The 144,179-nt window shown below is 37.2% G+C and overlaps 3 protein-coding genes across 4 annotated transcripts; 1 reads left to right on the top strand and 2 right to left on the bottom strand.

The window, feature by feature from the left end:
• Positions 1-4,950: 4,950 nt before the first annotated feature.
• Positions 4,951-15,742, bottom strand: LOC129266164 (zinc finger protein 91-like). Its single transcript, XM_054904009.2, has 5 exons — positions 15,377-15,742; positions 14,101-14,212; positions 13,295-13,496; positions 12,388-12,640; positions 4,951-9,705 (listed from the first exon to the last, which is right to left on the bottom strand). The coding sequence occupies exons 1-5, from the start codon at positions 15,732-15,734 to the stop codon at positions 7,985-7,987; spliced, it is 2,646 nt and encodes an 881-aa protein (XP_054759984.2). The 5' UTR covers positions 15,735-15,742; the 3' UTR covers positions 4,951-7,984.
• A 23,649-nt stretch (positions 15,743-39,391) lies between these two features.
• On the top strand, positions 39,392-58,050 carry LOC129266166 (zinc finger protein 888-like). Its single transcript, XM_054904010.2, has 7 exons — positions 39,392-39,571; positions 46,238-46,412; positions 46,999-47,281; positions 49,138-49,355; positions 50,615-50,788; positions 53,461-53,713; positions 54,440-58,050. The coding sequence occupies exons 2-7, from the start codon at positions 46,290-46,292 to the stop codon at positions 56,188-56,190; spliced, it is 2,802 nt and encodes a 933-aa protein (XP_054759985.2). The 5' UTR covers positions 39,392-39,571; positions 46,238-46,289; the 3' UTR covers positions 56,191-58,050.
• Positions 58,051-68,222: 10,172 nt separating this feature from the next.
• LOC129266169 (ETS translocation variant 3-like) lies at positions 68,223-106,026 on the bottom strand. Of its 2 annotated transcripts, none has more exons than XM_054904014.2 (5): positions 105,869-106,026; positions 78,848-79,169; positions 76,873-77,110; positions 76,040-76,484; positions 68,223-75,236 (listed from the first exon to the last, which is right to left on the bottom strand). In XM_054904014.2, the coding sequence occupies exons 2-5, from the start codon at positions 79,125-79,127 to the stop codon at positions 73,743-73,745; spliced, it is 2,457 nt and encodes an 818-aa protein (XP_054759989.2). In that variant the 5' UTR covers positions 79,128-79,169; positions 105,869-106,026; the 3' UTR covers positions 68,223-73,742. The 2 variants fall into 2 exon arrangements, with proteins under 2 accessions (XP_054759989.2, XP_054759990.2); XM_054904015.2 differs by having other exon boundaries at positions 76,873-77,092.
• Positions 106,027-144,179: the final 38,153 nt, after the last annotated feature.

The raw sequence follows: 144,179 nt of genomic DNA, 5'->3' as shown, positions 1-144,179 counted from the left end.
TTAAGTTTCTTGGAATAACAGTCGATAATAAGCTCTCATGGAAATTTCACATAGATAACATATGTAAAACTATTTCACGCAACATTGGTATAATTAACAAGCTTAAATTTTGTTTACCATTATCGTCCCTGCTTACATTATATTCATCCCTTATATTGCCTTATTTAAATTATGGAATTTTAGCGTGGGGTAACACACAACAAACACTCTTAGACAAATTACTCCTATTACAAAAGAAGTCTCTACGTATTATATGTCACACGGCATATTTGTCTCATACTGACCCATTATTTTTTTAACATAGAATATTGAAAATTAAGGACTTATATTTGTTTAATCTCGGTCAGTTTATGTATAACTATAACAACAACAACCTCCCAAATGTATTCAATTCAATGTTTCCAAAAAATCAATCCATTCACAACTATCCAACAAGGCGATTGGGTGAATTTCATTTACCACTTTTAAGAACTTTGCGGGCTCAGAACACATTTATATACGATGGACCGAAGTTATGGAACTCACTTCATAATGATATAACAAATGCAAAATCTTTGAACTCTTTTAAGACTAAATTCAAATTATCTCTATTAAAACCTTATAATATACTCCCAAATTAATTTTAATTCATCATTTCTGTCAAGTCATCATCATTATTACTTTAAACTAAAATTAAAACATAAAATTATTATCCTTTTTTCATTAAAAAAATATGACACAAGTCCTTCTCAGATGTGCTCATTATTGTGTCTATCCTCTCCTCTATTTTCTCCTCTCCAGTCCGCTTATCCGCCTTCCTACCGGTTATTTGTTTAACGGCATCAATCACATTTTTCGTGCATTATATTCTTTCCAGGTTATTTTATATATTTTTTCTCCTCTTATACACATCATTGAATCCAGTTTGCTTGAGTCCACGACGGCATGTGTTCTATCTACGTACAGCAGCACCCATCCATCTTCTCAGGGCATTCTCCCCCTTTTTTTTTTCTTCTCAAGTTTTTCTGGGGGGGGGGGGGTGGGAAGGGTAGATATTTTTAGGACGGGTTGTTTTGTCCTTCACCAAACTGTATATTTTTTATTACTTTGTATTTATTTTGTGAGTATTTCCCTCTCATTTATTCATTCTTTTCTCATTTGATTATCTGTATTTATACTTTGTTATTTTGTTATTTGTTGTGTTATCTATTTCTTGAGGGGCCCACATTGTACAAGCATTGCTTTTTAGTGGGTCCCTCCATTTCCATCTTAATTTAATTTCTATTGAAAAATAGTATATATATTTAAAACCTACAATGTGTTGCCCAAATCGTCTAAGTGTTTTTTTTTTTCACTACATATGTATAATTAATTTTGTTTGCAACGGATACAAATATTTATGTTTTATATATGGTATACAATTTGTTTTTGTTTGATGGAAGTGAAATAAATGAATTTGAATTTGAATTTGAATTTGAAGATGATTTTTGTTTGTTTCATTGAAGGAGTAGTCCTTATGGCCACTTTTTAGCTTTATTCTTATAATTCAACATAAATATATAATATCATAATCCTTATCTATGTAATGCGAGCGAGAAGCGCGAGCAAATTTTTTTTTGGGGGGGATTTTATGTATTTTTTCCTAAAATTTGAACATTCTGGGCAATGTTTGTTATCCTGAAAAAAGATGTATATGCAACTAAATAATTACTTCAAACGCGAAGTGCGAGCAGATGGAAACTGATGGAAAAGGTTAGCCATGAATACGTTACATATTTCAACAATCAAATAATGCGAGCGCGAAGCGCGATCTTAATTTTTTTTGAAATTTTTGCCTAAAGAATGGAAATTCTAAGCACTTTTTGTAACTGAAACATATAATAGGTATATAACTAAACAATTGATGCGAACGCGAAGCGCGAGCGGAAAATTTTGAGATTTAGACCTAAGAACGAGACACTCTATTCATGTTTTGTAAATCATGAAAATGATGAGTAATTGAGGGCCTTCCTTATACCCGGTCCTTACATTAATGCGAGTGCAAAGTGCAGCCATAAAATGTTTTTTTATTTGAACTGATCGAAAAGGTACTTGTTAAGGATTGCTTGCACTTAGCCATGAGGACGTTACATATTTCAACAATCAATAATGCTAGCGCGAATCGCGAGCTGAAAATTGTTGACATTTCTACAAAAAGAATCGAAAATTTTAATCAATTTTCGTAATCGTGAACAGGGTAGCTATATAACTAACCGATTGATGCAAGCGAAGCGCGAGCAGAAAAATTCGAGATTTAGACCTATAAACGGGACACTCTATTCATGTTTTGTAAATCATGAAAAGGATGAGTAATAGGGGATCTTTCTACATTAATAATGTGAGCACAAAGCGCGAGCAGAAAATTTTTGATATTGTGATCTGAAAATGGATAATGATTTAAATAGAGAACAAGTTGAATATCTGAATAAACATGCGTGTGTTTCATATTTAGACCTAGAATCAAAGCATTCTACACCTCTTTTATCATGAAAAATGTGAAGAAGAGTCCATTTCAGCTATATATTTGTGAGGTGGATATGGATCGCACTTAATAAAGAGGTGATATTTTTCATTGTCATTCGAGTTTTGACATAGGACCGGGACATCCTTAATTGGGACATGTCATATGAAAATCTTCCTATTCCTCTTGCTAAGCGCGAGATGAAACAAAAGGGACAATTTAATTGTTAAATTGTTAATATCTTATTTATTAATGCCTAATGAGGGCGAGAAATCTGATGATATTATGGCCTGAAAACTGGACATTTCAAGCAATTTTGTAATTATGAATAGAATGCATCAGTCAAAATATTTTTTAACCATTAATGCGAGCGCAAATCGCGAGCCAAAATCTTTGATAAACTGTCATGAAAACCAATATTGAGAGTTTTGAGACATACATAAATCGCCAATTAAAATGCGAGCGAGTAGCCAGCGCTATCTGATACGTTTTGACAATCAGACTTGATTTTTTTTTTCAAACTAAATGGAATACACAAAAATAATAGGTAGTTAATTCGAAATTTGCGAGCGCTCAGTGCGAGCAGAAAATGTCAATATTCAGACCATGAAGCTGTCACTTTTACAAAGCACTTTTTAAAGATCAGTTTGTAAATCACACAAAATACCGGAAATGAAAGTTCGATTTCCGAGGTGAAATGTGTAATGTATATTGACTTCCAATCTTGATATTTAAGCTCCATATTGAAAAATCACCTGACAGGCAATGCGAGCGCGAGCGAAAATTTCATATAGTGACATGAAAGATTCTTTTTATTTTCCAAGTCTTCCCCTCATCTTATTTTAGTCTCTTTGGAAAATTTGACAAGCCCCGCCCAAAAAAGAAGGTTTTTACCCAAAATGTAAGGTCATTTAGTCCAAAATAAATGTATTATTTCGAACGTGAATGATGCATATTTGTCCATCATAAAAGATCAAAAATAGTAGGGGGACATTTGATATTGTGTCCCCCCTACTATTTTTGGTAGGGGGGACACGTCCCCCCTTGGACTTCCGCCCATGATTAGGACCACATGATAATGCACCCCTTATGTCTCACACACACTCACCAATATACACCCACACTTATACACACAACCCCCCCCCCCCCCCCCCACACACACACACAAACATCCATTCTCTGTGTAGTCCAACTCCCAACCCTACCCCTCTATAAATAGTTTTATTCCCGATCTCCCTACACCCTCTATCTCCTTTTCACTTCCCCCGGTTCTTTCATTCATTTCCCCCTTATCATTATGGTCAAAATTACATAAAAAAGGAAAAGATCAAATCTACAATTGCATGTAACCCAATCCATTTCAAACCATGTACAAAACCTCGCAACCAACTTTAAATAATGATTTGATATCTATACCAGAAGCTGAAGATTTTGGTTTCCTCGACCATCTCTTTCCTTTTCATGCACTTCCCAAAGTTCTTTCATTTCCCTCTTTCATTAATCATCATTATCATTATGAACTGTGTAACATAAAAAAAACAAGATCAAATCTACAATTCCATGTAACCCACGACCGTTTTTAACCAAGGCATGTACAAATCCTGACAACAAAAATTTGTTAAATAATGATTTGTTTATCTCATTTGCACCAGAAGCTGAAGCCATGTCTTGCAAACACTTGCGATAACAAACTTGACTGTAGACCTCTAAGAATTGCATTTTAAATGAGTATAGATTTATTACATAATCAATACAAGAGTTGCAATGTTTTCTAAAAAATGGTAAGATTTTACTACAAAATACTGTACAACAGAATGCAATTTACTGTTGGCCTATATGTACGCATACTTCAATGTCTTTGGTACATTTACATATGCTTTTATTCGCATTTACGTGTACTCTTTTACATTTACATGCACAATTACATTTCCATAATTCACATGTACAAATACATTTACATAATGTACAAATACATTTACACTTACACCTGCATTTACATTTCCAGTTTCATTAACAAACATGAGATGTGTCGAAACAGTCTTCCTTATGAAGAACTTTGTATAAACCCCGAACATCATTTTCAATCTGAGGGAAAATTTAATTTGGTTGGCCATGATCATATATATATATATATATGTATATATATATATATATATATATATATATATATATATATATATATATATATATATATATATATATATATATATATATACTATATACATGAAACTGTAGTGTTTTAATGAATCTGGAAGGGTTTCATCATACAGTAACATATTCTGAGATGAAAATACAGTAAAGGTTTTGTTTGTTGTTGACAAAAATATGTGACTGAGTTTGATATTTGCTATACTATGATAGTGAAATGATGTAAAGATTAGAGTAAGACTTACATATTGTGTAGGCTTATACTTTCAACAAAGATCTACAATTTAGGTGAAATATTGAAGGGGGAGGGAGGAAAAAAAACATTTTGAAATGCTTCAACTTTGGTATCTTGTAAAACTCATACAAATGAATTATCCTCAAAATAATTGGAGCAGGAATTCGACAAGTATTCAAGAATTAAACAAGTGGAGTGCCTCTGGCAGTCTCACCTGCATTACGCGATTCAATACAGAAGTAGTGCTGACTTTGAAAACGACCATAAGAAAATTATTCATAAAAAACACCATTCATATAATGATGCAATACTATGTTGATTATGAAAAGCGGCATTTATAATCTCACTCTGTCATACAGGTGAGACAAATGAATAACATCAACTTCAATTTAAAATGACATCAACCTCAATTTAAAATAACACAACTTTGAGCTTATACAAACATTACACTAATATAGGTCTACTAGAAGACTCAAACTACTGTGTATATAAGAATAGTAAAATGGATTTATTACATGTCATCCAAGTTATTCGAGAATGATATCTCTTTGGGGAAATGTTGATATTCAATTTTTTTACAAAATGAAAGCAAACAGGTTTCATGTCTCTAAGTGGTACTTTCCCATACTTGTCAAACGAGGGCAGCATTCATCGAAGGAAGTTGAACTAAATGCTGGTTTGAGAAGGAAGACTAATAATTACAAATCACGATTTCTAGCACCAAAATAACTCAATAAGCAAATATCTTACATACGGTATAACAGATGATGATGATGATGACAATGGGGAGGTTGTCAATGATAATGATTATGACGATGGTTATGATAATGATGTTGATGATGAAGATGAATTTGCTAATAATAATGCTACTGATGATGTTAATGATGATGGTCATTATGATTATGATGGTAATGATGATGATGATGGTAATGATGATGATGAAGATGATGGTAATGATCATGATCCTGACGACGATGCTAACGATGAAGACAATGATGAAGACAATGATGATGACGATGATACTAATGATAATATAGAAAAGAAGAGGAAAAAGGAGGACCAAGAGGGGGGGACACACTTAAGTACTACCGAAGATTCCAAAGCACTGTACAATAATACTGGGACTTTATAATGCAAAATTGGCTTGGAATCAGGAACAAATAAATATGGATTCCACTTAAAACAATGAAAAGAAACAAAATGATAACACAAACAGATGTGGTTCAGTGCCGAGTTGCAAGGATTCACATGAGGTGACTGTAAAGTCAAGAATAAATACCCGGTATGAAAAAAAAAAAAAATGAACAATAACATGTTCCATCGCCACTGGCAAAATGTCAAGAATGTTGGAAAGAGAGAAAGAAGACTAGATGAATTGAAATTCTTATGATAAAATAAAAATACATAACTTATTTCTTCTTTCAGAATACATTCTTTGGACTTGAAAACTAAAAGAAATCCCTTTAAGTATGAATGTTGCAAAACGGCAAAAATATTCACAGAAAATATGTCTTTAAACAAATGACACTATGTTATCTCTCAGCATTTCTCAATTACCGGGTGGAAGAACAGTGTACATTCTCAAGGAAGCATTCAGGATTTGTGGATATTGAAAAATAAAAAACATGCTTTTTCTACTTTTTTTATTCCTTTGTGTTTCCATGCATCAGTTGCCATATTCCATTCGTAGTATTTCAAATATCGATAATTTCTAAATTGCTCTAAAACCCATTAGTTTAAAATTGCCTTCCAGTAGTTTCCTTTCATTGTCATGACTGTGCTTCTTTTATCTTTGTCCCTTCCTGCTCCATGTAATTGTTCTCTTATTTCCTTTTCGCAGTGCCTTGAGCACATAATCAATGTGGATTTGGCGCTTTAGAAATGTTCTATATCATTATTATCATACACGAGTTGTTTTATTAGAGTATGTCGTCTGGAACCAGTATTACTTTCTTTATAAGATGTGAAGTGTGATTCTTGTCAAAAAATGAATGGACTGCGTACATAATCAAGTACTGTCAATAGTTAAAGGAGAATGAAACTCTTGGAGCAAGTTAGCTTTTGTGAAAGCAGAAAAATCAAAGAATGAGATCAACAAAAGTTTGAGTAAAATAGGACTAGCAATAGAAGAGTTATGAGCATTTGAATGTCGAGATCACTATAAATGCTATGGAGATCCTCCCATTGACAATGCGACCAAGATCTATGATGTCACAGATGAACAACTCTCCCCTTTTGGACACTGAAAATATACCCCCAAAATATCTCTTTTTGCTCATTCTAATCATATGACAAACGATTCATCAATGATATAATGTTGTGAAACCTCTGTACTTGTCCTCTCATAAAGAGAACACCTCACCTTGTGATAGACTCTATAAAAGTGAGAATATAAGTGAAATAAGTACTAAAGTAATGAGGGAGTTGTACGTGTGTGACATCACAGATCTTGGTCGCATTGCCAATGGGAGGATCTACATGGCATTAGTGATCTCAATATTCAAATGCTCATAACTTTCTTATTATTCATTCAATCTTCCTCAAACTTTCAACAATATGTTTCTTTGATTTTTCTCTTTGATATGGATTCAGCTGGTTTCAAGGGTTTCATTCTCCTTTAGCTTACTTTATCACTCCAGTATGGCACAGCAATAATCATAGAACCATACTACTTTGTGTGATTCACAAGTCCATGCACAAAATTATTTTTTCTTCTGAAACTGTTTATGGCCAAATTGCAGCGTAACAGTTGTTTTCATATCCATGTTCTCTTAAATCTTCTCAATCTCATGGCAGAAATTCACAGTTCCTTCACGATTATTTCAGTGATTTTCATAACTTCGCAATAACCAAAGACCCCCAAAACGCTGAAAAACTAGATCGTAATCGAGATAAGAATCCAGACAAGTTGAGACTTTTCACAAGGGAAAATTATGTGTACCTGGGGGCTTGGGGCCATTCTTTACAAACCCTGAAATGTTCAAGAGAGCTGAGGGAAAATTAAAAGCTGCCAAACTTCCCCTTTCATTGCAGATTTTGGCATTTGGTAGTGATGAGTAGCCCCCCAAAATAAAAAGAAATATATATTTATTGCCTCCTTCTCAAGATGTGTTTGGTCATTTTCACATGAAGCTTCTATCACCAATATTGTTTGCTCCGTCAAGAGAATCATGTGTAGCAGCATGGCGAACTAGGCTGAGGTTCAATGAGAACCGCTTCCCGCATACTTCACAAGCGAAAGGTTTCTCTCCTGTGTGTTTCACCATATGGGTCTGGAGACAGTGCTTGGAGGTGAAGGTCCTTTCGCAAATATCACATGCAAAGTTTCTCTCCCCTCGATGGCGCTGCTCGTGCTTTTTCAACGCGAATCCCTCCAGGAACTTCTTGCCGCAGACCTTGCACTCGTGCGTCTTGGCGCGATTCTTGTGTATCCTGTGATTGTGCCTGTAGAGGCGCTCCTCGGTGTGGAACCACTTGGAACATGGCTCGCATTTGAAGAGTTTGGCGCCTGTGTGATCCACTTTGTGGTTGTTGAATCCTTTCAGAGATGCGAAAGTCCTAGGGCATTGGTCGCACTTGTAGGGACGAAGATCCAATTTCTTCTTAGTTTGAGGTCTGTGGACATTGCGGATGTGTGTGTAGAGATCGTGGCTGGTGACGTATCTCCTAGGACAAGAATCATATTTGCAACGGAAAGGACGTGGTCTGTCGTAATAATCCAACATCTTGCCAAGTTTATCAGAGTCTTCTTGATGATGTCTAAGGTGTAAATCAGCATCATCAATCTCTTTGATGCTTGAGGTACTGTCCACACTGCTCAAGCCCATTTCTTCCTCAGATCTTTGCTCTTCCACCTCGCCAATCCAACTTCCATTATCTTCCCCTGAATGATAAGGCTCATGATCACCAAAATCTTCTTCATCAGAGGCAACTTCCTTGGCATAATAATTAGTAGAACCTTGAGTTCCTTGTCTATGACTTTTCATAGCCTCTGATCTCCTTTCCGCTTCAGCCTCTTCCCGTCTCCACTGATACTCTTCCTTATCAACATATCGTTTCCTTGGTGCACACTCAGTCCGGTGTGCAATCATGACTGTCTTGTTAGGCAATGTCTCCTTGCACAGCAGACAGAAGTATTTCTCCCGTAGCTTTTTAATACGGTGTCCATTTCTTAAATGCCGATAGAAACTGGACACATAACGGTACTTGCTCTCACATAGGAAACAGTGGTGCAGATGCTCTGCGTGGCTGTTCCGATGCCTGACGTGCGCTTGGAATGTCTTGGAAACCTTGCTGCATACTTCGCAAATGAACTCTTTGATGGTTGTTCGGTGGAACAACTGATGGGAAGCCAGCATACCTTCATTCTGGAAGCTCTTACCACAGGTTGGACACTCTAAACTAGGTCCTACAGAAGTGTCTGGTCTTGACGATGCAGCATCTTTCTTGACCATCGCCGAGTCCTTGCTGCTGTAAATCATAGAATGCTTCCTTGCATCACCCTCTCTGCCACATCTTGAAGAATGCATAATGCTCTGATTGAGATGGCCTCCAGTTAGTAACCTATCCTTCTGCATGGACCTATCTTCCCTGAACACATCCTTCTCGGACGCAGCGCTCTCAGAGGATGTTTGGGCAGCATCGCTTTTGGACAAGGCCTCCCTGGCAAAATGAAGGAGTTGATCCGAAGCAGAAGTGGTGCCCCAGGCTGATTGTCTACCAGAGGTTTCTTGTCGGTTGGTAGCCCCCTCTTGCTGCTCATGATTGAACTTGATGTGTCTCAGCATCGTCTTTGAGGTCTTGCACCTGGCATTGCATTCCATGCACTGGAAGTCATCGGTACCTGGAAAGGAAGACAGGGGATGAAACATTAATAAAGCAATTAAAGGGATGATTTCACAATGTCGAAAGTAGAAAACATAATTCCATGACTTTTCCATGACTACATTGCTGCTTTCCACGACTTCCCGTGACGTCCTGGGAGTTATGTAGAATTTGGGATGTCACAAAACTAGAAAAAATGGAAAGCATTAAACACCAATTATAATAGCAGAGTATGATTACAGAGTAAGAAAGTTGGAAGACATGACAAACTGGAAAGCTGCCATAGCCAAGAGGTAAATGCAATTCCATGACTTTTCACAAATTTTCCAAATTCCCTGACTTTCCAGGACCACAATTTTTTCCAGGATTTACCATGACAGTGGGAAATCTGGACATTCTCGTGGATAGAAAAACCTGAGAGGTATACCTTATCTTTTTCTATTGAATATCCATGTAAATAATAATACCTGAAAGGTTTTTTTTATGAGCAAAATTAATGATCGATCTAAAAATTGACAAATACTCAAGGTCATGACTTTGAGCCCTGACAACAAATATTGATGAAATGCTTCCTAGAAGTGACTACTGTTCGTATTATAGGTTGTTCGCAGTCTTATTTCAAGTAGAAATCAACCGGTGTGCTAGCTCAGTTAATAGAGCATCACAACTGGGAAGTCAGGAGTTCGAGCCCTGGCTGCGTCAGACCAAAAGACATTAAGAGATGGGGGAGTTGCTGCTACCATGTTAGGCATTCAACGATTCAAGGAATAGAACAGCGTCAATCTGGCGCTGCACAGTGGCAGCTGGGCCCATGATCGATTGGGCAAAATGAATTTTCAGAGGATTTCTATTTCGAACAATAAAATATGGATCATTATTAAGTTGAATTAAGAAGACGATTCCAAATATTGAGATTTTTACATTAATAGCAACCTTACAACCCCCAAACACTAAGAGGTGATTCGACCCCCCATTTTCTTTTTTCAAAATAGTGAATTTGAACGATTTATCCCTACCCATTTTCCCTGAGTTCGCTCCTGCAATGCCTACCGAGACGGGTGTTCTTTGACTGTGTCGTCACCGGGGGGGGGGGGGGGGGGGGGGTATTCGGTCCTGGTGTAGTAAACAAGGCAGTGCCGTTTTGTGTACTATGCACGTACGCCTTCATATTTACTTTTGTGTCAAAACTTCATTTTATCGCTATTGATTTTATGTGAACGATATTGAAGGAAGTAATAATTATTCAAAGACATATAGTCAATAATATGTCCCTACATTGTTAAAACTGTCCTTCTTTGTAGCGAATTTAGAGGATTTTAATGCCTTGTTTTCGTTCAGGACTGTGTCCGTGGCGAAACAAGTCATAATGGAATAAACTGCAGTTGAAGTTGTATCTGCGAGCCGGAGAACTAGCAAAGAGGAAATGATTAAAAGTATATTTATACCCATACTATTATTCCAAATATGTAAATTCCCTCAGAATGATACCATAGACCCTAAAGGAATAATTTCAAGGCGAATAATATGAAATTTGATCGAGATCTTCTCACCAGTCGATAACGTAGCAGACGTGTTATTATGACATATTCATCCGCGTGTGACGCGGCTCTTGCAAAAAACAGTTGGTTGCGGAATTGCTTTGTGCCGACCGGCCGCCTGCTCCGGCGCAGCTAGCTGTCGAGCTACCGTACCGCATACCTTTCTTTCTGTCTTCAACTCACTTGCGAATTCCGTTTGTATGTGTGACGGTGACCTCTAGCGTAATTAAATATAGAAAACAACTCGGAAGGCCGAGAAGAATAGTACGTTTGATTCAAGATTGTTCTGTTGAATGAGCTATGAGTGGAAATGATCCAGAGGATATCAAAATGGAGTCAAAGACAAAAGGAAAGAAGAAAGAGACGCCAGGGGATCGCTGCATGGGTCATGAACTGCGGGTCGACATACCAGACCACTACAGTATACACTCAATGTCTGGGTGTTGTGTGTATTGCATAAGGTATTTGGTGTATTGTATAGGCGTGCAGCGCGCATAGAGCTGAGCTAGCCGCCGGAATTACTTTCCAGCTACTCACTTGATGGAACATCGTGAAAAAATAAATTGAGAAATAGTGAAAATATCATTCAATAACTCACTGTTTGCAATCTTACATCATGATTTAAGAGTTCATGATAGTTATTCATACGTTTTTTATACAGGGAAAGTAAAGATTTGTACATATGATTCCTATTTGTTTGATTGGAGTTGCTTTGAAAAAAATTGTAAAATCATCTTTAACTCTCTGCATAGCATTTCTGTATTATATTTGGGCACCTCTTATACTAAATTCCCCCCGGTGACGTCACACTCAAGAGTGATTTTTCTGTACACTCGTCTCTCGGGCTCTGACAGGTGGCTAATTTCATAGACTTTCAAAGCAAAATATCGAGAAGGCAGAGGATTTTTGTGACATGCTATCTGTTTGAACAACTGATATACTATATATTGTGTGTGGGACCCATATTTATGGAAACTCACCCCCTTCTTAATTCAACTTTAATATTATTAATGGTATTATACTGATATCATAATGATGCATTATGAAATCTGAAAAAGGACCAAATACATCATTATAAGGTGACAAGCTCTTTACAAGAGGGGATATAATTACATGGCTAGGGACAAAATGGTTCCATATTTTAGATGTCTTCATTTTCCTACCTCTTTGGTAGTTCAGATCGTCCAGTTTTACTTTGCATCCTATCTTCTCCCTGTATTCATCCGAATAGAAGACCTTGAGTTCTGTATCGGGTTGGATGTTGTCTATCGCTCGGTAGTAGATATCTCCGTAATGCTGGAAGGCCTCTAGGTTCTGCTCAGCTGTGGTCCTTGCTGGACTGATGTGGGATAACCAGTTGTTATGGCTGATGTTCCTGCCATCAAGGTAATACCATACAACACCCCGAAGGCAAAGCTGTAATCAAGAAAAAAAAAAGATAAAACTTTCAGGAAATTCAGTTCTGAATTGGTTGATTGTCAAGAGAATTTACCAGTGCCCTTCTTATGTATTCTTTGATTTTATTGGTCTGGTAGACCAATGACAAGCCTCCCAACATTTGAAATTGAAAAAAAAAAAAATCCTAATCACATGGTGCAAATTTTTCTGCTCGATGTCAGGTGTGTCTCCCTCACTTTTTTTTTAAATTGAGACATGTTTAGTATTCTTTAACCCTTTGAACGCGAAAAGAGGGAATACTGGCTTCACCATGAACATGCATACACTTCGCGAAATTGAGTGGCGGTTCAGTGTCATTGGTCTCGGACCTATTAAGCCCTGATAATTGAATACCCAAACATGGAATTTTGTGTAGCCCTCATGTGATTCCAAGTGATCAAGACCCCAAAACGCCGAAAAGACTGTCTATGAGTCTGTTGTGCAAACCCCACACTCACGTTAAGTGGTCTACATACACAGCCTACATGAATAATGACACGTGTACTGACAGCCCTCTCGACCTGAAATAGAAACAGCAAATTTTACATGTGCTAGTCTTGTGTGAAGACCCACATGTTGATCAAAGTTTCAATCAGGGTCTGTGCTTGCAGGTTGATAGACTATAACACTCACCTCCCATGTAGATCCTATATCTTGTGCCATCTTCTCATCTATGAGGGATCCATTATAAGGGCCGAAACATTGCCCCTTGTCAATCACCCGCCTACTGATGACACCACTAACATAGTCCTTTTTCCTCTTATGAAACTTGTATTTGAACCCAGGGGGAAGACTGGCACGGATGGTGAGCTTGGGATTTGACCGTATCGCAAAACTGTTGATATCAAAGAGTAGTATATTCAAATTAAGATTCTGATTCGTGTTAATGCTAATTACAATATGTTCATATTATTTGTACAATACTTGAATATTCATTGTGCTGAATACATAGAGAAAGTGACATGACATAAATTAAAGACATCGAAAGGGAGAAGCATTTTTTAAGGAAGAAAAAAATAATGAAAATATAAAGATGGGCAATTGCGTAAATTAATCAACCTTTTTGTACATCCGAACCCCATTTTTCTCACGTCTTACTTCACTTCATAAACTGACCAAGTCACGATCATTTGAGAGCACTACAGACTGTCATAAGAACCAGAAATCAGAGACAGAAAATTTCATGAACGCCTCACCTACATAATATGGGGTCGGATGTACATGTACATATTTTATGGAGTTGCCTAGAATCTATGGAGATAAAGATTACATAGGATTATAAATGCCCAGATATAATCAATATCTATATCTGTTAGAAATCTTTTGTCAACTGAACTACAGGTATTTCAAAATAAACCTATTAATATTGAATCAATTAGCTATTACTATTACTAATATATACGAAATAAATTAATTTCATGAGCACATTTTCACTCTACCTTGGTGCAGTGGCATTGTGGGATTGCTTCTCAGCTAAAGGTCGTCTCTGGGTCATGGATGAGGGGGATTCCCCTTCTGAAGGTGTGGGGGACAGAGACTGCAAACTTGGTACTGAAAAAGCAAAGAAAATGGCATTTACATGTACATGTATAACAAATTGGGAGCACTTAATTGAGCACATGCACAACAGATACTTGTAGACTACTTAAAGGAGAATGAAACATTTGGAACAAGATAGCTTGTGTGACGACATAAAAATCGAAGAAACAGATCAACGAAAGTTTGAGAAATATCGGACAAATAATGAGAAAGTTATGAGCATTTGAATATTGCGATCAATAATGCTACGGAGATCCTCACATTGGCAATGCAACAAATATGTGTCATGTCACTTGTGAACAACTCTCCCCATTTCTTTTCTACATTCACTTAAACTGCCTCTTTTATCACATCTATCAGTAGATCATGTGTTCTTTCTTTAGGAGGGCATGTAATACAAATTTTTAAAGAATACCTCATAGATAAAGAGTTTGTATCACTGTAAGAAACAGGAAGAGACATTTTGGGGGTATTTTATAGTCCTTCAAAGGGAAAGTTGTTCACATGTGACATCACACATCCTCGTCGCATTGCCAATAGGAGATCTCCATAGCAGTAGTGATTGCAATATTCAAATGCTCATAACTTTCTCTTTATTTGTCCAATTTTTCTCAAACATTCTTTGTTTTTAATTCTGTTTCGACAAAAGCCTACATGTTCCAAAGTTTCATTCCCCTTTAAGATATTTTTTTTAATTTTTAGAAATTTTGGTTAATCTGTCATCATCATTTTGCAATAAAGGACTGTCACCTTCGAGGGGGGGGGGTAATAATGTAGTAAGAACTGCAGGTATACATGTACCTCAACAATAATCTAAAATTTTATGATGAACAAGGTTTTATGAAGGTTTTCCACCTAAACTACTGTATCTACACTTGTAACGTTAGACCAAAGCAACATTTTTTTTTTCTGCCAACTATTGTGAAGAAATTATTTAAATGAACACTTTATGCACTATAAATCTGTATCATCATGATTTATTTTCTCTTTAATGCTGGTCATGGGCATTGGTGAAGAAACAACAAAAGATGCCCCCCCCCCATAAACAAAGTATTATCCTCTGCACTGATGCCCATGATGAGCATTAAAGAGAAAACGAATCATTGTGATACAGATACATATGTACAATTGCACGAAAAATGTGTCTGTGACATGCTAAAGAACAACCTTCTTTACCTTGCATTACATTCCTAAGGATATCATTGATGTCTTCATGGTCATCACCATCACGGTCTTCGTCCCTCTCTCCTGTCTCCGCTTCTTTCGCCTCTTCTTCCTCCTCTTCTTCCTTCACCTCTTCTTTCACATACATCACGTACTCTTCTCCCGAGTATGTCAGTATTGGAAGGTGCGATAGATCGCCTTGGTTGCTCTGGATCTGGTTAGTCACGGCATCGTCCGAAGCGGTACTCAGCACGGCAAGGCTATCTTCGCTCAGACCTACTCCCCCAGAGTGAATCACAAAATACTGGTCCTGGTCCTGGGTGCCCTGGCCCACATTCTGGTTTTGATGGACATAGCTGTTGTAGTCCATCCTTTCGTGATCTAGAGTGAACAAAATAAATAAATCAGGGTGAAAGAAAATGTTTTGTACAGGAAAGATGCATGATTGTCATTCATTAAGCAGATAGACATCAAAGAGGACACAGAGCTAAAACATTATCTAAATGTGGTACTGCACCACAACTGTACTATGAATCATTACAATCAGAAATTACTACTTCTTTAATAATCACTTTATAAATGGGGGATAAAATGGAGGATACGAACCCGGGGAGGAGTCGTAGTTTGTAACTTTTCAGCCCAATTACAAATCAAATCAAATGTACTGTAGATGCCATTAGAACAGGACTGTAGAAAATGGCACGAAATAAGGGCATCCAAACATCCCTGCTTACTCTCGATTTGTCATGCACATACATGTACACAAATGTCCCTCAATGATCTACTTGGCAGGGTTAGCGGGAATGGGTGTTTGTAGAACAATATATACAGGGGTGTGAGTGGTCACAAATAAAAAGATCTGAAAAAAGCTGAAGAGTATTGAAAAAGTCCGAAACAGAAAGAGCTCCCATACTTTTTGTACAGAGGAAAGCTGAAATTCAGCTGAAAATCAAAACAAAAAAAATCTGAAATCAGATAAAAATCTGAACTCTCACACCCCTGTATATAAAAAATTTATTCAACCATCAACAAATAATAATCATTTATTTATGTAAAATTACATTTTACACTTAGTTGTAAATAATTACTAAGAGTCTATTATCATTATTATTATATCATAATCATGATGATAGTAATTATTTACAACTAACGTTAAAATAGGTACTCCCACTGGTGCTCTATGTTGCTGCTTGTCCGACATAAAAATTGAATTAACTAATAAGCAATTTCAACATTGTATTAGTTAAATATTCTGATTTTTTAATAGAATTCTTATTTATAATGATAATTTTGCAAATCATGCGTTAAATGTTATTTGTTGAGGTAAAAATAGGGTTTGAATGGAGTAAACAAAATCAATGTGTCTGATTGTTTGAGACTAAAAAGGAAATTATGAGAGGTTGCGTGTGAAAAATTTAATTTATTTATTTAATTTGTCAGATATCACGCAAGAAATACAAATGTGTTTGCATGATTTGTAATCGAAGACAAGCAAAGTATGAACATTGCTGCAAGTGGGTAAAGTAGTGCTTTGCAATAATAAAACATAGAAAAATGTTTGAAATCAATCTGCAATGGAAAAAAATACAATTTTCAGAAACAATGCTAAAAATGACAACGATCATAAACGTTGGTCATATTTAAAGTTGATAACTTTATGGAAGTTTATATAAGAATATAAGCTTTACGTAGTATAATGTTCAACATTCAAAATTTAAGGAGTCAAGACTATACATTATTGCTTTAACATGACATAGGGGCCGATATGGCCTACCCTACGATTTAAAATGCGCCTTCCATAATCTTTTCTTTTATTGGCACAACGAACTTATCTTCATTTGTAATGATTGTGATGGATTCGTAAGCTATTATAATAGGCCTAATCTACATTAAATTCAATTAGCTATTTTGTTACTGCAGATTCATCAATAAGTTAGCATAAAATGACAAATCCATCAATTTATTTTCATTGATTAAAATTAATCTCAGCCAAAAAAATTAATTGTCATTATGCAAATGAAATAAAAATAAATGATTTAGCATGTTTAGTAACGTCTTAGTTTTGTATGTTTTTTTTTTGCTGAACGTTATAAACACATTTTTTACCATTCATAATTTCTTTTTTTTTTAATCGTTTTCATGTTGTTTATCTAATGACTAAATGAGAGAGATTGCCGCCCATTTCGATATTTCAATTGAAAAAAAAAATGGAAAAGGGGTGGGGAAAAGACAGGAGGGAGAATAAAAGAAAACATATTTTTAAAAAATTATTTGGGCCTAGATCATGTAGATTGACCCCGGAGAAGTTTTAATGACATCCGTTTTGGGTCGTCTTGCCGTGCACGGTGACCTGAAATTATAACCCCATATGAAAAATAACTTGGCGCCATCCCCGGGCGTCATCCCAATAAAATGCATCAGAGTGCACTCGAATGACCCCCCAAAAATATTTAAAGGTGATATTTTAGTGTGGCTTGTCGTAAACGCATATTCTCTCAATGCTGACCGTGGCGGGCAGTGTGCAAAGAAGATCATGCCTTCGTAGCCGTAGGACATGTCTTTCCAAGGACCATTCTTCTAATCGTCCAAATCGGCTTTGTGAAACAGTTCAGCGATATCTCGTTCTTACGTAGAACGGTTCTACGAAAGCCCCTTTCAATTCATGCAACAGGCCCAAGGATATCCTCATACTTTCATAGACCAAGACAAATCATAAATTGAGACTGTCCTTGCTAATGGGATTTTTGTTTTTTACTTCCCCCTACGCCGGGACAAACTTCACAAAGACATCAATTACAGGAATAGAGAATGCTAAAAATAGATTCAGTGACAGCTAGTGACCTCAATTCCCCCCAGTTCACCGTCTATTTTTCATGATTTACCATCTTCCATGAAACCTGATGATATGTTTAACGTTTTACATTGACTAGCGCACTTGACAGGCCCGGGGGGGGGGGGGGGGGGCACTCAGTATATAATGCATAGTGGGTATGTGCCGCGGAGGGGACCCCCATTTTTACACTCAAATTTCCGTTCCAAGCCATTGCATTTTGTCTTGAGAAAAAGAACAAAGAAAGCCGGCTCCAAAGCATAGCATTTTCTTCTTATAGAGAAAAAGAAGAAAGATATCCGCTCCAAAGCTTTGCATATTTTCCGTTACGCCGTTCCGGTCGCATTGATCTGCTACGATGAGCCGCAATTTAGGTGAAAAGCGGCCGGAGAGCGCTGTCCGACTATCGCCTCTGCGCTATCGCAGCCGGCGCCCGTGCTAGCTGCATGCACGTATGCCCGTTCCATTGGGATGCACACGCAGGCGACCCGTTCCAAGTACCCGTTTTCACAAGCATTTGTAGTTCCGAAGCCCGTTCCGAGGACCCTCGTTTTTACAATAAGCCCGCTCCAAGGCCCCCGTTTTTTGTCTCGCCCGCGGCACACCCCTACCACTTTTTTGGTCGAGTGCCCATCCCCCCCCCCCCTCTGACAGGTGAATGAACTTTACTTGATTTCTTGTGTGAAGAAATATATAACAAGTGGAATGCCTCTGGCGGTCTCACCTGCAGCACGCGATTCAATGTAGCAGCAGTGCTGACTTTGAAAACTACTATAACTCGCAAAAGATACTTGGTTACTCTTATTTTCACGTTTTATGAACTAGACCAATGCACTTACAGAGATATGATGGGAATTCAACAAATACCCCCAACGTGGCCAAAGTTCATTGACCTTACATGACCTTTGACCTTGATCATGTGACCTGAAACTTGCACAGGATGTTCAGTGATACTTGATAACTCTTATGTCCACGTTTCACGAGTCAGATCCATAAACTTTCAAAGTTATGATGGTAATTCAACAGATACCCCCAATTCGACCAAAGTTCCTTGACCCTAAATGACCTTTGACCTTGGTCATGTGACGTGAAACTCATGCAGGATGTTCAGTGATACTTGATTAACATTATGTCCAAGTTTCATGAACTAGGTCCATATATTTTCTAAGTTATGATGACATTTCAAAAACTTAAGCTTAGGTTAAGATTTTGATGTTGATTCCCCCAACATTGTCTAAGTTCATTGACCCTAAATGACCTTTGACCTTGGTCATGTGACATGAAACTCAGGCAGGATGTTCAGTAATACTTGATTAACCTTATGGCCAAGTTTCATGAACTAGGTCCGTATACTTTCTAAGTTATGATGACATTTCAAAAACTTAAGCTTAGGTTAAGATTTTGATGTTGATTCCCCCAACATTGTCAAAGTTCATTGACCCTAAATGACCTTTGACCTTGGTCATGTGACATGAAACTCAAGCAGGATGTTCAGTAATACTTGATTAACCTTATGGCCAAGTTTCATGAACTAGGTCCATATACTTTCTAAGTTATGCTGTCATTTCAAAAACTTAACCTCAGGTAAAGATTTGGTGTTGACGCCGCCGCCGCCGTCGGAAAAGCGGCGCCTAACTTTTTTTTTATAGTCTCACTCTGCTATGCAGGTGAGACAAAAACTGAGACAGTCCCTGTAAACAGAGATAATCCACATTTTCTGACCAGCACCTAATCCAGGTAATTGCATAATGTTAATTTGATTATTTTTCCCCTTTTATTTGGAGTGCTCTTGCGAACCCATTCTACCCCATTTTAACGTTAGAGAGTTCCCATGCCTGCCTAACGTTAGGGAGTCGACTCTGATTAGGAATAGGATGTCTGGTCTCTGGACGATTTTCAGATATCACCTATTTTGTTAATTTAATCACTGTCACGTAGCAGAAAGTGAAGAAAATATCTGAAATAACATGTACATGTAAATCAAGTTTCATAACTCACAAGCATTTAAATCCAGAGAGATTTGCTTCTAAAGTTTGGCACATTTTCAGCTTAAAACGTAAGCGATATCGCACCGATAGTGGAACATTGGGTGACCAGGGGCCCGTTGCAGAAAGAGTTGCAATCAATCGCAACTCCAAAAATCTATCGCAACTCCAAAAATCAAGCGCAACTTGATTTTCAACCAATCAACAGCGCGCATTTTTGACTTGCGATTGATTTTTTGACTTGCGTTTAAACGCAACTCTTTCTGCAACGGGCCCCTGATTTCAAGTACGGTGTTGGTGTTGAGAGCGTGAAAAGGCTGCTGAACCGAACCACAACACCGAGCTTTTTTTTTTTTTTTTTTTTTTTTTTTTTTTTTTCAGAGGAGCGATACCGATCGCGTTATCGATATCCTATGACGTTACGCCTCTGCGCTGCGCTGCTGATCATGATTCATCTCAACTTTACGCGAGAAATTCTCGACGACGAAAGTGAAATCGGGAAGAAATTGCAGTAAAATCTTATAGTACAGAATGCAAAGGTTAAAATCACTGCAATAATCAGAAAGCATAAATATTATTTTTCATTAAAATGTGTAAAACTCTAATGATTTGCGCTCATCTTAACTGCAATAGATAATGTTACGGGGGTGTTTCTTAGTGTTCGCCTCCTGTTCATGAACTACAGTTCATCAACACCAACACCGAACTTGAAACCACGATTTTCCCAATCCCTGGGGGTTGGTGTTGGTGAATAGGGAAATTGCACGTAGATCGTCAACACCAGCTGTAATGCTCGGTTCAGCAGACGACATTCAACACAAACTGCCGGAAATACGTCATATTTTCCGAGGTCAATCTCAACACCAGCGTGATTTCAAGTACGGTGTTGTAGCTGGTGTTGTCCCAACACCAACACCAGATTTCAACACCGTACTTGAAATCACCCTGTCTGCTTTACCTAAAACACACACAGAGCTCCCTACGCGCGCCGCATGAGGGGCGGAGTTGAAAGGGCGCGCGATACATATTCATTACCGCTTTCGTTGTCAAGTTTGCCTTTCAACTTATCATGAAATTTCAACTTATCATGCCCATGAATAATGCGTTCGTAGACGGACACGTCTGGGTCACTGCTCAAGTTGAAAGGTCACAGACAATAGTATAGGTATATGGACTGCTTTGAGGGGCATGGTTTTTTTCTAGAGGCTCAAGGGGACCGCAACGAGACTATCCGCGAGCCGAATTGAAACAACCATGTCTCGAATATAAAACAGTCCATGTATATTTTATGAACCGAATTATTAAACATTAGATCTAACTTGTGTTTGTATAGTGTGTGTATGTATCTGGCCCGGTGTCTGGATGCGGGGTGAGTGTGAGGGTGCATGCGTGCTTTGGTATATGATTGTTTAATGGGTGTGTCCTTGTGAATAATTTTGTATTTTTTTTGTATTTTTTTTTGGTGATAATTAATATTCCTTCAAATAATATACAATGTACACTTTTATTGTAAATTCATGGCGCAATTTAGTTGTTAAACTACCATGCCTGTATGTATTTTTATATGTGATTTTGTATTAATAAAAACATTTATCTATCTGCCGAGGCGAATAATACTTTATATGAACAACAGAATCCCTACCCGACTGCTCTACCTTATTTTGTATATATATTTACACAGGTACTGATTCGTTTACAAAAGTCAATATATTTATAGAATAAACTCGTCTTTCTATAAGAGTAAAAGTTCAGTTCAATTTGTGCATAATTCACGCAATTGATTACTTCGTAATTACTGCGTGAGGGTCTATTCTCCAAATTCAGAATGTTAAAAATGTATAATTATGTTTGCCAAGAGCTTGCTTGATTACTGCTGTATTGTATAATAAATAAAAAGAGCTCCAGTGTTGACAGTCTTCGCTTTATACATATACCGCGATGATCTTCCACCACAACAACTTGCTGAACTCAAAGGAAAGTCCACTCTTCATGCTCTAATTATTTTCGAGCGTCTGTTCAACTCGCTCTCATTTCTGCATGAACTGTGTTTACACTGAATTGGTACAAATAATGTGTTCACGTGTGTTCATGATGATCATAACGTCAAAGGTCATCTATTGGTCAAAATATCATGTTGTAAATATGCGATATCAGGCGAGACCACAGACCCGTGAACGACCATGTTCATGAATGCATGTATAGCAGAACAAAATGCTTCAGTCACTATTTTCTCCTTCCGGAAAGAAAAGTGTAATCGAGCACTCAATTGCAACTCGATAATCAATACTAGTATATAGTATATGTTAGAGTAACTATATATTTCTGTTGCTATTTTTTACTTCCATCTATTGCAATCGAGTATACATTGTAACTTGATTTATGCAGCCATGTAGTTATATTCATTATATCAGTTGCTGTTTTCTTGCATCTATTAAATAAGCTCTTTCTGGCAATCATACCTTAATCATTCGATTTATAGGCCCAACCAAACTTTCTCCAAAATTCGCACATCTCCTTTCCAATAATCTTCCAGCAATGCTCCCTCCCATGTATTTTCTTCGTCATCGCTATTCCACCTTGCACGATTTATCTACACCATGGCCATCTTCTGCCTCAACTACATAACCGGTAAACCATACCTTTGCGTTGTCTACGTCCCATTTGTGTCTTATCTTATACCCTACTAATTCTCTTGCTGTTATATCTTTAACGTACATATCCCCACTGTTCAAGTCTTCAACTACATCATTTTGGGGATACGAGTATACAGTTTGGGTATTGGACAAATAAGACAAAATTCATCGACTCATTGTTTTTACTGAGGACGAATGCGGAGTACCAATTTTCTCCTTCATCATCTTCTGTTAAATGCTGAACAATTTTACCAACTAAATCATTGTAATCTACGTTTCGGCCTCTTTTCACTCTTTTTCTTGACTTGTTTTCTACCTCAGATCTCTTCCTTTTCATTTCTTCTTTGAACTGGTATACCCTCGCCTCTGGTGCGAGCAGGATTTCCTCTACTTCGTTGTCATCCTTGTCAATTTCTTGCGTTCTTTCTCTGCTCCTTCTCACGACTTAAATAAGCTGTTCCTTTAACTCTTACCACGTCTTCACTCTACCCCTTTCTGTGAAATCGAAGATACCTTCTGTGTTTTTCTCTCCGAACACATATCGTCTAGCTTTCAAGTGTACTTTCAGCATTTCCAATTTAATGTCATTGTTCTTCCTAGCGAGTCCTTGATCTATTTCATTTTCTGACATCCATATACAGTCGAGGCCGAAAGTTTACATACACCCATTGAATTCAGTGAAATTTGTTCGTTTGCCAAACATCGTAAAATTTATTATATCTTCAGAAATATAAATACTACCATGACAAATTTGGTGTCAAATGAAAAAAGCACATTACGCTCTTTCACATGATTGGGATGCCACTGGGATTAAAGTAAATTTTAGGTGGAATTTTTTGGAAAGAAAAAAAGTAATATTTGTGTCAAATGTATTCTTTTGTTTATTATATTTTCAAACATCGTTTCATCGAAATATATAAATGTCAAATCTATGATTTATATTACTTTTTCTATTATGATATGTCACCACTGAACAAAAATGTAATCTGAAATGTTTGTGGTGAGAAGTAACTAGCACAAATATGAATTTTTTTTTTTTTAAACTGTCTAAAATATGAAGATTTTTTGGGGGAACAATGACACCTAAATATTTTTCAGCTCCTGATGACAAAGCAATGTGATGAAGGGGCATGACATACTCATTTGTTTGATATTAAATTTGTCATGATAGCACAAATATTTTATAAGATACAGTAAATTTTATGATGTTTGGCAATTGTCAACTTTTAAAAGAATTTCCTGGGTGTATGTAAACTTCTGGCCTCAACTGTACCACCACATACATTTCTGACTTCTTCATATATATTTTCCTTTCTAACCGTTTCCTTTTCTTCTTTTTGGACCTTGCTATCTCTCATTTCTCTTACTTTTTCTCCCTTTCTTCCCAAATTTGCTTCGCCCTCTGACAATATTCCTTCCTTTGCTTGACAACCTGCTTTCTAGCTATACTCATGTACTCCGCACTTTTCTCTTCTTCCAATTCTTTGACCCATTGGTTTGAATTTATTAACAAACTTCATTCACATGGCATGAATATTTTGTTTGAAAATATATACAATGGTAACATAAACAAAAACATTCATAACTGTATGTCGTGTAAATCAGTAATACATCAATACATGTATATAGGTTTCCAATTATTATAGAGATATACATCTATATACAAAGAGAAATGACAAATTGAAATTTAATAAAGAAGGTGTACAGTAGCATAATACAATATAAAGAGCTCACTTGCAAAAGGGGTTAGGTCCATATTTTATCAAATGTATAGATTTTTAGTAGCTCTATAAGATTAAAAATTGATCTCATTAAAAAGTGATCTACAATGGCAAAGAAAAATCACTTTTTTTCAAAAGGGGTAAGGTCCATTTCAGTTTGGTTGCAAAAGGGGTTAGGTCCACACAGAATTTTTTGGGAAAAGAATATTTTAAAAAATATGAAGACAGGTAGATTTCTTTTATACCCAATTTTATGTTCTCATGGTAGGGTATCATGAAAATTTAGTTTCACATATGAATATTGCAATATGGGAGAGTAAAAAAAAAATTTCTTGGAGTGGACCTAACCCCTTTTGAAAACAAACTATTCTGAAGAGCTAATATGTCAAAAGGGGTCAGGTCCATTGTTCATAAATTTTCATTGTTTTCTGTCTCAAAACCTCTAAATTTTTAGTCATTCTGATGAAAAAAAACGAAAATAGGAAATTCACATGAAAACGTGAATAAAAGTGGCAAAGAAAAATCACTTTTTTAATCAAAATAGATTGGATTCATTTCAGTTTAGTTGCAAAAGGGGTTAGGTCCAATGGTCCACGATGATAATTTTTAAAAGAATATATAGAAAAAATTGAAGACATGTAGATTTCTTTAATACCCAATTTTATGTTCACATGAAAGGGTGGTACATCATGACAATTTAGTTTCTCATAAGAGTATTGCAGTGAGAATAAAAAACATGGTTTTTCTCGGAATAGTAAAAAGTGGACCTAACCCCTTTTGAAAACAAACTATTCTGAAGAGCTAATTTGTTAAAAGGGGTCAAGTCCATTGTTCATAAATTTTTATTGTTTTCTGTCTCAAAACCTCTAAATTTTTAGTCATTCTGATGAAAACAACGAAAATTTGAAATTCACATGAAAACGTGAATAAAAGTGGCAAAGAAAAATCACTTTTTTCATTTCAGTTTAGTTGCAAAAGGGGTTAGGTCCAGTGGTCCACGATGATAATTTTTAAAAGAATATATAGAAAAAATTGAAGACATGTAGATTTCTTTAATACCCAATTTTATATTTACATGATAGGGTAGTACATCATGATCATCATGACAATTTAGTTTCTCATAAGAGTATTGCACTGAGAATAAAAAACATGGTTTTTCCCGGAATGGTAAAAAGTGGACCTAACCCCTTTTGCAACTAAACTCTTCATATATATAAGTTATCTAATTATCGAATACAAATCAGAGGGTAAATAATTGTATAACGTTAGAGATATATCTTTGGTAATGGTGGCTTTGGTGGATTTTAGATAGCTTGAATGGAATTTAAAAAGAAAAATGTACTTGATGTTAAAATTCACCCCTTTTATTTATAATCGCTTTGAAGAACTTACAAAAATAATCAATTATGACTTTATGTTTTCATTATCAAGTTTCATTATGAATATAAATTTGTCTTCATTGCAAAGGTTCTTAAACTGTTTATACATTTCAGCTATTTTGTCAAAAAACACCACCCTTTCAGTTGTGTGTACATTGCATTCTATTATCGTGTGATACTCATCCCCAACCCTTCCTGAATTACAATTATTGGTTTGTATTGTAAATGTACATTATAAATGCTTTCCACTTCATAAATACTCGCCCTTGGCTTCTTTCTCATTATTCTATCCATCATTCCGAAATCTCGTTCAACGGATACATTTGTCTTAGGTACCCCACTATTCGTTTTCATTAACATCACTCTAATAAGAAGAAATGTGCTCCCAAGGAGCCTACTCGTAATCATGACATAACTACTGAAATAGGATGCAAATAAAGCAGTGCTTGTGTTTCATAAACCCATCCTCCAATTAAATTGCATCCGCACTATTTTTTACGAGCGCCCGACCTGAAAAAGGCGGATAATTGTCATGACAAATGCAGTAATGCACACACCCCCTCCGATGGGGTTGTGTTGGAAAAGGGTGACCTTGTGACCGCGCCATGGCAATTATCTGCATTACTTTGGAAATGCCTTCATAAAGTCAAATTCCGGTCCCGATGCCGCTATTATGCGGATAATTGCAGCATCGAAATAATGCGGATAACTCTGGTCCCGCTCCGAATTTACGACCAAATAATGGGGATATTTTCTATTCCGCATAATTGGGTTTATGAAATACCCCCAAAGACCCATCGTCCAATTATCCGCCTAAGATTAATGCAGATAATTCAATAAAAAATGCATTCACAAACTCCAAAAATAATCCGCACTATTTTTTTACGAGCGCCCGACCTGAAAAGGCGGATAATTATCATGGCAACTGCACACACCCCACTGAACTATAGAAATACGTGGAAGTCGTGTTCAACCAAGCAAAACATCGACGGCGAACTCGATAAGTCACGTGACCGCCGCCATTTTGCTAGGTCAATTGTTCGACAACGCGCCGTACAAGGCAATTGAAAGTATGTGCAAGATGCAATATGTTTTCTCTATAAATATAAAATTAATACTGATGTACTTAGTGTGGCAAAGTGTATTTTAATGTCATTAAGCCAATAATGTACAAACATATTTCTATATGCACAATGTACTGGGACCTGGTAGTTCATGTAGTTTAAAAAAGGGTTTAAATCAGGGTGACCAGATTTCACAAAATATAATACGGGACAATCGATAAAGAAGAACATCAAAGAAGGCTACACAGTGTTATAATTGTGAAAAAAAATGGAAGGGAGGGTGAACGAAAGAATGGAGAGAAAGAAAATTCGAAAGAAAAGAAATGAAATGAGAAAGAAGAATGAAAAAATGAAGGGGAAAATGAAAGGGAAAAATGAAAGAAAGTTAGAATAATTAAAAGGACGATGAAAAAAAGAATAAAAGATAAAAAAAAGGTTTCCGTCATTCTTTGAATTCATCGAATATAGAAAGAAAGAAAGAATGAAAAAAGGGAAGATGTGTGAAAGACAAAATAAAGGTGAGAAAGAAAAAGTAAGAAAAAGGAGGAGGAAACAATTAAAGAATGAAGGAAAGAAAAATGTTTTCATTCTTTGAAAGAAACAAAGAAGAAAACAGGAAGGGGGAAGGAAGGAAGGAAGGAAGGAAGGGAGAGGGGAAAGAAAGAAAGAATAAGGGGAAAGAATTAGAAGGAAAAATAAAATAAAGAATGAAAGAGAGGGAGGAAAGATTGGAGGGAGGAGAGAATTAAAAAAAATAATGGAAAGAGAGAAAAAAACGAAAAGAAAAGGGTGAGCAAGGGAGAAGGAAGTAAATAAAAGTATAAGGAAAGAAAGAATGAAGGAAATAAAAGGGGAAGATAAGAGAAAGAAGAAAAGAAAATTAACACACAGAAAGGATCAGGAAAGAAACGTAGGAAATATTAAAAGATAGATGGAACAAAAAAGCAAGCAGGAAGGATAGAAGGATGAAGGATAAAAATGAAAGAGGAAAAGGTTCAAAATTCAAGCAAACAAAAGCAATCCAATCATCTAACAGAAATGATAATGATATTTGGTGTTTTTTAGATATATCTTTAAAATTTTGAAAAACTAAGTGGTTTAGAAATGAATAAAATTTCAAAGTGAAACATTGTCAACTTACATATTAAAGGAAACAGCGCCGGCATTCTACACAACAAGACTCAAAACGAAAGCTAAAACAACTACATGTAGATCCAGTTATGAAAACTAAAACAAAACTTGTTCCTCCTATTAAATCAGTAATCTGAGAATCTATAATATGATCATAAAAATTTCCCGCCGATTTTGTGATTATTTTGGTGGAAAAACTGTTTATCATGTGAGATTGTTTGCACCATTGAGAACCTGCTCCGATCCTACATGCATAGAGCCTGCCACATACAGGCAGCAGGGGCGGATCCAGCTTTCGCCAATAGGGGGGGGGCCGAAAAATATTTTCATCAACATTTTTCTAGATTGGCCGCTATAATCTGATTTTTTGTCGGTTTTTCAGGGGGTAGTCCTAACTAAAGACTGAAGTTTTAAGTACATGTTAATTTGTCTCGTTATAAACAAGATAAGGTATCTCATGTGGTCTTAATATATAATGCGAGCGCAAGCGCGAGCTTAAATTCTTTGATATTTTATGTCTATAGACCTGAAGTTTCTGAGGAGATTTTATAATCATGAAAAAAAGATAAGTATCCAACTGAACAATGCGAGCGCGAGCCGAAATTGTATTATAGTAACGTGAAAAGGGACTCAATTAGGAACGTTTTTAGTGATTAATGAAGAGGATACAAGTATCACCAATTAAATAATGAGAGTGCGAAGCGCGAGCTCAAAATTTTTGATATTCCGACCTGAAAACTGGACAGTCTAAGCGCGTTTTTATTTAAATAAAGAACAAGCTGTGTGTCTCAAACAATTAAATGCGAGCGCGATGCACGAGTTTAATTTTTTGATATACTGACATGATAAAGGTGTATTTTGACAAATTTTGGTAAGAATTTTCAAAGAGGATAGGCAACTCACAAATCAAACAATGCGAGCGCGCAGCGGGAGCTGAAAATTTTTATATATAATAACAATTTGTGTAAATCAAACGAAATAATGAAAGCTTGATGTGCGAGCTAAAATATTGTATGCAAATTTATTTCAGAACTGGATATATAAGTGCCATTTAATCCTCTTGAATGGGATTCATTACACAGGCAATGCGAGCGCGAAGCGCGAGCGAAATTTTTTATATAAAGTCTATTTTCCAATTCTTCCCCTCACCTTTTTCTTGTTTCCTTTCGGCCGGGATCGGGCCGGCCGTTACGAGGCTGTAAATTACACATCATGGGTATGATACCTCTTTCTTACTTATCTTTCTGTACACTTTTTTTCTGCAGGTTGTCAAAAAATAGGGGGGACCGGGGCCGGCTCGGCCCCCTCCTGGATCCGCACCTGGGCAGGAAGCCAGCTCGTTTGCAATGTATTGGGTTAGGATAAAAATCACCCGCAGAACTTGCAAAAGTTTAGTTATCGATTTATTGTTGTCTCTGCATGCTTCGTCATCTGTTTGGTTATTTGATGAAAATTCGTCACTTTTAAATGTATCAACTATTTTGTTCAATATTCTAAAAATACGGGACGATCCCGGCACATACGGGACGTCTGGTCACCCTGGAAATATTTGACAAGAGGTCTTTTTGTGCAATTTTTGACATGTGGAATATTTCATACTGACAAGGATAATGCATATAACTGGTATGTGAAAATAAGCGAAATTTAGTGCCACAATTTTTTTAATGGAATTACCATTGCTATGCTTTTCTGATTTGTGCTCTAATTTAGTAAACTTGTTGACTTGGTTTTGTTTATTCATCGCCCATTCCTTTATGGAAAGGTGTATTGATGTATAAGCACATGTCGTGCAACATCCATGCTCTTCCAAATTAAATTTCATAAGAAATCAAATTCTATTGTGCCCATTTTTATATACGCTGTACTTAGTAGATATTTCATGGCTGAGCACTCGAAGGTCCGACGTTGAAGGCTCATTAAAAGTAACAACCTTCTTGTCCTCACTGACTTCTATTCAATTTTTCACCCTGAATGTGTGATTGAACAGTATGAGAGGGAGGGAAGGGAATATTTACTCAAAATTTATATAGAGAAAGTTGAAATGAGAAAGACAAAATGGTAAACATGGAGAGAGAAAAAAAGAAACAGACGATCAACGAGAAGAGATGGAAAGAAGAGGAAGATCAAAGACAAAGAGAGAGAGGGGGAGAGAAAGGGGGAAATGACGAGGAATGAGAAAGAGGTGAGGAGAGAAAGGCGAGACGAGAGGGAGATAAAAGAGGGCTCGATATATTAAGGGAGATGGGGAAATAAAAGAGAGATATAAGGGGGATAGAGCTAAAGAAAGGGAAGGTAAGAGAGAGAGAGAGATGAGAAAGAAGAGGAAAATCAGAGAGAAAGAAGCCAAAGAGAAAGGAAAAATAATAAAGAGGGAGATCGAGATGATATAAAGGGGAGAAATAAGAGAGAGAGAGGGGCTTTGGTAGGTTTGGTTTATTCACGATAAAAAAAATATATGAACAAAATATACATTGTAAGATCAAATTATTATAACAGAATCATAACATAAATAATGAATATACTAGTAATACAACATATAAAACTTATAAATATCGTAGGGATGACTCGTTTCAGATGGGCTAAAAATAATATAGCCCATCCGTTCTTCCCGGAGGTCCCTGGAAATAAATATCTTAAATTAACTTTACAATTTCAATAACAACTTGAAAGTAGAAATGGAAGAAATAGAAGGGAGTGGAGAAAAGAGAGGATAAGAGAGATGGACAGAAGAGGAAAATCAGAGAAAATGAGATGAGATGAATAGTTGAATGAAAAGGGAGGTTTAAAAAAAAGCTAGAGAAAAGGGACATGATTTCTAATCGTTAAAATATATTTTTTTAATGCAACCCGCTAGTAGGCCTTTATTGTTCAGACAAATTGTAGGCCTACTCAGAAAGCATATTTGTTGTGGGGTCTTTCTTTGTCACAGTGTGCGCGTGAGAAATGTCGAGTTTTTTATGATTTCATGTCTGTATGTTTACTCCCCTTTAATACAAACATGTGACTAAATCAACATTTTCAGTTATGAAAATATTCAATAACATATAGTTCATGATGTAACAACACAAACTAAAACTTTAAGCAGCACAAGGAACAGCTTTCTTTGCGTTCCTCTTTCCCATCTGCCTACACGCAGCATTTGCCGACCAGCCAACTGACCTAGCAAAATGGCGACGCGCTCAGTCGAGCGTGAAGCCCGATGCTCTTCGTTGCCGCACGGCTTTGTGTACGATGGGAATAGGGACACGTATTCCACGTATTTCTAGTTCAGTGACACACTCCCTCCGATGCGGTTGTGTTGGAAAAGGGTGACCTTGTGACCGCACCATGGCAATTATCCGCATTACTTTGGAAATGCGTTCATTAAGTCCAAATCTGGTCCCGATGCCGCCATTATGCGGATAATTGCAGCATCAAAATAATGCTGATAACTCTGGTCCCGCTCCGATTTTACGACCAAATTATGCGGCTATTATCCGCATAATTGGGTTCATGAAAAGGGTATCAGATTTTACGACCAAATTATGCGGATAATATCCGCATAATTTGGTCGTAAAATTAGGTTTATGAAAGGGGTAGAACTTGTTTTGTAACTGCATCGGCTCCTGTGAGAAGTGATTCATATATTTCATCTCTTTGAACTGGTATATCGTGGAATAACACGGCTGTGCCGTCCAATAATGGCGATGAGTCAACTGCCCATTCTTCAAATTTTGACATGATCTTGTATCTTTCGTCCATGGTCGTTATTCTCTCCTTACCATCCAATACTCGCCACAATGGGGCTGTTACAACTTATTTACTATGTCCAAAGCCCTACACCCAGTTAAAAACTGAGTCTACTGCTTTAATTATTCTTCCCTATCGTCTGCAAAAAAATCCTTCAAATCATGTCTTAAATAATAAACACCTCCTCCATTTATGAAATGAAATATTAAATCTGTTACCCTTAAAGGGTGCTAATGGAACTAACGTTTTGCCCCTTTCCTTCAGAAATGCTCGGAAATGTACGGGCTTCCCTGATTTTTCACATCCTCTGTCTTGAATCGATTTACACACCGTTCTTACTAACCGAACTATCCCACATTCCCCACCTTTTTGCGCCACTCCAACCTTCTGTGCCCCTACATGTTCTCCATTGAATACCATCCCATACTTACAATGTTTGTCCCGCCTGGTCTGCCAACCCGACTATAAAATGTAATCCGCAAAAGTAATTATTCATTTTTGACAGTGACTCCCTTTCCAAGTATGTTAAATGTGCCCATTCTCTAACAACTGTTGCAGTATATCCCTCCTACAATTTTGTAGAAGTTCATTATTTTTTTCTGTACAACATGCCTATCACTCACTGTATTTTTTATTCTTTTGATTACATTATTTACTTTACTGCCATCATTAGTAACAAAACACACATCTTCTATAAACGTCTTCATTGTTTCAAGCACTTCTTCAGCTGTAACCCAACCCCTGCTCTGACGCCTAAGAACAAACACTCCCCACTACTTAAAGAACAAGTCCACACCAACAAAAAATTGATTTGATTGAAAAGAGAAAAATCCAACAAGCATAACACTGAAAATTTCATCAAAATCGGATGTAAAATAAGAAAGTTATGACATTTTAGAGTTTCGCTTAATTTCACAAAACAGTTATATGCACATCCTGGTTGGTATGCAAATGAGGAGACTGATGACGTCATCCACTCACTATTTCTTTTGTATTTTATTATATGAAATATTCTAATTTTCTCCTCATTGTCAAGTGAGAGTGATTAATTCCTCCCTCAACATGTGATATTAGCATTGCTCTATACTATATGAATCAGTCAAGTCCAGGGTTGGCACGTTTTAAACGGTGTGTTTTAAAACATGTTTTAAAACGCGTTTTAAAACACCCGGTTTTTTTTTCAAAAAAAAAAACGTGTTTTAAAACACCCCATAGACTTGTGTGTTATAAATATGCATGGTCATGGATAAGATTTTGGATGAATATTTTTTATAATTTTATTTCTTCTTGTGATATATTATTTTCTCCTAATTAAATATCTTTCTCAACACCACTCTTTTTCTCCTCTCTCTTTCCCCCTTATTCTCCCTTTCTCCATTTCGTCATGTTCCTTGAAATACTCTTGTTCAATTGTGCACATCAATCTGTATTAAAGGTCAAGTCCACCTCAGAAAAATGTTGATTTGAATCAATAGAGAAAAATCAGACAAGCACAATGCTGAAAATTTCATCAAAATCGGATGTAAAATAAGAAAGTTATGACATTTCAAAGTTCGGCTTATTTTTAACAAAATAGTTATATGAACGAGCCAATTACATCCAAATGAGAGAGTCGATGACGTCACTCACTCACTATTTCTTTTGTTTTTTATTGTTTGAATTATACAATATTTCAATTTTTACGAATTTGACAATTAGGACCTCCTTGCCTGAAGCACAGAATATTCAAATAATGGAATTCCAAGTGTTCAGGGAGGAATCAAACTTCATTTCACATGACAATGACGAGAAAATAAAAATATTTCATATTTCATATAATAAAATACAAAATAAATAATGAGTGAGTGATGTCATCAGTTTCTCATTGCACATACCGACCGAGATTTGCATATAACTGTTTTGTTAAAAATAAGCGGAACTTTGAAATATCATAACTTTCTTTTTTTACATCCGATTTTGATGAAATTTTCAGCATTGTGCTTGTCTGATTTTTCTCTTTTTATTCAAATTAAGTTTTTGTTTGGGTGGACTTGTCCTTTAAGAATATTTTAACAAACATCTGAGTGTTGTGCTCACTTTTTAGACAGGGAAAGAAACACTATTTAAAGCTAAAATATGTAATAGTAGTGAATGAAATGGAAGTGTTGCACAAGCATAATAACATTTTACAAATCGACTATAAAACTGACATTGTATTCTTGAGGTACACACGAAAGCAGGTGAAACTTTTACGCTTCGTAAAGATGAAGAAAAGTACTTTAATTCGGTATAAGATAGCTAGTAAACCTTGAAGGACAAGGCTCACCCCAAGAAATATACATGATGAAAATTTCGTCAAAATCGGCGGTAAAATAATAAAGTTATGATATTTTTAAAGTTTTGCTTAATTCTGCAAAACAGTTATATGCCCATCTTGGTCAGTATACAATTGAGGGGACTGATGGCATCACTCACTATTTATTTTGTATTTCTTTAATTTCTCATTGTCATGTCAAATAAAGTTTATTCCTCCTTGACCATGTGGAACTACCGTTGTTTTAACATTTTTGGTTCAGTCAAGTAAGTCATTATTATGCAATCTGTAAAAATTGATATTGTATTGTTCAAACATAAAAAACAAAAGAAAAAGTGAATGAGGGACATCATCAACTCTCTCATTTGCATATCACTGAGACGTTATTACTGTTTTGTAAAAAATTAGCGAAACTTTAAAATGTCATAACTTATTTTATATCTGATTTCAATGAAATTGTCAGCATTATGCTTGTTTGAATTTTCTCTGATTGAAATCAACATTTTACAGGGGTGGACATGACCTTCAAGCTACAATCCCAGGGGACCATAATGGCCCCCTAAAAAAAATCTACGATAAATCCATAAGCACGACAGGGCCATGCCATATTTTTAAAGGCTATTTTGGGGATGCATGCGTTGGTATTCGATTATTATATTACATAAGTGCATGTCAGACCCCAAAATGCTCAATAACGTGATTTCATCATCATGTATGAAGCCAATGCAAATTTTTCGCCAACATTTGTATCTGTATCAATGTTTGTACATGATTGGAAAATTATTGCTCATAATTTCCATTAAAAAACGAAAAAAAACAAAATCTAACCAAAAAACTGTACATAAGAAATATCAAAAAAAAAAGTTAAAAACAAACATAAAAAAAAAATTTGATCAGAATTCCTCAATTAAAGAAATAGGCAGTTCAAGGGCTATATTTAAAGATTTATATACCCAAGCTTATATTTCATGCACTAAAATTGTTATAATTGCTTAAAAATGAAATAAGCATATTGCTTAAATAAAATCAAGATTTGAACGCCCATAGTCTATATAGATGACATCATTTTCTTACATTGTGCAAATTCTTCCCACCCCTTAGATTGACAAGACTCAAAAGTATGTAGATATATGAGGAATAAACTTATAAAATGTCAACTTACTTTTTTGCATTCAATTTCAATGATTAAATGATTTGGGGGAAAATATAAACTTTTTATTTGAAATTCAGTAACAAAAAGTGTAGTTATATCTTACTTACACCAAAAATGTATTTAAAACATCAAGAGCTTAAATTGTACTGTATTAAGTGTATAGTTTAATTGATTTACAGAAAATTTCAACGTTCGTTGGGAAATAAATGTTTTAAAACGATTTAAGTTGTTTTAAAACAATAAAAAACTTTTTTTTTTTCTATAAAAAACATTTTTTATTACAACCCTGGTCAAGTCGGTCCCTATGGTCAGACATATCTGTAAAAAATGAAATATTGTAGAATTCAAACAATAAAAAACAAAAGAAATAGTGAGTGATGGACATCATCGACTGATACATTTGCATGTCACTCAGTTGTGCATATCACTGTTTTGTGAAAAATAAGCGAAACTTTAAAATGCCATAACTTTCTTATTTTACATCCGATTTTGATGAAATTGTCAGTGTTAATGCTAGTTTGATTTTTCTCCATTTATTCAAATCAACATTTTGCTGGGGTGGACTTGACTTTTAAATGAATATCATACGCCCCATAGTGATGACCATACTTGGTAGTACCATCTCCTCCAACTGTCATACATGTATCAACCTCCTTCTCATCTAAGATTTTATTTGCCGCTTGTATTAAACTGAGCGCTCTGGCTTCCATATACATAGCTGATCCAAAATCCTTCTTTGGTACAGACTTAATATTTACTTATTTACATGACAGAGCCCTTCTAGTACAGTTTTCACATGCTCACCACCTTTCCTAGTACTAACACCCATTGAACAAACTAACTCTTGTAACTGAACGAACTTCATCACTGTATCTCCCTCCTTCCTTTAACTCAACAACGTGCAAATCGGCCTTCAATCTTTCTTCTAATTTGTTGATCTTCCCAGTCATTTTCTCCATTTTCTTTTTCATTCAATTGTTTTCTTTTCTAGGCATGTAATTAATCTTGTTCTTCGCTTTCAAATAACTTCGGCTCTGTTGCCTTCGTCTTACTAAGTCACCGTCTCTTCTCACAATTTTTTTAAGCATGAATATTCTCTTCTCGAGACCAGTGAATTACTTTCCTTTTTTTTGCACAATTCTATATTCAATCTTATGATGGTTTCTTTTCTAACTTTCAACGCCTTTAACATCCTATCATTCCGCTTCTTTATATTCCTATTTTTGGCACATGCCTTTACAAACCTTACACTGCCTGCATCTATTTTTTCTTTTTTTCTTTTTTCAATTTTTTTTTCAACCTTAAACCTTTCTTCATATAACGTATCTACTTTAAATCCACTTCTCTGACGAGGTCGAACAGAGTTCCGTCTACACTGACGGCACACCCTTGAAACAGTACTCTTTCTGAATTCTATTCTTATATTTTTTTCTGGTTCTTTTTCATTTCTTGTCTAATGAACACAAACATATCTTCTATTATACCTTCATTCTTGTTCACTCTTTTCTTGTTCTTTCTTACATTATCACACAAACTTCTTATCTTTTTGTACAAATTCTGATTGGAGAGGAGCGTCGTATCAACATAAAAAAAACCTTCTAATAGAATCTTGAATTGTCCAGTCGTCAAATCTCTCTTTCTTCCCCATAAAAATAATTCTAGGACAGCGCCGTTCGTGAGGCTCTCCCATCCTATCTTCTCCCTATCATACTCCACACACAGCACGGCCTGCACATCCCCCTCGTAAATACCCAAATGATCACAATATGGCCCTACTTCTGACAGTGTTTCTAACTCAGTTGTTTTTTCATTGCCCTTCCCCTGATTACATTTTTTTCGCTCTTTCTCTTCAAATTACCAAGATGCAATTGACGATGTATTGTTTTGAAACATATTTACAAACGCCAGCAGACAGTGCTGCCGTGACTCATATCATCGCAAGGTCTTTGCTGCTTGGCATCATAATAATAAAAAAAATGCTTGATTCATGTACCGGTATCTTTTTGGGGCCTGTCATTGTAACAGGAGGTTGCAAATGAACGTGAATCGGACATGGTATTACGGATTATATCACTTGGAGTACTGGCAAGTCAAATTTTTTTGCAAGATTAAACACACAGGATCGGATTAATCTATACATAATTCGAGAGACAAAACCTATTTTATTGACATGCAGTTGCATGAACGGTACGGTGTGGACTTGCGGAAGTACATGTACGAGGCTGAGTAACGGGCTGGTACTTGGGTGGGTAGAAGAAGAACGTGGGAGGAGAAAACCGGAGTAGCACAGCCACAAAATATCAAAGAAATGGATGATATATCACGAAATATTGATGATCCGAGAAGCAAAGACCTCGCGAAGCGCGATTACATCACACTCGATGTACAAATCAGTGGATGCTTGAAGAACAACACACTCGATATAAAGAGTGAAATTGACATAAATATAGAGCAGTCGGGTAGGGAAATCCTCTACACAAAACATGCACAAATGATATGAACATAAAAATCTCAACGTTAAAGGACAAGTCCACCCCAACAAAAACTTGATTTGAATTAAAAGAGAAAAAATTCAACAAGCATAGCACTGAAAATGTCATCAAAATCGGAAGTAAAATAAGAAAGTTATGGCATTTTAAAGTTTCCCTTCATTTCACAAAACAGTTCCTATATGCACATCTCGGTCGGTATGTAAATGAGGAACAGATGACATTACTCACTCAATATTTCTTTTGTATTTCAAGCATTGTGCTTGTTTGATTTTTCTTTATTGATTCAAATCAACATTTTTCTGAGGTGGACTTAGCCTTTAAACACATCGCCAATGAATGCACACACAACAAACACAACCGCATGGTAATTCTCATCATAGCCAACGTACGTGTTCCACCTCCACACACAGACATTCACACACCAAGTCGAAGTCATGCGGGCTCCCCATTCACTCATGTGTTTTAAAACTCGCGCGCTTGTGCTCACGTGGACGGCTTGCCGCGAATTTGCATACGATGCAAATTAATTTGGGATTTACGCGCTCTACGTATGGCTTCGTTGTCAAGAAAATAGACGAGTACGCCACGCAGGCCTCTAGATTTCGCTTGTCTGCACAAGGGTATTTCCAAATTGATTTTGCATTGTGATCTTGTGTAATCAGCCCAAAACTGAGTGCACCATCGAAATCAGCGATCCCGGAAATATTTAAGAAAGTTTGTAGCACCCTCAATTGCTGTGCTGTCGCAATTTTGTATTATCTTTACTTCATAATATTATAAGAGAAAACTTGTCCTTATGAGCATTATAGGAAATTTAATTCCCTTTCGAACCATATCATTTTTGTTTGAAAAAAAATGATCAGATCACAATTTTCTGAGCTTTCAAAGGGGACCTTGTATTAAAAAAGTGTGTGCCATTTTCGCTTTAGTACGCGACGCGCATTGACGTGCGTGTATTATTAGGTATTAAAATTCATCATTCGCTTTAATACTATTGAATAGCCTTAGTCTTAGAGTTAGAGAAATTACTTCAACACAACAACCAACCTGCAGATAGCCGGAAGAACAACAAAGAAGAACTTGCCAAGAAGTACCGTACGGTATGGGCAGAGACTCCCGCAGCTATCGCTGAGACTGAGAGTGAGACTATTGTTTGATCGTCCAGACACCCTACTCTGATCTAGCCACCTCCTGTCCTATGGCTATGCTATGTTCGCTTTACCCTTGCACAGTATACCAAGGGATATTGCTCTTGCACAAATTGAACGAGTAAGTCACAGAATTTTGACTCCCCCATTGGTATGTGTATGCATAAAGAATTACATGCACTCGTGAACGCACGCGTCACCGTTTGTACCCGAGTCACTGTTGTTATTGAACGACTTCTTCTTTTTCTTCTTCTTATAAAGTACGGTACAGTCCACCGACTGGTGTATATTGTACATACCTAAAAAACCTGTGGTAGCTGCAACCACTGGTTGATCCTTTTAAGTGCTTGGCCTTGTTGAAATTTCGATAATTTTGGCTAGAATTAGTCTTGGCTCAGCGTAGTAGAATTCCTCGAAATTTGAGGAAATTTCTCCGGCCGCGGCGGCCGCGCCGGCGCGCACGCACCGCAGCCGCACAAAGCAAGCCAGACAAAAGGAAGAGGGCGCATGATCAACCGTCTTTTTTGGCCTTGCTTGCCTTCCTTAGCTTTTTGCTGACCGCAATTACGGTATTTTTTACGGTACTTGGACCTTGGAGAGCTCGAGAGCTATTCTATATTCGAAGATTGAAGATTTGGTGAATTAAAAGGCAAGTTTAATGTTTGCATTTCACGCATTTTTTTTTTCAGGCGGATGTTTTACGGTACCGTACCAACCCACCTGGTGACACATCCAAATTTTAATGCACGTAAGCGAGTACGAATCATCATGTTTTTGTGATGGATGTTACCGAATTGCACATAAGCTGAGTCGCTATTTAAAGCATGCAAGCATACGCCTAAGTGCGAGGTTAGTCGACGACCACAGAAAAGGCTCAGCGTAGCCGTAGGCCTCAGGCTCAGCCAAGTATGGTAGTGCCTAGTATACAAATAATGCATGCAGCCGAGTGCGTTAGTGGAAATGCAGAGCACGCGAGGTTTCTTTAGATAGACCTAGGTGTCGCACTGTGCACGAGCCGCTTGCGGCGAGTGCCCAGTGTGCTCCATCTGAAGAAACCGAGCTTTCTCTGCATTTACTTTTACGCACGACAGAGCAAGTGCATTATTTGTTTTATAAAATAGCAACACAGAAACAATTTTTTTTAAAGTTACAGTACAGTTTTGTTGGACTTCTACCTAAGCTTGTAACCGATTTTGCAATCGGCAACCGATTCCATTCGATTTCACCACAATCGGCAATCACTTGCCGATCTTCGATCATGCCCCTTGAAGGAAAAAATCGAAAATAAAAAATCGGCGTAGATCTGGTTACAGTGCGTGATTGTTTTTGAGGTGCTAGCTATTTAGAGGACGCATTATTCAGGGAGAAAGACGCGGTATTATCTATGGCGATGTTTAAGATGATAGATATCTTCTCTTCCGCTTCTCTTCCAACTCATGGTGATAGCGGATGCCGCCGTGAACTTTGAAAGGTCGTATTACCGATGGAGCTCACTGCGTTACTCTCTTACATCGTTTATGATTATATACATTTTATTTTCAACCTCGTGGTGATAGCGGATGCCGCCGTGAACTTCGAAAGGTCGTATTACCGACGGAGCTCACTGCGCTACTCTCTTACCCCCTTTATAATGATATAAATCTTCTCTTCAACCTCGTGGTGATAGCGGACCCCGCCATAAACTTTTAAAGACTGTACTATTGACGGAGCTTATTGCGTTACTGTCTTACATCATTTATGATGATATACATTTTATTTTCAACCTCGTGGTGATAGCGGACCCCGCCGTGAACTTTTAAAGATCGTGCTACTGACGGAGCTTATTGCGTTACTCTCTTACATCGTTTATGATGATTTACATTTTATTTTCAACCTCGTGGTGATTGCGGACCCCGCCGTGAACTTTTAAAGATCGTGCTACTGACGGAGCTTATTGCGTTACTCTCTTACCCCCTTTATAATGATATAAATCTTCTCTTCAACCTCGTGGTGATAGCGGACCCCGCCATAAACTTTTAAAGACTGTACTATTGACGGAGCTTATTGCGTTACTGTCTTACATCATTTATGATGATATACATTTTATTTTCAACCTCGTGGTGATAGCGGACCCCGCCGTGAACTTTTAAAGATCGTGCTACTGACGGAGCTCATTGCGTTACTCTCTTACATCGTTTATAATGATATAAATCTTCTCTTCAACCTCGTGGTGATAGCGGACCCCGCCATAAACTTTTAAAGACTGTACTATTGACGGAGCTTATTGCGTTGCTCTCTTACATCGTTTATGATGATATTAATTTTATTTTCAACCTCGTGGTGATAGCGGAAGCCGCCGTGAACTTTGAAAGATCGTGCTACTGACGGAGCTTATTGCGTTACTCTCTTACCCCCTTTATAATGATATAAATCTTCTCTTCAACCTCGTGGTGATAGCGGACCCCGCCATAAACTTTTAAAGACTGTACTATTGACGGAGCTTATTGCGTTACTGTCTTACATCATTTATGATGATATACATTTTATTTTCAACCTCGTGGTGATAGCGGACCCCGCCGTGAACTTTTAAAGATCGTGCTACTGACGGAGCTCATTGCGTTACTCTCTTACATCGTTTATAATTATATAAATCTTCTCTTCAACCTCGTGGTGATAGCGGACCCCGCCATAAACTTTTAAAGACTGTACTATTGACGGAGCTCACTGCGCTACTCTCTTACCCCCTTTATAATGATATAAATCTTCTCTTCAACCTCGTGGTGATAGCGGACCCCGCCGTGAACTTCAAATTGATTTGAAAACGCTAGCTACCCAAAACATTTTAATAACATATTTCAAATCATCGTGCGTGCTTGCGTCTTCTACTTCATTTTAATTGCACTTGCGACTTTAAGATGATGCGTCGTAAGAGATCATTCCAATAATTCTAAATCGCTAGCACCTAAAAATACTTCTAAAAGATGTCCCGCCGATCGTTCATTAACCTGTGATCTATGAGAAATATTTTCATTTTATTTTCCTTTGCGCCTTTGCTCGGAAGATGCGTCTTTCGTTTATCTTTCTAATAAAAATCACTTGGTTTATTTTAAAGCTATAACACCTCAAAACCCCTGGCTTTAAAACATGTTCCAAACGATCGCGCATGTTGGCGACTTCCATTCCAATGCATTGTCAGGAAGATGCGCGCGACCGCGAACAACATTTTGATGTATTCCTTTGTTTTTAAACATCGCCGATTCGATTTTCGATTCGATTTCGATTTTAGAAGCTTAACTGCCGATCCGATTTTCGATCTGATTTTTGATCCGATTTACAACATTACTTCTACCGCACTGGTTTGCTTGAGCGTGCAATGTCAATTTTTGTTGCACACCTTTTGCACTACCGTGCAGTGCACAAAAAAGTTGGATGTCATGTGACGCGTATTGACCAATCGCGATGCTTGAAATAATACAGCTATTTTATAATGGATCGTATTACCGAACACTTTTCATGAATTCAATCATATCAAAAACATTATTCTCATAAAATTCACCAAACTTTAACCTCTCTCTCTCTTGTATCCTTCCTCCGTTAAGGTCGGAGATCGCTGGTAACAGTTGAAAAATGTAGACACTTCCTAAGAGTTGTTAGAGCTGGTGAAGTTGCCATATAAATACACAATTACCTACAAAATATAAATATGTAAAATTATAAGAAATTTGACGAAATCGTTTTTCCTTTTGACGATATTTATTAGCTTCCAGTTCGGACAATCAGACCCCTCTCCGCATGTGAAATATTTTGGTCACTTGAAAAAGGTATCGTATTACCGAACGTGTGTTTTTTTATGGGAAAAGTTGAGAAAACAACAAAATCACTGATTACTATTTAATAGCTGTTTTTACCATATTTGATTATTTTTAGAATATTAAGACTTTGAAAATGTGTTTTTGACCATTTTTCATCATCTTTCTATTCAAGTTCCCTTTGGAAGGATGTTGCAAAGAATTGAGCGTATGAAATTATTTTCTGATGCGTACGATGCGCGCGTTCGGTAATACAAGGCCGGTCGGTAATACAATCACTCACTATACCTATAACCAAGGCTCCACATTAACTTTTTTTGGTGGTGGCCCGTTCGGGCCACCAAAACCATCAAATTTTTTTTTTTGCTGGCCCGATATTAAAGTTTGGTGGCCCGAAAAATATAAAGAAAAACATTAAAAATGAATAAAACAAACTTCTGAAATATTAATTCTGCAGCCACTACCACTATGTTACTTTTACTTTATACATGTAAACCTTGTTTGCTGTTATTTTACTTTGCTAATTGATAAATGTTTCTATCGTTGTAAAAATGAAATGATTGAAAGAGAATAAATTAATTGTTGTTCGCAGGTTGTGAGGACTTTTTTTTTAATCTCTGTATAGAGATAATGGTAAAGTAAATAAATAGTGCCTAGCAAATTCAGATAGATGTACATGTACAAAACAATGGTTTTTCCTTCCTTTCTCTTTGAATCCTAAAACCTAGAATATGCATGCCCCAAATCCAGTTTATTTCTGTTTTCTCTTTTGCAGCATATTGTAGAAGGAGAAAATCACAGAAAAATATGCTGCAAAATTAGAACAATGCATAAAAGTGGGAAACAAACGAAAATAATTTTCAAAAAGTATATTACAAAAAGAAAACAAAAATAAAAGAAATTAGTGAAATAAAACAAAAGAAAGAAAATGAAGAAAGAAAAAACAAAGAACAGGGAAAAAAAGAAAAGAAAAATTAGAGAGAAAAAAGAAAAGAAAATGAAAAAAAATTAATAAAACAAAGTTAATAAAAAAATGGGGAAAAGGGGAAAATTAAGAAGCCATTACATACATTTTTTAACAGCTGTGGCAATAGTCTATTCTGACTGGAATATAATTAAAAGCCAAGCAAATAATTTTCACTTACTTTTCAAGTTGGGAATGGCACATTTTTATTCTTATATCCTTTAGTTTGTATTATTTTATTTTCAGTAGAAACATATTTTTTAATCAGGCATATTCAATGGGAAGGGGTATAAATGGTTTAACCACTGTCAAAAAAAAATGAAAGGAAAAAAAAAAAGAAAACGGCAAAAATTATATCTGGAAAAAAAGTGTGAGAAAAGTCCTTCCCTATATTTGCCAAAATGTTGGGGAAAAAAATCACATTTCAGATCAATGAAATGCCTTCCCAAAGTATTTACTTTCTCAAGAGTGGTTTAAGAAGTCATTTATAAAATCCTCCATCTTTATTTGAAGAATTGTAATACCTATTTCATAAAAAAAATAACTTTTTTGACAATTTTTACCCTGTTTGCGAAATTCGACCATCTTATGACATGCGATCATGTCTATTTCTGTCAGTGTCAGGGATATGCTCTGCTGAGCTGAGAGACTTCATCTTCTGGCTCCGGCCATGCCGGCCGTGGCATCCCCTCGGCTTCGGCATGTTCGGCTCTGTACGTCAATATGACGCCATGCAGGGTGACCAGATTTCACAAATTGAAATACGTGACAATCGACAAAGCACACTACATCTACACGAGCGGATCGACCGAGCCAGGTCTAAAAAAAAAATTCAACAAAGAATGCTACACAATGCTAGACTTGTAAAAAAATATATATAAAGAAAAGGAAGGGAGGGTGAACGAAAGAATGAAGGATCGAGAGAAAGAAATGAGGAAAAAAAATGGATGAATTGAGAGGAAAGAAAGACAGTGAAGGGGGAAATGAAGTAAATAAAATAAAGGAAAAAATATAAAAAATAAAAGAATGTTAGAATAAAAGATGGATGAAAGAAAGAATACAAGAAAGAAAAAGGGTTTCCGTCATTCTTTGAAATGAATAAAGAATGAAAGAAAAAGAAAGGAAGGAAGGAAGGGAAGATGTGTGAAAGAAACAAAATAAAGGAGAGAAAGCAAAAAAGAAAGTGAGTAAGGCGGAAGAAAGAAAGAGTGAATGAAGGAAAGAAAATGTTTTCTTCATTCTTTGAAAGAAACAAAGAAAGAAAAACATGAAGAGAGGAAGGAAGGGAAAGAAAAAATAAAGGGGAACAAATTAGAAGGAAGGAAAGGATGAAAGAGAGGGAGGAAGGAATGAAAGGAGGAGAGAATGAAAAAGAAGATAATGGAGAGAATGAACGAAAAGGAGATGAAGGGAGAAGGAAGCAAAGAAAAGTTTAAGTAAAGAGAGAATGAAGGAAGAAAATTTTAAAAGGAGGAAAGAAAGAAAAATGAACAGAAGAATCAGGGAAGAAAGCTTTATAAGTTCTTGGCTCAAATGCTAGGAAAATTATTAAAGAGTTGGTCCAGGCTAGAGATATTTATATTTCAATTAATACTAGTAGAGTAAAATTCACAGAGCAAAATGCTGAAAATTTGATCAAATTTGGAAAACAAATAACAATTTTTTTGAATTTCAAAGATTTGCATTATTCCGGTGAAACAGTTCTAGGCATGTCTTTATGAATATTCAATAGATGGGCTGATGATGTCATATCTCCACTTGTTCTATTGTATTTTATTACCGGTATATGAAATTAGGTCTATTCAACAACAAAAAAAAATTCTACCAAGAACTAAGACAATTGGATTGACAACTGATTAATAGCATTAGTTATTTATTGCTGCAACTTATTTCATCATAATAATGGAGACATCATTTTTAAAAAATGAAACAATTATGATTTTATGTAGTAACATAAGAACAAGGAAAGTGGGGAATATGACATCATCATCCCACTTAATGAATATTCATGATGATGTGCATGTAACTGTTTTTACAAAATTGAAACTAAAAGTTTGACTGACTGAATACTGGACAGTGGCTGAAAGTCACTTAGTACTTTACATTTTACCTTAGACCACAAAGTACCTCTACCCCCCTCTCCTCGATTATTAACGATTGTATTGCCAAAGACACATGAACGATGTTGGCTGCCCTGACCTGTCTTATTTTTGCTCTAACTTTTTGGATGGAGTAGGCTGGATTAAAAGATTTATTAGAGTTGATAAATATGAAAATGTATGTAGGCCTGTAAAATGGTATTGTATTGGAGTTATCCATCTAGGATACCGGTAGGCATTTGCAATAGCATTTGACCATTCAATTTGTACACATTTATCAGTAGTAACTTACTCTTGCTATTTGCGTAAAAAAGAAACCTGTATCAAATTAATGTGCAATTAGTGCAAGTCTAGATATCAGAAAATGTGTGTTTCCACCTATTTTCTGCACTAAACCTAAGATCATTAGAGTGTGAAAAATCACAATCTTCAATGTCATGGCTGTTTACTGCTTTTTCAAACAGGTTATTCAACCTTTGCTGAGTTTTGTGTCTTTGGATTCAGAAGGCTATCGGGATGAACTACCTGAACTATGATGGCCCAAATCAGCAGTCTCAGCAGCCTCATAGCACAGCTTCTGTTTCTCACCACTCACAACATATGAGCCACTCGTTCCCGCAGCACTTGCAACTCAGGGATGTAAGTTGTTATCCAGATTTTTCTGGAATTCTTGAATTTTTTTGGGCGCGATGATGCACCACCATACCGCAAGCCTAAAAGTAATCGCACTCTGAAAATTGAAAATAGACATAAACAAAATGTCTAGAAACCCTTTTTAATAATATCTCGTCCAGGTTTACCTTAAAAGAAATATTGATGCACAAAGGGTTGATGACCAAAAGGTTTGAAAAAACATTTCAAAGTCATTAATGAGTTTCCACAACCATAATTAATAATTTGTTCACCTGCTATGTTGATTTTTTTCTTTAACTACATGTACATGCAGAGTGACAGCTTAATTAATTGTTTTTCTCTTTTATAAATTTATCTCTTCATAATGCCTTAATACATACATGTATATACATGTATCAAAGTATGTGCCAGATTGCACAATTTTACCCCTTAGCAACAAATTCCACACTGATGGGGGGGGGGGGGTAGCTGTTCTCCCCTACCCTCGTTCCACTGGGATCGAGTTGCTTCGCTCCTTCACCTCATTAGTAATTTCAAGATTTTTTTTGGCTAACCACTTACAATCCTTTTACAACTTCATCCCGTCTTGCAGCAACAAGGTTCTTTCCTGCAACCCCACCACTTGCAAGCAACAACCGCACCTTCTGGCAGTGGCAGTTCTCACCTACAGCAACTGCAGCAGCCTCAAGGAGGGCAGCCATTACCCTTGCTGAACCATGGGAGTCTGCCTAGTTTTGCGCATGTCCTTGGAGGAGAAGGTGGAACCGAAGGGGGTCTGTTGCAGCAGGGTGTTCCATCGATGTCACATCGAGTTCATGTGGTTAGAGGCCCTCCGCAGGGCGTGGACAACCTATTCTCGGCAGTGATACAAGAAGGTGAGCACATGATCAATTGGTTTTCTAATAGACCATATGACATCATGATATGAGAGCGCCCTTCCCAGCGTCAGAATTACACGGGGGCGACGGGCGATTTCGCCCCCATGACAGCCCAAATCGCCCCTAAAAATTCTCAAAACCCAATGCTTTGGGGCGACTATTCATTTCAGAATCGCCCCAATAAAATACCATCGACAATGTAAAAAATACTTCACATAATTACGTTCTCCGGCGGCGGAGCAAGCGCATCTTTTATATCGCCCTTGCCAGCTTTAAGTTGAACGGTCGATGCAATATCCGAGCCTTCCGTAACACCGGAAGCTTCGCAATTGTAAATAAACGCGCAATGCAATATGGGATGCGGAGTACGCATAGTCTTTAGCACGGGGTTTTTAGAATTGTTGACGCACTTGCCGCATGGCTTATGTACATGTACGCGTGCACGATTAGACTGCACAGCTGGTAACGAGACCACATGCATCGTACGGTATATTATGTGTACTAGGCATGCACAGAATTGTATGCGATCAGCTGGTGATTGTGACAGCGCCAATGGTTAAACATTGGCAGCATTGATGGAAATCATCATCATGGAATTATGAATTTGGTGCAGCGCTGCAGCTTGATTGGGTGTGCCTTAACAGCATCATTGATCTGCTCGGCTGGATATGTTACTCAATCAACTGCTCATCACTATATCACTCAGGGCTGATATCACTATTCAAAGTTGAGACAAAACTAAAGAATAAACAAGCCTGGACATTCATATATGGTGAACACCTTTCTTTAATATCATATATAGTATGTGATCTTTGAGTCTATTTGAACAAATCCTCAACCGAAATGCAAACTTAACATGTATACAGTAATTACAGTTAAAAATGTTCTGAGCTTTTAGGCGTCACAGTGAGTCTCGGAATGTCAAAAGGTAATTGCTGATATGCGATTAAAAAAAGTAGCCCCATGAATTAGAAAATAGCCCCAAGATATTCAGTGGTAGCCCCAATGTAAAAAAAAAAAGTAGCCCCTAAAAAAAAAAAATTAATTCCTACCCTGGCCCTTCCTCAAGAGGATATAGTGATATGCGTGAAAACAGAGTTGTTAAAGAGTGCCAGCTACAGATCGTCTATGCATGTAAGCAGCAAGGCAGTGGCATCAATGATGGCGCAATAACATGATGTCCATTCAGCTGTAATACAAATGCAATTATATCACATTGAACGGCTCAGATGTAGCTAAAGATATATGTAGTCCAGGGAGATATTTCACAAAGATTTAAGTGTCCGGTATACATGTGTAACACATCACCGCATTGGTCAGATCATGCGGCATATCTAGCAATCGAATTATGTGTTACTGTGCATAAGCATAACTCTAAATCACTATTCATTCTTTGTGAAAAGCCCACCAGATTGTATGTTGATGGAGGGAAGCTTTCTTTCCTAGAGCTAACATAGATGAAATGACTCCCAACTCCCTATCCCAGTGCCAGCCCCCTTAGTTGAGCTGAGGGGAATGGCACTGTGGTCCGGATTTGGAGAGCCAGTCCCTCGACATTAGCTTTAGGAAAGATAGCTTTCCTTATCAACATCATATCTGGACCAAAATGAATGCAATGCAGGCTGTAAATTCTTATCAAGGGCAAGGTCAATTCAATTTAGTGCACATTTCTATGTTACCGCAGCAAGGGGAAATCACTCAAAATCATGCCCAAGGCCAACTTGGGGGGACATTGAGGTCAATCGATCCAAGGCCATGAACTTGGTGTTGGGTTAATTGAAGCCCTGTCATGACTCAGTTGGAATTGAGTTCTAATGAAGCTATTACCATGTACCTTGTCATTTCATCGACAGATATCGACGCTTCTTCCCGTCGGCCTGAACCTCCTGCTCCACAACCTCAAGAACAACTCTTGTCAACCTCGACCACAATGTCCACTCAGGCCGCTGCTACCGCAACTCGGTCAACCACACTCAGCCGACCCCCTTTGGCTGAGAAGTCGGCTACGACGGTGAACGTCGGAGGAAACAATCAGAGGTCTACTAGTCACAAGGTTGACAAGACTGGAAAGGTATCAAGACCGGAATTTATCCATGATGTTTGGCATCAGTGCACCTATTTTGAGGAAAATCATAACAAAAATAGATAAATATGTGCATATATCTCAGCATAATTTGAAAATTAGATGTATATCTATCTCAGCACAAATTGATAATGAAATACCAAGCAATTTCATTGGGGGAAAACCTTACAAGTGTACAATAATTTGCATTGACAGGACCTATCATGGCTGACACCGGAAGGATCGTTGGATTGACTCCTCCCTTAGTCTGCAAACCACCCAATTTTAAATTGGGTTAATTTGCATAAGACATGGTTTCAAAGAAATTCATTTATTTTTATTTTTTAGTTGAAATTTAAATTTCCTCTCTTTAGATGTAAAATGCACCAAATTTTCAAAGTGAAATTATTTCATGCTTGTAAGATCCTTTGCCATCTGTAATAATTTTTTTCTAGATTGTAATGATATTTTATTTGGCATTTAGGTTTTCTTTAAAAATTTCTTTGACATTGTAACTATTTGAAACTTTTCTTTGATACTGATTCAGTACATCAGGGGCGAATCCAGGATTTTCCAAAAGGGAAGGCATTTTGTACAGGGAAAATTTTGAGAAGCAAAAAAAAAGTTTTCACTACAAAATGGAAGTCATTTTCTTCCAGGACAAATTTGTTTAAAGGGGGAGTGGACTGCGTGTGGTCTCTTATTGACTGTGTGTTATAAATGCATAGTCTTAGAATATACGTTTTCAGATATCTACTAATACTACAGAGAATAAATTGACCTATAATTGTATTTGTATAGAGAAACTAAAATGTTTTGAGAAGAAAAGTAATTGTTTTGCTACTTGGTAGCATAATTAGTGCGGTATGAATGTACAGAGCAGTTAATTAGCATGTTATCATTCAAGTGGGTCTATATTACTAGACTACACTAGCATTATGGGTCAGGAAACTGGCCAGGTATGAGTAGTTGAGGACTCGAGCTGGCGCTATTGGTTCTTATCTGCTTTAAAAAAATAAAAGTTAAAAAAAGGTCCTCACTTGTGTATGCATGACATTTGTGTCTCTCAAAAAGGGAGGGGGGTGGGCATGGGCTAGATGTGCCTCTTTCTGGTTCCGTTAGTGTCGCAAATGCATAATGCACTTGATAATTGTTACATATCTGTTTTAAAGTATCCTAGAAAGTATTGATGTGAGAAATGTAGGTTTTCTTTGAAAGTTTTCCGTAACCTTGATTTCTTTGTCTACCACCCTGTATATCTATTTTAGAAGCAGCATGCAAACCTTCCTCAGGGGTTCAGATACCAGTTCAAAGACAAGGACGGAAGCGCCATCAAAGGAGTTGTGGTTGACCGATTCATCCAGAGATCTCAGTGGTTTGGTCCTTTTAACGGGTCACTGCTAGACGAGGAGGACGGTCAAGACATAGGCTCAACTTGGGAGGTACGTGAATGCAGGAATGGATGGGTGGTTTCAGGTTCGGTGTTGAGCTTTTGGTGTTGGTGTTAGGTCAATTTTTACTTGATTATCCTTAAAGGTCAAGTCCACCCCAGAAAAAATGTTGATTTGAATAAATAGAGAAAAATCAAACTAGCATAATGCTGAAAATTTCATCAAAATCGGATGTAAAATAAGAAAGTTATGGTATTTTAAAGTTTCGCTATTTTTCACAAAATAGTGATATGTACAACTCAGTGGCATGCAAATGAGTCAGTCGATGTCCATCACTCACTATTTTTTTTTTATTGTTTGAATTATACAATATTTCATATTTTACAGATATGACAATGAGGACAAACTTGACTAAACCATATAGTATTCAAGAATGCTAATTCCACATGTTCAGGAAGGAATTAATCATTGTTTCAGTTTACAATGAGGAGAAAATTTGAATATTTCATGTAATAAAATACAAAAGAAATAGTGAGTGGACGACGTCATCAGTCTCCTCATTTGCATACCGACCAGGATGTGCATATAACTGTTTTGTGAAAGTAAGAGAAACTTAAATATATCATAACTTTCTTATTTTACATCCGATTTTGATGAAATTTTCAGTGTTATGCTTGTTGGATGTTTTTTCTTTTTATTCAAACCAAATTTTTGTTGGGGTGGACTTGTCCTTTAAAAGTCGCTCACTAGATGTTGAGTTGTCAAATTTGTGATCTGGATCATTAGTGTAAACTCAGAGTAGGTTTTGGAGTTAATAGGAAACACAATCCAAATTGTGCTACCAATGCCAACATCAACACCGGACAAGTTTGAAATCACTCAGTGGGTGATTTCAAGTATAATTTGGTGTTGAAATCTGGTGTTGGTGGTGACAACACCGTACTTGAAATCAGGCTGGTGTTGGGATTGACCTCGGAAAAATATGACATATTTCCGGCAGTTCGTGTTGTAGGCTGGTGTTGAATGTCGTCTGCTTAACCCAGCACTGTGGCCGATGTTGACAATCTTCTACGTGCAATTTCCCCATTCACCAACACCAACCCCCAGGGATTGGGAAAATGATTTGAATGATTTGAAGTTCGCTGTTGGTGTTGGCAATCTCAAGCTCGTGAACAGGCCGCGAACATGATGAAACCGAACGGTTTTCCGCTCGGACACCACCTTACACAAACAGCTTGTACACCCCAAAGACCCTATCCCTGATCACAGACGTGATGGCGTAGTATACAACATTCCTTGCCAGGGATGTGACGGGTCTTACATCGGAGAAACAGCCCGACCGATAGTTGAACGCATTTCTGAACACAAGCGCGATGTTCGGTTACAGCGAACCGACACATCCGCGGTGGCAGAACATGCTTGGGAGAAACAACACCACCCAGATTGGGAGGGTGTACATTGCATTGCCAAAGAGAGACATTGGTATACACGCAGGATTAAGGAGGCTATTAGTATACGTCTTTGTCCTAACAACTTCAACAGAGACAGCGGGATCGACATCCCCGACTTCTGGATGCGAACCATCAGACAGCACAATACCCCCTTGCCTGGCAGTGCACGCCGACCCGATCGTTCCCGGCCCCGAACGAGGGACCGCTCAGCTAGTCAGCCCCCGCCCACGGGAAACTAGCGAGCCCGCCAATTTTGTCTAATTTGCATATCGCCGACCCACGGCGTATTTGCATATACCCCCGGCTTATTTGCATATACGGATTACCGGCCGCACCGCATACCGACGCAACGGATCAATGCCCACCTATTGTTCTCGCGTTCGTGCGTACGGTCCTGGAGATTAGTATAAATAGAGTACGTCATCAGATAATTTTCGTCACTTGATAAAGAGTTGCAGCGGCACTCGAAAGCTTGTGAACTTGTAAGCTAGTGAACACTTTTTGCGAGAGTGATCACGAATTGCCTAGAAAGCCAGTGAACACTTTTTGCGAGAGTGATCACGAATTTCCTCGTTGACCATAGTAGATTGCGAGACAAATGAATACCCTCTAGCGATTATTTCAATCCGCAATAATGAACCTATTTAGTATGATGAAACATCCCCATAAAATTAGCTTTTACAGTTAAGATGAGTACAAATAATTTGAGCTTTATATATTGTGATAAAGAATAATATTTACCTACACCCGACAAAGGAAATTATAATTGATATAGTGTCGAAATCTGTCTATCTGACGGTCAATCGGATCGGGGTCGCCTTAGCCACTTACCCGTCTCTTTGGTCTAGTGGTTAAGGCACCGGCGTTCAAAGCTGGGGGCCCGGGTTCGATTCCCGGCAGAGACATTTTTTCGGCATCACCAATTTTTCCAAAGGGTAGATAGCTCTGGGGAACCTTGATTTAAGCTACGCCTACCATTGTTCTCTTCATCCATTTCTTTCACAAAATATTGAAATAAAAGAGTTGCCAAAGCTGTTGTACATGTATAATTTCACACATTTATATATGCATGTATAAAAAAGGTGAGTAAATATGGGCTTAAAAACAAGGATTACGGTTGAGGTTTTCTTCTGTAGAGCCCACAATATCTTTGTCTCTACCATTGCACATTGCAGCTGACTTCACGAAAAATGGCAAAGCGCACTCTTAATGACACTTATGACATGTTTCCTTTGTATCAGACATTTCTACATCTTTTTCGTGATTTTCCAGCTATGTTTTCAAGGAAACGTGTTGTTCTACCTTGATGGCAGTAACATCACCCATAACAATTGGTTATACCACATCAGTCCAGCAAGGACCACAGCTGAGCAGAACCTCGAGGCCTTCCAGCATTACGGAGATATCTACTACAGAGCGATAGACAACATCCAACCCGGTACAGAACTCAAGGTCTTCTATTCGGATGAATACAGGGAGAAGATAGGATGCAAAATAAAACTGGACGATCTGGGGTTCAATAAAGGTGAGTCACATCCGTTGGTTTCTCGACGAGGGAGTTCATCTTAGCTCTGCCGACCGTGCAGAATTTCAAATATTACAGGGTTAGAGTTGATGAGGCCGATGGAGAAAAGTGTCTTCCAAAGACTTTTGTATATATCACCCTTTCTCCTTGAACATTTGGCGCAATATTTTCACAATGTGTCCTCCATCTTTTAAGACCAACTTTATGACACCCGGGTACATTGTTGCGTAGATGTATGCACATACTTTTGTACGGTATGTATGTTGCACCAAAAAAGGTAATTTTGTGTACAATATCGATACAAATTGTGTTTTCAGTCATATATTTGAAGGTAAAGATCCTTGCTGTTTTGCTGTTCTATTCATATCTTTCTCTTTCTTTTTATCTCTTTCTCTCTCTCACTCTCTCTCTCTTTCTCTCCCTCCTGACCTTCAATTTCAACATTTTTACGGTAAGGTCACTTTTCCATCGGTCTCCTTTCTATTATAACCGCACAAATCAGAAGACAAAAATATCAAAAGGGCACAACAAATCGCCAAGGCTGATGAATGGGGTCTCAACGCTAGTCAATACAGCATCCTAGGCCATAGCTTTCTGTGGCCATGGAATAATACAAGCCTTGCTCTCTCAATCTCACTCCCTCATACAATCTTTATTTCTTTACCAGCCCTTTTCCATGTGCATTTCCTCTACATTCTCTTCTTTGTTTTTTTTTTTTTTACTTAGAGGCTGACTGTTTCAAGTGTCACATGTGTGAGGAAAGGTACCATGGATCCAAGGTCATGCTCCGCCACATCAAGTTCAGTCACATGAAGGACAACCAGACACCGAATGTGAATAGCAATCTCAAGGACAGGATGACCAAGAAGGCCAGATTGATGGAGTCACTGAAACACCCTTTACCCGAACAAAGGCACCAGGAATCTCAAGAAACTGGTCGTAAGGTTCCATCCGGCGATCAGGAGGGAGACTTTGTCTGTGCCACCTGTGGCAAACGGTTTCAAACAGAAGGTCGTCTGCAGGTCCACGAGCGCTTCCACGAAAGCACCTGTGAGTTTGAGTGTGACGTGTGCCACGATGTCTTCAAGACGTCGCTTACGCTGCTGAGACACAAGAAGATCCACGATGAAGTCCGGATTAAGTGTACGCTGTGTTCCAAGGAGTACAGCAGTCGTGGTCATCTTTCCCGCCACATGCATGTTACACATGGGTTTGAACGGAGGAAAGGAAACCTTGTGTGCATGGGCTGTCAAAATTATTTTGACTTTGAAGATAATATGTTACAACATCTTCAGCAATGTAAGAAGCTTCAGGCAATGAGAGAGAAAATTCGAGCAATGGCAGGAGAAGATGATGTAAGTGATGGCTCTGACAGAGCTGATGATGGTTCATTTCTGAAGGAGACAATCAGTTCGGAATCGGAGAAGGTCATCGGGAACTTGGCTAAATCATCAGAAAGTGATCAGAAATCTGGCTACATTGTACCAGAGATCAGGTGTTCCTTATGTGGCAAGAACTACACTTCACGTTCTCGCCTTCACCGACATCTGGATGACGTACATGGCTTTGCGTTCGGGTCAGGGAAACTCTTGTGCATGGGTTGTTCGAAGGAGCTAAATCCGAAAGGCAAAATAGCTCGGCATGTGACAAACTGTGAAGGACTTGCTGAGTTTTTGAAGAAAAGAAAGAAGGAGAGGAAGAAACACAGACCAAATGTTGTAATCACTGATGAAGAGGATGATGAAAGTGATAGTGATGATAGTGAACAACAAACAAAAGAAGGAGAGGGTGATGAAGGGACAAAGATTGATATGCTTGGAGTTCGCTTAAATCAATACTCTAAAAAACCCTTTAAGTGTACCCATTGTAGCCAGAGATATGCCAGCAAAGATAGATTAGAACGCCATAAGCGCAACAAACATCCAAACGTCTCTGTGTTCCCATGTGACCACTGCGACAAGGTCTTCCCTTATAAGAACCGGCTAGCGAAACACCTTCACTCGCACAACAAGGAGAAACGCTACAAGTGCCACCAGTGTCCTCGCAGCTTCGCATCGCAGAGCGCCGCCACGAACCATCAAGAGGAACACACGGACGCAAGGCCGCATAGATGCGAACCCTGCATGAGGGCTTTCCGGACTCGAAAATCCCTGCTCAGCCACAACAGAAGGTTACACGCTGACCGCAAGATGCGCTTTTCTTGCTCGTTCTGTGATAAGAAGTTTCCAGAGAGGACCGACCTGCGCATACACGAGCGCCGCCACAAGGGTATAAGACCGCACGTTTGTTTGGTTTGCGGGAAGGGGTTCTCATCTAAATACTCCATGACAGTACATGTCAGGATCCACACTGGTGAAAAGCCTTTCAAATGTGAATTCTGCGACAAAGCTTATGCCTTGAATCACCATCTAGAGCAGCATCTTAGATCCCACTCAAATGTTGGTCAGTTGCAGATAACTGGATCCACTCAGCCTTGAAAGTTTCGCATGTTCATTCGGTGTGCAGTAAACTTCGTCTACAATTACCTTCCACAAGCGAAATGATTGCCAAAGTCAAAGCATTGTTAGTAGATTTCTGTAGTTCCAAGTAACGTTAGATTTAGCTGTTTTCAATTGTTTCCTGCCAACTTATTTAGTTCCATAAGATCAACTTCCTCTCTAAAAAAATTCAAGCTTTCATAAACTTTTAATACTATGTTATTAGACAATTAAACATTCCATCATGAACAGGATTATGATTAGCCATTTAAGTGATTTCATTAAAATATTTCTTTTAATGATTTTTGTTTGTGTCAATCAGATTTTGCACCATTTTTATTTGCAAGTTTTTGTCTCACCTGTATAGCAGAGTGAGACTATAGGCGCCGCTTTTCCGACGGCGGCGTCGGCGTCAACACCAAATCTTAACCTGAGGTTAAGTTTTTTAAATGACAGCATAACTTAGAAAGTATATGGACCTAGTTCATGAAACTTGGCCATAAGGTTAATCAAGTATTACTGAACATCCTGCCTGAGTTTCATGTCACATGACCAAGGTCAAAGGTCATTTAGGGTCAAACTTAGACCATGTTGGGGGAATCAACATCAAAATCTTAACCTAAGGTTAAGCTTTTGAAATGTCATCATAACTTAGAAAATATATGGACCTAGTTCATGAAACTTATACATAAGGTTAATCAAGTATCACTGAACATCCTGCATGAGTTTCACGTCACATGAACTTTGGCCGAATTGGGGGTATCTGTTGAATTACCATCATAACTTTGAAAGTTTATGGATCTGATTCATGAAACTTGGACATAATAGTAATCAAGTATTACTGAACATCCTGTGCAAGTTTCAGGTCACATGATCAAGGTCAAAGGTCAATGAACTTTAGCCATAATGGGGGTATCTGTTGAATTACCATCATAACTTTGAAAGTTGATGGAGCTGACTCTTGAAACTTGGACATAAGACTAATCAAGTATCACTGAACATCCTGTGCGAGTTTCAGGTCACATGATCAAGGTCAAAGGTCAAAGAACTTTGGCAAGTTGGGGGTATTTGTTGAATTGCCAACATATCTCTATAAGTGTATTGGTCTAGTTCATAACACGTGGAAATAAGAGTAACCAAGTATCACTGAACATCTTGTGCGAGTTATAGTAGTTTTCAAAATCAGCACTGCTGCTATATTGAATCGCGTGATGCAGGTGAGACGGCCAGAGGCATTCCACTTGTTTAATGAAATGCCCTGTGCTTTCTCTTCAGAAATATTTATATATTTTTTTATGAACTAGCAGCCCAGGTTATAAATAGCAAAAAAAAAAAGAATAGAAAATAGAAGTTTTGGCATGGTTGTAATTGGTAATCGTGCATTTGCAATTGTTTACCTCATCCATAAAGGGTTTGTGAGATCTTGAATAAACAGTGTCCCATTTAGACATATTTGTGTAATGTTATGTATTAACATCTACATGTATAAAGTATTAATAGAAAGCTGAGAACAATTTGAAAAAGAGTTTCAAGATATGTTTCATTCCAAGGTTTGGTGTAATAGGCTAGAAGCAGCCAAATGTAGTGAGAAGTTTTCTTCACTTATACATTGAAAATCTTGTTGCTATGTCAAATTGTGTATGTTTATGTATGTAATGATGTTGGCAAGCTGTTTTAGCAGTTGTGGAGCTCCAACTGCAAAGTGGCTTAATTTGTAGTTTATGATTTATACATTTGAATATGCTCCTTCTTATCGTTGTATAATAATGCCTAAATGGACATCATACTCAAATATGGCGGAACTATTTTTTAAATATGATTTTTTTTTCTTCGTAATACATATAGTGATGTAAATGTAATGCCATATGGCCTGCTGATGCTTGTTATTCAATTGCATTATGGGTATTTATGAGAGGATGAAGTAGAAGACGGTAATTATGGGAAAAGGAAGGAAGGTGTATGTGGGTCTATGAAGCGAGAGTAATAGTGCGCCAATGTAAAATCAGAAGTACAATAAGTGTGTTTTTTTATGTTACCTTAAGGGGCTTTCACAGTTGCTCGTGCGATCGTTTGCGATCACGTGGTCACAATATATGTTGCACAGAATTGCAACGGTTGTAAGCAGTCGCACCACCTATTGTGAAAGGGGCTTAACCAAGAGGACATTCCAAGAGAAAATTGTGGGGGGAGGGGCGAGTGATAAATGTGAGGGGGGGGATTGATGATGTCATATCCCCTCTTGTTCTTTTTTTAATTTTTCATATGAATTTAGCTTTATTCAATTTTTTTCTACCAAGAACTGAAAAATTCGGATTGACAACTGATATAGTGCATTTGATATTCATTGCCGCAACTTATTTCATTATAGAGGAGACACATTATTCACACATGAATGAAAAAAAAATGAAACAATTATGATTTCATGTAATAACATAAGAAGGAAAGTGGGGATCTGACATCATCAGCCCACCTAATGAATATTCATGATGACGTGCATATACCTTTATTTTCACAAAATAATGCTAAACTTTAAAAATTCAACAACTTTGCTATTTGTTATCAGATTTTGATGAAATTTTCAGCATTTTGCTCTGTGAATTTTACTCTATTTTTTTAGATATAAATATTTTCACCCCTTTAATATTAAAATCAGACATATCTAGCGCCCCCTATTGGCGATGATTTTTATTTTTCCTTCTACTCTAATAGATCATCTAATGAGCTATTCCACGGTTACCCACGTTACATTTGGAGACACCTTGACTCATACTTGGAGCTGTAACTCCATGATTATTATTGATAGGAACTAAACATCTCTTTATCAGAACATAGTACACAGTCTGACTATCCTTTCTATAAAAACAAAACTTGGGAAATTTCATTATGCTCCTGGCAAATCTTTGAAATGTGTCGGTTACTCATGTTACATGATTTGGACATGCATAAAATGAAAAGTGGACATAAGTGAAAAGTGTCCTCATGCAAGGCTTTTATGAAAGTTGATTATATCCATTTCAAAGAAGTATTTTAGGGAGACAAATTTGTATATAATTCAATAAATAAATAACACATGGTTTTTACTAGGGGTGCAGATAAAGTGGTTACTCACGTTACTGTTCAGATGGGCTATATATACAAAGACACACTGAGCTCATGTCCACCAACCTATGGAATTGCCCTTACAGGGATTGGATATTAAGAAGCTACAGACAACGATTATATCCTGAAGATTTCATCCCAGTCCTTGCTTTGAAAAAGGTTGTATATCATATTGAAAAACCACAGACATTTTACTTGAAACACACTTTCATTTCTTAATCCCCATATCATAGCCGAAGGCAGGGGGCGTATGGAGGCAGTCCCCCCCCCCATTATTTTTTATTTTTTTTACAAAATTCACCAAAAGTTTGCACAAAATCCTTCAGTTTCATTTTATAAAATGCAAGTGCACTCTCACTACAAGCCTGGTCGCTCCTCGTCTTTTGAGTTTCTGTGAATTAAAATATTTACGCGTTGTGCCCCCTCTCCCTCCCTCGGTAAAAAATTGTGTACAAGGAAAGTGAAATGGAGAGTGAGGGGAGACAGAACATGATATTTATAGCATGACCCTGGGAAGCGGGGGTGCTGGGGATGCTGAAGCACCCTCGGGATTTTCCCAGGGGGTGCTGCGTGTATTATTTTCCATAGGCAGCACCCCCTGGAATTCCGGAGAAATGTATTGTAAATGACCAACATTTTGTGTAGAACCACCCCCCCCCCCCCTCCCCCTTTTTTTTCTTTCTTTCTTCTTTGGTTGTCAAATTTCTGGGAACCCAAACGACTTTCATTTTGTAGTGAAACCTTGTTTTTTGTTTTGTTTTTTTGCTTGTTAAATTTACTTCACCACCCCCAGCGAAAAAAAAAATCGTTCCCGGGGGCCTGTTACATAATTAGGTCAGTAAATATGAGATAGTGTAATGTTCGGTTTTTAAAGAAAGAATGACTGAAAACAATACTGTCTAATGGAAGGTGGATGTGCGGAAGACGCGGGCGGGAAATTCAGATTCAGGTTTATTTCCAACAGAAATGACATAAATATTGATACAAATCATTTTCATACATTATAACAAATATTTGCGATACAAATCATTGTCACTATAATCATATTAAAAAACATCCATGATAATTAACATATAAAGATATGTACAAAATATGGTGCATTTTGTAGACAAATTGTGATATATAATTTAAATAGAAAAAAAAGCTATCTGTGGAAATGGGAGATTCACTCAAAAGCATAGCTTGTATAATGTGAACCTCCCTCAAGGAAGAGAAAAGAGGAGAGAAAGAGAAAGAAAGAAAGAGGAGGGGGGGGAGAGACGCAATGGTTGCTATTTGCCTACGGAGACTTACTGAATAGATTAAAAAGAACAAGGTAACCCACAGAACAAGACAAAACTAATAAAGAGTAAAATACCACGAAGAAAAAAAAAAGGACGACAAAAGGAGAAATAAACATAATTGAAACAGGACGAATTGTGACCGAAAATAGAGAATAAAACAAAATGATAAAGACTAATAAAAGTAACTTGATGTCTGAGAAATAACGAACTGGTGAAAACGGAGAAAAAATGAAAAGGGGTTTGTGATAGACGAGTAGACGATGTAAGTAATAATGTATGATTGAAAGAAGGAAGGAAAAAGTAGGAAAGCAATCATTTTGAGTGTGAAGGAAAACGATTATGGCCCGTATTTTGAACTTGGGTTTAAATTAAACCCTGGTTTAAAGTTGTGGTTTGAGTATGGAGAGCCAATTGGAGCACAAATCCCTTACAATACACATTCAATTTATTAACTCATTTGACATCCAAATTGTTCATAATTGTCTGGGAATGGTAGCTGAAGTATTTTCCTTCGTTATGAAAGGAAAATGAAAAAAAATAGTAAACATAAGAAATATACAATATAAACATAATATTTTGGATTTGTGGCTCCCCATAATTTTAACACGGAGTTAGACCGTGGTCTAAGTTAAACCCGACTTCAGAATACGGGCCTATATGTTTTAAAAGATGAAATGCATCGGCAAAGAGTGCATATGTATAGTACAGTATAGTATAGTATAGTAATGGCTTATTGGTAATATATACATGCTTGGCAGCCAGTGGCTGAAATATACATGTTTACAAAATATGAGAACATACAAAGATATTTTACAAAGAGTACATAATTAAAAAAAAACAATCATTCAATACAGAGTACATTAAATTACACAAAGATTTCCATTATGACGGATCTAATTAAGGAGTTCTAAGTGTATATAGTTATATATTAAGCAGTTGTGCTCGAAAGTTAGGGAACCCCAGCAAACACTGCTGCACTCCATCAATAGTGATCTCATTAATCTGGTCTCATCAATCTGGTTTTCCATCTGCATGAAGTGAATAATAGTCTGCTTCTCAAATCTTTCTTCATATAATATATATATATATATGTAATATATATATATATATATATATATATATATATATATATATATATATATATATATATATATATATATGATATGTGTTCTCTTCATCCATTTATTTCACAAAATATTCAAATTAAAGGGTTGCCAAAGCTGTTGTACATGTATAATTTCACACATCTATCTATATATATATTTATTTATTTATATTCTTGGCAATTATTATCCAATTGAGCAAATTTATTTATTACCCAATTATTAGTTTTTATTACCCAATTTGGACAGATTTTAACCAATAGTTGTGTGGACAGTATGTTGCCCAGTGATGGTTAAAATTGGACCTTCTCTGTGAGTCCAACCTTTTTAAGAGTGCACTTTCAATATGTTCATTTTCTGGTGGGGTTCATAAATTTTGACCACCACTGTGTGTATAATATGGGAAAGAATTTCTAAGAGGGTGTGCGTGTTTCTCAAGAAAAAAAAATTGACAACTCCCCCCCCCCCCCCACACACACACACACATACAAGGGGGGTGGTTACTCCCGAAGGTGATCTTTTTCAAACCCCTCCCAAAAGGGATTGTCCTTTGTGTTAATTTGGTAAACGAAACATAATACATTATAAATGAATAATATGAAAAACACGATGAAAACTTTTGGGCCAAGCATACTTCTAAAAGGATATTATGAAAGAGGTTTGTAAAAATGAAAAAAAAAAAACACGGATATTAATCTAGACTTACATGTTCTGCTGATATATGTACATATACACACACAGTCATGGATTTGGATAACAGCCTATTCGACAGTCTTGACATAAATAATGACTGAAAAACAGCCCCTCATCCTAATAATTGTAACCTGTTTTAAAATGCGTCCAAAAAAAGGAGAGAGTGCCTCCCTAAATCCTGAAGGATATACGAGGATGAAAAGAATTAAACCCCGCATAAATATATGCATGATGAGTATATTCTGTCGGTAAGAGAGACCTCATCCGAGTGAGAGACCTTTTTTGAGAAAAACAAAAAGGGAAAATAAAAAGGTCGGTTATCTGACTGCCACCCTCTTCTCTGAAGAAAGAGCGTGCTTTGCGGTTACATTTTTTTTTTGCCCAACGAAGTGTATTTCTGTGGTGATAATATCAATCACACAATTTCTGTATCAAGACTACTCTTATCAAATCTTCTTCAGTATAGTACAGGCCATTGTCTGGTGTGGGTTACTTTCGTAATTCCGAAGGTTCGCAATTGCGAAGTTTCGTTAATACGAAAACAAAATAAGGTTCGTTAGTCCGAAAACGCAATTAAGATTCGTAATTACAAAGGTTAGTCCGAAAACGAAATAAGGTTCTTTAATCCAAAAATGAAATAAATTTATTTTTGTAACGAAAATGGTGTTGCAATTCAAAATAACAGGATATTAATATTATGCAGTAATAGTTTCAACGGACGATACATGTGTGTGTGTTGTGGTCAAAGCAGTTGCATCAAGAGTTGGCGCTTAATTGGATCAAACATCGTATTTTTTTTTCTCTGAGCAATTGCTGTCTGCATTATCGAACGAATGGATTTAGAATGTTGGGGACTGACTGTTGGTCACATGCGAATAAACCCCAGATAAGGGGATTTTTTTTTAGGGGAGGGGTGTCATTTTAACAGCTTCTGCTGATTATGAAAACAAAATCCCCGTCGGTAAAAATGCCCTTTTTCAAAAGGAAAAATACATTTTTTAAAATGAAATTTGCCCTTTTTTAAAATCAAATACTCTTTTTGAAGTACAACATATAATACATTTCAGGTTAGAAAATCACAAATATATTTACGCGCTTCACGCTCGCCTCAGTTGTTATGTAATAAGGTACTTACCCTTTTTCTGGTTATAAAAATGCTTAGAATGTCCAGTTTTCTGGTTGGAATATCATAAATTTTCTTCTCGCGCTTCGTGCTCGCGTTAATTCTTTGGTTAGATACACATCTTTTTCATGATTACGAGAACTGTTCAAAATGTTTAATTTTCATTTCTTATTGAAATGCCCAAAAGTTTGAGCTTGCGATTAGCGCTCACAACTTCTCGCGCGGGAGGCAATGTTAACAGTATGACCTAATATAGCCCCATAATTGACCAAAAAGCGAGTTTTAGTAATTCAAATTTGATTTTTTTTTCAAAACCGCGTAAAAAAAAATTGAATATCACCTAAAAGCACATTGACCCCCAAACGTATTTTCGTTTGGCCGCGCCCCTGCCTCACCTAGCCTCATAACAATTGAAAATGAAACGATGTTTCTACCCCCCCCCCCCACCCCTTTCCACCACGCTTGCCTTCCGGCTTCGCCACAGATTATTTCATTTTTTGTAATGGTTTTTGTTTTCTTTGTATAGGAACAGGTGTGAAATGTTTGTCTATACTGAAGGTACAGTGAAAACTATTTTCAATTTTCTGACAAAATGACATTTCATAATTGATTAAAAACAAAACGATATGAAGGAAAGCTACTCGCATGTGACGTCACAAATCAAATAATTAAACTTCTAATAACTCCTCAAACTTTCGGCAATATTTTTTATTATTTTTTTCTATATACTATTTTTACAATAAACTTTTTGTCAGGGTGAACTTTCCCTTTAAAGGGATGGTCCGGGCTGAAAGTATTTATAGCAAAAAAAATAGAGTAGAATTTCATCGAAATCGGATAACAAATAACAAAGTTATTGAATTCTACAGTTTAGCAATATTTTGTGAAAACAGTCGTCATGAATATTCATTAGGTGGGCTGATGATGTCACATCCCCACTTGTTCTTTTGTATTTTATGATATAAAATTAGATTTATTCCAATTTTTTCCTCCAAGAACTAGAAAAATTTGATTGACAACTGATTTAGTGCATTAAATATTTATTGCTGCAACTTTTTTCATTATAAGGGAGACATATTATTCACACAAGTATGAAATAATGAAAAAAATATGAATTTATGTAATAACATAAGAAAACGGAAAGTGGGGATGTGACATCATCAGCCCACCTAATGAATATTCATTACGACTGTTTTCACAAAATATTGCTCAACTTTAAACTTCAATAACTTTATTATTTTTTATCCGATTTTGATGAAATTTTCGGCATTTTGCTCAGTGAATTCTACTCCGTGTATTAAGATATAAATATTTTCAGCCCGGACCATCACTTTAAGGGGTTCTGAAATATGGTTTCAAGTAAAATTAAACACACATGAACACTGACAAATTTCATCAGAGTCGGAGAAGGAAAAACAAATGTTTAATTTATGACATTTCTAAAGCTTTGCCTTGTTTCGATGAAACTGTTCTTTGCATGTCTTCATGAATACGCAATGAGCAAGTGGATAATATGTCAAGTCCCCATTTATCATTTTCTATTTTTGGATTGCATATTGGATTGGCATTTCATTTGATACGTAAAGTATTCATTCCGGCAACTTATTTTGTTATAAGGAAGACATAATTGTGCACACATTATATGAAAATAGGAAAAAGCAATTATGAATTCATTTACTAACATATTATGGTAACGGAAAATTCACAACGGCGCGCCGCGGCGAGCATAACTTCGTCATTTTGTTTTCAGATATTGATGAAATTTTCAGGGCTTTTCTTGGTAAAATTTACTCTATTTTATCAAGATATTATTTTTAGACCGGGGTAGTCCCTTAAATGGGAAATTCACGCAGACAAAACATTTATTGTAAAATAGCAGGAAAAATAATTTAAAAATATTGAAGGTTGAAGGAAAATCCATCAAAGAATTAAAAATATTATTAGAATTTTATTATATCATTTGTGACGTCATAATTATGTGAGCAAATTACCCCCATACCGTATGGTAAAAAATTTGATGTGTTATTTCATCAGAAAATTGAAAATAAATCTTATTGTATCTTGAGTAAATAGACCAATCATTTCACACCACATGCCAAAAAGAAAAGTAAAGAAAGTCGTCACGAACCATTAAAAACTTTTTACTGCTCGTATATATTAATTATGACTTCACAAATGAAAAAAATACAATTTACATAATTTTCTTAACTTCTAATGGGTTTTCATAAAACCTTCACCAATATTAATTATTTTTTCTGCTATTTTTACTACAAACTTTTCGAGTTTCCCCTTTAAATCAAGGCTACACCAGAACCGATTTTCCCAAATAATTTCGGACTGATCCTGTCCGAATAAGGGATAATTTGGATGGATTCGGGACCTGGTCATATCTCATTCGGGGAGCTCCCCGAATAGAGACGAAAAGGTCCCGAATAAATCACGATTTAGCGCAGAATCGCCAAGAATTGACCCGAATAAAGCCGAATGCCAGCCGAATAGTGGCTAGAATCTAACCGAATGTCATCCGAATACATCCCGAATGAAATTTGCTGTGGCCACATTCGCAAGTATTTTGGAGGGTATTCGGCTGGTTTTGAGCATTTCAAACCGAGCCCAATTCCTCCGTGTTCCCGAATCCTTCCTAAATTTTCTCGCATTCGCTGAGGGAGAACAGAATAGTCCCGAATCCATCCGTATACGTGTATTCGGATGGATTCGCAGCCGATTCGTTTCCGGTGTAACCCTAGCTTTACGAACAGCCTTATGAAGCACCCGGTGTAACCCTAGCTTTACGAACAGCCTTATGAAGCACCAACACCCTCCTGAGCTTTATCTTGAAAATTATCAGAAGTTGTATCTTTATTGGGAGAAGAAAAATAACCACTCGTCGTTTCTAAATTTAAAAGGGATACTCATTAGACATGATAAGGCGAGGTCGAAATGGGGGAAAATATGCATTAATTAGAAGAGCAGGCTTATCAGAAATAAAATATAGCAAAAACATAGGGCATAATTCATGGTCACAACGCGTGACCAAAGGTTTACCTAAGTATAACACCGTCTCACGTTTTCCCACGAGCTATATATACATAAAAGCACCTACATGTTTACAAAATATGTCCATAACAATGCTTTTTAAAATCTTTATACAGCCCCCCCCCCCCCCTTATTCTTGAAAAAATGTGAATAATTTTATGGGACCTCTATTCTTCATCTTGAAAATTATCAGAAGTCGTTTCTTATTGGGAGAAGAAAAATAACCCCTCGTCGTTTCTAAATTTAAAAGGGATACTCATTAGACATGATAAGGCGAGGTCGAAATGGGGAAAATATGAATTGATTAGAAGAGCAGGCTTATCAAAAATAAATATACTAAAAAAAAATAGGGCATAATTCATGGTAACAACGCGTGACCAAAGGTTTACATAAGTATAACACCGTCTCACGTGTTCTTACGAGCTATATACATAAAAGCACCTACATGTATACAAAATATGTCCATAATAATGCATTTTAAAATATTTTTACAGCCCCCCTTATTCTTGAAAAAATGTGAATGATTTTATGGGACCTCTATTTTATTTTATTTTTTGTTGGGGGGGGGGGGGTACCGTCTTAGCCAGAATATCCCTTCCAGATACCAACAGGACGCAGGAGAGAGGAATAAACGGGTCCCAATTTCCTAGCATTTTGTTATTTTCTTCAAAAGTTTATTATATATAATATATATATATGTTATACATGTACAACAGCTTTGGCAACTCTTTTATTTAAATATTGTGTGAAAGATATGGATGAAGAGAACAATGGTAGGCGTAGCTTAAATCAAGGTTCCCCAGAGCTATCTACCCTTTTGGAAAAATTGGTGATGCCGAAAAAATGTCTCTGCCGGGAATCGAACCCGGGCCCCCAGCTTTGAACGCCGGTGCCTTAACCACTAGACCACAGAGACGGGTTAGTGGCTCGGGCGACCCCGATCCGATTGACCGTCAGATAGACAGATTTTCGACACTATACCAATCGTAATTTCCTTTGTCGGGTGAAGGTGGGTTTTGAACAATGACAAGCATGACCACTTTTTCCAAAAGGGTAGATAGCTCTGGGGAACCTTGATTTAAGCTACGCCTACCATTGTTCTCTTCATTCATTTCTTTACAATATTTAAATAAAAGAGTTGCCAAAGCTGTTGTACATGTATAACTTCACACATATATATACATATATATATATATTAGGGAGGGGTAGAGGGGAGTATTCTTGACGCCGCGTCGCGTCTTAGGCTCTCAGCCACCTTTTTCCGTTTTGGATATGAAAGTTGAATGAGGTATAGGACCCGGGCGTGAAGGAAAGGGGTGATTCGCTCCGTAAGATTTTCTTTTGTTAAACAAAATTTTCATCATATACAATATCCAAGATAACGCATTCTGAATAAAATTCCTGCACGTCTTCACTCAAAGACCAAGTCTTCTGAGCATTGGGTGAAAACTGAGGAAGTAGTTCGGCGAAAATCGCTGCTTAGCGACCAGCCGCCTGCCATTTCGTAAGCTGATTCATGTCCTCTCTTAAACTTCGTTTGGCAGAATGTAATGACCTAATTATTTACACATTTTACTACCTGAAATACCTAGGATCAGCGATCCTGAATAAACTGCACGTGCTTAAAGTTCTTCCCCCTTTTTTCCGAACCAAAGTCTCAGATAAAAAAAAACACACACGCACAAAAAGTAGACGTTTGTTTACCAAATAGGCATTGCAGTTTAATAAACAACAATTTTATACTTATCGGCAATATCATTTACATGTGTTAAAGATGTACAATAATATAACTCCATACACAAAATAAGATAATCTGTGACTAAAAAAATGAAGAGAACATACTGTACACAAAACTTAACAGAAAAGAGAAACTTCCTTTCGATAAAAAATATCGCATTTATATTTCCCTTCCATATCAAGCAAATATTTGCTACAATAATGAAAGATATAATTATGCCATTTACACATGATCAAAAATATATATAATCAGCGACAATTCTGCAATCCTTTAACAGGCTTTTGTCATTTATCAAGAAGACCCCCAAAATAAAAGTCAATAATTAAAAAAAAAAAAATATACGAATTTTGACAAGTATTGACTTGACACAACGAAGGAGTATGGAATTTGTCTGACGTTGTTAAAAGCGTAACGCGAGTTTCAATTAAAATTATATCATTTGAATTTCCACATGATCTTTGATTAAATCAATGCATAGCATTAAATTTATGTAAATTTACATTTTTTCAAGTCGAATGTTATCAAATAGTCATGATATGGTTCGTTTGTTTTTTAATTGAAGCTCGTTCTTAGCACAAGTCAGAATGAAAACAAAAAATTCTAAAACCGTTTAGATAATCACGTGATCATTTTCGAAAGCAAAATACAATCGAAATCCCAATTTACAATTTTAATATCATCAAAAGAGCATGACAAAATGTAATTTCGCAAGTCCTTCCTGATGGCATTATTTCTTGAATTAGTTTTGTCTCAAATTCATGATAGTAATGACGATAGTTATTCTTTGTAAAAAAAAAAGAATCATCGAAATTTTCGAGTTGTTATATAAAGCGTTAAGATGCCATTTTGTTTACAATTCACTTTGCTACACATCGTTTTTCACATGCTGAGAAAGATACTGGCTCGTGAAATAAATTAGAATCAAAATCGTGACGTCAAGATAAGGGATAACCCGGAAGTGGAAGAGGGAGATGGGTAACAGGCGCGCGGGGGTGGAAGATTAAAGGAGGTCAGAGTACGTGGAGAATGAAGGTGGTGGACGTGAAAAAGGGACAAGACGAGAAACAAGAAGTTTTGGGGAGTGTTTCATCGACATTTTTGTCCGACAAGTTGTCGAATCTGATGACAACTTTCCTTGATTTTGATTGGCTGTTACTTTGGTAACTGTCAGTATTCTTTCATGAAACACACCCTTAAAATAAGAGAAAGAGAGTAGAAGTGAAATAAATAACAGAATTAGAATATGCTAGAGACAGGAGGCGAGAGAGAAGGGAGAGGAATGTCATTGGGCAGAGAGGAAAGAAGAAGGAATTAATGAAAGATTAAATTTAAAAAAAAGCTGAAAGAGGTTCATGACCAATATCAATAGCCAGGGTTAAACCAAAACCGAATTTTCCCGAATGAATTCGGAGCGATTCGAGCCTAATTCGCATGGTTTCGTTCGGATTTGAATGTTCCCGACTCCTTCCCGAGTTTTCTCGCATTCGCGGAGGGAGAACAGAATACACCCGAAACCACCCGAATACGTGTATTCGGATGAATTTGCAGCTGATTCGGTTCCGGTGCAAGTGTAACCCGGTCTTAAGAAAGACGTAAAGCATTACCTTAGCAAGGATGAAATTAAAATGTATCATGCAACTTCTTCGGGATGGGAAGGCGAATGTCAATAGGCGACTCTCGATTTGTGACGCAATTCCTGTGCCACGGCTTTTTAGCAGAGGTAAGTTTTGTAATAGAGCTGCAAATAACAGTAAGTCTACTTCTCTTCCGCAAAGCGCGTTTCGGCTAAATAAGGGCATCCCGGAAGTTGCGTATAGCACATCTTAATAAAACTGGCCAACATTACAAATAGATGGCATTTTCAGAAGCCATTTTCTTTTAGGCGTTGGGAAACCAATGATCGGTATATATATACTATCATCATAGCCTTAAGTTTCGACATGATCATCAAACTACTTTGAATCCTAAATTTTTCAAAGCCAAATTTCTCTTTAAAACTGAATATTAAAATGGACGATATAAGAAGGACACTTATGAGAATACCGGATTTAGGGCAAATACGCAATCAGCCATTCTCCCGCTTGTTACCATGGAAACAGGCAACTGTTATCAAGTGGAGGCGTTGCTAATGGTTACTATACAACCACATTTTGGAATGCTGAAAACAACATTCAAACAAACGAAAGCAGCATATGAGACGTGATGAATAGGGTTATTTCGAACTAGAAATTATCAAAATCGATTGAAAATAGTGAAAAGAAGAGAGAGTGCAGAAAAGTCGGACGATATCCATTTTTTTCAATCAAAGAGCAGACTTTATACTTAACCTAGTTACATATACACAAATAGATAAGTACCACCCACACACTAATTACAGTGCACGATGATTTGATTTTACAATATTATAGGATACTACTCACACAACTTTGTAAACATGAAGACATAATTGGTTGATAAGTATATTCAAATAATGAACGCTTCATGTGATCAAAAGTATAGCGTGAAGAAGCGTTTACATGGCATCTATAAACAAAGATTTTATCATCACATAAATATAAACGATCAGCAGCAGTTGGCATAATTTGCGTTTTAGAAACAACGGTGAAAATACATGCACAAACGCGACACACCCTTTGCCGCTTTCCGCATCGGGTTTCAATCTAGTTTCATGAGGACGCCAGCGCCATATGACAAATACATTAAACAGAACAATCAAGTTCTCCATGAAACACTTTTTTTTCTTCAAGAGAAATAAATAAAGGAATATAATGGCGTTGATGAAAACGACAATACATGAATTACAACTACTTATATCCCTTGGATACGAGACGTCTTTCTCTATTAAAGAAGATCAAACCAGATATTGGTCATTTTATTAACTAATTTAGTTATGGATAACGACGCAGACTGATTACAGAATAAAAACCGCACATGCTACAGTGAATTCTGAAACTATTTGGAATACTTCAAACTTATAACGATCAAATGCCGTTCATTTTTGTGATTATCACTCTTACTCTAAACAGGCGAAAATGACATGATTTGCACTTTTGGCTGACCGAAAACAGAGCGAATTCCGAAAGATACACTGCGCATTACCATATTTTCAGTATCTAGATTTAAAGGCTAAAAGCTAATATTACCCTCGCCATCGCTTTTATAAAAAGCCAAACAAACAATGCGAACCCCTATTTAAAAAGGCCAAGACGATATGGACAATAACATTTTTTTCTTCATACCGTTATTAAGTATACTTGAATCGGCATTTGGATCAGCACTAGTGGCTTCATAAGCAACAAATATTGACGGGGAACAAGATAAAGAGGAAAACATCCTTAAAAATCGCTCTTAGGTGAACATTTTGATATATTTTTTGATGAAAACCTAGTTTCATTATAGATTTAGACGTCATATATTAAGAAAATAGTATATTTCAACGTTTTCCTTCCTCCACCTATTTATTTCTTTCTTGGTTGTGGGATACTTTTTTTCTGTCTTGGGGAGGATGCGGGTAAGTGCCCCCCAAAACCCCTCCAATCTTTATGCAAGTGCAGCTATTAATTTGGATCTTCACCGTGATGACGAAAGACAGCAAATGCTTAATACAACAACCCTTGAATACTTCAACTTCTTGAGTAGTTACTCTGCCAGTTACGCCACCCACAATGAAACAATTATTTTATATCATTTACTAAAAGATTTTTCATTCAAATTCATGTTTGAAGGTATGGCTACAAGAAATGATGAGTTTCTGCCGTGAATGAAAGGACGTCTCGTATACAAGGGTTAAAACTTCAAGACATCTGCATCCCACACACATGCACAATATACAAACCCTATTGTATGTATACGGACAGAATAAAATAACGATACAGTACACTATTCTCTATTTCTTAATAATAATAAAACACAAGTATCAATAAATGTTACATGAATAGTTACCATTAAAGGCGGAAGCATATATGTAATTCTTGAATCAACTTCAAGTCAAAAAATAATTATCTCATACAGTGCAATACCATAGAACATAATTTGTAAAAAGTCACACATATAAAAAGTCAATGGATGTGAATTCAAAAAAAGGATAAAAATAATAAAATCAGGGGTGGGGGGGATAAAAACAAGGCAAGGACACACATTTAATTTGTCAACGTTTGTTCTTGGGATTGGATGCTTTCAGCTCGCTCATATTACATTGTCACAAAAACAAGACTGTGGTTACACCTGGACCGTCTGACGAGACTAGTTGTAAATAATAAGCTGTTATAAGCTACTAAAATTAGGAGACGGGCTGTTATAAGCTACTAAATTTGGGAGACAAGCTGTTATAAGCTCCTAAAATTGGGAAACAAGCTGTTATAAGCTACTAAAATTGGGAGACAAGCTGTTATAAGCTACTCAATATGGCAGATATGAAGGGCTAAGAGCACATCAAAGGCTGAACAGGTGCTTTTAGAAAGGTGATTCAGCAAAAAATGCCTCATCACACACCCACCCAGATGTCTACAGTACCTTCTCCCTTATAATTATTCTTCAATAATTATTATTAGGTTATGTTTTTGTTTTAGAGCCAAGCCTTTGAAAGGCCATTGGCCTATGCATAGCTACCTCCCCCCCTTCTCATTTTCTCTTATATATTTCCACAGTAAATTCTTCTTCCAATTTGAATTGTATGTTGTACGTCTTTTAATGAGATTTTGAAATAAATGACATGATTGTTCTTGGACACAATGCAGGGTCCCATCTTACAAAGAGTTACGATTGATCCGATTAATCTCAAATATATGGACATCCATCAATCTCATAAATTTTTCTTAAGGAAATTCGCACAATGTCCTTTGTAAACAAAGGAGAACACACCAAATTGTAAAGAAATCAATGAATTTATGGATATGAATTCATATCTAGAATTTTTTTTGACTAAACGTGCATTTTATATGTTGACTTTGCTGGCTTTCCATAGTTGCGATTGATTGGATCAATCGCAACTCTTTGCAAGACGGGCCCCTGATCTCAATCATGATGCTACTACGGGGCTTCTTCCAAAATCAGACAAGTATTTGATACACTCAAATGTTGACCTTTATTTCCTCTGTCAAATTCACCGATTTGTGATACATGGTGGGTGAGATACAAAAATAGGGGGAAGTGCAGTTGAATGATCTCCCCAAAACAATTGATCTTTGCATTTTGTTCATGATTCTTGTTTGTGCTAATAGTCTTATGAAAACTTGATTGAATGCATCCTCAGATGGACGACAAAGGAAGTTGGCCCATATACTGTACGTCACTTGGTAACCTCCTCAAGAGGACGATATAGAAACATGATTATTGGCATAAATACTGCGATATCAAAACATGCTGCTGACTGGGAAGCTACTTTGTATAACTGCTTTCTGCTCTACCAAAAGTTGAATAAGCATAAGTGCCTTCCTACAAATACCTAACGCCTGGGTATGTACACTGTAATCTAGGTATCATTGGGAAGATGTGACAGGTTTCTCACTGTCCATCTCATTTTTATCAAGTTCAGTGCTACCAGTGCTGGTGCTACTGCTAGAAGTGGTGGCAATACTAGGTGCACTACTGGAGCTACGCATGTTGGGTACTGGGCGCAGTGGTTCTGTTTTTGCTATGATGGATTCTATACTCAATACGCGTTCCTTTGGACGCTTTTCTGGCTCCTGTAATAATCTTCGACTGTCCTTGGTACCGTGATTGGTTTCAAAGTAGTAGTCTCTGAAACGACGTAAGGATTCTTTTTCCTTTTCCTTAGGAGGTTGAATCGAGGACGCAGAAGGCTCGTGTTCGGTCTGTGTTTCCATCGGACTTGGAAACTGGAAAAACGTGCCCATCTGCGATCGTTGAGTTGGAGTGCAAGGCAAGGAGCGTGACGAGGGACTGGAGTCAAAGAAAATCTTGGGAGACTTTGTGTCGTTGTTCTCTGCGAATGAAGGTGGGCGCGAGATGTCGCGGTTCCATTTGCGTTTGAATCGCAGCTTGATAGGGACTGATTCTTGATTGCTGTTAGAGCTATCGTCCGCATCCAGAAGGTCTTCCTCAGATCGACTCTCATTACTAGTGTGGACAATGACCCTGCGTGGTGGCCCAGGACTTCCTCTAAATCCTGGTCCAAATCGTCGAGCATCTAGCCTGTCGTTGATTGGGGGAGCACTGCTTGGCGGCTTGATATCAAAAAGCTTTGAGTCGACTTTGAGTGGTGGTGGAGGCGTCTTCCGACATGGCTTGACATGTTCTTGCTGCTCTTCTGGAGGGCTGGTAATTGTACACGGCACAGGTTCAGGCGTTTTTCTAACACTTGCAGAGTTTGTGATAGTTCTGTCATCTATGGTGATAGCGGGCGGGACACGACGCTCGCTAGCCTGTCTGGCCTGTTTCTCAGCCATTCTACGCAAGTATAGTTCTGACTGCACTGGCCTTTCTGGGATGCGTATTTCCTTTTCAGGAGACTTTTGTAATCTTTGCGTCTCTAGGTTTTGTTGCTCTTGTCGAAGTTGTTCTTGTCGTTTGAGTTCTTGGCGATTCTGTTCCTGTCGCTTCTGCTCCTCCTGACGCTTTTGTTCCTCTTGTCGCTTTTGCTCTTCCTGCCGCTGTAACTTCTCGGCCGCAGTCAGCTCCAGATTTCTGATGCGCATTTCGTTCTCTGTGTGCGTGCGCCACAATGTGCCAGGAGACGCCGGCACAGACAGAGGGAAGGCCCTGGCATGCGCATCAGCCACACGGAGTTGAGCGACACGCTCGTGCTCTAACCTCGCGATTGCTGCCTGCGCTTGAGCCTCTTGATGAGCCCTTTGGATCTCTGCTGGCGTGTAGGTGAACCTTGCTGGGCCATGCGGGTGACCGGGTGCTGATAAGAGCGGACTCATTGTTGAAGATGGACTGGCTAGCGGTGATAGATAACAAGGACTGGCCGGCAGAGAGTGGGAGAAGATAGATGCTGGCCGCATCATCTGAAAGAGTAAAAGGGGAAAACAATGTTTTATGTAATGTAACAAGGGCCATCAAGTAAATATTCTGAAAAGAGAAAGAACGTCATGAAATAGTTCAGAAAAAAACAAACTGACTTTACAAAGTAGACCTCAAATGGAAGTATGTACCGGCAACAACCTATATACATATGAATACTTAATTCTAAGAGAGCAAACAAACAATTTTTTGATAAGACTTGTGTACGGAAGGAAGTTTTCAAATGAATACTCATTTATATAGGTTGAAAGGTTTGACTGAGAAGACTTCTTTAAAATACATAAGGACATCCCCTTCTAAATTAACATTGCTGTGTCGTTCTAGATGAATCACACTTTTTTTTTCTATTCCACCCACTGGCATTTGTACATAAAAACAATGGTGGATTGGGACACTCCATGTGAAATCTTACATACTGCGAAGCCACTATGACCATCTACAGGAAAATTAAAGCTACCTTTTCAAGTGTCACAAGAGGTCATGGGTGAAGAACTATTGCTCACTTTAGGTTGGTTGCAAGAATTATAGACTATGCTAAGTTCCATGATTTATTGCCCTAATTTTCAATTTCTGTGCAGGGTGAAAACGACCAAGTAGCGGATGATTTGAAAAGCAATCATAACATGAATCCTAAAGGGGTGTTAAGTAATCTGTGCTGCTATGTCAGGGACAGCCTGGAAGAAGTGACAGTAGATTTTGGATATTTTATCACGTTAGTCTAAAGAGCTCACATGATTTGTGAATTTTTTAATGCCTTTACGATTGCAGAAATAAAGAAGGTACTTACTTGAAAGGCAGGTCCACTGTAATTGTGACGTAGATTAGGGCTCATCAAACCGGCTAATCTATGATCATGTTCACTGAAACCAGGTGGCAAGGCATGATGGGTAGGCGTGGGAGGATGAACAGACATGGTTGATGGTGGCTCGGTGTCTCCCAGACTATGAGAACGGTGGCGGCGGCTGCCAGGTTTCTCGTCGCCATCCAAGGACTCCCCGGAGTCGCTGCATGATCCGCCTTCTTTCGTCAGGTGGGACGGTGTGCTTGGTTCATCATCCATGCTCGGATCTTCCGTTGAGGAACCAATTCCACCCCGAGAGGCAGGAATGAATGGAGGCACATATTTGAGGTCAGTTCCTGGGTAGTTCACCAATATCAACTTGCTGAAGTTAAATTTGTAGGTGAAGCGCTTGCCTTTGGTTTTGTTCAAGATCCGCTTGTTGTAGTAATATCTGAAACAGGATAGGTTGATTCAACGAAAAATAAAAATGAATTGTTACAAATTACACAAACCAAATAGAAATAATAAGCAAAAGAGGCAAACACAAAAAGAAGACTCATTTGCTATCTGATGAGGTCAATCCCAATGTTGAACATTCAGTACACATACAAAAGGTCCTTGAGTGTCCACGTGCTAAATTGCACAATTCAACAATTATTCAGCTTGGAAAGAAAAAGAAATTAAAAAAGAACCCCAGAACTTGGACATTTGATTCCCAGAAAGGCCAACATGACACCTAATGAGTGGTCTGTTTTTTTTTCTAAGAATGTTTTTTTCAAGAACTTGAAATTGTATTTTTCCTTACAACAATCTGGGTGTAAGTCCTCCATGGTACTCACCTAAGTGCTCGACTAAGTTTATCATAGTTCATGTGCGGCTTGCACTTCCGCATTCCCCATAGTCTGGCTAGCTCATCAGGATCCTTGATGAGGAACTCCCCATAGTCACCTTGCCAGGCAATCACGTCACGGAACTCTTCCTTCTGCAGCAGCTCCAGGATGAAGTGCCACAACTGGATCTGCCGGCTGCCGGGACTTGACTCCGGTTTGTAGGCCCAGTCTGGATAAGCAACACCACCTCGAGTGAGGCGAGGGATAGCAAGAGTTAGCAAAGGAAAAAACCACGTAAGCACCTCTCATAAACTTGGTCACATAAGGTACTCAGTTACCCGACTGACAACTGATACTGCCTGAGGCATAAAATTTCCTGCTGCAAGAGCTACTTTGGTCTTAGCTTCTTCTAATATAAGAACTAGCAAGGTTTGTGACTTTGATTCACAATGTCAGTACGATAAGGGTTAGTACTGGGTTTGTCACTATGGAAAGAATCAATTCCTTAACATCATGAAGTGGAAAAGGTAATAAAATCTACGTCTGGATGAACAATCCTTTAGAGACACAAATGTTATGCCTCCCGAATTATTCAACAAAGTATACTAAATCAGAAACTTGTCATTCTTCAGGCTTCATAGGTCATGCCTAGGTCATATGTCATAAGATCTGCTGCTTTTGATTTCTACGCTCAGTAATTACTGTTCACCAACATGCATGAGAAGGAGCTATTACCATGGCATTTGATGAACCGCAATCCTGTCATGTCTTGGTGAGGACACCCACAATCAATAAGTCGATTATTATGGCACTTTTGGGAGCAAGAAAGGATTCAGAGAAAAGAAAAACCCAGATACCTGTGTCCTTTATCTCGACCTATCCGTTTGAAGTAACAATCACTTATCTACAAGTTTACTTTCATGTATAGTAAATGGCATTTAATTGGCTACTTTAGATGTAATGCAACAAGGTAACCCCTGTACGTCAGATCAGCCATTCTAAATGGAGAGCAGGAGGCTTCCGAACATAAACCAATGAGTTGAATGAGGCACTAGCATATGTGACCTACCACCCCAAAACCGCCAATAAGTTGCCAGGTAAGTAATGTAGTCTCCAAAAACCAAAAATTAAAATAGCTCATCTGGAAGAGCAATTCTTCTACTTCATACTGTGAAAATTTGAAGTCGTGAAGTTGAATAAAAGAAAAGATACAAGAGTTTCTTGGACACTACCTTTTCGGACTGCTTGGGAATTTCCCTGAGATTACACAGTATGCACATCTCATGCTTGAGTGAACCTTGAACTTCAAACCTTGTTTTCTCATTTTTTTTAAGCTCTTGCTGAATTTCCTCCGCATTCAACCAAGCACTTTTAATGACGGTTGTTGGTCAGTTTTAATATATTATATTTAATTTTAAAGCTAAGAAAGTGGATTATCAAGCTCAATAAAAATCTCAATATTCATTTTGGTCGACTTATTGTTGGTTTTGGGGTGGCAGGTCACATATGTACAAGGCCCTTGGTAATGCCCCATAACCGATAACATAACATAACATAACCGATCCGAACCGACCAATGATTTGTCACTGGGATTAGTGTAATATCTTCTGCCGGTCTGGATTTCGTTTCCCAGGTGTGACTGTAGCATAAGAGCTCAGAAGTTTGCACCAAGCCTTAGGGTTTTTCATAAAGAGTTAAGAACGCCTAAAAGTCATGCCTAAGTGCAAATGCGCACATGATATTGAACCGACGTGTGATCTATCAAATAATACACGGTTGAGCCCGTCCCATGCCATGATCTGACCAATGCGGTTATGTGTACCATGCGCAACTGGGAATTAAAATATGACTGTTAAATACCCATTTCTTTGTGAAACAACCACCCCCCCCCCCTTGATCTGTAAGGCCCTTCCTGCAGGTTTAAACCTAGCTGCATATCATTCATACCAATGGTTAGAAAGAATTGAAAAGAAATGATGTTTACTTGAGTTCCATAGTGGGACGGTCGGGCTTGCCATTGGGCCCGAGCCTTGAGGGACCGGAGCGGTGGAGTGCTGAGATGGTGAAGGCGGCACTTGAGTTGGCGGGCCCATGGGCTGTTCCATCCTACGGTACTGCATCAGAAGTTCCGCAGAGGGAAGCGGAGGCTGCAGAGACAACGGCAGCCCGGGAACTATGCTGGTGACGGCAGCGGTGCAGGCCGGTGAGACCCCGACGTTGGGGGCGCTGCTTAGAGTGGTGGTGGCGGGTGGCGGGCAAGGCATCAATCACGGGTGCGTTTCAGTAGCGTAGAAAAATATACGGATCTAATGAGGAGAGAATGAACGAGAAAAACAAAAGGGCAATTATAAAACCTTGATCACAGTTAACTTAAATGGAAGGTGTCTGTAACAGGTGCAAGAGGGTGAGAGATAGCTCCTTCCCCATAACCGATAAGAAACAGATTTAAATAGGTCAAACATAATTTAAATTTATTCGATAATCTTCATGCAAGTGATAAATTATTGATGTGTAAAATAAAAGGAAACAATGGGAGGCGATTTAGACCCCCCCCCCCCAAAAAAAAAAAAAAAAAAAAAAAAACAGCGCCTCCTCTTTCCGTTTCCTTTTGAACTTGTCCTATTCTTCTTCTTCTTCTCCTTGTGATGATGATAATCAAGGTAGAGAATTAAAAAAAATCGACTAATGAAAGGCAATTAAAATGCACCATTTCATATCACCAAAAGACAGTGCAATGAAAACAATGATACATGTAGCCCCCAGCAAAAATGAATAAATAAAGAATAAATAACAATCAGTCAAATTAAGAATTATTATCATAGTGGTTATGATAATAAAAGTTATAGTAAGTTGAAAGTAACATACAATGAATCATAATTGACATATAACAATGTTTATAAAATTGTGAAGTTCATATCATAAAATAGTTCATGGCCCTGAGGAAGGAGAAAAAAAAAACAGAAAGGAGGGGGGGGGGAGAAAAGAAGCAAGAATAGAATAAGGAGGTCGGTGACCATATTTAAGAACAAGGCAATGAAGTGAAGAGAGTAAAAATGTGACAAAGACAGAAATACATATGTAATTAAAATTGTCTACATACAGTTGCCACAAACATGCAGGTTAAATTTACGACAAAGATTTCAATATATTGGCAGTTAATTTCAGAATTATGAAATGAACCAATCAAAGTAAAGAGATATTTCAAACAAGCTCAATAAAATACAGTTGACTGGTGTGAATAGTGTTTTATTTGAAATATGAGGAAAATAATAAAGAGAACATGAGACAAGAGAGAACGGAAGAGTTTCATGAAAGAGAAAGACTGATCGACATTATGCCTTGCATATTACTTCCTGTTCAGTAGCAAGTATACTATTATTATTGTCATTGGCCATGAATTACTGTAGAATCCATTTTGATATCCTTTTCATATCCGATATGATACGAGTGTTCACCATTAATTGTATAAAAATTGTATCCGTTTCATTTCCACATGAACTCGGTACACAAAACGAATGAAATTAGAAAGGAAGAGAAGGTGAAAATTGACCATGGCCGAGAAGAAAATGGGCAAAAAAACTGAGAAAAAAAATGAAGAGGGGACGGGAAGATTCAAGAGAGAGATGGAGAGATGAGGGGAAATGAGAGATAAAAAGAAATAAAAAAGAGGGAAGTAAAAAAAAAAAGAAGAGAGGTAAAGGTGTAGAATTAGAACACGACTAAACAAGGAAGGCATCGTTGAAAGAGGTTACAAAATGATGTGAAGTTGACAGAGTAAAACTATCATCTATTTTCTCCTTTTAAATATAAAAAAACCATAGAAAATGAGTGACGAGCCAGTATATAGTCATATCCACCTGACGTGATATCTATTGTAATTTCAACTAAATTGTTCATAGATTGATAGAGAAGACAGATAGTTGTAAGGCAAACAGGAATCTTAAGAGTGAGAGAGAGAGGGGGGAGAAAGACACAAACAGAAATGAAGAGAAAAGAGACAGACACAAAGAGAGGAGGAGTGGAATGGGAGAGAGGAGGATGGGGGGAGGTGGTTGGAAAGGAAGAGAGAATAGACAGATGACGGGAGTGAAAAGATGAGAAGGAAGAAAGAGAGTGGACGTGATCTCGTCATCACAAACGTCAGAGCATTATCATCAATTTGGTAAAATAATCAGGGGGTAAAAATACAACATCAATCGGAAATAAGGACGGTAGAAATCATATGCCTACTTATGCCTTCAAGCACATGGCCTTCATCAGGTTGCTTTCGATAAAAGCCGTTTTAAAAATATACTCTAATATCAACGATGATAAAAGATATAGACTAATTCCAGTAGCAATGCAAATGAAACAGATACAAACTTAATGTCATCAGTTATTAATGTCTTGAGATTTCATTCCCATTTTCTTTCCTTTCATTCCCTCCCTTCCGCTTTCTTCAACAACTTATCTAATTTGTACAGTATTTGATTGTCTGGTTCTGCCTTTGGAATCAGAGAGGAAGTAAATATATCTACGACATTTATTGCCACACATTTCTTTATCCCACGTATTTTGAGGAGAGCTATTTTGGACGAAATCCGGAGGACTTACAAAAAAAATCCAACGGTTCCTGTTTCTTGGATTAGAGTGAAGCGGGGGATACCATGGCAACGCATGAATCCTAAATATAGAAATGGAAAGAAGATGAGAGAGAGAGGGAGAGAGTGAAAAGAGGAGCGCTGAATAACCTGAGTGATGTTATTCGTGGTTCGGATATGCTTTTGGCTCTTTCTATTTCTGAACCTTGTTTATTCACAACGATAAAAGGGGCTCCCCTTCCGTCTTAGTCGCTCAAGACAGGCGTAACGCCGCATACATCTCAAGAACAACGCCTCATTACACAGTCGTCAGAGCGAGTTTAAGGATCAATGCATCTCAGCAGCCTGTTCACGGAGACTAGTGTGATCGCGCGTGTGACGTGCGTCTTATTTGCATACATGAGAAAATACCCCGAACGAACGGTCGCGAGGCAGCGATGTACGTACGTAGTTGGTCTAATTTTAGCGCCTCGCATGGTAAGGAAGGGAAGACGAAAGTTATAATTGTATATCAATGAATAAAGATGAGGGATAAATCCGAAAAAAGGTCTCTGTATCTATATTGGACTAATACAGAGAGTAGACCCATTGAATTAGCGTTCGCGGTACTTATAACCATTTACAAATCCCCATCGAGTGGGAATAATCAAAACATCCTTTTTTGAGGATATTTTTCAATCATTTCGAAAGATTTAAAGGCAGTAGTGCACGGGAATCGGAGCCACGCAATTACTGTTCACTATACATGCTATATCTGATAGCATGAGACGGTGAATTTCCGCCATTACGAAATGCAATTTGAATCATTTTAAATGACAAAGTGAAGAACATTATGATGCTATTTATCATGATGATGCTATGATATTAATATGACTAAAAATAAATAGCAGATAAATGTATGAAAAAAAGGTAGACTCTATCATTTAGATGATTTTGATTTATTGTCCAATATTGACAATCCTTTCCCGCCACTTTAGAAACAGGAACCTTTGATATAACGCTGTCTGTAATGCTTCTTCATTGCAAGATTGAACAAGATAATAAAAAATTCAAAATTCAAAATTCTACCAGTTATACATTCTGCTAAGTTTTATGGACGGGGAACATATTTTGAAGATAAAAAGAATACGGATTGTTACGTGCGGAAGAGAAAAGGAAATAAATTGGTCAGTGATATTGAGCGTCATTAAAAATTTGCTAAAATCTTCGTTTAATTTGGTCAAATTTCCGTAGTACCTTCTTTGAGAAAGAATTTAATATAATCATCATTTTACACTTTGCTGGCTTCCCATGTAAGGTGCCGCGGAAGCGGGGGGCTGGGGGGGGGGCTTCAGCTCCCCCCACTTTTTTCCAAAACCGTGTACAAAAACGAAAAAATGACCATATGATTGTGATTTTTTGCATGGTCAGCCCCCGCCCCCCCCCCCACTTTGAAAACCGTTCCGCGGCCCCTGTGTATAACATGTATAAATAATTTGAATTATGCTCGTTTTCTTTCCTTGATAACGTGACGTCATCAACATTCATACAAATATATTGCAGGAGAGCAAACGTGACGATGATCATGATACTGTCACATCAACAAAACAGACTCCGAAACGACCGATAATATCATTGGTAATAACGAAATCAGGGGCCCGTCACACAAAGATGAGCGATTAATCACTTTATGAAATGGCCTATCACGATCATCGTTGCATGTGCATTTTGCTCAGTACACTGAAGAGTAACCAATCAGAATTGCTCTTTCAAGTTAACGATTAATCGCTACCTTTTGTGTTACGGTGCAAATGATAATAGCTTTGGTCGGTCTGGGCTAGTCTGCAGGCACAGACCCTGATTGAAACTTTTATCAACCAGTGTGTCTCCACGCAAAGACTAGCACATACAAAACTTGCTGGTTTCAATTCGGCCTTCAGTATACAAGGCATGAGTAGGCTGCAATTCAGACCCTTCACTCGAGTGAAGGGTTTGCACTGCAGACTAGGTCTGGGTCCGGTAACACAAAGCTTGATATTCACGATTGATTGCACATTGTAGTCAATGCAATGAAATTAATCAATCGTTTATTATTTATTTATTTATTTATTTTGTTTTATTTATTTTATACTGCAGGGTAGGCCTGTTCAGTTCTTAAAACTGCTTTACAAAGGCGCCCTGCAGTTTAAAATACATGTCAAGATAACTATGAACAACAACAACAACAAACAACATCAAAAATACAAAATACAAAATATCTAACATCAGAAACAATTAACACCAAAATATAGAGTGGGAAGTGACAATTTAAACATACATAGCATTATAAATCAATGGAATATAATTTCGCTCTTTATCAATTCGTATGAAAGGCCTTGCATAATTTTTTAAAAACTAACAAGGAGGTACAAACTTGTAAATTTGAAGGAAGTGCATTAAATAATTTGGGTCCGACATATGCGAAAGATTTTCTTTTATGTTCAATTCTAGCTTTGGGAAGCTGAAGAAAAAACGTTCTACAATATTGATTGCTAAGATTTGTGTTACATTGGGTTCGACGGTGTGACTGTGTCGTAACGATCTTCATAAGACAGACATTGTAATTTATGCTGATTGGGCCACAGTCAATTTCATAAAATCATTATACTCAGTAAAAAAATATATCTGATTCTCTCTCTCTCTCATTCCATTGGGTGATTATAATCATCTAATCACATTTTAAAATCTATCATTAATACCAACAAATGAATCTGTAAATCTGTGATTTTTAATACAAATCTGCACATCCAATATATTATATAGAGCCTTTTCTATCTTTGTTTTTATTAACTAACCGTGTAGAATAGCTATGCAGGAGTAACACGGATAATTATCATTATCATTACCAATGTATGTCATAGTGAATTATCATTAGCACGGCGTAATTTCCTTCAGCAAGAAATTCATCCACATTGTGCTGCACTTAACCCAGGTGAGATGAATGGGTACCTGGCATCAGGAATGTGCATGTATTCCTTGAAAAGCCACCGCGCTGTAAAAGGCTGCGGGGCTAAAGCCAGGGTATTGAGGGTAATATTATCCAAGTCGTTTGGAATAAGAAGAGTATGCATGTATCTATATTGCGCCTTTTCCAGGCGATACAAAGCGCTTCGTGATGCCATCCCCGGTCAGCATGCCTGTACATGGCACAGGAGATACGGTCTAAATCATCATAAATTTGCATTGACCCAAGTCTTCATTACTCCAGATGTGATTTTTTGTTTGCCGTCACAATAAAATTGTGTCCAGTTTATTGGAATTCCTTGGATATGACACTTAAGCAACTACAAAATTATAATATTTTCAAACATCACTTGAAAATGAAACAAACTGAAATTGCTATTTATTGGCATGCTCTATTGCATTTTTGTCCACAGAGCTTATTATCCAGAAGTTTCTTAAATTCTGTTGGATGGCAGCTGCTTACTTTATTTCATTTGTTCTTTTATTTCTTCGTTTCTTTCTTTCTTTGTTTTTTGTCACGTTTCTGTGTTGTGTTGTTTTTGTGGATGTAATTTAATTGATAAAATGTTGTCACGTGTTATTATTAAGTAGTTATATAAAAAGTAATGTATAAAAAAGGGAACCTTATCTACAAGCATTATGCTTCTAAGGTTTCCTCCACTTTTCCGTTTTTTATGTACTTAAACATGTATTAATATGTAGTGATTAAGAATGCTTGCTATATATACTTATATAGTCTGCGTGTGTAATGGTTGCTCAGCTTAGTTATGTCAGTTAAGTTATCAAAGTTTTGTAACATAACGGATTTGTGGAAATAAAACCTAAATTAAATGAAAATGAAATTAAATAATGACAATGGTGATGATAATTCAAATTACCATCCCCGGCAGTGTTGGACATTATAATCGTTAATATTATCATAATAGTATGCACATATTCAATGTTTATGAGAGCGATCGTTCCGAATATCACATTAGAGTGCAAGTTGAAAGAATCTATTCAACGACGCGAAGAGGAATTGAATAGGCTGTCTCACTTTGCACCGAATTATGTAATCTGTTGAGAGTTACTGCACTTGCTCGAGCGTGCAATAGTCGAGTATTGCACGTGTGTCATGTTATGGCGTGCGATAGCTGATTCCTCTGAATGTCATGTGACGCGCATTCATCCAATCAACTGTCAGGGATATATCTATGTGTTGATAATTAGTATTCACCCAAATTTCCAAACATGGATCTGGCAACCCTGAGAGTGAAGAGATGGGAACAAATCAGAAGAAAATTCCAGAAATACGAACATTCTCAAAATTCCTTATCAAATACTATAAGATTTTCCCCCATTTTCCACAAAAATTGGACTAGGAATAAACGAGTTAAAATACCCCCGAAAGGATTATTTGTATTTAATAGGTGGACCCTAAACACTTTGCAGATATGTTTATATCATTGCAGAGGTGATTATTCCTGCTCCAACATCGAAATAGATTATAAGACATCAAAAGTATAAAAGCATACAAGATGACGCAAATGACCGAAGACGAAGAACGCAATTCAAACATAATAGAGTCTGCTCGGATGAACAATAATCATCAAAAAGTATACGCCGGTTTAAGAGATAGACGAGAGAAATCGCTAACTAAAGCCTTGTTTCATTTTCTCTCTATATCTGTCTCCTTTAAATGGCACTATACATGCTATAAGAGCGGTAGATGCAATTAAAATTGTCGTGAAATGGATATAGAATTCGCACGTCACAAAAAAATGAACATGTAGACGTCAGTGTATCATCGAAGGTCAAAAAAGGAAAGGTTTTTGTCGTGTTTTTTTCCATACTGTATATTTCATTCTTTAACGCATTGAAATATAAAGCAACTAGCATGACTAGTTGCTTGCACTGGTTAAAGCTTTTCTAAAACTTTGGTCATAAGATTCAGCGTAATGTGAGCTATTCCCCCCTATCATCATCATAGAATATTACAATATTACACAAGGCGTACCAGTCATTTAATGCATTTGTACCCATTAGAATCAATTTCCGGCCGTTACGATTTAGAACCTCCTCTAGGTATTTAAATGTGTTTTTTTAATAGCCGTTTTGGCACTCTTTTTACATAATTATTTAGTAAGTGGTAACTAAAAATCTATACTGACACAGATCGTCGCCTAAATTTTTTAGCATATTGAGAAGGTCTTCTTTGTTGATATAAACAAGACAAGAAGTACGCAGAGATTTTTGTTGTTTTTTGATCGGGCAATCGAAACAAAATATTTTTTCACACCAATCCCATTTTGGGGGCACTTACATTGATATGATCTACTGATGACACACGAATCTTTGAGTGATTTACGACAACAAAAGATACAGGCTTTATGAATATTTACATTGCATCTGACTTTGTCTCGCCTGTCTATAATCCCTGTCGCCATTACCACTTTTCACCAAGAATTGCCCTTTATTTCCTTCAATTTGTGAAGAACATTATTTTTCTTTCTACATAATACATCACCCTTAAAGGTATTATTTAACTTTGTGAGCAGTCGATTTAAAAAATTCTCAAACCAAGATGAAACATGTGTACAAGTACATGTATTAGAATTAAAAAACCCTGAAAACAACCATTATTGAGAATGAAAAGCTAAAAATACAAGGCAAACCACGATTTTGTAATTACATGTAGGCGTCTTACAGACACTTAAATACAACACACAAGTGTATGGGATGAAATTAAGATGGTGTTTCCGGTCACTTTATGTTTCACTTTTTGAAGCACTAAATAATGATTTTCGGACGCGATTATTTCTGGGCTTCATTTTTGTAACATATCACAGACACAGGTGACAAGTGTGACCTTCTAGCTCAGATTTTTTAAAAGTCAAATCAATGTTAGCCAATCACTTTAATCAGTTGTCCCTGTTATCTAGCCCTACATAGCATAACGGATCGATTGGTTCAATTTTGAAAGAGAGAGGGGATGGGAGGGGTGGGTAAAGAAATAGTATACTTTGTATAGGTGGTTTACATGTTTTGTTCTTCGTCTGGAAGACCTGTAAACGGGGGAGGGGAAAAGATAACTCACGTCGTACAGAGAGCGAAAGAAAGATAAATACCATGGTAAAACAAATCAGTCAAAATGACTAGATCAGTAGTCAGTTGGGTGCAACTGATGTGTCTAGTCACGTTTATTCTAGTCAGACACAACTCTGTTCTAGTGGAAATACGACTAGATATTAGTCAAATAGTATACCAGAACAGGTGCACCCAGCTGACTCGATTAACTTGTCATTTTTGACTGATTTTTTTTCGAGAGCACATCAAACAACTGAAAGAAGAAACATAACGCTTTCTGATGATCCATATTCTTTCTTTGATAGCTATTTAAAGAATCCTTCATTAATACCTGTAGTTTCAAAGTTTCAAACATTTAAATCATTCTTGATCGATGTACCGAATCGTGCTCGCTTAAAGTGATAAAACAAAACGAGTATGACTGCTTTTTTTTCTTTACCCACACACAAAGAAATGTTTTCAAAGAGAAAATAAGAATTTCTCCATCTCGTGAGCTCAATTGTCATAGACATTAAAAATGTATTACAACGTGTCAGAAGAGGAAGAAAAAAAATATTTGCTAGGCAATTAAACTAATTGTTGCATTCAGACATGCACCTATTCTAGTGTGCATTTCACATCCTCCTCCAATATAAAATAGGAAATAAGCAATGAAGTTTCCTCAATTCGTTTCAATCTTTGTTTAAAAAGAAGGTCGTATAATTCACTGGGTGCTAAAATCAAATGTTATTACCTCGAAGAGTACGATTAAACTTTGTTCAGTATGTTAATCAAACACACAAAATAGTTTCAAAACAGTAAGCATGATCACGTACAACTGGCAGGGCCCGTTGCAGAAAGAGTTGCAATCAAACGCAACTTGATTTTCAACCAATCAACAGCGCGCATTTTTGACTTGCGATTGATTTTTTGACTTACGTTTAAACGCAACTCTTTCTGCAACAGGCCCCTGGTCTTCAACATGAGTGTGAAAGTTAGCGAATCTACAAGTTTGCATGCAGGCATCATCTAAATGACAGTGATGACGTTATTTCATGTATTTTGTCCTGAACTGAAGTGGGTCAAAAGCTAAGTATATATTTTTCATACTATATTATTTTATCTTCCCATTTGTTTTGGATCGTTTTGAAAGGAAATGAACAATGGTATATTTTTATAGATTTTTAAGAAGATTTTAAGTACAAGTCCACCCCAACAAAAAGTTGATTTGAATAAAAAGAGAATGATCCAACAAGCATAGCACTGACGATTTCATCAAAATCGGATGTAAAATAAGAAAGTTATGACATTTTAAAGTTTCGCTGGATTTCACAAAATAGTTATATGCACATCCTGGTCGGTATTCAAATGAGGAGACTGATAACGTCATCCACTCACTATTTCTTTATTTTTTTTAATGAAAAAAATTAATTTCCCCCTCATTGTCAAGTGAAACAACGATTAATTCCTCCCGAACATGTGGAATTGGCATTGTTTAATACTATATGGTTCAGTCAAGTTGGTCCTTATTGTCAAATGTGCATGTTTACACAGTACACTGCAAAACATCCGGTGTTCATTTAACACCAGCCCGGAATCTATTATGTCCACACCAGAGAAGTGTTAAACAACACCGATTTTGGTATTAGTCTAACACCAGATTATATAACACCAATTAGTATCAAAACAGCATTGGTTTGATTCCTAACTGGTGTTGTTTCAATACTTCTCTGGTGTGGACATAATATAGATTCCGGGCTGGTGTTAAATCAACACCGGGGTTTTTGTAGTGTATTGAATAGTACCCTGCAGCTCGCGAAGCTCAAGTGGTAGTTCATTGTATTATACAGATCCACGATATAAGAATGCACGTTTACATTGATTTGTTCTTGGTCTGGGAAGCATTAGGTTTGAATTAGATATTTGCCCAAAGCACTTTTCATTAAAAATAAATTTGTCAGTAATATTCGGGCGTTAGCCTATGGAATATTTTGAAACAATAATGCGTACATGTGTCTCTTACGAAGAGACTTTAGTGTTTCCCACTTCAACATATTGTCAACGAATGAAGTTGATTTATGTTCACAAGGGTTGACTCGTAGAATAATGCTTCCCGCCGTAATCTGAAGCTTCTGAAGTTGGTCAAGAACATTTTTATTTGTACTTTGCAAAACCGTGCAATTCGGTCAGTATTAAATGAAGAGTTACGTAATCTCCAAACTTGGATGATTATGAATGATAGACTCATGATATACTCCAGTAAAACAGTACGTATGTAAAGACAAACAAAGAGTATGCTTTCTAATTGTCAATGTCGAGGGAAAAACCACTAAACAAAATCAAGTGACAAGTTTCAAATATCCTGGATTAAAATGTAGATCCTGAACTTAAATGGAATATTCATACAGAGCAACTGAACAAAAAGATTTGGATTTAGTTTTCAACACATGCTTTACACTATAAAGCGAGGAGACACCAAGAATGTTTCATTTTTTTCAAACTAAATAGTAAATAGTATATGTGCGAGAATATAATATCGACTTCGTCATTTGCATAGTGTCAGAGCCCATATAAATATAAATATTTTGCAACTTTCATTACTTCATTTCACATCATTATTTTGTAAATATTTTGAATTGTTACGCTGAACAGTTTGGTAAATTTATAATTTCTAAACATCGAACAGGATGCAAAGCTGGTGATTAAACACAGCAAGGTAAATACCCCAGTAAAATTAATTTTCAATATCAGCTTTAAAAACTAGATTAACAAAGAACTTTCTGGCATAGGCTTACCCGTTGTGGTAAAGCAGCAACAATCATTCTTATTGATTAAAATAACACCAACAAATGCTGTGTAAAATTTTCGAGGAGCGTGAATTACACGCATTACTTTTCACTTCCTATCACATTTAAGAAGCACGTTCCGCTTAACACAGTATCTCTTTATCTTTACTCCACTTTTTTTTACTGCATTAAAAGGGTTGACAAATGACCACGCCATTCGCTTACAATCTCTCTGTATACATTGTAGAATTAAACAAAAGTTGTCTATTGCTGCCGTCTTATTTAACTCGCTTTATACAAAAATGCACGTCCCTCCATGCATTAAAAACACACTGTAAATCATTAAAATTCTGACTGTCATACATGACTTGTAATTACATTAAATAACCTAATGTAAATGTAATGATTACATCATAATTGTTTATGTCACTCTATATGTATATAATGTATTTTGTGTTTTACTTTATTATTATATTACATACATTGAATTGCTATGATGTTGAGTTATTTGTTAAACTGCAGTGCGCCTTTGGAAAACAGATTTGCCTATCAGAACAGGCCTACCCTGTCGTATGAAATAAAGAAACCAATAAATAAATAATTCCTTAGAAATATAAAGAAGACAGTATGAAATGAACACCTTTAATTCTATGAAAGCATGCAAGGCATAAAAAAGGCGCCCTGAAATTCCACCTCTAAAGGAAAAAACGATTAATTATCATAATATATGCTTTAAAAGATGTGGAACATTAAATTAAGCGGTATAAACGGGTGATGTTTGTTTCTAACATCGAAGAATAGAGTTAAACCGTTTATAACCTATACCACACAGCCAATTCATTAAAGGTATACTTCAGTAACGGATACAGTCATATTGATATAGCTACATTCAGATAGCTGTTTGTTTATCATCCAATCTAACACAATTATATGTCGGAAAGACACTCATTACCAAATTTCTCAATTCAAGCTTTCACAAAGCCATACACTCTTTAAATCACGAACATAAAATGTGTAACGGAATAGTTATCTTGGTGCAATACCGCGTTTCGGTGAATTTACTCGAAAGGAAGTATTATTACCAGTATGAAAATTACCTGTGACCTTCTTTTCCAACACACTTTTTTATTTCTTTCTTTTGAATTGTGGTATTAGAACTTTCATAAAAGAAAAGTATTTCATTTTCATCTACTGAAACAGTATAGGATATAAAGATAATGTATACATTATTATAATTATAATTCTCGTTAGTGAGTAAGATTTTTTTTTAATGGAAGGATGAATGATTTTGAAGTTGATTATTTAGTGGGTGGTTATATCGGAGATTGCACAGTCACCAAACAAATACAAATTATATACTCACAAGTTGATACATTTGAAGTCTCAGACCATTTCGTAAATATTCCGCCAAAACACTCCTCTATAAAATGCAACGAGAAAAGCCCTTTTCGTAAAAGGCGCCACTAACTTCACATCTAATGCTGCTATAGCGTATAACCGGTTGTGTGACGTGCTCAATACAGATTGGCGCCAGGCATACACTGAGCGTGTGTTTATTCTGTGTGGCGTGCGTTTCGCATCGCCAACTCGTGCCGAGAAGGAAACGCCACAGCGTGTTCAGTGCAGTAGTGGACTCCCGTTTTTTCAAAGCACCGTACGGAGTGTCGCCCCAGCACGCACTGACTGCCGCATTGACCAGTTGGTGCTTTTCTAGCGGGAGGGTGATCGTGCAAAAAGTCCGCGGCTGCTACTTACAAACCTCACTACAGCTGACGTCATCACTGCCAAACCCACGTGCGACAATGTCGCGCTAGGCTTCACCTAACAGTCGCCGTATTGGGTGCTATCATTTTAAAACTCCCAAGAGTCTTTGAAACGTTACCTTGATGACGAGCGGGGTAGTCTCAGAGTCAGACGCGTTACAGTAAATCTCTGATGTAGCCTTGGGGTAGTTTCCAAAATGAGAAGTACTGGTGAGACCGTGATCATCGGGGATTGCAAAAAGGGTGAGATTTTGACGGCAAGACAGAAATCAAACTATGGTACCCAACCTCCAAGAGTAGGTCTATACATTGTAGGGTCCTTTTGTAAGGCATTTCTTACGGGAGGTCATGAAAGATAAATATTGTGGCTCAGAGGAAAAGTATCCAGACTTTGGACCACACAAAGTCTGGGGTTCGAATCATTTGACTAGGCCTTTACCTAAATTTACATTCATGAGCAGTAAATGGGTACCTGTTTGGCATGGTAGGGGAAAATCGGTGAATGCTCGAGAATTCAGTTATTTAACAGCACTACTAAGAAATATTTATTAAGCTCATTAAAATGAATTCGCTGAAGAACTACAAGATAACAACTCGAAGTCTCGAAGACACATCCTTGCCATTCTCTAAGCTTAGAGACTTGAAAACAATCTGGAGATGTAAATTAAAAAAATTGTTGGTACTTAAAACAAGAACTAAAAATTCGTTTCTTAGAAACCAACCATTTGCAAAACAAGATTGACGTAAGTATTCGGTATTCTAAACAAGGGAAGCACATACTCATATTTGACACTTCAACCAAAAACAGGTCTAGAGTGAAGACTAGACTCCAAACAGCAAAGACTCGTGTCAAATGGGACAGTCAGCCACAGTACATAGTGAATCTAGTCTCACTACTTCAGACTCTGCATTATACACTATGCGAATTGCAAAAACCAAGGGTCTTTGTCTGCAGACTAGGTAATGTTCACCATTGGAGTGAAATTAGAAACCATTATGTTGAAAGCAATTTTTTTCGAAAACTTAATATTATTAAGGGAGCATTATATAACACAAACATCCATACACTGTAAAAACTGTGGTGTTAAAACTGACACCAGTTGGTGTTAATAGAGGACCACACCCTGATGTGTTAAAATTACACCCTAGAGATTGAACATGACACCAAAGAGTGTAAATGTAACAACCAAAGGTGTTGTAATAACACCTATAGGTGTTAAACTGACACTCAATTTAACACCGGTGTAAAATAACTGGTGCGGTCCTCTATGTACACCGCTTAACACCATAGTTTTTGCTGTGTAAAAAGTAATAAGATGGCGTTATGTTCCAACCAAACGGATTCGGGACAAGGAATAGAATATCTTGATTATATTATAACTTCTCATCCCCTGAGACCAATGGGTATTTCATTCATGTAAACAGAGAACATGAAGAACATAGTGACTAATGTATCACGAATGGAGTAGATGAAAACGGAATGCATCAATGCAAGCAGCTGTACAGAGCTTTCGAGCAGCAGCTAGTTTACATGGTGCACTGGAATAATCAATGCACTTTAAACTAAATATAATTTTTCTGGACTACCAAAAGAAGATAAAAAATTACAATCTACAATGTGTTCCCCTTTTCGAACTCCTTCAGAATGTTGAGGGCGGTGGCTTTACTCTTGTTAATGTGCATTTTCACTACTTTAGTTTTATATTGACAGCCTATAGATGGAAAGCTTCTTATATCTAGATAGCTAGAAACCGAAATAAAAAAGATTGCGAAATTGGGGAAATGAAAAAGACAATTAAAAAAAAATGGATAGGTTGGGGTATGTTACATGACTTCCTCCACATGGAAACAGAACGATATTGGGGAAATATGAACCAACCCCAAAACATCGTGTTTATTTATGACCTAGTATTTGTATAGGGAAACCAGGTCTATCATTTTTCTTCTATTATTGGCCAGTGTAATTCACTCTCGAGAAGCTGCAACAGATCTTTATAAATTCCGGGAGCTAGCAAAGCAATCATTCTTTTCGACTTTTTCGCAAAGACCCCCAAATATTTGGAGATATTGAACGGAAAGCTAATAAGGATGCACTTTTGACAAAACGCCGACCTCAAAATCCCAAATAAGAAACCTTAACGAATTGCGCATGGGAATGAAAGGACGGAGAAAGCGCGGCGAGTGTGTTTGGAGAACTTAGGCACAGATAAATTCAAGTTTCCAATATTTGCCGAGTAGGTTTATATCATTTATCATATTTAAAGGAATATCCAATAACATGAACTGAATATTCAACTTCGGGGGATGTTTAGTTAAACTTCAATTTCTCATACTTTGGTTGGTCTAGCCTCTTGACTTGTTGCCATAAACAACTCCTTATAATGTATCTTTTTTTCAGTCAAATAGATTCAATTCGCATATCAAACATTAGTTGAATGCATTGTCATTCCAAATTTTATATATTTTAATTAACGACAAAATAATAATACAACAAGTGGAATGCCTCTGGCCGTCTCACCTGCATCACGCGATTCAATATAGCAGCAGTGCTGATTTTGAAAACTACTATAACTCGCACAAGATGTTCAGTGATACTTGGTTACTCTTATTTCCACGTTTTATGAACTAGACCAATACACTTATAGAGATATGATGGCAATTCAACAAATACCCCCAACGTGGCCAAAGTTCTTTGACCTTACATGACCTTTGACCTTGATCATGTGACCTGAAACTCGCACAGGATGTTCAGTGATACTTGATTACTATTATGTCCAAGTTTTATGAACTAGACCAACACACTTTCAAATTTATGGCTGTAATTCAACAAATACCCCAATTTGGCCAAAGTTCATTGACCCTAAATGACCTTTGACCTTGATCATGTGACCTGAAACTTGCACAGGATGTTCAGTAATACTTGATTACTATTAAGTCCAAGTTTCATGAATCAGATCCATAAACTTTCAAAGTTATGATGGTAATTCAACAGATACCCCCAATTCGGCCAAAGTTCATTGACCCTAAATGACCTTTGACCTTGGTCATGTGATGTGAAACTCATGCAGGATGTTCAGTGATACTTGATTAACCTTATGTATAAGTTTCATGAACTAGGTCCATATATTTTCTAAGTTATGATGACATTTCAAAAACTTAACCTTAGGTTAAGATTTTGATGTTGATTCCCCCAACATGGTCTAAGTTCATTGACCCTAAATGACCTTTGACCTTGGTCATGTGACATGAAACTCAGGCAGGATGTTCAGTAATACTTGATTAACCTTATGGCCAAGTTTCATGAACTAGGTCCATATACTTTCTAAGTTATGCTGTCATTTCAAAAACTTAACCTCAGGTTAAGATTTGGTGTTGACGCCGCCGTCGCCGTCGCCGCCGCCGCCGCCGCCGCCGTCGGAAAAGCGGCGCCTATAGTCTCACTCTGCTATGCAGGTGAGACAAAAAGGGGTTCCAAATAAAAATATAATATAAGAGAACTGAAAATAAATCACGAATTCTACCAATCATAATTATATACCTTATTGAAAATCAAAATAAAGACTAGCAGAGGGTGATAATTGGAACATAATGTAAAATAAAACAAGAAAATGGATGAGAAATGAATTAAATTTGGATTACTTTCAAATTCAAAGGGGGTACCACTTTAAAAAAAATCTTGATTGCACGCAATGGCCATGCACTGCCTAATCAAAAGACAGTACTCAAGTGTTTTCTAATTTTGTCAAATTACGTCCCTTGTGACCTTTTCACCTAATATGACCCAAAAATCTAATTTCCACTACAAATGAGTCAAGTTTGATGTTGATCCTCAGAAGTTGTTTGTTAATCCCGAGAAGATACATTTTTTAGATACTTTTTACCTCATTCATATATCAAGTTTGACTTTATGCACTCAAACGGTTGTGCAGATATTGCAGAATAATTGATATTTTCAGGTATTGACTCCAACGACCTCTGACCGACCTTTGACTGTTTACCTTGTGATCAGAGAATTGTAATTCCCCTATTTTCTGGGCCTTATCATCAGCCAAGTTTGAATTGAACTACACTCTACATTCCAAGGATTTAAAATAAATCCAGATAGTGACCAGCCGAATATTAGATTTAGATTTAAAACTTGTTGATTTAAATATATATCTAAAAAGATTTGAATTTAAATCTTTTGAGATTTAAAAGTTAATCCTTACGATTTAAAATAAATTCAAATTCGGCTGGTCACTATTCACAGCCGATCTGGATTTATTTCAAATCCTTGGAATTTTAGAGGGTATTGTCAAATGCCCGTCAAGATAAAGAACAACAAAGAAGTGCTCTATGAATGTATATTCCCTTCTTTCTTATGATGTGCGTAGTTATAGTTTTGTTTATATCTTACTTTAACTATTATGTTCTATCATAATATGTATGTATATTTTTCTCACGTTAACTTTACTGTGTATAATAAGATATTTTTTGATTGTTTTTTAATATGCAGGACCCCAAGGGATAGCAATTTTTATGTTGATTGGGCATGCTGTTTAAATATTGTTAATGAATGAATAAATAAATAAATAAGTTTATTCCTTCGACTCTGGTTCTGGACAAACGACACATTTGCAATTTTTCATCAGCTCTACAACTTAAGACGATATACTACTGTTCCGGTTCTCAAATTTTCGACAAAGACTAGTCATTTCTTTGTCATTTTCAAAATACACTAACTCTGTTCTTGAATCCTGAGCAAAAACTCCTTCGTGAGCGGGGGGGGGGGGGGGGGCGGACGGATGGAATACTCGGAAACATAACGCCTCCAGCAACCAACCATCTTAGGTGAGCGGGGCATTGACAGAAAGCCGACATCATGTGAAATAATAGACGGATATAGAGGACAAACATCTCAAGAACAAGAAATTAAAAAAAAAATCGTGAAACGGAACACAGCATGTTCTGAATACTGCCCATCAGAAATGATGAAAAATTGCCAAGGTGATATATATTTGTTTCTACCTCGGAAATAAACACCTTTCCTGTTTTTCCTCATCAGGCAACCTTAGGAAAACATATAAGAAAGGAAATGAAAAAACACACCCCCGAAGCACAATATTATTTGTTTTCGACGATGACAGTTATGAACGGGGATGAAAAAACAATCTACAAGGTCAAAACGATATCCGATTACATGTCACTAAGAAATGAGGTTTTTACTCAGAAATTTTGTTCATGTTACTTGAAGTACTTATCACAGGAGTGTAATAAAATTCATAGAACTGTTATCATAAACTTATAACATAGTTTAGAACCAGAAAGTAAACAGATAATGGTGGTTCAGTAATATTATGGAAAAGACAACAATGATAGTAAAAATAAACCACGTCTTATAACGTTCTAACATGACCTCCTTCTTTCATTTCATAAGTCGTTGAATTATTTCTTGCATTGAATTCATTTGTTCATTCACTCATCCATCATGCTTATGAACCTTCACGTATTCCTTTCGATAATAGCACTGAAATTTTACAATTTTATTTCAAGGGATGGTCCGGAAATAATGGCTCCTGTGAATGGGGTCGGGAGGCAAATTCAGCAATGGTTTATTCACCTCATAAATGGGTGTTTTGTTCTGATTTACCAATTCACACTAATTGCTATATCATCAGGAGTTTATAATCACCCAACTCGCAAATCTCATGAAATTGAAATATGGGAAATTGAAAGAAAAAACATAAACGGGCCCCGTAACACAAAGCTGAGCAATGATCGTAGAACATTTTTCTACGATTGATTGCACTGACTACAATGTACAATCAATCGTAAAAGTCAAGCGTACGATCGATCGCTAACCTTTGTGTTACGGGTCCCAGAAAAGGAAATGCAGATCAAAACAAGACCGGTGATGCAAGAAGCCAGAATTGATGAAATTGTGTTCAATTTCTTCAAACGCCTAGCTTGGGTTGAGAAAAGCCCGGTCGCAAACGTCCCAAGTGACGCATAATAATTATAGACAAATATAGGTAGGAAGGAATAATTGAAGGAATAATAAGCATGGATGTTGCTGTACTATTAATGCAACTAAAAAGGAATAAATTTCAACAAAAAAAAATCAGAGGAAAACAGGTACATGTAAGATGAATGCTATTACAAACTTTTTTTAATTTTATTACATGAAATTAGGTTTATTCAAAAATCTTCTACCAAGAAATAAAATTGGATTGACAACTGATTAAGTGCATTAATTATTTCTTGCTGCAACTTATTTTATAATAATGGAGACATCATTTACACATTCATGGAAAATATTGAGAATTATGATTTCATGTAATAACATAAGAAAAGGGAAAGTGGGGACGTGACACCATCAGCCCACCTGATGAATATTCATGAAGACATGCCTAGAACTGTTTCACCGGAATAATGCAAATCTTTAAAATTCAATAACTTCGTTATTTTTCATCCGATTTTGATAAAATGTTCATCATTTTGCCCTGTGAATTCTAATCTATTTAGTTAGCTATACAAATTTTCAGCCCTGAGCATCCCTTTTAAGTTTGGTGACATAGAATGAATGAGATAGGAGGTGGATGTAATATCTAGAAATATAGGAGCAGTAGGCTTATAAAATGTCGCTTCGGTTTTCATAACGGATTAGAGAGAAAAAAGGCGATACGTACCTATATTGTACAAATTGCAAAAATGAAATGGCATCTTCTCTAAATATCACAAGTTAAATGGCGAGAAGCAACTGCAGAATTGTGCATCCCGAATGACAATCTGTCAAAACTGATCACTTTCTCGTTATATCAAAGCTCAAAATTGTTCTCCAAAACTACGCGAACGACGTTGCTCGAAAACGCGTATTAACGCAATTATGATCGTTGTTGACGCTGTTGAGAGAGAATCTGAAATAAACAACTCGATGCAGGTAAAATGGTTGAAATTACACGTCACCGGTAGAATCAATATTCGGCGCTCACTATCGTCGGCCACAACACCACAGGTGTCAGTACCCAACATGACAGGAAAAAAATATGAGAATGTGAATATCAAACAAGCGGTCGTGTCAATATGGTGATGAAACATTGTGGAAGTGTCATATTTAAAATACTACCAGGACTTTTAACAAATTCGTCATATGGTTCGTTTGAAGGAGTTTGTGTACATCTGAACTTAGCCAACCGTGAAATTGAAAACAATAGCGGATATCCTACCACTTAGTGTAAAGTGATACGACATTCGGGGTGATACGCAATAAACGATTAGATTGCAGGATTCGTGCTTTCAGTCATGCAGTTATTATTTATTTACAAGAGTTGAATATCACAATTTCATCTTGTTTTTCAACAGGTATATCACCATTCTGTCTGATATGATATATTATCCTGAATTAAATGTCATTCTGAGAATTTCATCAACGTTCTATCTTATAAGATGCTGGTAAATCGCTCACGAGACTAAACCGATTTAAGCAATTTCGCCTTTCGGGCCATCAATTTTTTTTTGAACTATCAACAAAATTGGATCAAGAGCTTAATACTACTCCCTAAACATGTCAAATGCTTTTTCACATTTTGAAAAGAAGTATTTAGGGACCACTACAAACGTAATTCCATTTACATCTTAAAGGCAGACACTTCGAACTTCAACTACATCATTTGCTAAAATTGTCTGTCTTAAATGGAAACTGAACAAACATGTATTAGTAATCATGGTAATACTGGCATAATGAAGCGAACGAAAAAATTGAGTGGCATGATACAGTGCATCATTTATGGAAAAAAATATGAGGGAGCAAAGTGTGAGAGCCCCAAATCGATAAATCAAAACCGACTTCGTTATAAACTGAAGTCGACCGGATATTGGGCGAATTTGAGAAAAGTTATGACTTAAAAAAAGTGTACAACAATGATTATACCAAAGATATCTTTTTGCAAAATTAAAGAAAGAACGAGAACCAACGAATCTTCATGCAAGTAAGAACTCCTAACGCGCAAATCGTTCACGCAGTCCAGTGTTGTCGAATGACCAATGACTGCGTACAAACGGATTAGCGCCGATAATTAATGAGGACCAATATTTGCTCTTTTCCGTGGAGGCTTAACATGGCATTTGTTTACAAAATAATTCAAATTTATGGAGAGTACCGCGGGTAGCCGTAGAATGCCAACCACGCGAGGATCAAGGCGGTCGACACCAGCTGTGGGCCATGAAGAAGACCTCCTGAAATAGGATACTTGTCAAGAACCCTAACAAGGGAATTAAAGCATTTACTCCCCTTTTATGTTTTATATGAAAAGACTAAATTCATGGCAGGTTTATTACGATGACGTCGTGAAAATTTCAAAGAAAATTAGGTGCGTGGGTGAGAATTTAATGTTGGAGATGAATAGGTTTATCATCACAAACTAAATGAGGTTCATGTTTACTTTCAAATTGTTTTTATTTCATTTTAATTTATTTGGTCATTAAAGAGAAAGTTTTCCCCCTAGAAACCTTTATTCTTGAACAAAACTGAATAGTACTTTTATTAGTTTTAGAACCATAAATATATTACAATATATATATATATCAACCCCTTATTTAATAATAAAGAAAAATCCAGGGGTCCGTTTCATAAAACTTGTTACAATAACAAATTTGCAATAACAGTTAAAAGCTACTCTAATCTGGTGTTAGCCTAAAGCCGAAGTGGTGCTGTTTCAACACCTCTCTGGTGTTTCCGATATCCATGTTGATACCGAGCTGGTGTAAAAATTAACACCGGTATTTTTGCAGTGTAACGGGAAACGACTCCAAGCAATCCCGAGTGGAAGCGCCGTGGCGTAGCGGTTCTGACTCTCGCCTTGTAATCAGAGGGTCGTGTGTTCGAATCCCACCATGGCCTAGCGCCCTTTGGCAAGGCGTCAGTCCATACTTTGCCACTCTCACCCAGGTGCTAATTGGGTACCGGTAGGAAACAACCGTCATTGTGGTTGGTTTAGCAAGTTTGCGCCTAACAGGCTGCTTGGAATGCTTTGAATCCAGTGACCGGGTAATAATAATTGTGAAGCGCTTTAAACAGTCGTAGATTGATAAAGCGCGATATAAATGCCAATTATTATTATTATTATTAGATCAACAGGCGAAGCTTACTTATTTTAGCGCACATTACGCGCACTTTTGTCGCATAAAATACAGATGTTGAACTTTGCCATTCTTTGGCATTCGAGGATTTTGCTATACGAAATTCCAATGCTTCGTGAAACCGACTTCTTATTTGACTTGACAAACAACTTAACTGTATGAATCCAAACAAGGTGGCTAGTAGATACGTTTTTATTTCTTATTTTTATATTTATTTCTAATGAGACCACTTAGGTAAAAACAACCGAATATGATGGCGTGACTAAGTAACGTGCATAATTATGAAGGTCACAATTCAAAGAATCCTTACAATCTGATTTTTAGGCCAGGTTTTAATAGTAAATATGCATTTGTACAATGATTCTAAAACGCAGATCATGGACTGTAATATCGTTTTATGATATCGATTTCTTATCTGTAAAAAATTTATATCGACAATGCAGATTTAGTACCTTCCCTCGATTATGTTGCAAGTGTTCCTTTTAAATTGTCTTTAAACACTTTTATTTATATTGCATCGTGAAACCTCCGATCCGATTCCTTATTTTACCAATGAGGCTTGTGGTTTGACACCATGAAATAATAATAATAAAAACGAATATATCGGGAACAGCTTAATTCCACACATTTTGGTTCCACGTCATTTAGGATCGCATTTTCGCAGACCAACGGGAAACGTGACTGTCGAACTTTTTAACTTCAGGCGAGGCCAAACTGGATCACTATTTTTGAAAAATTAATGAACGTCGACATTTTATTTCCAACATTTCTCTGAAAATCATATACTGTCGAAACTTTCAAACACGTGATCCGTTCCGCTCGCAACAAATCATTCCGACCCATCCTCTGCGGACGTTGGAAACATTTTCGCCTGGTTGCCTGGCGATGATAGATGGTCCCTCATGTCCACTTTTCATGCTTTTCCGTATGTGCCATAAAGAATCCTCACAATCCGTGTCGAGGTTGGGCCTTCTATAAACCGAACAATGCGTTCACGTGAGGGGCCGAGTAATATGGGGGGTTTGTTTAACGTGGGTGGGATATAAGTATACTAAAGCGTATATAGAATACAGGAAACGAGCAAACAAACGTAGAATTCATTTCTATAATAATTTTTAGGTAAGTAATAACATTACAAAAAGGAAAGTGGGGACAAGACATTACGAGCCCGCGAATTGCATATTCATTGATGACGACTTGCGTAAACCTGGGGAACGTTTCATCAATATTTTCGTCTGACAAGTTGTCAGATCTGCCAACTTTCCTTGATTTTGATTGGCTTACAAGCACTGTTACTATGGTAACTGTCGGATAAAATATGGCTTGTCGGATAAAACGTCCGACAAGTCCTTTCATGAAACGCTCCCCTGTTGTAATAAACTACATACACTTTCAATTCAATAATTTTGTCATTTGTTATCAAGCTTTGATGAAATTTTCAGCGTTTTGCTCGGTAAATTCTACATTATTTATTTAGGTATGATTACTTTCGGCCCAAAGCACCCTTTTTAGATAAATTTGTACTTATTTTCGTTATGATTTCCTATTTTGACAGTGCTCTTGCAGTCCCGTGTTATCACAGTCTCTCACCATACCTTCTCATGTTCTAACCACATCAGCTCCTTAATCATTCAACACAAGACTGAAAATTTGCGTATTTCATGTGACAGTGGATTACGTAATAATGAGACGAATAACGTTAGGCGTTGACATAGACAGAAGCAGAACGACGCACTGTTACTATGATCATAGTAAGCCTTTTTTTTCCCCTTTAAGTGCAACGTCTTCATGAAAACCCCCTATATTCTTTAGTTCAACTGAAACATACAAAGGCTTCATTAAACAATTATTCTGTATTAGTATAAGAACTTTATACTGCACACAAATCTGCCAAACACATCCTATACGCATTAATATTATCCAACAATTTTCCTAATCTAAAAAAAAATGAATCATGCGTAATACTTGAAGGCAACTTAATTTACTTGTTACGATATGAAAGTACAAAATCTGACTAGGTTCTTGCAAGCTCTTCATTCCAAACGTTACAAAGAGCAAAAAAATGATGGGGGGAATTAATATCGAAAACACTTTGATTAAAAATCATTTAGAAGCAGAACTTTTTATTATTTGAATGATCAGAAATCATTTAGAAGTAGAACTTGTTATTTTGAATGAAGAATTAAATACGTTCCATGGATCATCCAATGTAGTCTGCAGTTACAGACCCTGATTGAAACTTCGATCAACAAGTGGGTCTCCATGCAAAGACTAGCACATTTAGAACTTGCAGAGGGCCCTCAGTACACAAGGCATTATAGGCTGCGCATTCAGACCCTGAACTCGAGGGAAGGGTTTACACAGCAGACTAGCTCCAATACTTATGAACCCCAATAGCCCCCTGTCCTGGAAATATTCATCAACAATGAACTTGTTTCACTTGCATTCTAAACTTACGGGGCACTGAACATACACAGTAAAAACGATGTTTAAAGTTCCATACAACGCTGCTTACAGTAGTTGCTTAACAATTTAAACAACCATGCTCAATTTATTGATAATTGAAATTAATATTGAAACTTAAACTTTGTTTACGATTTTAAACACTTGTTTAAACTGTTTAAACAACTAGTGTAAGGTTCATTGAGTAAACGGCATTGTACAAAAAAATAAACAGCGTCTTTACTGTGTACGTGGCCCATGGCAACTCTCCTTTCCTTTAACTTTGTGAGAACTGAGAAGCTGATCTAAAAAATTATCATATTAGGATGACATTTTTTTTTCGTCCGACAAGTTGTCAGATCTGACAACTTTATTTGATTTTGATTGGCTAAGAAGCATTGTTACTATGGCAACTTTCGGATAAAATGGGGCATGTCATGTCGGATAAAACGTCTGACAGGTCCTTCCACGAAACGCTCTCTATGGTCCTGCAACAACAACAAAAGTCTGCGATGGAATTAAAAGAACAGTTCTCATTAGGGCCGTCTGCACCATCCTGAGTTTTCAAATTAGCGCGTTATTTCTGATCCGGCAAATTATCCCGATCTGAACAATCTCAAGATTATTTGCAATGGAGACGCAATTATCGCGCTAGTTCGTAGGATTAATCTCGAGATTGCAATCCCAAGTGAACTTGGGATTATTTGCAAAATAGCGCGCTATTTTACGAATTATCGCGCTAATTGGTAGGTGCAGACACACTCGGGATTATTTATTCACGGCGTCAGACCATAATGCATCGATGCCTCGCTCGAGCAGGAATTGCTCTTCTTGCAATGGTGGAGACGCGGTTTCTTGAATCTCGAGATTAATCACGAAGAGGGCCGATCGGGCTAAAATCTCGAGATTGAGCAAACTCGGGATGGTGCAGCACCGCCTATTGGTTCCAGGTCGAAAGTGTCCCATACAATGATCTGGATTGATCATTGTCATTAGTGAGTGGATTCAAAGCTTTATGCTTCAAAGCCCTACTTAATATGTTTCAGTAATAGGGCACAGGACAGGTCAGTCACTTTGACCACAACTTCTGCAGTCTTTGCACCGTAAAACGCCGTTTATTATTTTTTTATGAAACATGGTTTACTGTATGAAACTTACAGCAGTTGTTTAAACATTTTACACAATTTTTTAAAATCTTAAGCAACAAAGTTTTATTTTTGCTTCTTAATTTTCAAAGGTTCTTGAATAAACAGCGTTGTATGAAATTTTAAAGAGTTTTTACTATGTACACATCTAACGAAGATAACAGTTGTGAGTAGGGCCTAGTTGTGAGACCATTTCAATCCCGTTCTCTCTCTACCCCCCCCCCCCCCCCTCTCTCTCTCTCTTCTTCCGATTTTGTATGTTTATTTTTTTAATGTGTTTGTGTCGATGTTTATTATAGCTGTCTATGTGCTGGCTTTTCCTTCCAGTGTATCTAATCGAATGTGCAGATCAATGAGATACGCTAACCCGATTTAAAAAAAAAATCAAAACCGATGTCACCATATACCATTTCATGAAATTGCACCAATCGTAAACCTCGGCGCTTGCCATGACCTACACGTGAGCCTCGACGAATTCAATTCATGGGCAAAAAAAACACCACACCAACATTCAGCGAGTTCTTATATTATCATCGCCGGAGCGAATGTTCGATCACCTGCTGTGGATGTCAGGGAAAACTTTCATTGGAATTTACCACCTCTACCGGTCGTGATGGAGAATTTTATGAAAACGACCGTGACTTTTTTTTCAAGAGTAAAATCATAAATGGAATGGTCCAAATGGTCTGCATTGTTAAACGCCCCCGTATGTATCCCCCTGGTGGAAGAATTATCTTCTGAAGCCCGTAGAGCATCTCTATAGTTTGCGAGAGTCCATTGTCCGACCTTTGCTGTGAGTAGCCGAAGAATCAAGTCCTTTAAGAGATGCTATTGGCTCATATTAATCGCAACTGTGGAAAGCCAGCTGTCCCATAATCCACAAACTAGAAGATATTTCGTAACTTTGAAAAAATGTTTTAAATAAAATGATATATCAATCCAATATCAGCCCATTATAATTTAACCATGAAAGAACAAATGAAAGGCCATTAAAAGTAATATAAACGCTCGAAGAAATCCTCACTCCCCCTCCCCATCCTTTTTTATTGGGGGTAAAATAGAATTTGAAATGTAGGATGTAATGACACCCAATTTGATTATCAAGAATGTATGTATGTGACGAAATATAAGAATTATTCTCTTACTTGGACGGGTGATATAGGAGTGGTTCCAGCCGTTTTTAATGGAAGTCTGTTATCATCCCTGAAGTCTTTGGTGTGTGGCCTACGATACAAACGCCTGGAATGGAAGACAACGATTTGCAGATTCGATGAGGTAGACTCTTCATCAACTCTCTGTGATCTGTAATCGTTATGAGGGAAATGATGGATATCATGAGTGGTGGTTAAATAGAAAATAACAATAATTACGTTTTTTTTTGTACCAAAGGGTAGTCACTTAAGTTTCAAAACTGCTCTCCCAGGGTAGTCTGCAGGCACAGACCCTTCGCAATTCGCATAGTTCATAATGCAGAGTCTGAAGTAGCGAGACTAGATTGACTATGTACTGTGGCTGTCTCTACTTATTGACACAGACAAAGTCTATAGAGTCTAGTCTTCACCCTATAGACCTGTTATTGGTTAAGTGTCAAATATGAGTCAGGGCCTGCAGACTACTACCAGGGGGCCCTATACTTTCTCCCATCTGACCGCTAATCGTCAATACAGGAGGCACAATGTTCCATCTTTAGAGGGTTTTTTTTTGGTATGACACGGTCGGGGATCGAACCCACGACCTCCCGTTCATGAGGCAGGCGCTTTACCACTGAGCCACACCATGCCGGATTAGAAGAATATTTTTACAGCGACATTAAACCTTATAGAAAAACACACAAATAATCGGTTGCGCATTTTTGTTTAGACATTAAATCGTTCGCAAGCCTAAAGATTAAAGTTGACTCTATGACGTGAGGAATGGTTATCCGTTACTCCCTCCATCTTCCTCTCTCTCTCTCTCTATCTCTCTCTCACTTTCTCTCTCCCTCGTGTTACCAAGATGTATTGCGCTCCCAAACAATCTAACGTATAATCCTCATCTCAAAGGGGCCTTTATGTCTTAAGAATAAAGCGGCTTGATGATTTTGCCTTCTATACTCGGCGACACACGATTCCCCCATTTCTGGCTAAATCAACGGGAAAAGTCACGCTAATTTGAGAATTTAGGTCAGCCTAGCGCAAGTGTTGCCATGGCGATTCAAACGCGGGAGCGAGCCGACGGATGACTGCGGTCCCGAGTGCTCCCCGAGGTCACCATGGTCTGCTGCCGTCCCTGGGAAGCGCTTCGCTGCTCTCGGGGTCTCCCAATCAAATTTATACAGAGAGCGTGGATTACTAGCAAACTTGGACATCTTTACGTCGAATGGCGATTATGAGAACAGCACCATTTATCCCATTGGCCCATGGGTAATCAATCACTGAAGCAATTTCTAATTAATCTGCATATATATTTACAAATTGAAGTACAATAATAGCGAAATTTAAACAGCCTTCCATTTCTTAAACTTGCTCAAAGTGAAAAAAATTGAACAGCCTTCCATTTCCTAAACTTGCTCAAATTGTACAAATTCCACCTAAACAGTGGTGCTCAATAGTTGGTGAACCCCAGAAAAATGAACACATTTAAGGTGTTCACGTTCGGCCATACATGTATTTACAGATTTTAATAGTCGGGGGATAAAACATTATATTCAATGAAGTTTGCTTTTCTGGGCTGGGCTGCAGCCTTGCTGTCTACATTCAATAAAGTAGTGCATTTTGTGGTGAGGTTCACTAATTTTTTACCATGCTATTATATGCATATTTCAGTTTTTATTGAAATGAATCATAAAAAGATTTACAAGATTAAACAGAATCGTGGAACAAACTCCCATGCAATTATATATAGCCTAAAGCCAATCGCCAAATCTGTAGCGTAAGTAAAAAAAATAATAAAATAAAAAATAAGGGGCCAATGTTTCAACAACAAAAAATATCTTGACAAGTGAAGCGAGCGAGAAAAACCTGACCTTCCGAATACGAAATGCTATTGTTGTGATGATTTTGACATAGCATCCGGAATATGTCTTCATTTCACTATTTTTTCATCATTTTCATTCCTTTTTTTCTTGGTCGTGAAACATGAAAGAGCTATACGTCAGTACGTAAAATTGAATTGATTTTTTTAGGATTTCCTAAAAATGAAGAGGAAAATAGGATTACTTTTATATACATCAGTTAATGTGAGATGGACAACATTCCACTATATTATTCATTTTTTTACAAAACAATTTACAGGGAAACAATACTAGGAAAACAGATGGTAAGCTCCATTCCTACATAGTAACAAGAAAAGTTTACAAAAACTGCTAATGCAAACCAAAAAAGTTTACTAACATTGCTAAATTAATATAATTCATCGGTGAATCAATACCATTTTATCTTTCTCATTCAAAATGTATATTCTTAATCATTAGATTATGGGTCATTAAAGTCAATAGCTATTACAGTAATATATAAACCCTCAATATTCAAAATTATCAAATTGATTTTTTTATGGGTGACGAGGCTTCCGAAGTAATATTAATTGTTCTCGGAAGCGGCCTTTTGCAGACGAACCGCAAATAGGATGACAGTTTCAGCAGGGAAATATCACTAACAATTATGTTAGTAGTTGTAGCAAACGATTATTTCATGAGAAAGTCTTTTAAATCAAGGTTAATTGTCAAAATATTATAGTACATCCAGCTCTGGTGCATTAATGTAGAATTATCTTTGTAAAATCATGAAGTCTTAGCTCAAAAACCCAACTTTAATAATTTTGTGACACGTTTATTAAATAATAAAGTATCATTATATCAATTGTACTCGAAGGGGCAATTTAGCTCTTTTAGCAGCATTCCAATGATGCCTTGATTATGACTTGTTCTCACTTTCCACGACCAAGCATTATGATATATTGCTCTTTAAAAGGAGGAGTGCAAAATACCCGTTGCTTCAATGCTATTGGACAGAGAATATATATGCAAATTGGAAGTATGTGTCTATGCCTATCAATATAGACATTACTTCAAGGCCTATATATTTTGCGTGAAACTGAAATTGAATCAACAGCTCAATAGGTTTCGAGCATACGATTCTTAGACATATTTTTTAAGAGAAAAATTACAGATCTTTAGCGGCTTACGACTTCAGAAAGATTTCGCGTTACTACATAATAATTAACATTTTGCTAAAATGATTCAACTCGAGAAAAAGAAAATAAATAACATTTTGCCGCTGAGATTATGCTCAAAGATAATTTCTTACCGGATAGTAAGTGGGTCACATGAAGTAATATTAAAACCAAAAAAAAATAAAAAATGAAAAATAGCGCACAAACGTATTTGGCAAATGGACTAATATACTTTGTTAAACTTTGTTGTTCAAGATTTTAAACACTTGTTTAAAATGTTTAAACATTTGTTTAAAATGTTTAAACACTTGTTTAAAATGTTTAAACAACTACTGTGCGATTCACAGCGTTGTTTGAATTATTTTTAACGGTGCACAGCAAAAACTGTGGTGTTAACCGGTGTACATACAGGACCACACCAGTTATTTACACATGGGTTAAATTGAAAGTGTTAGATTAACACCTGTAGGTGTTATTACAACACCTTTGGTTGTTCATGTTGTTACATTTACACTCTTTGGTGGTATGTTCAATCTCTGGGGGTGTAATTTTAACACCTCAGGGTGTGGTCCACTATTAACACCAACTGGTGTCAGTTTTAACACCACAGTTTTTACAGTGTGTGCGATATGATAAAAGGGAAACACAGTCATGGGGGTGATGATGATTTCCTTGTCACTGTATTTGTTTTCTGTGACACAATTATCACAATTCTGCGGAAGTGAAAAATTGCAAACTTGATACTTTTGATCGCATTTTGCGAAATTCGAGTAGTGCACATTGTATTTACCCAACATGGATTGAAATCATTGCTTCGGGTCATCTCGACCAGTCCATACATGTGACACAATATGAAAATCCGAGGATTATCCGCTCGCTTCCTAAACTGCCAAGAGCTTTAGTTCTCAATCCACGACACTCCCAGTCCCACCCATTGCCCTGACGCATCTTTTCCATAAAAACATAAAAGCAATAGCCCCAGAAATAAAAAATAAAATAACTTATCCCCTTATTGAAGCCTTTATTTACAATTCATTTTAAAAGATTAAAAGTGATCCATAACCACTATGGCTTATATTCCCAAAATGCATGGCACAAAAATCTCTCATTTACATAACACTTACATAACTCTCTTATTTTACATCCGATTTCGATGAAATTTTCGGTGTTATGCATCTCTGATTTTTCTCTTTTTATTCAAATCATTTTTTTGTGTTCTTTGTTGGACTTGACATTTAATTATACAAGATAATCTTTATCTTGTGGATCTATATCGAAATGATATCATCGAGGAGGGTCCTAGTCATGCTAGTGAAAAACTGTGTGAAATAAAATCATTTTCAGACAAGGGTTGAAAGGGAGACAAACCACTTTATGATGCAATAGAATTTGTCTTCTTGTATAATATTCCTTACCCTCTTTTTCCCTGGATATCATTGCTATCGCATGACCTCGAGCCCGGGGATATTTTCATACCCTTTGTCGTGAATCTAGGTGAGCGCTGGAACCCTTTCACGATCGATCGTTTTGCATAAAAAGAGAAGTTCGTTCTCTGCCCTTCTTCAAAATCATTCCATTTCTTTATGTCACTGAATATTTTCTATGGCCAGTCAGTATTTCCTAATGAACTCCCGTTTACGTTTCTTATTCTGCTTACCTCCTTCTTCATCTCGATATTGCGCACTAGTCTACAGACCCTGATTGAAACTTTGGTCAGCAAGTGTGTCTCCACGCAAAGACTAGCATATACAAAACTTGCTGTAGGGCCTTCAGTACACAAGGCATGAGTAGGCTGCACATTCAGACCCTTAACTCGATTGAAGGGTTTGCACAGCAGACTAATTGCGCACAGTGACGCATAAGGATAGCGATGCAGAGACAGGTGTATACATGTAGATGTACAGAACAGATAAAGTTAGATAGATAGATAGATATAGATGGATGGGTAGATAGATAGACAGATAGATAGATAGATAGATGCACACATACACAGATAGATATAGATGGATGGATGGATAGATAGATATAGATGGATATATAGATAGATAAGTCGGCATTATTGATATAGAGAATAAGAGAGAACAGGTGAACCTCGCAGGTATCACACAATGTCACACAGTGCTCACAGTATACATGTACGTCCACAGTGAGTGTGATTATTACGTCTACAATGTGCTCAGGGTGTGTTCACAGTGTGCTCATATTGTGTTCATGGTGTGTTCAAAGTGTGTTCACGAGAAGTGTGTTCACAATATTTCGCTAGCTTCACACAATGATCACATTAGTCCACAATGTGATTACATTATGTCTACAATGTGTTCACAGCGTGCTTAAAGTGTGTTCAAAATGTGTTCATATTGTGTTCAAGGTGTGTTCACAACTTGAAGTGCGTTCACAATGTTTCGCTAGTTCCACAGTGTGACACAGTGCTCACAATATGTCCTAAGTGTGAGTACATTATGTCTACAATGTGTTCAGGGTATGTTCACAGTGTGCTTAAAGTGTGTTCAAAATGTGTTCATATTGTGCTCATGGTGCGTTCAAGGTGTGTTCACAACTTGATGTGTATTCACAATCAATGTTTCGCTGGTTACAGTGTCACACAGAGCTCACAGAATGTCCACAGTGTGATAAGTGTCCACAATGTGTTCACAGTGTGCTTAAAGTATGTTCAAAATGTGTTTACACTGTGTTGATGGTCTGTTCAAAGTGTGTCCACAACTCGAAGTGTGTTCAAATTGTGTAAATAGTGTTTTCACAGTGCATGTTCAAACATGGACCTACTATCCATCGTGATCACAGTGTGTTCAAAGTGTGTCCAGAGTGTGTTTAGGGTGTGCTAAGTGTGCTCAGACTGAGTGTGTTCATATTGTACTTTCAAAGTTTGTTCACAAACTGTTCACATAGTGGACAGACTGTGGACTATGTTGAGACACCACTATAACTGTAGCCTGGAATTATTTTCACACGATTAACGTCCACAGTGTCACGCCCCGGTGCCACACAGTGCTCACAGTATGTCCACGGTGGGATTACATTGCGCCCACAATGTGTTCACAGTGTGCTTAAAGTCTGTTCAAATGTGTTCACATTGTTCTTATGGTCTGTTCAAAGTGTGTCCACAACTGAAAGTGTGTGTTCAGGGTGTGTTCACAGTGTGCTTCAAGTGTTAAAATGTGTTCACACTGAGTTCATGGTCTGTTCAAAGTGTGTCCACAACTCGAAGTGTGTTCATCAAAGTGTGTCTAGAGTATTTCACAGTGTGTGTTCAAAAGGACCTACTATCCATGGTTCAAAGTTGAGATCACAGTGTGTTCAAAGTGTGTCCTGAGTGTGTTTAGGGTGTGCTCAAACTGTGCTCAGACTGAGTGTGTTCATATTGTACTTTCAAAGTTTGTTCACAAACTGTTCACATAGTGGACAGACTGTGGACTATGTTGAGACACCACTATAACTGTAGCCTGGAATTATTTTCACACGATTAACGTCCACAGTGTCACGCCCCGGTGCCACACAGTGCTCACAGTATGTCCACGGTGGGATTACATTGCGCCCACAATGTGTTCACAGTGTGCTTAAAGTCTGTTCAAATGTGTTCACATTGTTCTTATGGTCTGTTCAAAGTGTGTCCACAACTGAAAGTGTGTGTTCAGGGTGTGTTCACAGTGTGCTTCAAGTGTTAAAATGTGTTCACACTGAGTTCATGGTCTGTTCAAAGTGTGTCCACAACTCGAAGTGTGTTCATCAAAGTGTGTCTAGAGTATTTCACAGTGTGTGTTCAAAAGGACCTACTATCCATGGTTCAAAGTTGAGATCACAGTGTGTTCAAAGTGTGTCCTGAGTGTGTTTAGGGTGTGCTCAAACTGTGCTCAGACTGAGTGTGTTCATCTGATATTTTCAAAGTTCAAAGTACGTTCACAAAATGTTCACATAGCGGACAGACTGTGGATTATGTGGAGATATCACTTTCACTGTAACGTGGAAATAATTTCACACGGTTAACACCGAGAGCTGTCTATGTGCTGGTCTACATGTATGTGAAAACAGTATGAAAATATATTTGCTGTCTTGAAAGCACCAGCAGAGAATTCTGGATATTTCAATAATTGTTGAGACTCTTGGGGAAAAATCGACAAAATAATTTCTGGAATCAAAATAAAGAAAAAGTACGCGTACGAAGCGCATAATAAAGGTTAGTTTACTATGTGAAGCAACGTGAATGCTCTCAGCTTCCCCCAAAATTGTCCGCAGTGTTCATATCTGACTTACGCCATCTCGCGTTTGATACAATACAATCCCATCTTCTGACTCTGAGAATTTTGACTGTGTTAAAATATGGAGAGTGAACGAAAATTTCAAAAATCTAATATAGACTGATAAAATTCCATTGAATCATTGGTTTCAGCATCCTTTATTTCGGAGCCCGATCAATTCAATTAATTCCATTTTTTTACATTAATCTCCATGTATACACGTAGGTCCTATATATTTTGAAAGATTGTTCAAATAATTGTTTATTTCTAAATTTCATCATTTCGAAATAAATATTCAACCATTGGCCCCTTTCAAAAAGTGCCAAAGTTTTCAAGTTTTCAGAACGCTTTCACCTCACAACCTTCAAGACTGTAATGGAGTTTGAAAATGTAAAGAGCAACCTGACTGTGGGTAGAAAGATAAATTGCCAATTCGTCCACTCACCACATGGTCTAACTTCATTTAGTCTAATGTCATTCCGACCATCAACATTTCGTCTAACAACCATTTGGTCCAATCATCACTTCGTCTAATCACCAGTTGGTCTATGACCATTTCGTCTCATAACCAGTTGGTCTAATATTCGTTACTTATATTTTCATTCATTATGCCCAATTGACACTTAGTCTAATTAGACCAAATGGTATATGGACTAAATGGCTATTGGACCAACTGGTTATTAGACGAAATGGTGAGTTTGGTATATTATCAATATCAATTTGATTTAATTTCCGTTTGGTCTATTATTCGACTAATGTCTAAACTTAAAGGTCGGGTAGTCTAATTTCCACTTCTTCTGCTTATTTTGTTTACTTTGTCGACTGAAAATATGGTTCATAAACAGTTGATTTAACAATAAAGGCTACGTGGTGTTGGACCAAGTGGATATTAGACGAAATGTGTATAACTTGAGTGGAATAAAGAAAATAGTAACCTACGTCATTCAGTCATACGTGTAGATCCGCATAAAATTCATACAGCAATATTTATGAATCAGTTTAACCACACAGATCTTGCTGCTGAGTTGCAACGAGATGTTGGCAAGTAGAGACATTGTACCATTAGACCTTATGTAATTCAACACGTCAGCCATATCATGGACATGACCACGGCTAAATCAAATTAGACCAAATGGTTAGTAGACGAGCTGATTGTAGACGAACTCAGATGAGACGGGACGGAGAGTAGACGAAATGGGAGTAGCCCAAGTGGCTATTTACCATGAGCATGGACCTAAAAGAAAAATTCCAGTTGTGGGAACGATCTCAAAATGACTTTTTACAGAATTTAATATAATGATCACCGATGTGTCTGTTTGTATGAATAAAAAATATGTGCCAAAGGATTCTGGAAGAAATTGTGTAATTGCTGAAAAATAAGCAAAATAAGCGCGGATTCGGTCACTTCCGTCGGGTCTTTATTCCAGCAATAATAATACACTGTCCCACGTGTGCCTATCTGTGTTGGCGATCTTCAGTGTGATCGTTTTTTTAGCTAGATATTATGATTTCACAAAGTTTAGTTTATGTAATTGTACCAGATCTAGATCCACGCTGATATATCAATACTTTACCTTGGTTTTACAGACTTTCTTACGAAATCATTATTTTACTGCAACTACGTTCATTTAGTTTTAAACGCAGCCAGTAGAGCGTTCACAAGGTTTGTAATAGGTCCATGCCATGAGTAAGGGATTCATATCGGAAGCGTGCAGGGGATGGATAGAGGGATAACTCCGATCCCTGGAAATTACTCCCGGATCAAGGGACAACGAAAACTTCCCCTTCGGCAAACTTAACCTAATTCACTTGAGCTGATGGAGTGTAACGAAGGCTTCTGTTGCGTCTTCACAGTCAATAAGGAACAGTGTTTTTCAGTGATCAATCCATTTTGCAGATTCAATCTGGGCCCAGTCTTCATCAATTCAAACTGAAATTGTCATTGGTATCAATTTGAATTTAAAATCTATCGCAATTTGAGTTTGATTTGGACCAATCGACCATGCCCCATATTGCGTGAAGGGTGCAGACTGCAGAGCACACATAGGGCGAAAAAATACGGGGGTAAAGCCCCCCCCCCCCCTCCCTAGGAAAAAACCCCACTCTTTTATGTTAGTTTAAAAGGGACACCCGTTAATTCAGTAACTCCTTGGTAAGTTGGTATTAATTTATTATTGTTTTGGGTTCGTTTCGGTACAAGGTGTAATATAATATGAACACAAGGGGAAGTGGGAAGGGACCTTAGATCCCCCCCCCCCCCTTTCCCGTGGACACCGAATCCCGATTCAGTACCTAGTGCACTATTATTTGCGACAGGTTCCAAACAATCCCGATCGCAGAAAGATATACGATACCTTTTCTTCTTTTTGCGTCGACTGCTATTCCCGCCAAAATCATGTATATCATCTCATTCAATAACCAGATAAATGGTATTCATTGGCGACAGTTTAGCGCGTAAGAAAGGTTCACCAGTCGTTCTTAAAGTCGCTCTTAACTTACGAACAGCTTTATGAAACGGCCCCCAGGTCCGATATAAACAACAAATGTAAAAAAAAAAAAAATTAATAAATAAATAAAGTTTAGACTTGCTCCAAATGACTGTGTGTTCTTTGCCATTTCATCGTCTGGTCGAAGGTAAACTAATTAACAAGAAAGCTAGCAAATGAGTCACGTGACTGAGTCTGAGGTGACTCGGAAACCTGCGGTCTGCGGATAGGACGAAATGATCGAGTTTTCGCGGGAAATCTTCATGGCGTTGTGAGTAAATACTTCCCTGTTGTGGCGAGCGACGAGACTTGTTATATAGTCTCGGTTTCAAGTTGCTAGGGAACTGATTTTTATATTCGCTTCGATCCACTCCTCATTATGATAACATTTCGAACTTGAAGTTGCTTAGCTTCATGGTGGATGCTTTGATATATACCCCCCCCCCCCCCCTCTCTCTCCCTCTCTTTAAAGGTAAATTCCAGTTCTGGTAACGATCTCAAAATGACTTTTTACAGAATCTAATATAATGACCACCCAAGCGTCTGTTTGTATGAATAAAAAATATGTGCCAAAGGATTCTGGAAAAAATTGTGTAATTGCTGAGAAATAAGCAAAATAAGCGCGGATTCGGTCACTTCCGTCGGGTCTTTATTCCAGCAATAATAATACACTGTCCCATGTGTGCCTATCTGTGTTGGCGATCTTCAGTGTGATCGTATTTCGGCTTAGATTTTATGATTTCACAAAGTTCAGTTTATGTAACTGTACCAGATCTAGATCCACGATAATTATAGTCATAATTAACCTTGGTTTTACAGACTTTCTCACGAAATTAGTGTTTTACTGCAACTACTTTCATTTAGCTTTAAAAAGGGAGGGCCATCAAATAAACAATCAATTGTGATGTTTAGGTATATCAAAATACCAATCATTCAATTGAAAGGACAATGATAAAACATTATTGTGGATTAATACAATATGATACATAAATTTTCGGGTCTTTTTTCCTTTATTCATTATTATGTGACCCTGTGGGGGTTGCAATCCATATTAGACCCAAGACTTTTGAATATCTTCCTTTATACTTCACATAAATTTAAACATCATTAATTCATCGTCATAATGATTACAATGACGATTGTGATAATGCTGATGAATGACGATGAGTCGATGACAATGATAATGGTGTTGATTTAACGATAATGATGAGGGAGGGTGACGGTGATGGCAATCAACTAAAATGGGGTCTGAGAATGAACCTAGCAGTCTATGGCGCCGTGCCATCTTTGTACATTCCAGCAGCTCGCCTAAAAAAAAAGGAAAAGGAAATTAGATCCTAAGAAGTATTTAATATCAAAATGTCGCACGCGCTGACATCAAGTCACACAGCAACATCACATGAAATTAGAGGCAAATTTATTCAGGACAAATAATAATTTATAGAGTTAATTAAACAGGAGTGAGGCAGAAAACCTTGAGTTGTATGGAGACTTGGAGAGACACAAAGATGAGAAACCCAATGGTAGAGGGCGCAGTGCTAATGAGGAAGGTTTAGAAACATGAAGTTTCGATTACCGGTTCTGTTTTTATTTTTGTTTGTTTATCTGTTGTTGTTTTTCTTGAATGGGGGGTAATCTATCACGATTTTTTCTTTTTGCCTATCAGAACTGCCATTCGCCCACTCACCAGTAATTTGATCTAATTGGATTAAGTGTTAATTGGGCGAAATGAATGAAAAGAAAGTGTGGATTAGATTAAATGGTTAAGAGACGAAGTGATCATTGTTGGACCGAATGGTTACTGGATCAAATGGTTGTTAGACGAAATGTTGTTAGACGGAATGGCATTATGTAGACTAAATGAAGGTATAGACCATGGGATGGGTGGACGGGTTAACAATCGACGAATTGGCCATTTACCTTTCTCTGACGTCTGGTCTCATTAAGCCTTCCGCTTATTTAACACATTATCATTAATTTTGCCTCAAAGCTCTTTAAACCAGCTCCCTGGTGATGGACCGAGTTTGGAACGAAGTGAATGAAGGTACCTGGGGACCGGTAACACAAAGATTAGCGATCAATCAACCGACCAGTCAAGATCTTTGTTGCACGCGCATAACCAATCAGAAGTGTTCTTTCATATTTGCTATTCATCGCAAGGCTTTGTGTAAGGGGTACCTACCTGGAGAGGTCCCATAAGTTCCGATGCCATGAAACATTCAGAAGAAGATGAAAGGGGATTTCCCGTGCAGGTGCATAATTTCCAAAGATCGCTTATCGATGATTACATCAATCATCGGCTCATATTATCGGAAACCCGGTGGAGGAGCCAGAAAAGATCGAGAAATGTGGAAAGTATGTGTAAGGAGATGCCCAGAGTTTCCAACCTAATTGGACCAATATCCTACTATTTTCTCTGAAAATATCCTATTTTCAATTCAAAAATCCTATTCCTGCCATACACAGTACGTCAACAACAAACTTTCAGCAACAGTCGGCCTCGTGGACTCCCCCCCCCCCCCCCCAACAAAAAAAAATATATATTTTGCAGGCCTGCCTGATGTATGCAGGTAATTTTTGTTCCTCCTTACGTGAAGCCAGCATTACGGCCCCTCTCCAACCCCCACCCATCTAATAGAAGAAACCTTCTGATTGCCAGGTATCTGTGCTAATCCCTGACATTATCTATTGAGAGTGGGTTTCCGCGAAATCACAAAATGCCATCTCAATGTCAGGCCGAGGGTAGTCTGCAGGCACAGACCCTGATTGAAACTTTGATCAACAAGTGTGTCTCCACGCAAAGACTAGCACATACAAAACTTGCTGTTTCAAGGCCCTCAGTACACAAGGCATGAGTAGGCTGCAATTCAGACCCTTAACTCGAGTGAAGGGTTTGCAAAGCAGACTAGACGCAGAGCCAGACCATGCCCATTCGTCAGTCAGAGATTAATCGATTTCCATAATATTTCATGAGACTCAACATCATGGCAATTGACAGACCGTATCTAAAATTTAGTTGCATAAACGGGTCCATCAACAGAAAAACTTGTTGACCATCACTCCAACGTCCAGATGATATTAAGTCATGACTTTTTTGTAAGCCCAACTTGCAGAGTGGGGACGTCCCCATATTAGGGGAAAATTTACATAAGCCTATAAATTCTTAAATGACATTTAGTCCCGAAGCCGAAGCACCGCTAATGGTTGCCAACCATGTATATCTACACCCGCTTAAACTTCCTAGCTTGTACCAGGGACGTGAGCTCGTCCCTGCTTGTACTGATAATTTGATGAGACCAAACATTATTGATAGACTATATACAGCAAATTAATCGGAAGCAAACTCAAGCAGTACCCCCCCCAAAAAAAAAAAAAAAAAATAAATAAAATAAATAAATAATAATAATAAATAAATAATAATAATAATAAATAAATAAAAATTAATAAATAAATAAAAATGAAAAAAATTATAATAGATACATAAATAATCAATTAAAAAAATGAATGACATTGACAGTAAATGAAAAAATAAATAAAAGGAATAAAATCAAATCTAATGTATAAATCCTTTTAAGAGTAAACATTTATATGAAGACCGCTATATATCCGATTCTTCTGCTGAGCAAAGCGGGGGGAATCTTCGACGTTACATAGCGGCGCACACACACTAAACAAAGTGACAGGCGCCTAATCTTTCAATTGAAAATACAAACTAAACCAAAGATTTGGAAGGGAGGCATTTCATGTACAGAATAGGACCATTGTTTCTTGGTCTTTATTTGTGGCTTTGTCGCCCTTACCGTCACAATTTCCAATCTGCAAGGAGAAAGAGACGTCCGACCGCCCAGGAACGAGTCTATTCAATTAAACGTCTCCAGCTATTTACAATTAGACTATACAATGGGGTGCACACAGAAGCAAGGGAGAGGCGTCATTGAAAAGAAAAGAAGGATTTAGAGGACAGGGCTTTGTGTCCTCAACTTTTACGGAGATTGTTGAAATAATCATATCAGGGATCACATCGAAAACGAAAGAGTTCGATCTCTGTTTGATCGTTGACCAAAATAGTCTGGGGAAACAGACCCCCAAAAGAGTCTTATGCACAATCATGGACAGACCATGGAGCTATTAGGACAGACCATAATAGCTCCATGGACAAACTATCCCAGACGGGGTAAACCTTGGTATTATTTTACTTCAATGAATTTGAACGAGGTATATGTCCTGTCTGTATGCAAGAGGTTCTGTACTTCCAGTTTGCAAGAAACCGCCCAAGCCTCCTCAAATTTGAAAAATCAGCCCCCATGTGCTACTTTATTATTTATTACTTGTATGTAGGCCCATCTAATAGGCCAATGCATGGGGCTCCTCGCAAAAACTCGGACTTCACAGTGATCCGATCGACGGATGTCTTTATTGAATCGAAAGGCCTGGGTCATCAATAACAGTCGAGTCTTGCATGCAGTTTACACAACATGACAAGGGGGATGTTTCTCCACCATCGACGCCAAAGACTCCTTCATCCACGGAGTCATCCCTGTTCCACGTCCGACTTTTAAAATTCTGCACGCCACAGCTAAATGATGTATTGAGGACCTCGCAAAAGGGGTCTGATTCCGAAGACTTTGCCCATAGGTGAGGTTATGGGGTTGGAATGCAATATTGGGGTTTTTCTCCGAACATCAGTGGCACCTTTGTCTACCCCGGACAAGTGGCAGGATCGTGAATAGGTCACATTGTTGGGGCAGGGCGGTGACCCCAATGGCAGACGCCCCTCCAGTTGAGATCGCGGCCCACTTATCAAAAGCCAGCTTGATGTCCCATTTTATCCCAATTGTCTGAAGGAATATATCGGTGAAAAGAAGTCGATGGGTTGTGAAAGAATCATTCTTGAATGAAAGGCAATTTCAAAATGGCCTTTAGGACTAATGTTGCTTTCCTTCTCGCGCGAGGTAAGATCGATGAAATGACATTGATTGCATTGAAATGTTGATGAAAATTGAGGAGATTCATTAAACCCTGAAAATGTGAATAAATGACATGACAAAACCTACCCATCTGGGAGTCACATCTAGGCCACCCGTGCTCCTTAGTGGCGAAACTGACTCCAGACAGTCAATGTCTATTACGCTACTCCTGAAACCTTGCCCAAGACTGGACGCACATAGCAACTTCAAGTAATACTTTGTTGATACTAGGTTACCAGGAACGAAACATCCGTGATGAATTTTTAATCACCGCAAAAACAGGCACATTCGAATGAGGAATATCCAAATACTTGTTTTCTGTCATTATTGTACCACTCTCAAACATTATGGGTTCACTGACATAACTGCCAGATCACACACACCGACAGTTGAATGGATGCCTAAAGAACCATTCAAACTAATTACCCACGTGAAATGGTAATCATCGAAAAATCGATACGACTATACCCGAACTGGACACGAAGGATAAACGGCGAAGGCCGGTCAGTCACGACGAACATAACATGCGACGTCTTCAATTAAAAGGGTTCCATTGACATTTCGAAGGCACCAACCAATCACAATAGATCTGGGAACTCTTCAGAACAAAATATGGCGAAGGAAACTGAAACGCATTAAACTTTTCTCAATACGAGGGAAAAATCAAATTAGTTACATCCAATAATGTGAAAGGATAAACTGACAAAGGTATTAGCTATTTAACCTTATGCGTCTGTCGTAGTGAATGTATGACAGGTGCACAAGGACAGACTGCAATGGATCATTAATTGGTTTGGTTCCAAGTATAGGTCTAACTAATGAAAATTAAAATTAAAAACCTGATGGAAAACATATACTCGTAAAATGAACTTAATTTCTATAGAGAAAAGACGCAAATTATATCATGTGGCGTTTTTTGTTTGTTTTCTTCTTTTATTTTCGGTCATTCGATGAAGGATGTTCGATAATCAGTTACGTTTATTGACGGCCTTCAGCAGGTTCAGTAAATACTGAGCACTTGTCAAATTGAAGGACGGTTTTAATTTCCATTCTGGGAAATTTCATACGAATTATAAATTAATAATGAAATAACATAGAATGAAAGTGCAGCGAGAAATACGAATGTTATATTAAAAAGAAACAAAAACAGGTATTTGATAAAATAAAACGTTGTGGACTTGTTAAAAGCTCCCGCTCCACGTTTGTGGATTTCGGATTCATTTTAATATAAAAAACATAGATTCTAGCTAATTGCGTTTTTAATTTGCGATTAACAGACACACTCCTCACAAATGAATTGTAAAAAAGGAAAAGGATATAAAAACTATATTAATATTGAAACAGACAGCATGCACTGTTACAGTCCCTACTCCAAGATAGAATTAAAAAAAGAATGATTATCAAGAAAACACAAAAGCCGGTAGCGATCAAATTGATAGATATCGGATTTGTAAACGAATTTAGATAATTATACCATGAATGACTATGTCCTTGCTTGTATTACGGGAATATTTTGGAGCCACTTCAATTAACACCCCAAGGCTGATCTGTCATACTGTCACTGGTGACATTCTGATTAACAAAACCGAATATACAATTATGTGCATGCATTCAAATGGTTTGACATAATTATCAAATTGAAAACATTCACAATTAATCTCGCGTATCCACTATCAAATTTTAAGACTCAAGGTAAATCCAGGAATAAAATGGATTAGTAACTAAATGAAATATCTATTTCATTATAACTTGAATTTACCCCCGATATGAATTTTGAGTAATTTTGTACACATATACATATTCATATATTGAACCGCACATGCATGGGTTTCAGGAAAATAAAAATGGCGATCAGGATTCAGAAAAGGAATTAACGAGGATAATCAATTCAATAATAGCTCGAAAACACTACACAGTGACCTTTAATACAGATGTAATAACAAAGTTATATAATATCAATTACGAAATATATAAGTTCAGGAGAAAGTAGGATTTTGAAAGGTTATAAAGATTTCGAAAAACAGAGAAATATGACTCACCATCTTTGATATTTTTTTTCTTTTGTCAGATCGCAAGTAAGGGTTCAATAATCGGGATGATTCCCAATGATCTCCATGTTGAATCCACAATGCCGTATCGATGATGCCTCTAGACGTATAGTCCTCATAGATGACCTCCAATGTGATAGCTTTTACTAATGACTGATGTATCGTGGAATATCAAAATTATCCTGAAGTCCGATAGATTTTACCCGCTGTTCCTCTGCATCATGACTGTATAACTGCAGACAAGTGAAAAAAGGAAAAGAGCGAAACGGCAAATGAATTCAAGGGACTTATGACAGAAATAGAGAATTATCATGGGATAAAAATGAAAATCATTCTCACTTGTACGTAGGACCAACGCTGACGCTGTGGAAATAATTATTTTAATAGGTATTTTTTTTATCAAATTATAATATTGATCAGATTATCTCATCTGCCATATTACTATCAATGAGATGGACAAACACAATGTGTCAGAGAATTTCTTGAAATCGCATGCCACATAATTCATCACATTTACGATACATAATGTATATGTATCCATTAATATTGATCTTTTGATTTTGAAAGTGATGAGAAAAAAAACGGGGTCACGTGTCCCAATATGTACACGCACGCATCCAATACGCAAGAGGCGCCAGGCTCGTTGCAAAGCAGAAAATCAGTATCATATCGGCAGAGGATGAATTGCAAAATGGAAAGGCACGCGAAGATGATTCGGAGCGAGTGCTTCCAGATATGAATTCATCTTGGCAGATTTATCCAGGATAAAGTTTGCGATTTCCCAGATAATACTAATCAAATTGGCGGCTTAAGCTCTTCAATTACATCTCTTGAAGGTCCGCCCAGAGTCGGCTAGCAGTACCGTTAGATCGCGGCGTCTTCCAGATTTCGCCGTATCCAATTAAACGCGCTATGCATGGCAGATTTAGGCAAATTTAAGGAGACGGATTTGCATAATGTCTTCCCATAAGCCCATATGACCCGTGGGGAAAAGTACATTTCCACTCTACATCCTCGCCTCTTTGCAAATTAGGAATGTTTGGATATTACTTGCCCAAAACTCATATCTCAATTAGGACCGCGCTGAAATGGGAGGAGAAATAAAGCGAAATAATAAAACGGCGAAAACGGAAACCGAGTTTGTTTCTTTGTTGATGTAATCACGCAAAGTGATCCACTTTAACAAATCAAACCGGTGAAGGCGTTATTTCGAAAACGGTTTAATGCACTCTGTGCGCTTTGTTTTTTCTTCATAATGAATACAATGCTATTCCCTGAACAATGTAAATGTGATTCATAACAGAGAAATGAGACGGATATTTTTGCAAGAGGACAAAGAAACGTAAAGTGGGTTAACTTTCCGACCATATGCCAATTTAAAAAATGAGGGTCTACACAAAAAGGCAAAACTAAAGGAAAAAAAACATGGATCCACCTCCCTTTTATACGTCCATGGGAATGGAATCTATCATTATCACAATACTTTTGAATTTTATATTCTGTGATGTTCTCTCTTTATTTTCCCGTTTTCATTGGTAGTCCTTAATTCACTTTTCGCCCAAAATACGGTCAAACTTCCATCTTCGTTGACTTCTAAGCGCATGAAACTCGAGATTCACTTATTTCCAAAAAAATATTATTGCTCAGTTTCAGATTTATAATGTAATTCGGGTTACTCCACGATAAATAAATTGGTTAGTTATGATGTTTCGAAGGACGTTTCCAATGATAATTATTGGTCTCCTCCGAGGAGAAATATTGAGAAAAGGATACAAAAGTTGCAAATGCAAATGATTTGCCAAAGACATGGTAAAGAGAGATGTATTCCATAAATAGGGGAAAATGAAACGGAGAGGCGAAGAGATATCGACAAGAAAATAGGACAGTTCGGTAATGACGTAATTTGGCTAGTCTCAAAGGAGAATCTGACGTCGCTACTCGATAACAGGTTCACGAACGGTCATAGGCTACAAACGCATAATGGTTATTGCCTGTGAGATAGACAATTTCTATGCGAGCAGGACGGTCTTACCCCCCCCCCCAAAAAAAAAAAAAAATAATAATAATAATATCCAATGGGGAAGTCCATGAAGAAGTTCACAAAGGGGGAATTTCCCTATAATTTCGTGTAATTTATTTTTTTTAATGAAAATATTCGCCATTTGCCTGGTAACTTTTTTGTAAGCATTGTGGTTTTTTACAGAATGGTGATTTACGATAACCTCAAAATGTCCTTTGGCAATGTATTTATCTGCATTCGCCACACTCGACACAGGTGAGAGATATGGCTATCCAGCAGGAAATTATTCACTGATATGTTGAAAGACCTCATTGGCAGCTATGCTATAGCAGGTGTAATGCGAAGCGCAATAACTGCCACACATGACCGCTTATAAGGACAACCCATTATCATATGCATTACACAATTTTAGAAGAAAAAGAAATAACATAAAAAGTCCACAAATACTATCGACCAACATGCACTGCATTTTTTTATTAATCTAGCTTTCTTCCTTTAAAAAAATCTTCGTTCTGGTAAATTCATCCTAAAAACATTGGTAATTATTCAGATTTATAATCATAAATAATATGTCTACACTGTATGTCCTAGAACGGTGATGATGTGGATAGTTATTAGTATGACCCTTTGTCTTAAAGTGATTGGTTAACATTGGTTTGACTTTTAAAAAATCTGAGCTAGAAGGTCACACTTGTCACCTGTGTCTGTGATATGTTACAAAAATGAAGCCCAGAAAAAATTGCGTTCGAAAATAATTATTTAGTGCTTCAAAAGTGAAATATAAAGTGACCGAAAACACCATCTTAATTTCATCCCATACACTTATGTGTACTATTTAGGCGTCTATAAGACGCCTATTTACAAAATCGGGGTTTGCCTTGTAGTTTTAGCTTTTCATTCTCAATAATGGTTGTTTTCAGGATTTATTAGTTCTAATACATGCACTTGTACACATGTTTCATCTTGGTTTGAGATATTTTTTAAATCGGCTGCTCACAAAGTTAAACAATACCTGTAATACCCTAACTGGGAATAAAATGAAAACTTCTTGAATCGTACCGCAAGTCAGTTTCACTGACAACTGAACAAAGTACTAAATTGTGCCTCTCTCTGGCTGAACTCGTATTTGCCAATGAAAATCACTTTAAAAATCGCTTAATGATTATGTTCTTCTGTTCCTGTGTATTGAAGATTATGCAGCATCGAAATGTAAGGATGCTCCAGACGTCGGTGACTCCACATCTTACGTAGATTTCGCACTTGATTACAAAATGCATCGATTTGAAATCAGGGTCGGGTGACAATTACATGTCCACAGCCTATACAGGGGACATTGTTTCTGAATTTCTCGATCCCGACTATAACACAGGCAAGGGAGAAAGTAGTCTATCTACACGTAAAGTGCGAATACATGCCCACAATTTTGCATTTTAGCAAATCAAAGTGTCGCAGGGTGTGGGTGTTCAGCATCTTTTTTTTCCCTTTTAATTTTCAGCTTACTTTTCTTTCCTCTGTACAAAAAAGTATGGGAGCTCTTCCTATTTCAGCATTTATTTCAACAATCTTCAGCTTTTTCAGCTCTTTTTAAGTGTGATCACTCACGAACCTCGTCTTCATCTAGACGTAAGTTATTATTTCTTTGGAAAACCATACACTCACTCATTGTATAATTATGGTTCACACACCTGTACACCTAGTCTTCAAATGTAGACCCACATCTGCAGTGTGTGTACCACAGCTGATTCAAGGAGTCTACATAGCAGACTAGGTCTAGTGTGGCTGGTTTGCTGGTTTGCTTTGCAAACCAGCAACAGCACGCTTCGCGCGCTGAGATCCCACCTCACGAGCCATTCAGAGAGTGCTACTGTACACCAGTCCTCTCACACAGAAAAAACTGTGGTGTTAACTGGTGTACATAGAGGACATCGGTTATTTTATTCCGGTGTTAAATTGACGGTGTTAGTTTAACACCTTTGGTTGTTACATTTACACTCCTTGGTGTCATATGAAATCTCTAGGGTGTAACTAAACACCTCAGGGTGTGGTCCTCTATCAACACCAACTGGTGTCAGTTTAACACCACATTTTTTACAGAGAAGTTTTAGTAAGAGAAGGAGAAAGTGAGAGGACTGGTGTGTAATAGGTGTGTATACCATAAGCAATGAGTGTAGCTTGTGTTTTCCAAAGAAATAACTACTAACGTCCAGATCTACACTATCACAACCTGGTCTTGGGTGGAAACTACACTCGAAACCCATTTGTCTGTATTCAATCATGGTATGTCCATGGTCGGATCTAGTCTGCAGACACACAGACCCCAACTTAACTTTGATCACCAAGTAGGTCTCTACACAAAGACTACCACATAATATATCTAAAAACTTGTTTCAATTCACAGATTCAGGACGCAAGGCATTATAGGCTGCACATTCAGCCCCGTGACTCGGGTTTGCACAGCCGAGTAGGCGGATCAGCCACAATACACAAGTGAATCTAGTCTCTTTATTCTAACTCCCTGCTCATACCATAGCAGCATACGGGAACCAAAGGGTATGTGAGAAGAGACTATAGGGAGATAACGCCAAAAAGCGTCGATGCCTCATACAAGATGCATCTGATGATGCAAACGAAAACAAGGCCGCTGAATCCTTGAACTTAGGTCACGTAATAATTATAGACTGCCCTGGGCGACACGCGTCAATGTGATTAGCAGAGGCATAGCATCCGAACGATTGCATCCGATCACTGCAACCCGGAGACGAGGTACTACTCTAGGAATCTACTATCACGTGACTTCAATGAGATGACGTAGTTCTTGAGACCACCGCTTGTCGTTAGTCTGAATATGCAGACTGAGGCCCCTGTCAATGGCTTAACTGAAACAGCAAGTTGTACTGTGCTAGTCTTGTATGAAGACCCACTTGCTGATCACAGTTTCAATGGGATACGTTCTGTAGACTAGCCTGTCGTCGTGAGAGTGTCTCTACCTTGAGACTATTAAGCAGTTTATACCATGACAACCAAATCAAGTTTGTGCTCAAGACGATGGGCATTGTCAACTGTGAAAGAGTCAAGTGTCTGATGAGAATATGGAACGGTAGACTAAACGATGACGTGTGGGGTCCTGTGTTTCAATCCTTTCCCTGGCTGAGAGCGGTCAGACATTGCAGTGAGAATTCGCCAAGTCCGTCGATGGGGAATCATGATCATCAATTACCAATCATAATGTACATAAACCAGCGTCATCAGAGAGCATTTTAAATGAGTTTATTGCGTAAGTGGCGATGATCAGACGATTGCTACCAACGTAGATGAGCTTCCTGGCATACTGGACAGACCAAATAAATGGTGTTCTCTCAAATCATTTTTTTTTTTCTGATAAGGTTTTGATTCGTTTTGTTAGATTACACGTATGTCTTTTCTTCTATCATCTACACTGTCAACGTAAATTACCATTGGTATATTGTACAGGATGTTTTTATCAGCAACACTGTTTTTATACTGTACTTGTCGCCAAATGTTATGTGGCTTGTCTTTTCACGCAAACAAATACACAATCATCACCGCCCCCCCCCCCCCATAAACACACACGTATATACACACCCACACACACCTTTCTGATTTCTGACGCCCATTCCGTCAATTCTGAATTCAGAATACCGTAAAAACGCATTATGCTATGACGGCCCTTCCCTATAAAACAACCTACCAACTGAAATAAGACCTCAAATTAGCCTTGCATCATTTAAATTTCATTTGAAGAAGCATTTAGCATTAGCTAGTCATGAACCATAAGCATTCTTCTTTTCCAGCTATACTTCAATCTCTTATATAATTTAACATTCGGCCCTCTATTTTTGATACTTTTGTTCGACTCACGACTTCAGCTTACTTTCTTAATTTTACAGATTTTGGCTAATTGTAATTGTAATAATACACGTCTTATTACTTTCACGTCATCTGCTTTTTAAATCAGTGTACTTTTATTGTTAATTATATGTTTCCTTCTTTCCTTCACATGTACTTACTAATTTATGTATGCCTCTCTTACGATGTTGCTATGTAAATGAATTGTTATTATTGTTATGTTATGTACATTGTCACAGGGCCCCGTGGGCGATCAACATTGTTGAATGGGCTCCCTGTTGTAAACAATATAAAATAAAATAAAAATTCTGTGGGTACATGTAGGATCCACACCCGTCGATCATAATGAGGTGGCGAATGTCTCTCAAAATACCGAATGACGCGCACCGCATTGACGTTTCACACACACACATCCAGAAAACATTTTATGATTACGTAGTATACTAATTTGACTCGACAGTCCTCTCCAATGTGACACACTGCATTAAAAGGCCAATTTTGACATACTGATACATGTAGGCCTATATATAGGCAAACAATCTTATCTTTCTTTTTTAACACAATTGACGCATGTCTGCGTAGGTTTCGGAGTTAAAGAGAAATGCCAGTAGTTGGAGTAAACACTGATTACATGAGAAAGTCTGTAAAACCAGGCTTAATTGTCAGTATATCATCGAGGATCTAGATCTGGTACAGTTACATAAACTGAACTTTGTGAAATCTTGAAATCTACGCTGAAAAATGTTCACACTGAAGATCACCAACACAGATAGGCACACGTGGGACAGTGTATTATTATTGCTGGAATAAAGACCCGACGGAAGTGACCGAATCCGCGCTTATTTTGCTTATTTCTCAGCAATTACACAATTTCTTCCAGAATCCTTTGGCACATATTTTTTATTCATACAAACAGACACTTGGGTGGTCATTTTATTAGATTCTGTAAAAAGTCATTTTGAGATCGTTACCAGAACTGGAATTTATCTTTAAATCGTGAGGGAATATTGATGATAGAGGGTCTTTGAATGGGGGGGGGGGTTAAAGCGAAGCCTCCAGATGTTAAATGAATTTTAAAAAAAATTAATTTATGCCATTCAATTTTATTTCAACTATGACTTGAATCTACCCATAATCTTAATTAAGTTTTATAAGTCTTTAATTCTAATCATTTATCAATTTGCTTTCGAGGCCCTATATATTTATTTTTTAAATGAGTGCCACCGATGAAGTGGAATAGAGCATAGAGGAGCACATATATCAAAAACAGTCACTGCATCAACCCGTCCTTCACGCTAAACTTGTTCATGATTGATTACATGTCAAAACTACAAAATAAACAAATATAAACAAATCAATCCCTCTGGAAAGTATAGAGACCTACAGTGCAGATGCACACGACTAGTATTTATAGTGTTGTTTATTATTAGTGAGTGTAACACAAACCATTGAATAATTGCAGCGGTATGAGCCAAACATTTTCAGGGGGCTAGATATGGCTTATCGGGCAATTTCTTTTTAAGTTGCGAGCAAGTGAAGTGAGCGAGCAAAAATTCCAAATTTGTATTACAATAATCCAATTTTTCGATAGATTTTGACATAATATTCAGAAAATATAATTTCACCCTTTCTTTCCTTTCCCTTTCTTTTTTTCTTCTTGGTAGTGATTTTTTTCTTGTGGGGAATCGCCCCCCAAGCTCCCTCCCTTTATCCGTACGCCACTGAATTAATGGGCACAACATCAAAATGATATTATGGAAATATGCACCAGGGATACAAAGAGGAGGAAATATGATGGCAAATGTAGGTCACTCAGTCCGGAATTGGGTGTGTAGATGTAAATGCAGGTCCTCTAGAGTTCAGTGGTCATTTGCATTCGATTCAATTTCAAAGAACTGTGAGCGCCTCCAGCGAACGCCCTTGACCGCATCGCCAATTACTTGTATCTCCCACCCCCCCCCCCTACTCTTTTACGTTTAATTAACACATGGGGTTTTTGTCTCTCCCCACCCCCCCCCCCCCCCCCCTTTACATGTCTCTCATTCGTCCAGCCATAATTTACTGCTGTTAAAACGAACGATATAGATTTGACACAGATTAATTACAATGATCCAATTCCCATGCATCCATCGGTTTGCCCCTGCATTTAATTACTTAACCAGCAGTGGTAGTCCGACTTTAATCGCCGTCGCTGTATATTGTGTAGAGGGTGTAAATATTTCGACGGCGAGATTATCATGAATCTATCACGTTCGGAATTAGTATAATCAAACAACATCATGGATTCATAATAATTGATAAAACTACTTTAATTACAGTTCGGGGATCCTCCTGGTTTCTTAATGCACGAGTAGTACTAGTAATACCCCCCCCCCCGTTTTTTTCTTCTTTTAATAAATGACGAGACGAATTTCTCTAAAATGATTAAATGAGAACACACACACATATGCCGAGGGTACCCTCAAATTCACATTTAATCATTTTAGAGAAATTCGTCTCGTCATTTACTTTTAAAAACATATTTATCTCAAAGTCATAAATGGGCCATTCCGGTTAAGACTTGGACAAAGGGGTCGAAAAATAAAGTACTCGCTAGGCTTGGTTTTTCATGTGTTTTAGATAGGCCAACACATCGGTAAACTGGTTCAGATAAGGAAAAGATAAGCTGGCATGTCTATTTCACAATATCACCTGATTTCTAAAAATGTTGGGACGTTACTCTTCCCGAGTGGACATGCATAAAAATGAATAAATAAGGAAAATTTTCGTTGTTTTTACGCATAAAGTCGATCATAGAAGAAACTCGGAGGTGATCGAAGCACTAGTTTGCGCTGCCAAGCTCAGTAGCAAGCGCAATCTTCGATACGCCGGTATGTTGGGACGTTACTCTAAGCGATATCGAAATAAATTGCATAATTCCAAAATATGACTTGAAAGTGCCTTTAAATGACAAACATCTCTGATATTTGATGAAATACCAGTAAATAAAAGACAGAAACATCGAGTTTTGTGCAGCAATTCTTCGCTGTGGCGAAGACAATTCGCGTGTCCCCAGTTGAGACGTTACGGTGCTAATGAAGGAACAAATTTTCAAAAAAAAAAAGAAAAGGAAATTTTCTCGGCTTTACAAACGATGTGACTGTTTCAACGCAAATTAATGACACGGTAACATTACGGGGGGGGGGGGGAGAATTGATAATCATAAAATTGAAATAGATAAATTCTAACGAAAGAACTAAAAGTAACTAATGAAATATAATGTATAGAATAAACAAATAAATTTGATTGAAAATAGGAACAATATCAAAATAACGTGGTTACATCCATGCAATCAATTTGTTTTTAATGCATGGCTGATGTATATCACTTTTCAACTTTTGGAAAAGCGCCTGATAAGAATTATTTTTATTTTTTTATAATTTAGGTTGTGAATGTTTTGATTGATTGATGCTGTGATGAAATTATGGAAAAGAGAATAATAAAAGGAAAAAAGTCTCGCGTGATGTGTCTTTTTTTTAAATAACAATTTCGTGATGAAATCCTTGAATGAAATTGGAAAAGAAAATAATAAAAGGTAAAAAGTCTCGCGTGATGTGTCTTTAAAAAAATAATTTTGTGTCTTGTATCGTTTATAAATGCATCCTTTGACAGAATTTCTGCCCTCAATGAACCATCTTTTTTATTGCGTAGGCCTATAATGCCGATTATTCATGCTACAATGAGTTGTCAATATCAATTCAGCATTTATTTCAAATTCATTAAAAGTACTGGGTGATAAAATAATCATCAGACAAAGATCGAGAATATAACAATGAGAATAAAAATCTAATAAATTTAAACAAAAGTGATATTATTTGTTGGCACATATTTCATACAAATTGAAAGATAATTGATAGGAAATCGGGGATGCAATAAAAAGGCAGAAAGCTTGTTAAAATGATTTCACATCATTCTTGTCATTACGACCATTAATCGGATCTCCATTGTGCAAAATTGTTACCTTCATTGTCATTATCATCATCATCACCATCAATCATCATTATCATCACCATCATCATCTCATCGAACTTCCGAAAGTTTTTTAAATGTTTTTTTTGGGGGAGGGGGTTATTTTGACGTTTAAAAAAAGGTGTTAAAACGTCTAAAACCTACCACATGTTGACTTCCATAAAATGTTTACACAAAACGTCCAAAAACCAACTTGAATAGTTTTAGAACATTAAAAAATATCAATTTTGTTGGGAAGTCATCAGTTTGAGCCCCTTGTCATATCCGGATCCGCCGCATGGTACATTCAGGAACAAATGAAACCGTATAAAATATCTTTTTAGGTAGCGAACCATTAAAATATGTTTATTCAATACATTTGTTTCAGAATCCAAAATAAAATAAAATAAAATACATTTGATTAAAGCAAGATTATAATTTTATTGTCAAAAGAGAAGAAAATGGAATTCTGTCACAATTCGAATTACAACATTGGCCACACAACATTGACATAATTTGGGCACCTAAATCCAAACCGCCGCTGATACCAGGGGTCCCAGAACGGGGGGGGGGGGGCGCTGGGATGGCTTTATCCCATCAGAAAAAAACATCTGATTTTGATTTTTTTTTGCATGGTCGACCACCCCCCCCCCCCCCGACTTTCATCCCGTTTCGCAGCCCTCGATGTCAAAAAATTTAGCCGCCACTTTCCAAAAATCCTGAATTTTATATGAGACATTGTGGAATATTAAAAAGAATAAATAACGTCTTAAAAGGACACTTGTCACATCGTGCATCGCTTGATACTGTATGCCTAAATTAACTTTTTTTTTCAACTCTTGAATACTAGTTTATTGCGAGGTAAAACAAATGAAAATAAAGACAATTTCAAGCATTATTAAAATTATATATGCGACACATTTTTGGCAATGTCCATCGTCAAAGTCGTAACGTCTAATTTGTAGTTTTTATATCTTTCGATTGTTTTTTTTAATTCTAGAACAGAAAATCAAAGTTGCTTGAAAGCACTATTTCATGAATTCATGTGAATAAAACAACCACCTAAATCTAAAGAATCACCAGCAACAAATTATGGTGTAAAAGTCGTGCGACGTTACGGAAGACATTGTCGTTTAAAATCATAACGTCTGAAGTAAAGAGAGCAGCCATAAACATCACATACGGTGATCACTTTATAAACGTAAAGCCTGATTGTGATTTAAACGTTTTTTCTGAGAACGATTAGAAGATTTTGATATGTTTTTGAAATAAATATAAAACTAAATATGGTAAAATACATAATTGTTACGAGGACGTTATTGCGGACATTTAATTCTACAGTGTCCTCATGGAGATCATAATGTCTAGTCTGTTCTAGTGCCTTTTACATCATTTTGTTTACATGTAAAATTTATAAAACCTTTTTAAGTGTCTCGGAAGGTATGGGCAGTCGTAAGATTTATTATGGAAATACACATTTTATCTATAAAAGAGTAGATAATGTACGATGTGCCGTTTTTACAATTTGGACGTCATTGGATAAAATATTGGACATGTCTTTGTGATTCAGAATAACGTCCTAGCGAAGGTGAAGCATGGCAAAAAGGTAAGAAAACTTCTTGCTTTATTTTGCAGCATTATGAAGAATAAGAATTCGATAATCTTGCCAACTAGATATGATTGTAGATCAGAATTAAATAAAAGTATCGATTATGCATGTAAGTAAACTTTTTTAGTTTGAGACGCGACGGTGGACACCCTCAAATCATGTCCACATCAAATGAGTAACGTCGTCATGATATCTATATAATTGTCCGGATTATCTCCTTAACTATATATATTTTTTTTATTTGTTTGTTCAGAATGAAACTCCCAACAAGACTACATCTCTTGATTACTACATTCCCGGCCATTTTTAGAATTACGTAGATTTTTCCTTAATATTTGTAATAATCATCAATATTTAGGTCGTCGTAATTTGATAACATATATTCAAGTAAATGCAAATTATATTCTAATAAAGAAAGAAAATCATTGGATATCTTTACAAATACGTTTAGAAATGAGGGTAGTACGGAAAAATATCACTAATCAATCAACACACCGCGACAAAATACGAGAAATCAACACCAAAACATAACAATCACCCAAGACAAAGCACGAAAGTTTAGACGTTACGGCAAACATATTGAAGGGACGGACATGCTTTTTTTCTCCCTGGGACTACGTGACTGAAAACACACATGGAAAATTTTGTATGTGTATGAACAGGGTTGACCGGCGCACGTGCTCAAGAACTTTTGAGATGAATCTCGTATCGTGTGTGTGGTAGAAACTTGAAAGTTGGGACGTTACGAAGGGGACGGACAAAAATATCAGATTTTTGAAAGTACATTTTCATATCTCTCGTACATGGCATATCTGATCATACCATATGGGATTGAAAGAGTCCTCATGAGTGTATAATATGATAAGGTTAAGAAAGACAAGATGATTTACAGGCTCGATATAATAAGAGATTAATGAATCTAATATCAGGGGACGGACATGGTAACGTCTCAATACTAGTTTTTCAAACGGCAATATTTCTGAAACGTAAAACATGTCAACAATTTAGTTGGAATTATCAACAAACATACACATCAGACTTCTTTATGGTAATCCAACTCCATCACGTTTGTCTTTAATTTTGTTTTATTCCAGTTTGTTTAAGTATATATTCTGTTTGTCCAAATTTTCAGTACATTTTTGGGGAGAAATTCATACTTAAATCGTAAAATTCTCAACAATGAAAAAAATTTCCGTCTTGAAGTTATCACTGCTATCTCTACAGGACTGGTGAATAATAATTCACTCACTACAAATTTCTTATGTTGATATATATTTTTGGGGGAGGGGCTCGATTTTGACCTTGCCGTTTTCTCTCCTTAACCGGAATGGCCCAAATAAACATTGATTATTGAAACATACCATTCGAAGGGGAATCATGCAAATAAACTACGCGTGAAAATACAGATGAAAAGAGATCAAAATAATGCACACACAAAATCTGCAGATTTCTGTACAAGTAAAATTGACATTGTCAATGACATGCACAATGATGTCTGTATTGAAGTTTTCGACGAGTCACGTCGGAAAGGGGTTATATTTACATGCACGAATCCCGTATGTTCTAAGGGCGTGTCTCGTAAATCAGCTGTTATGAGGAGCTGTTGACAGATGTTTCGGGTGATAGATTGCATGAAGAACCGTCAGATCGTGACGCAGCCCATTTTGACAGTCACTCCCCCCCCCCCCCCTTAACAAAAAAAAAACTTTCTTTGCTATATTATACCGGGTATCCGGGATGTGCCCCCATTATAGGGGGTAAAGTCATGAACTTTACTTAAGGCGATGTCATCCTCGGTCAAGTGTCAATACTTCATCGGCCTCCATGTATTAATGACAAAGGGAAAAGACACATTTCTTAATCTTAATGCTCCTCCTCGTTCTTCTTGTTGTCTTATTCTTTTCCTTACTTTTTATTATTTTTCTTTCTTCTATATACTTCCTCTTCTTTTCCTTCGTCGTTTTCTCCTCCTCCTTCCAAAAATCTATATCAGTATTATTATTATTATTGTTATTACTATTATTATTATTATCATTATTATCATCATCATCATGTTATCATTAAATCATTATCATTATTGTTATCATTATTATCATCATCATTGTTGTTGTAGTTATAATCATTGTCATTCCTCTTTCGAAAATGAACATTCACCTTGAAAAAGGATATTATTATTCTCATGAAAAGTATTTTAAAAATATATATATATACATATATCCGACATGTGACATGAAGATGCGGGTATAGTATAAGGAATGAAATTGCGTTTTGGTTGCGCAGTTCTGATGTAGATAGACTTTGTTTACATTTTTCTTTATTTCACTCTGATATGCATAAATTGACGGATTTTGTTTGAGGGAGGGCCGGGGGGGCATTTAACAAGCCCTCCCTAAGAAAAAAAACACAAACTATGATAGAATATATATTATAAAGAAAAACCCGTCTTTCTGGGAAGGGTTGATGTTCAGTGTTCACACTTGTATCGAAAACTTTATGTGTATTCGTGATCGCCAGGGTTTTTCGTGTAGTATTTCATAAGCAATGTCATTTTGTAAAGGGGGGCTATCTTTTCTGTTAAAAAAATCATTCAGTCCAATGGCATGCATACTATGGGGATTTTAAAGCCCCTTTCTAAGAGGGGGACCATTCGTTACTTTTTCTAGATCTAGATCAGTAGATCAAGGGCGAGGACCACGTCCACTTTAATAAGTCCCGTGAATAAGAGTACCGTAATTTTTTCATGAAAGAATATATGTATGTAATATCATGATCTACCTATGCATGACTTGTAAATGGCAAATAATTCATTATTAAAGAACAAAATTACTTTACTACAGTGGATCTATACAAGAAAATATGCAGGTTTTAAAATAGGTTTATCATTCGTATACTGACCTAATATTAAAGGCTTGAAAGTTTTTAATCATGGACGCGATAAATATTTATGACTTCTCAAAGGTAAAATCATAAAGAATTTCGTTGATATCAAACGAAACCATTGCAAGTATATGTTATGCAATATTCACATCATAACATTTTAAAAATAACGATACATAGGCTGCGTTTATCCGACCTCAAGCCAGAATCGTGATTTGAATCATGATTGGAATCATGATTCAAATCACAAACATGAATCACAATTACTACAGAATCAGGGTTTAGACGACCTTCGTTCCAACGCTGTTTCTCCTCGGATTCGGACCGATCCAGTGCGCATCACAGTGCGCAGTTTGACCCAGGAAGTATAGGTCAACGTTGGACACTTAATTGGAGGTCGGCGACGTACATGTGATGTGACAACGTGGGGCGCGCGCCTTGGCAAGAACCGGAAATAGCTCGACACAATGACGTCATATAATCATGATTCAAATCACGATATCGTTTATCCGAACATTTTCGTACGTGATTCTGCAGAAACGTCTTTCCAAACGCCCTTTTTTTCGTAGTTCATGTTTGTGATTCTAATCATGATTATATTCAATTTCGACTAAACGCAATCGTGATTCTGCAGAATCGTGATTTGAATCATGATTGGAATCATGATTATAGGGTAAAAAAGTGGCGGATAAACGCACCCTAAATCTGATCGAATTCGAATACTTAACTTGTCCATCCGAGAGATTTCTACAGTTCTGACTACATTTTTAATGACAATGAAATGACAAAAAAAAAACAACGAACCAACATAAGCTGGTGCGCATTATACTTGAGAGCTTGATTGGCTATTACATCGAAAGAGAAACAAAGTGGTGAAATAATTGATTTGCAAATACGTTATCAGCTATACAAGAACCAGAGTAGGTCCATGGATGAATAAACGATGTCGTAACCACGCAAAATGATCCAGTAAAAATAATAAAATTCAAATATAAATTTTTAAATGGCTGGCTACATGTAGACCCATTGTTACATAATACAGTACATGGTGGACTGTATTCTGTATAAACAATGGGTCTTTATTTCAGAAAGAAAACAAAGATCGAATAAAAACAAGTAGGGTTACTGGTAAGTTATATCTCAACTATCATTTTTAGGAAAAAGAAATTTCGCTCTATAGTATTATTCATTTTCCGCAATACTGAACGGTCACACTATTCTCCTTTAACTATTCCATAGAGTCTGAATATCGAGACTAGATCGATGACAAAAGTTGCATACCAGACGCTTGAGCAAGACATACCTTTCTATTCACCTGTGCTGAGGAGCGGGTTGAACGATATCACGAATAACGTATACCAATCGCTGGGGGAACAAAGAGCGATGACTGGATTGTTCTGCGATACCAAGAAGCCCCCCTGAGCTGTTCAATTGTAGCATAAATCGAGTGGATTCGCGAAATCTTGCAAACAAAGACATGTGTTCGTTGTTATTTAATCCGGATTTGATTATATCCATATATCTTATACAATAAGATTCATCATTATAAATCATCTTTAATAGTGTCACTTGTGACAAGGATTTGCGTGCATAATGCATACATGCACGATAACCCGTAGTACACTCTTCCATGGTTACAGTGGGCACTGCCTGGGCATGTGATTATTTTGTTTTGTCTTCTTTTTTGTATTATACAATATAAGGAAGTATTCGACAATTAAAATTGGAAGCATTTGCATGTATGAACGGTGTACTAAAATAGGTAATGTTAAAGTTGATAAAAAAGTACTACTATCTCATTCAATGAAGAATATGTAGCGTAATAAACCGCTCAATAAAGTGGAATGACAAAAACATAATATATGAATCATCAATGACAGGACGTTATTTTTTTAATAATTAAAAATGAATTTGTAAAAAAAAAAAAAAAAAAAAATTTTAACGATTTATAGGAGTAAATTCATCAATATAAGATATAATTGCTAGACAATTGCAGTAATATTACCCTAAACATACCCAATCTGTTTTCTACCACTGAAAGGGGGTGGGGCTAGTAAGGAAGGGGGCATCATGTGTTCTAAGTTAAAGTCTAAACCTGGTACCATACCATGGCCTACATGTAAAACAGATGAGTCCGGATTGTTGCTACGTCAGGCAATACACAATTATATTTTGGGCTACCCTACAGCCACAGGGTGGAAACATCCCTAAAACATTGACCCAGCATGCCCAGAGGGCAATGAAGGGATAATGATCATTAACCCTCGAGATTGGTATTCAACGTGCGTTCGGGGAACCACTGACAATAGGCCTATACAAATCTACTATTACTATTAGTACTTGTATACAACGAATGCATGTGTTCGATATATATATATATACTGTTATAATGTATTGGGATGTGTGAAGAGAGAGAGAAAAAAAGAGTGTAGAATAGGATGTGTAGCTTACTGAACAATGGCAAAACGTGGGCGTTAATAAGCGGAAATATTGGCTATGAGTAACGCCCGAATCAAAACAGATAACGAAACAAAAAAAATATGTGCCATTTAACTCGAGGGGCATTTCCACACGTACAGCCAGTGTAAAGTAATAAAAGTATTTCAGTGTCTGTGTAAACATTGTAAAATTTATACACAAGTGTCTGATCAGATAATGAACTTGAGATAATCATTTCATGATCAACATTACTCAAAGGAATTACTTAGAAAATGTCAAAACGAGTTCGAACATGAAACTGTATGTAAAGTCTACATACAAAGATTTGAAGTAGGCTAAATAATGGCAAGTGACCTTATCACATTGATTAATAAAAAATGCGGGGAAACACAGGTTCCGATTTTAAGCAATTCAGTTGTTGGCACTTCCTTTTTTAAGCTGCCCTACAACATGTACAATGGGCGACGAACTGAAGTGAATTTAACTTTATATACAAAGTCATGTACACATCACTATTTGACATGATTTACGAATGTAGTTACAAATACAATAGCATAAAAATGACTTTTTTTTAAATAAACAATACATGATTTCCAATTACACTGAAAAAAAATCATAGACATTAAGAAAATATTTGTCCTACTTTGATATAAAATGTAACATAATACTGTATAGCATAATGTGTATCGGGCACGGAAAATCTAAACTAAAAATATTTTCTTGTAGATTATACCAATATGGCCGATATTACCTATAATTGTCTTTGAAAATAACACCAGAGTGTGACTAATACTGGAATCTCGGACGCATTATTTTATACAGAACCCCCCCCCCCCCCCCCCCCCACATTGAGAGGGGAAGTCCCGTAAGCATTCGGGCACAACTGAACTCGAAAACTTTGCTATAATTGCTACCATGGCGATATCAAGTTACAAAATCATTATCACATACAGACGGGTAATATCGATCTATGGAGTTAGTCTGTAGTTTTCCAGCAACTGCCAAACTTGTAAACGATGAGTGAATAGTTCATCAAAAACTATATAAAAAACACCAACGAAGTAAAATATAGGCCATGTCATGTCATGCATGTGCAGTTGTGCACCAACATATAAATGTAGCCTGGGAATTGGGATAAAATAAAAATAAAATAAAACACAATGAATTAAAAACAAATAACATGATCTATCTACCTTCGATACAGAATCTCCTCATCGTCAGCAGAAGTCAACTTGGGTATTATCTCAAAGTAAATATCCAGTATTTTAGGAATACACACAAATCCTGCTACCGGGTAATCACTCACTCTGCACAATAAATATCGACCACCACGCAACGACGGCTAAATCGGTAATAACGAACTCATGGCAAATGATCTGTGTCGTTGAGTTCCAGTTGTATTGTGTCACAACAGGGATCAAATGAAAATGAAACGAGATTTCAACATTGACTGAAGGGTGCGGAAGGGGGGGGGGGGTCAGTCATCAAGAATTCAGGAGCTATCGTTTCACTGCATGAGGAAATTTCAGAGAAAAAATTAAATATCTGAAAGGGGGTGCTAAGTCGGAGCATGTAGGTCTATGATTGGAGGGATAAACGGAGACTGAGAAAGAGATAAAAGGCGACAACAAAAGAAGGATGTATATAAACATGATAGCTTATAGTGGAGAGTATGAATTTTTTAATGGTAAGAGACGAGAGACAAGCAACAAAGTGAAAGAGGATGAAGAAAGGAAAAAAGAAAGAAAGAAAGAAGAAATAAGAAAGAAAGTAGATAATTATAAAGATGACGAGGATTCAATGAAGAATATGAAAATGAAAAGGGGAGGAAGAATTAAGAAAGTAGATAATTATAAAGATGGTGAGGATTCAATGAAGAATATATATGAAAATTAAAAGTAGGGAGAGGAAGAAGGTGATGAGGGGGGTAATGTATGGAGGTGTAGTGGAAGATGGGAAGGGGGTGGGAGTATAGGCCTACATGTACTTGGTACTTACCGAGTAACAAGGGAATGGGACGGCTTGAGCTCGACAAAGTGATGAAAAAAGTGAGGAATTAGATGGGCAGATCTAATGACCACAGTACAGGGGGGGGGGGCGTTTCATGAAAGGACTTGGCGGACGTTTCATCTGACCACAGAGCTATTAATAGCTCCATGATCTGACGAATCCTGTTTTATCCGACGATTACCATAGTAACAGTGCCTCTCAGCTAATCAAAATCTAGAAAAGATGTCAGATCCGACAACTAATTGTCGGACGGACACGTTCACCAGGTCGATATGATGGACTATAAGGAGGGGCGAGAGGAAGGAAACGAGAAAAGGGACAGGTCGGAATGAGTTAGAAACGGGGGGGGGGGGGATGGAAGAAGCGATATGTCGAAAGCTAATCTCTTTGTGCAAGATCATTCACGGGCTTCGCATCCATCAATTATTCAATCAAAATATTAGTCGCCCTTCGAGGCCCTCTCACAAACCCGACCTTCGCCTTCCGTATTTCGCGGGTCAGCGATTGGGAAACGTCACACGCCCAAACAGAGGAGACCCTTGTAGTCTTGTAAACAAGCCCCGTTTACTACAGCTGAATGATCAATGTACTGTATTTTCATGGAGCTATAAAGTATTTTGTTTTGGGAGAGGGGCCGGTTGCATGGGCAAGGGAATATAAATCATTTCGAAATAACAAAATTAAACAATATCATTATGTACGATCCTCTCACCCCCCCCCCCCCCCATATATGCACATCACTTGTGAAGACTCCTATGTACTCTAGATAGGCCGACCATGAGTGGTTCCAGTTTTGTTTGAAACTTTCAAATTCTTTATCAAACACAAAAAAAAAGATTGACATGAATGTTCACAAGAAACATCAAATCGAATATTCAATAAGAAATAACTAAATATCAATTTTAATGCCCCATCGTTAAACGACAGTCCTCAAGAAATAAAAGGAAAGGCCTGCTTGTCCGCACGCAACAAAGCATGACACAAGCCCCCCCCCCCCCCCCTTTCCTTCCCAACCCCCACCCTTTCTCCATGTCTCTCTCTCTCCTCCCTCTTTTCTTGGTCGTGCCCTTCACATGATATGACCCACAAAGCAATCATGTTAGGTCTACAGAGTTGTTTAGCAACACGCAATCATGACTGTGTGCTTTCCTCGACAATCCTGTCATGCTAAAAATAAACAGCTTCCGAAAGCAAATATCATATAATACCTGCGTTCTCGCCTCCCTGCCAAATAAATGACACACGCAAAACATAGTCCACGTCGTCAAAACATTGCACAAGGCCTATACCCTTCGTACGGCCTTATGATATCCTTAATTCCTTGCTCAGGAGTTCAATCATTAGGTGATGGATAAAATTCCCCCGTTATCAGAATCCATGCCCGAATTCCCCCATCAATACCAACTACAATGGGCCTGTAAAATATGGCACAGATCGGTCGGTGACTCATTACTTGGCCTATAAATTTGCTTTTAACATTTATTGTATACAAACCCATCAAAGATATATTTGAGTCAAACATTCTCCAAACATTATTCGAAATAGTAATAGCAAAATAATATTTACATTTGATACAGCAAGGCTGTAATACGAGACTACGGATGCACTTGATAGTACATAATGTACATTGTCTCGTCAAGTGCATGTAACCGATACGGGTGAAATCACTTTGATCGCGACAATCGGTTTCTCAGATCTATACTCGAATTATTGACAGCCTACTGGGTGTGGTCCCTCAATAAAATACAATAATTTGCCACTTATTCTCCCTTCTATTTACAGACGCATGTGATAATGTAACAAAATGCAATAATCAATGTTGTAGACCAGGGCCCCGTCTTGCAAAGAGATGTGATTGATTCAATCGACATCAGCTATGGAAATCCATCAATGTCGTGTTTTTTCCTGCAGGAAACTTCAACTATGTCCTTACTAAACAAAGAGGAAGCATACCGAGTTGTTACAACGATATGCATGTAGGTGTATGGGTATCAGATTCATCATGTAGACATTTTGAACAAACATGCATTTTAGATGTTGGTGTCGGGCCTTCCATAGTTGTGGTTGAATTATGCGATCAAATAAAACTCTTTGCAAGACCGGGGGCACGTCTTACAAAGAGTTGCGATGGATCCGATCAATCGCAACTATGGAAAGCTAGCAAAGTCAACATATAAAATGCATGTTTGTTCCCAAAAAAAATTCTAGATATGAATGTATATCCATAAATTCATTGATTTCTTGACAATTTGGTGACATTTTGCAAATTTCCTGTCGAAAAAGATGTGACACTGATGGATTTCCAGAGTTGCGATTGATTGGATCAATCGTAACTCTTTGTAAGACGGGGCCCATGCTAGTCCAGAAGTACAGGGATCAGCGACAGGCTCGAGTTTGAATTGCCAGACGGTATGTGACAGTGGGGAAAGGCACGTCTAGATGAGAACAAAGAGATGGGTAATTCTCGCCCGGATTAATTTGATAATGATATTCGCCTAGATTTAGGGAAACGACATCGGATTGAATAAACAGATGTTTCAAGTCATCCGGATCAGTATACTTACTAAATTGAATCCGGGCTTTATTGGCAAGTATCTTACTATTGATTTCGATGAATTAAATATCATAATTTTTATTTCAAGGGAACGAAGTTTGTATCAAAACCGAGTCGCGTTTTTTTTAACAAATCAAAGTTGTGTACTATAAGACAGCAGGTAATCAAATTAAAAAAATAATCTGATGTG

This window comes from Lytechinus pictus, chromosome 8 (genome assembly GCF_037042905.1).
Source record: "Lytechinus pictus isolate F3 Inbred chromosome 8, Lp3.0, whole genome shotgun sequence".
Classification (NCBI taxonomy): Eukaryota; Metazoa; Echinodermata; class Echinoidea; order Temnopleuroida; family Toxopneustidae; genus Lytechinus; species Lytechinus pictus.
This window is presented reverse-complemented; position numbering and strand designations above follow the sequence as displayed.

Bases quoted from the DNA above. Each gene is read 5' to 3' on its own strand.
- LOC129266166 (XM_054904010.2), top strand. From the start codon at position 46,290: ATGAACTACCTGAACTATGATGGCCCAAATCAGCAGTCTCAGCAGCCT. The intron at 50,789-53,460 runs GTACGTGAATGC...GTGATTTTCCAG, and splicing joins ACATAGGCTCAACTTGGGAG to CTATGTTTTCAAGGAAACGT. The intron at 53,714-54,439 runs GTGAGTCACATC...TTTTTTACTTAG, and splicing joins CGATCTGGGGTTCAATAAAG to AGGCTGACTGTTTCAAGTGT.
- LOC129266169 (XM_054904014.2), bottom strand. From the start codon at position 79,127: ATGCCTTGCCCGCCACCCGCCACCACCACTCTAAGCAGCGCCCCCAAC. The intron at 76,485-76,872 runs GTGAGTACCATG...ATCCTGTTTCAG, and splicing joins AAACTTAGTCGAGCACTTAG to ATATTACTACAACAAGCGGA. The intron at 75,237-76,039 runs GTAAGTACCTTC...TTACTCTTTCAG, and splicing joins ACAGTGGACCTGCCTTTCAA to ATGATGCGGCCAGCATCTAT.
- LOC129266164 (XM_054904009.2), bottom strand. From the start codon at position 15,734: ATGGACTACAACAGCTATGTCCATCAAAACCAGAATGTGGGCCAGGGC. The intron at 13,497-14,100 runs GTAGAGTGAAAA...TGATATCAACAG, and splicing joins CACAATGCCACTGCACCAAG to TTTTGCGATACGGTCAAATC. The intron at 9,706-12,387 runs GTAGGAAAATGA...CTTCCTTTCCAG, and splicing joins CGATCTGAACTACCAAAGAG to GTACCGATGACTTCCAGTGC.